Genomic DNA, 143,662 nt, shown 5'->3' with positions numbered 1-143,662 from the left:
AAATGGGGGAGCTGCAATCAAGAGAGAGGGCCATTGGCTGAGCTGTGGGGGGGGGGGAGTTTGAACAGTCTCTGTTTGCTCTATGCCTAGATCTTGCCTGCGCTCTCTGCCTTTCTCCTTCCTGAGCAACAAGTGTTATCTGGCCATTTAAAACTCAAGAATAATTATAAAAAAGCTGGAGTTCCCCGAGGAGTTCCCTGTCAAACCCCATTGCCTGCCTTTTGTGTGTATATGTGCAGAGAACATATGCACACTATGGTCCCGGGATGTGCAACCTATATATACAACTGCCATACATGTTGCATCAGGTTATGTAAAGTTCAGTTGCATCACATACTTCATAACGTTGCACAACTCAGCCTGCAACCTGATGCAATGCCAAATATAGGCTGCATTTGCCAACCGAGGCCATATAGCTGCAGATTGGTGTTAGGGGGAGACATGCTGGAGTGACCCTGGCATACCAAGCTCAGCCTGATGTGGGAAGTGCCTTTCCTGGCCAGCAACAAGGATCTCCCTTTCCATACAGGGAAAAGCAGCTCCGCTCCCGGGCCTTCACTGCCATTGGCAGCAGCACAATAGGAGCCAGGGAGCTTGACGACTGAGTGAGTGAGGTGTGAGCTGCTTATGTCACCTCCTTTCCTCTCTGCACAGAGAACTGAGCAATTCACCCATCAACATACCTCCATGGGATAGACTCCCAGCTTGAGGGAACCCCTGGGGATTCCAGCACATTTCTTGGTGAAAACTTTGCTAGCAAACCGCTCTGAAAAGAGCCAATTCAGGAGAGTCCAGACGAGAGACTGACACATTCATAACTTTCCAGGACTCAGTGGGCAGCCCCCAATTTGCATAAAAGGAAGCTGATCTCAGCCAGCCTGCTCCCTGATATGGAGGTGCAGCCTGCTAAGCTGACGAGTCCCAGAATACAGACTTTGGCGCTGTCCAGGCCTACAGACTTTGTATGGACATTCCTGCTTCTTCACCACCGCTTTTATTAATTTATTATTTTATTTATCATCATCATCATCATCATAATTTATTATTAAGCTGGGTAAACCTCTGAGTCACAGAACAAGCTTCTCAAACCATGGGGAGTTTGTGACCCACTCAGCAAGGCGCTTTGTCACCCTCTAGTGGTGGCAGAGCAAGATGTAGAGTCTGTTGAGCGGCCTGCTGCAGCCTTTGCTAGCAGAATAGAGGCTTTTAGTGCGAGCAGTAGAGGCTTGTGTGTTTACCTTCAGAGACCACAAGTTCGATCCCCACTGCCTACGACTCTCCTAGCGCACAGCATTCCATCACAATACTGAGTTGATCAGAATGGTTTCTAGGAGCAAGCTAGCCCTGACAGAGAGGTGAGAGAGGAGGAAGCAGAAAAATGAAGTGATAGTGAAAAGGAGCACCATTCTTCTGTAAACCTTCAACTTTACAACAAAGGGCTTGTTGTCTCCCCAGGGGTTTTAAACCAGATTAAGTCGAGTTAATACGGTTTGAAAATGTTTGCATAGGCATGATGTAACTCATTACAACACTTTAACTCCGCATTTATCGCAGACTCAGGAGTTTTCTTGCAAAGTGAACTAAGTTTGCTCCGAATCAATTTATTTCAGCCCATTGTTTGTGTTCACACTACTTTGCGCACTACTTTGGCAGTTCTTCAATGGCTATCCCACACTGCTTTGCAGGCAACCATTACTGAGTGCCCTGTGTGTCCTTCTGTGCTCTGGTATTGCCAGGGATGCCCCCTTCACCATATAAAAGTTGGCAGGGAGCCAGATTTTGCCCATTTACTCCTAGATTCAAATATATCAGCACTGCTGTGATATTACTCCAGAAGTCCTCCAATATGCTTCGCACAGCTGCTTGGCGCTGTCCTGGGAGGTGATGATCAGGAAGCTCTTGGGACCAGTCACCAGAATAAAGATCTTTGTGTGGACACTGCTCAGCTGATGTTCACGAGAGGCCATGGCAGGATGTTAGCCAGTGCTGGATAAAGAGCAAACAGTTCAGGAGAATGTACTTTAAAACTAGGGATGACAAGAAAAAAAATCCAACAGGGGACATGCAACCTGTTCATTTTTTGAAGCACTGGATGGGATTTTGCACAATGACATGCCCACCCAACCCAGGACGGTTGTGAACATACTACCCACTCTCTGCCCACCCACAAGGATGACCAGCAAGACTCACTGGAGGATTAGCATGAGGAGGCCAATGAGGAGCTGTCCCTGAGCGTCAGGATCACTTTGGGACTCAGGACCCTGATGCCAGCCACATAGAAGCCGACCCTCATTCCTGCCGCACAACAACCGAGCCTGATTCCCAGCCAGCAACCCAGGCCACACACACACTCACTTTCCACAGCCTTTTTCCAGTGGCAAAGCCAATCAGCACACACTGCATAGACAAAAAACCCAGTACAGCTTCCTCATGCACATACCATTTACCATCTCGGAGCTCCCCTAAGACCTGGACGAATCTCAGGATGAGAAGGTCAGAAATGCATGTTAAAAAATGCTATCTTAGTCTCACCGGAACATGAACAAGAATCACTTGTGTTTTGTTCCTACTCCTACAGCCACAGCACCTGCTGCAGCCAGACCCTCCAGGGCAGGGCCTGTATCTACGGCTAAGCGTCTGGCTAACCTGAGGGGGAGAAACTTGGGATGAAACATTTGCAGATGTCATTGCCATGTCCCACAGCAAAACCAAAAACAGCAGAGAGGTGAAGGCAGTATCTGAGGATGGAGAGGGAAACAGAGAGGGAGTCCTCCAGAGAAACCGTGGTAGTGGCCAAGGACAGAATCACCATGGCCAAAAACAGGGAGAAGCAGAGGCAACTCCTGCAGGGAAAGGTTCTTTGGGACAGCAGGCGCTGTAGAGTTGAAACCCAGGATCCAGCCATGTTCTGAAGCCCCTGGAGAACGCAGGATACAGGGACTACCAGCAACTCCTCCCCATTGCACCCTGCAGCAGTTCTCCTTCAGGTCATACCCTTCACAGACTGAAGTTCAGGGCAGTGAGAACAGTCACACTTGGGACCCAGCTCTTTTGAGCTCTGCAATGCTGCCGATAGCTTTGAGCCTCACCACTCAACACCAAGACCCACGAACAAGAAGAGGCAGAGGCAAGACATATACTTTCCTGTGACTTTAAGCACCCCACACACACACGCACGTTTGTTTGGTTCTGCCCCACACTGCACTGTTGCACTTCAAGTTTTTGCTTCACTATTGTTTGAACTAAAGGTTTCTTTCTAGTTGGTAGCTCAAATAAAGCTTTATTTTTGTTTGTTACATAGTTGATGTTGTGTTGTAATAAAAATCTCTACAAATTCATTTCTAATGAGTCATCAGCAACATTTAACAAAGACAGGCTATGGAACAGAAATAATTCATCAGGTTTCACAAAAGCAGGGGCAGCTCCAGGGACCAGCACACCAAGCATGTGCCTGGGGCGGCAAGCCATAGGGGGCGGCCTGCCGGACGCTGTGAGGGTGGCAATCAGGCTGCCTTTGGCGGTATGCCTGCAGGAGATCCACTGGTCCCGCGGCTTCGGCAGCAATTCAGCGGAGGGTACGCCGAATGTGCATTACCAGGGGACCTCCTGCAGGCATGCCCTCGAAAATCACCTGACTGCTGTGCTTGGGGCGGCAAAATACACAGAGCCGCCCCTGCACAAGAACATGTAGGCCAAGACATAAGGTAATGCAAGGATTGCCACAGCGCCCCACTTCCACGACCCAGAAACAAGACTGCACAGCTCATAAGCCTCCCTACCCCTCCTCCCGCTCTATGGTTTAACAGCTGGACATGCAGCTGCACATTTTCAGGCTGGAGACACAAAATAAGAGCAATAGGCATCCCTGACAATATTGCCCCAGCTGTTTTCATTTGCTGTGGGACGCCTTAGTGGCTGCTCAAACTGCTGAGCAAGTCTCTGCACCTCAGCCTCCCACCCATCATTAAGGCTTTCTCCCTCACTCTCACAGATCCTGTACAAAACACAGCATATGGCTAGCATCGTTGGAACACTCTTTTCTACCCTACAAACAATATCCCCGCTGGTTCAAACAGCTAAATGCACCCTCCCCCGCCATTCTGCAACTACTGAGTAGGGAGTTTAAAAAGTCCAAGGGCTGTGAATGGCATCATTAACCAGGGTCCCAGCAGATAAGCCAGGTCTCCCAGGGTAATAGGAGCAATCTCCACACCATTAATGTCCATAGTGTTCCAGGGGACAAACAGTCCTTTCTCCATTAATTTAAATGGCACTGAGTTCTGAAAAAGCCTAGCATCAGGGACCCTTTCAGACCGCCCTGCATTTACGTCTGTAAACCTGCCATGATGGTCAACCAGCCTGTGGGACACCAGGGAGAAACAGCCCTTTCTGTTTATAAAGTCTGTGCCCTGCAGAGGGCGGGGAGGACATCAATTGCCCATAGTAGTTTGGGAACCCTGTGTGTGCAAAGCCAGCAATAATCTCCTGAGCATGACCAAATGTTATAACCTAGTGGGACAGTATCTTTCCCATGGCATCACACACCTGCATGGCAATGGCCCCAACAGTCAATCTGGCCATACCGAATTGTCTGTATTCTGGGGTGACCAGATTCCAGATGGCAATGGCGACCCGCTTCTCCACGGATCTGGGCACCACATGTTGGTACGGGGCTGCTGCAGTTCTGGGACTAGTTCAGCCCAGAGCTTGAAAAAAGGTTGCCTTCCCCATCCTGAAATTCTCTGACCACTGCTGGTCATCCAGGTCTGCCGAACAATCCTTTCCCACCCCCTGATACTCGGGTTTCCTGAGTCCAGAAACAGTGCTGCACTGTATGAAGCTGCTCCAGGAACAGGTCCTCTAATATCAGTTCTGGGTGTTCTCTTCATCCTTGCCCTCATCCCACTTCCTCTGCCACTTAATCTTTCCTTCCTGTCGCTGCTACCGCATCATCAGCTCCATGGGGCAGTGGGCACAGCATCTGGGTTTGAGTGCTGAAATACAGCCCAAGCAGCCTCTGTGTGTTCATGGTTGCCAATAGAGCAGTGTTAGGTCCATGCCGATCAGCAGCAATCCAAAAATGGCACTAGCCCACCCAGAAAGGAAGCATGGGGTGGAGACAATGGACACAAGGGATTTTTTTCAAATTTGAAACTTCCTGGCTTCCACTGCACATCCCACAATGCACTAGTGAGAAAAATCTCAAGATGCAGAGTGCTACACAGCACTGCAAAGGACCACAGGATAACCTCTGAGGACCCTCCGCTCTTACTATGCACTTCACACAATGCAAACTGAACGACAGCACAGGCATCCCACTTGCATGCTATTAGTGTGGCTTGTATATTGCGAGTTATCTGATGCTCATCAAAGAACTGTGAATTAACCCCCCTGTGTAGACAAGCCCCCAAGTGAGAAATTAGAAGTTGCCAGTTGTGACAAGGCACTGTTGTGATGTAAAGAGAGCTTGTATATCATGCAAAACTCAACCCACTAGCCACCATTCAATGAGTACCTGGTACCAGTGCAAATATTCACTTTATGTAGACCTGATCCTCAAAGCTGTTGAAACGTTAGGCTTGTCACATTTGCAAATTTTGGGAAAGAGGGCTTCCCAGTCCCATTTTCTTCTCACCCCAAGGATTGTTATTATAATTGGAGGGGAATCCCAGGTACTTCTATATTAAGAGTCATATAAAGACCAAGCTTGCATATACTGTACTACACTAGAACTTCCTCAGGGGAATTGAAGTTGACCAGGGACATTGGCTGGTCAGTTTTAAGACTGCACTGCTCAAGAGCACATTTCCCTTGGCTATGGAAAGCACTAGCCACTACTGTGCAGTGTAAACCCCATCAGACCCTAAGATGATGCAGATCCACCCACACCATGAGTCAAAGAGACAATCTTTCCAGACAAGCTGTATGTGCACCATCGTACAACACAGGACGGGGTGGAGTCCAAGTAAGCCACCTCAAGACTCTGTCATCTTAGGGCAAATGGAAGCTTGTTTGTCTCTGGCAAGGGATTGTGGGGGAGAAATGTGAGGGGTGGGGGAGGTTCTGAGAATAATGATGGTGTGTGAAAACCCTTTACACTGGAAGATCTATTGTTAGTCCTCTGGGATAACACTAAGAAAATGTGTCCACATTCTGAAGCCTGGGTGCCTTCCCTAACACCAATATATTATATGCCATCTAGCTGCAGGGGAAGATGGATGAAACCACTCCATGAACCTCCAGGCAAGGTTCACCAGCCTATTCACAGCTAATTCTTCCTTCCAGGAAAGTGTGCAAGACCAAGTAGCAGCCAGAAGGCTGGGTTTGTTTGACTTGCTGAAGCTGTTCAGTAGGAAGAGATTTTAAAACCAGTCAATCAGTGGTGAATTGCTTTGGGTGTGAAGGCAGGATGGATTATAATGATGGTGAGGGAATTTGTTAGACCAACTGTGACCCCTACTGGTTCTGTCTGAAATTAGTGTGCTGGTTCTCGGCCACTGCTGACTGACATGAGATGAGTGTAGGGGAAGCACATCAAACTGCTAAATAAGCCCGGAGAACTTGCATGTTAGTGTGGGTGGGGATTACTGTCGCAATGTCAGATTCATTGTCAGTCCACATGCCACGGTAAAGCAACTCCTCAAGCCCTTTTCTACCCATTGGAGCAGAAAAAATGGCTTGTACTCCTCCAGAACACATACTTGTCTGTTCTGCAGTCATGCCAAGTTTCAGCTCAAACTCCAGAAAGCTGAGAAGGGTTAGGAGGTGCCAGTGCTTGGATGCGAGACTTGCACAGGCACTGAAGTTCTGCAGCAAGATGCGCTGGAGATTAATAGTCCCATCCCCTAAATCCATTGTGAACCAAAAGGTGGCATGGTTTCTAGCGGACCTCTGCTGTGGCGGGTACTGCTCCTTGGCTGCAATGTACAACAAAGTATCCTGACTACATGTGCTTATGAAAGATCCCTCAAGGCACTTTTCAAAAGACCTGGGGCTGTCAGCACCTGTGTCTTGGCTAAATTCCATTTTCAGCCTTGTTAGTCTAAACAGCTGTGTAACACTGTTGTGCACAGGGGCCAGATTAAGGCTGTCCAGAGCCCTATATGCATCACAAAATGGAGGTCCCTGTGACTCTGCCCCTGCAGCCTTGCCCTCCACTTGGAGTGATGGTGGCCAGGAGATCTTCCTCCCTACCCAGAGAAGCATGGACCATTAGGGAGCAGCAGAATGATGGGGGAGTGTGCTATCCCTGTTGCTGGGGTATATATCTGCTTGGGTGGGTGATTCAGGCCTACTGCACTCTTCTCCCATTGCTTCATACTGAGTCTTCTACCAGGGCAGTGTTGGCTGGCAGTGGGTATTGGAGTTAACACCCCTCTTAGATGAGTCACAGATATTGCTGCATGGTCTACAGCTGGTTCAGGTTCTCGAGCTTTTCTTCACAACCAAAAGGGCTAGAGACTTACTTTATTAAAAAATGAAAGCTGAGATTCTGATTTAATCTCATGACTCCAGGAGCCCAGGCCCTAAGCATGGGCCTGCAGTTTCTATACCTTTATTTGGTCTTGGTTGTGCACTGTTTAAAAGAGCTGTTGTGTTTTGCTCCAGGGGTAGTTGCATTTCAGTGTGGGGCAAATGTTTGTTTCCATTGTTTTGTACAATGTTGTAGGATGCATTTGGATGAAAAGCACTATACAAAGGCGGAATCATTAGTATAACATTAAGGTGACTCACCATATTTTCAAAATCAAAAACAGAATCATTTGTGGTGATAAAAGACTCATGATATTTTTTTATTAGATGTTAATGTCACTGCTGCCAGCTTCCAACACCACAGCAAGACATGAGTGTTTCTTGGAGCAGAGGGTCTTTTTCCAGTAATGTTGTGTTCTAAATGATTTAACATGAAACAGTGAACAACACTGAATGCTAACACAGCTTTAATGGTGTCCTCCCACATCTGCCTTGTTTCTTAGTCCAAATGCTGTTCGTCACACTGAACAAACTTTCCAATGGGCTGTTAGTTCATGCGAGATACTGGACAAATGCTTCAGTGCAGCATTACCTGCTGATTAAACATTCAGCAGTTATTTAAAAAGGAAACATTTTGACCAATGAAATGAAAACCTAGGACATTTCACATATACTGGTTCCTGGGACACTGGGACATCATATGAAAAGCTGGGACATATGGTCACTTTGCACACAGACACACACTTATCAAGGGGGCATCTGCACTGAGCTCTCAGGTTACTTTATATCACATGAAGGAAGTACTCACCTGACTGATCTTGAGGTGATGCTATATCAAGAAATGTGCCTTACTTTTATATAGGTACAGAGATGTGTAAAGTAGACAATGGTCACACACACTTGCTGTCCTGAAGCCATCAGATGCCTGGCTGATGAGACCATAAGAGAAAGAGAGAGTATTAAAGGTAACCCAGAAAAAGAAGGTGAAAACCATGACACAGAAGGACACAGCTGATTATTATTATTATATTCATGCTGCAATTGAACCTAGAAGCCCCCATCTCTGATCTCAGCCTCCATCCTTATTGTGCCAGGCACTGTACATACAGATAATGAAAAGATGGATCTGCCCCAAAGAGCTTGCAATTCAAGGACAGACAGGCACATAGACAGAGGTCAAAGAAATTAAACCAATAAAGAGATTTTGAAACCAGACAACTAGATTGAAATGAGAGAGAGAGAACCTGCAGTTCTGAGAGCAAGATGATGATTGATTATGACACTGTAAAAGAAAACCAGTGTAGGCCTTGATATCATCAATGGAAAACCTTGAGAGTGGGGTGGGGGTCCGCAGGGAGGAGATGACTTTAGGAGAGAGAGAATCATGACACCCTGGAAACAGGGGAGTCAATGACTTGCTTAATAGTAAGAGAGCAGACAAGCAGCTCTGGCCTTTACAGAGGATTGTATGTTAGATCCCCTAAGCCTGTGACCTGAGCAGGCAAGTTCCCTTTGGAGCACAACTAACTATTTCTGTAAGTTATTTTTAAGTATGTGTTTTCAAGCTGGAATATATTTAGAGTAGTTAAATGAAAATGTGGTTTTCAGCAAACTACTTCTTTGGAATTTCCCACACTGGGGAGTCTGTTGTGCCTGCTACATCCAAACACATTATGGCCTGGAGCATATATGATGGGGGGAAGGCACTATACATGTCTTTAGAACATTAAAAGAAGATGGAAGCACAATACATCAATGGGCCAAGATGGCTTCATTACTTGGATGGATGAATTCAAAGGAAATCCTCTGTTGTGCAGAAAATGCTCTTCCTCTTTCTTCTGAGCCTGTGCTAAACTACTACTCCAGGTTGCAGCACAGAGGCACCGTGATGGTGAAGGTGCTGTGTAAAGCTGACAGTCTGTGCACTTGTAGTCCAATCTCAAGGCACTTCTCACAAGAGTCAGGATGTTCATTGTGGTGTCCTGTCCTGATCTGAGTTTGATTTCAGTAGCTAGTATGGTATCATAAAGGCTAGGGGTGAAAATGTCTTGTCAAGTAATCCAGTCCATCTTCTTGCCCAATGCCAGATTGCTCCCTATACATGAAATGTAGTATTGTAGTATGAGCACATTCTGTCTCCCCAAATCCCTAAGACAGTTTTAATGGTTACAAGATTCTTTCTCACTTCCTATCTTAAACAATTGTTCAGTGCTGCTGTGAGATACTGACCAGCTACCGTACCCCACCCCAGACGTGGCTGCATTTCAATGGTGGATGAAGTTCTAGCAGTGTTTTGGAATGAAGAAGAATTGCAATATATTATTAGTTTTGTTCTAGTTTATGATGCATGAAGTTAGGAATGATGCTGTGCAGAATAATGACTAGCATTATTTATTGATTTCTCTTGCAAAGCGCTCACTTTCCCACTGGATTTTAGCCTGCCCTGTTGATTTACAGAAGGCTTTTTGAAGTCCCTCCACTACCGCCTGCACAGCTGGATTGATTTTTTTTTTCTGTGCAGTTCTGGGAAGAGCACATCCAACAGAATCCCTTTCCAGGGCTCTGAATTGCTTTTCCAGCTTTTACAGATATTCCAGCTGGAGCAGCACAACCGTGTGTGTTATAGTTTAGAAATATGACCTAGTTCCTTAATCCACACTATCCACTGCAGCTCTCAAAGGGTTTGGAGTCAGTGCAGAGCCTCTCTGGGTCACCTAAAACAGAGCTTTAAAGAGGTGCTTTTCTACTAGGGAAAATATTCTTGGCCATTATTAAATTAACCAATGTGAAAAAATAATAGAGCTTAAATGACAACAAACTTTGAACGCCCCCAGTTTCTCATGAGCATGAACGGGAGCCAACGCCCCTGTGACCAGTCTGTATCATCCAGCTAAGCCTCCTGCAGGAGAATTTCAAAAACTGCTTGGGAGAACCGTTTGATAAATACTAATACAGAATTAAGTGCAATAGATCCTATGGCAGAGCAACATTCAGGTTGCTGTAATGAAATACAAAAGTGAAGGCCCTAAATGCAGTGTTAACTCCACCACATTGCACACGCTCTATGTTTTAGTGCAATGTTTCTCTGTTGGTGACTCATGACCCTTGGGAGGCAGGAGGAGGTTCACAAAAAGCAGTCCAGATGCCGGGCATTGAAAATTTTATTACAAGCTAAAGCAAAAAAAATCTAGCTTGCCCCTTACCCTTTAAGGTCTGGTGTTCTCTGTCAACCTCTCAAAGCATACCCACAAATAAATTACACAGGTTTAGAATTGTTAGCAATTGATACTTTTTTTTTACTCTTACTTTTATGGTAATTGGGATGGAGTCATGAACATTTTTTACTTCAGATAAGGAGTTGCCATCCTGAAAAGGGTGTGACATACTGTTCTAGCACATACATTTCACAGAGCAAGAAGCAATGTTTTAAACTATATCTGTAGCCTCTGTTGGTGGTGATCTCTTTGTAAGGCTTTCAGATTCTGTAGGGATGGTATGAAAATCTAAATGGACAGATGAGTACAGGATTCACTCCTGGTCCAAATGAAGCCAATAGCAAAACTTTTAATCATAAATAACCTGTCTTTTTAATCTATCTTTTTATGAGAGATTTTTCCAAGCTCCTAAACATTCTCATTGCCAGTACAAAACCCCCTCCACTATCTTTTTGAGATAGTATGACCAGAACTGCACAGCAAATTTCAGATGAGGCCCCACCATTGCTTTATATAATGGCATTATGGTGTTTTCCATTTTAGTCTCCATCCCATTTCTTATGCATGCAAAGATTTTCTTTGCTTTTTAGACCGTCGCAGTACATTGAACAGAGGTTTCTATTGAGCTGTCCACAGTGATGCCCAGGTCTTTTCCCTAAGTAGTCACAGTTAATTTAGAGCCTAGTAATGTATATGAATAGTTCAAATTGTACCTTCCGTTGTAGATTCCCCTGCATTTGGTAATACTGAATTTCACCTGCCCATTCACCTAACTTGGTTAGGTCCCACTGAAGTTCCTCACAGTCTTTATTGGGCTCAACTAACCTACATAATTTGATGTCATCTGCATGTGTTGCCACCTCTCTACTCAGTTTCTTCTCCCTTAAATATATTAAACTCCAATTGTAAGATGGAACATCTGGGCATTTGAAAATTGCCCGCTGATTCCTATGCTTGTGTAAGCAGAGTCAGGATGAGCTCTGTCCTGACATCTGGTGGTCAATTGTCGTGAGTTGTGGAAAAGAACTTTAGGGGCTGGTCTTGTTTGCATAGGCACACCCACTTCGCCTCGCATGAGCCCACAGCAGCCTAAATGGTCACTTTGGTTGCTGTGGGATCCCCAGTATCTCTGTTATTGAGGCAAGAAGAATAAAGTATTGTTACCCTGATTATGTGACTCAAGGACAATGCAACTGTTTTATGACAGAGGGACTCACCATCAACCAAGTAACACTCACTAGACAAGGGACATGGGTGTAAACCTCAGTGAATTGAGGAGGGAAGATGAGTATTTTTTGAGGGCCCGAAATTCCAGTTTGCCTCTCCCACCCCCTGGAATATCAGAGCTAATTTTTATTCCATTAGTTTAGTTATGGGTTGCTAAGCTGAATTCGCTTTGGGCCAATGGTGCACCAGAATTGAGGCTCCCCTACTACAATCTGAAATCACTAAAAAGCTGAAATTATTGAGTGCTGTGGGGGCCTGAAGATAAGTTGCTGAGCAGCTGGTGGAGCAAATCAATTTGTGGGACAACTTGAGCGGCTCATGGGATGGCTGGTGGAGCAGAGCAGCTGGTGGAGTGGCTTACAATGAAAGCTGCCACAGAACCCCATGGAGAGGTGGAGAAGTCAGCTTCAGACCAGGTAAGGTGCCCCTTAACACCGCTGTGCCCCTCCCCTCTCTCCCCTCTCTCCCCAAGCTGGGAGGTAAAACTCTACAGATAAACTTTTGAACTCTGGGGCTGTACTGACCAGGGACAAAAAATTTGGGGTTGTTGGACTTTTGGGTGATTTGAGGGTTGTTGGACTTAAGACCCTGAGGGGAAAAGGATACTGCCAAACTTACTAGGGGGAAGAGGGGTCTTTTGCTCATGGTTTGTGTTATGAATCTTGTTTGTGGTGTTTCCCCAAAATAATGCTGCATTGTTTCCCTCCTTTATTTTAAAAGGATTTTGCTACACTCAAACTCTGTGCTTGCGAGAGGGGAAGTATTGCCTCTTATAGGCACCTAGGGGGTGGTATGTAATTGTCTCAGGTCACTGAGTGGGGGCTCGAGCCGATTTTGCATTGTGTTATTGAAACAGAATCCCTAGATACTGAACCAGGTCCTTGTTGCTGCCAACTCAGATGGGCAGAAGGGTTACACTTGGTTGCAGTCTCTCTTTTGCAAACTATCCCTGCAACAGCCCATCTCCTTGCCTAACCCTCTCGATCAAGCCCAGCAAGAAAAGTGTTGATGGCATGATGAGGTCGAGGCTTCATTTAGCCAGGCTATAGAAATGTAGGCGGCTTGGCATGCTCAGAGTTTTTCTCCACCCCCTCCGTCAGTGACTTTTCTTTCCCAAGCTTCTTCTCCAGCCAGGGCTGTCGCTCCCAGAAAAATGTGCTTGGGGTTGTTGGGGTTTTTTTTATATACAATGAAAATTTCTTTTCATTTTCCCAGACCTCACAATCAGCAAAGGGATTTTCCAAAACAAAATCCATCCTCAGGCCAAGCCAGAGAGTGGAAAATTTCATTCTAAACAGTGACTGTTTCAGAGCATTCCTGTAAGGGACTGGGGTGTAGGCTGTCTTGCCTAGCGGTCACAGCTGGATTGAGGTCTGCCCACCAGGGATGGAATTTGCCAGGCCAGAGTTAGAGGAATCACAAGGCCAGGTTCCATAAACAAGTGCCAGGGCCAGAGTCAGGCTGGGTCAGAGACTGGAAAGCAGAGGTAGTACCAGGTTAGAATCAAGAGGCAGTAATCTGGGTCAAAGTCAGGCTGGAGTCAAAGACTGGTGATTAGAGGCAGTTCCAGGTTAGGGTCAGGCCAGAGTCAGAGACCAGAAGACTAGGCAAAGGTCTGTATGGTTGCCCAGACAACTTCTTGGGGGCAACCCCTGGGATTAAGTAGGAGCATTGGGCCAATCAGAGGACTGCAGCGTACTGTCAATCAGGGTCTTGTGGGTGGTACTTCCTGCAGCACCTATTCTCCACAGTGCTCCCCGGCTGCGCTTCTGCATGGCCTTCTGATAGTACTGTGGGACTATCAGCCATTCAAGGCTCTATAGACCATGGCTCTAGTCACTGGGTCCTTACAATTCCAAGCACATGAGAGCAGGGGAGAAGAATGACAAATCAGTGGAGATAACAGGAACATACAGAGTTTAAATAGTAAGAAATAAATAAGAGTTTGGAGAAAGGATATAAAGCTTCTTGCTTAAGCCAACCTCTAACTATTGGGTCAGGAAGAAATTTTCTCTAGGATCAGGTGCTCCCAAGTTCTCCTCGCTGCCTATGGCAGGGTTTTTTGCACCTTCCCCTGAAGCAGCTGTTGCTAGCCGCTGTCAGAGGCAGGATTTTAGGCTAGATGGCCCCTGGGCTAATCCAGTCTGGCAATCCCTGTGTTTCTATAAAAACTGTTTGGTGGCTACAGTGGTCGCTCCCAGCACCCATGGCAACACAGATGCATCTTTTTATTCTGTTTGTACATAGCATGTAGCACAACGGGGACGTGGCCCATGACCGGGACTCCTAAGGCCTATCTCAATGCAAATAATAATAAATATTTAGGCCAAAGTTCTCCAAAGTGGCCCCTGATTTTGGTGACCTCCAGTCTAGGGGGCTGGGCACCCAAAAGTGGAGGCAGCCAAAATCTGGGACACCCAGCAGTAGAAGCATAAAGTCAGCAGCCACTTTTGAAATTTTCGGCCCTAATGAGTTATCGTTCTAGCCCCCAGAATGAATCCCAGCAATGTTCATTCAACAAGGCAACCCTGTTATAGGCAAGTGACCTATTCAACCTTCCTCGACACCTGAATGCCTGAACCCATTCACTAACTCAGGGACACCCAGGCGCTTAGCAGCTCCCATGGGCGTGTGAAGAATGCAGCAGCCAGCCAGACGCGCACTAGGCCTCAAGATCCCCCACCCCGCCACACTCCCAGAGACACCCCCCTGCTTTGCAGGCCCTTGTCTTCTGTGACCTTTCGTACATCACATGCCTCCCATAGGGGCACTTTGCAGGAGAAGTGAAAAAAGGGGAGGGGGCTGCATTCCCAATCCCCCTGCTGCACTGTCACCCACAGGTTAGGCTGTTTAGTCTACCAGGCCCCTCTTTGCTGGCTTTCTGGGAGTTCGGAGGCAGACAATGACTCAATGTCACTCACGGCCACAGGGGAAGGGCTGGAGTAACAACTCAGTACAAGAGGGGACTATTAATTTCAGACCCCAGATGGAAAAGGGGACAGGGCACTGGATGGAGCAGGGCTGGGGCAGGACACAAAGCTTTTCACCTCTGAGTCATTGGGGCCAGTTTGGTCAGAGTCACTGGGGAAGAGACTGGGATTCAGAATGCATGATGGAGCTGTTCACCTGTCTCATTCCTGCTCGGGTCAGCCTTGGTGCAAGTGAGTGCAGCCTCATTGACAGTTGGAGCTGCTGGATCAGGCCCTCTGGGTTTGAAAGCTAATACAGCCATGCACCCAGCTGGGCATCCATGGAGGGAGGCTGCTTTTGCAGCCAAACTCCCAGAGGAGGGCACACTTGTGGCCTGACTCCCCCAGCACTATCCCCCCTTAACCTTCTCCCATCCCCCTCGTTCAAAGGGCTTTTTCTTATTTTCTCCATCTCTAAAAGTCACTTCCATTCAAGGCAAATATGTCTCCCAGCCCCTGTGAGCTTCCCCCCCTTCGAGGCCCTTTCTGGGGCAGCAATCACGGCGAGCCAGGCAAACATTGCCTCAGGGACACTTTGAATTAGGACTAGGGGTGTGAATAGGTCCCACGCATTCTCCCCAGCCTCCACTCTTTCCTATAGCAACCCCATTGGGAGTGAGCGGGCCACACAGACCCTCTGTTGTGTGACAAACCCTGTCACCCCTCTCAGTTCAGGATGGGGGAGGGTGGTCATTTCTTTGCTCTGTCTCAGGCCTGGGCTGGTTGCATAGGACAGGGGGCTGACAGCACTGAGGAATGGGGCACAGTAACCTGAGGGATGGAGCTGGCTAGACAGGGCCCCCTGGAATGGAGCGAAGAGGGGGCTCCACTCACACACAGCTCCATCTGCTGCTGCCGCTTTCATCAAGTGACTCTGGTGCTGGACAGACAGCTCTGGAAACTGACGGGCCCTGTGTATCCTCAGGGCAGGTATAGTCCAGGCGGCAGAAAAACAAGCTTCCTCTATCCATTCTCCCTACCACCATCCCCTAGTCTTGATGCTCAGGAGTGAGAGGAATTCAGTCTGAATTAACAATAGGCCCAGATTGGAACCATTTATCCAAGTCTCTCTTCCCGTCCCCCAGCATTGTTAACATTCATTATCTGTGCTGTTATTTGGATCGGGGCCCTATTGTGCTGGGCACTGTACAAATAAATGTTAAAAAAGACAGTCTCTACCCTGAAGAGCTCACAATTTAGGTACCATACCACTTAGTGGATAAAACAAATAGATGGGAAGGCGGGGCAGGGCGGGGCAAGGAAATGAGACAATTGTGAGCACTCTGATGAGCAGCCTGTTGGGGATTAGGATGTAAGGGGCCAAGATCTGAATCGCTGTTGATTTGGGTCCTGCACGATACTGCCTTGAGCGCTGAGGTTTCACAAAGCCAAACACACTCCCTGTCTGGCCCATCTCTGGTCTCCAGGCTTGGGTCAGTCATTGGCCTTGGCTTTAGGAATAATAGAATACCTATTTTTAAATAGAAAATGTTCAGATGGTTCTGAGACTGGAGGGAGAGTATGGAGAGGTGAGGATTCTGGAAGCTAAGGGGTGTCCCTCTCCGCTGCAGTCCAGGCAGCCAGCATCTTACCATTGTGCGTGTGTGTGGAGAGAGAGAGAGAGAGAGAGAGAGAGAGAGAGAGAGCATATTTGTGTGCCCTGCAGAGGTAGGGAAGTTGGGAGCAAACACCTTAGTAAAGTCACGGACCTAGATTTTGGTTGCAGAAGTATACATGGGAATAGCATGAGCGGAGAGGGACAAAATCAGGAAAGCCAAGGCAAAGAACGAGTTACAGCCTTCAAGGAATGTTATAGAGACACCAAGAAGGGGTTCTTCCAATATGTCAGACAAAAAAGAAAGATCAAGGATGGTGTTGGTCTGCTGCTCAGTGGAGAAGGTGAGCTGGTAATGGAAGATGATAGGAAGGTAGAGGGGCTCAAAGTCTACTTTGCTTCAGTCTTCTCACAAAAAATAACATGTGACCAGATGACTAGCGAAGTTACCACAGACAATAAAGAGGAAGGGATGCAGCTCAGAATAAGTAAAGAACACGTCAGGGATCTTCTGACCAATCTGAATAAATTCAAATCAGCAGGGCCTGATGCTATTCACCCCAGGGTGCTGAAGGAATTAGCTGAAGAAATCTCAGAGCCATTGACAATAATATCTGCAAACTGATGGATAAGAGGAGAGGTCCCAGAAGACTAGAAAAGGGCTAATGTAGTGCCCATCTTTTAAAAGGGGCGGAAAGAGGAGCCGGGAGCTATAGACCAGTCAACCAGACTTTGATACCTGGGAAGCTACTAGAGCAGGGGTAGGCAACCTATGGCACGTGTGCCGAAGGCTGCACGCAACCTGATTTTCAGTGGCACTCACGCTGCCTGGGTCCTGGCCACCATTCCGGGGAGGCTCTGCATTTTAATTTAATTTTAAATGAAGCTTCTTAAACATTTAAAAAACCTTATTTACTTTACATACAACAATAGTTTAGTTATATATTACAGACTTATAGAAAGAGACCTTCTAAAAACATTAAAATGTATTACCAGCACACGAAACCTTAAATTAGAGTGAATAAATGAAGACTCACACCACTTCTGAAAGGTTGCCAACCCCTGTACTAGAGCAATATAAAAGATATTCAATATACAAATACCTGGAGGATGACAGGGTAATCACAAGCAACCAGCATGGATTCACCAAGAACAAATCATGTCTAATCAAACCTGCTTGATTTCCTTCTTTGACAGAATAACTGGTTTGGTGGACAGGGGGAATGCAGTGGACGTATGGTACCTGGGCTTCAGCAAGGCTTTTGACACAGTCCCACATGACGTTCTGATAAGTAAGCTGGAGAAATGCGGGCTTGGCAGATCTACCATTAAATGGATACACAATTGGTTAAACAACCACAACAAAGTGTAGCTATAAATGGAATGATGTCAGATTGGATAGAGATCTCAAGTGAGGTTCCACAGAGATCTGTTATGGGTCCCGTGTTATTTAACATCTTTATTAATGACCTAGATGTAGGAATAGAGCATACTGATCAAATTTGCAGATGACACAAAACTGATGAGGGATTGCCAATACTTTGGAGGATAGAGCTAAAATTTAGAGGAATCTTGGTAAATTGGAGAACTGGGCTATAGACAACAAAATGAAATTCAGCAAAGACACATATAAGGCGCTACACAGAGGGAAGAAAAAACAAATGCACAAATACAAAATGAGGGATAACTGGCTTGGCAGCAGCACTGCAGAGAAGGATCTGAGAGTTGTGGTGGATCACATCCTCAACATGAGTCAGTAATGCTGCTGCAAAAAAAGCAAATGCAATCTTAGATTACATTAACAGAGGCACAGCATGCCAGTCACAGGAGGTGATAGTACTGCTCTACTCAGTGCTGGTTATGCCTCAGCTGGAGAACTATGTCCCATTTTAGTCACCAATGTATTAAAAGGATGTGGAGAAACTGGAAAGGATCCAGAGGTGAGCAACAAAGATGATCAAAGGGATTGAACACAAGCCATATGTGCAAAGGCTGAAGGAACTGAATATGTTTAGTTTGGAGAAGAGATTACGGGGGGATATGCTAGTGGTCTTCAAATACTTGAAAGGCTGCCATAAAAAAGATGGAGAAAAGTTGTTCTCTTTTGCCACACAGGGCAGGACAAGAGACAATGGGTTCAAACTACAGCGTAGCAGATTTAGATGAAATCGCAAGAAAAACTTCCTAGTTATAAGAACAGTAGGAGAATGGAACAGGCTGTATAGGGAGGTTGTGGAAGCTTCTTCACTGGAGGTTTTCAAAACGAGGCTGGATCCATCTGTCTGGGATGGTTTAACCATAACAAATCCTGCAGCTTGGCAAGGGTTAGACTAGATGACGTTTGTGGTCCCTTCTAACCCTATGATTCTATTATTCTAATGCTCAGGGGCATATAAGGCCCAATTCGTCATTGCCCTGTACTTTGTGGAGCCATTTACATCTAGGCTAGTGAGTGCTAAGTGGAGGTAAAATGTTCCCGCATAAGAATGGCAGCATGTTACACTCTCTCCGCACTAGTATAAATGGCTGCCCACGGTGCCAGGCAGCGGTGAATCAGGTCCCAGAAGTTACCCTTGTGGACAAGCTTCACCACGCCATTCACATAGAGCAGCTCTCTAATATGTCTGTAAATAAGAGTGGCATTGCTCACAATTTTCTTGGAGCAGAAAATGCAGGGTCCAGGGCTGAAGGCAAGTGCCTTGCCCCCTATCATAGGCTGACTGTGATCCTCAGATTATGTTTCCCTTAGGAGATCACTATCAGCAGGGAAATGGGTGAAGCTGGGATTCAGTGGAGCGCTGCCTGGCAGCTTTATCATCGAGGCTGTGCGGTCCCTGAGGCATAGCTGCAGCATGCTGGACTCACCTCAGCCAGCCACAGTTCCTACCTCTGCCCCTAAGCACTGCTTATAAGCCAGTGGTTTGTAGGAATTCTTTGTGGGTGCAGAGCTCCCCTGTGCTCACAGCATAGATTGCCACTTGGATAAATGCATTCCTCCATTACACCTGTCCCAGCTGCCACAGGAGCAGGGAGAAGGAGAGGGCTCTGAATCCAACAGAAAGTGTGGGTTAGTGGATTGAGCATGGGACTGGCCATCAGACTCCTGAGGCCTCACGCCCATATGCTCTGCCACTGACTTGTTATATGACTTTTGAGCAAGTCCCTTTGCAGCTCTGTACCTCAGTTTCCCATCTGTAAAATGGGGAGCATACTGACCTCCCTCGTGAGGCAGGGATGTGAGCATTAATGAAAGCTTGCATAGGGCTTTGAAAACAATGACTGCTGTAGTAGCCAGACCAGATTGTGGAAGGACTGGGAGACATGGCATCGCTATAATGAACCTCCCTGAATTGGTTAAGGTCATTCCAGCCTATGTGCCTGAGCTATGATGGAGACACTCAGATACCTATGGGAATAGGGGCAATACAGAATGAAAGCCCTTTCCAGGAAGACCCATCAGAAGCTTTCCCTACTCTTGGTTGCTTAGCTATTTGATCTCCCCCAGCACATGTACACAAATGCAAAAGCCACAGAACCCCAGACAAAAAGATTAACTCGGGAACAGGCAGTGCAACTGACAGGTGAGAATGCAAGTCACCTGTCGGAACATAGTGTGGAAGCAGGGTACATGGAGAAACAAAGACAAAAATTGCAGAGGGAGAAAGGAAGCAACATAAAAAATGCCCCTGAAGAACACTGTCTTCCGTGGGCAGAAATGTGACAAAGGAGAACACAGGGCAGATGGCATTTCCAGCCCATGGAAGCTTCTGCAGGAAGTCTTAGAAGAAAGTGATTCTTTCCATGATCCTTCACCCAAGTTCCAGAGGGAGTCCCTGCCTCTTCTGGCCTCCCCAGCGCATATTGTAGAATAGGAGCCATTCCAGGAATTGGGAAGGGTTGATCGGCATCTTCATGACATGCCCCAGCTCCCAATATTAACACAACCATAAAATCTCCCTGTGGGGCTTAGATCCTTTGCACCTGGTGCTTCTGCCAATAGGAAATTCCGTCCAGACTGTCTGGAGTACAAGGCTGCCACACCCTCTCTGGATGTAGATCTTGGCTGTTTCTGTAACCCAGCACTCAGCAGTGTGGTTTGAAACAGATTCTTTAGAAGGGTTTAAAGCATAATATGGAGCCACTCATTTTTGAAGGCCTCCACTGATCCTGCAAGACTCCTCTCCAGCCCCCAGCCAGGGAGGAGTGCATGTGACTCCCCTTAGAATAACTGGATGGGACATCAGGACTGAGAAAGGAGCACCTTTCGCCCCTCCCTGTGGATGCTGTACCAGCTTCTCTCCTGGGCCCCAGTCTGGGATTTGTTACCTTTTATGATGCACAAATCATACAGTGTTTAGCTCCAGATGGCAAATGGGTAATTTGAACTTTTACCTCTGACCTTAGGCATGGTCACCTCCTTCTTTGCTTGTGTCAAGGTTCTCTCACGGGGTGGGACCTCCATGTTAGAAGTGCATGGCTGAGAGGCCAGAGTGTTTAGCTGTTCCCTGCAAGAGGTGCTCCCTCGTAGCATCAGCAGTTTTCACTGGGACCTCGAGAACCTGAGGATCCAGGTAACTGTCATGGATTTTAAACAGTGTGAGGTACAGCTAAAGGGCCTGGCAGCAGAACCATGAGGAGCCATGTCAGTTAGTCACATCCCTGCATCCACAGGGCCTTTGGTGGCATTAGCGCATCACAGGAGTAACTGGGACTGGGATTCGGCTCTTTGCAGCTTTCTCCTGCTTGAGGTGTATGACCCTAAGTGACACGGCCAGTCAGGGCTGGATTAAGGCAACACCACAACATGGTACCACCATTTGCACTGTGGCCCCAACCCCCCACCTAGAATGGCAGTGGCAGAGGGGCACCTTCTTTTCCCAAAGAGACCGGGGCAGCAGCAGCAGCATGGGACCCCCTGTTCCCTCCAGGACTGGCAGCAGAAGCCCTCCATCCCCTCAAGAGCAGTAGGGGTGGCAGCAGAGGTCTTCTTTCCCCCACCCCCTATAGAGGCAGGGAAACTGAGGGGGCCCTAAGTACTTATCACATAGATGGGTGGGCTGAGCCCATTGCACCATTCTTCTGCCACACACAGAGATCTTTGCTGGGGTGGTGTTGGCTGGGCTCCCCTGAGCAGTTGGTCTTGGAGTTAACACCCCATTAAGATGCATGGAATAGTTCACACCTCTTAGGAGTATTGATCTAGGTTCTGTGCAGACTCAGGCAGGTGTGACAGGATCAGCTATACTTGGTTCATGCTTTCAAGCTTTCCTATGGCACTTTTCCTGCGCCTGTGTAAGCTGTGTCTCCCACACTCACCAGCCTCCCCTATCACCCAGCTGATTCATTGTTCTGAGGAAACACTGCTGACATAGCAGGTCATGGTCGTGCACTGAGACACAACCTGTGAGGTAGTTGGGTCTGTCTCATGGAGGGCTTTGAGTGTTGAAACCAAGACCTTGAACTGGACTCTGTATTCAATGGGGAGACAATTACGAGAATGGAGCACTCGGGGGATGTAGTCATGAAGACTCATGTGTTGCTAAGCAGACGGTTTCCTACGAGCTGTAGTTTTTTCAGGGTCTGTAGCTTCTGTCCTAAATGTGAAGAGAAACCATCAATTTGAACTCTATTCAGTTTCCAAAATGAGTATATTATGGTTATTTTATGTATAATTCTTTGTTATAGTAGCAATCATAACACACTAAGCGTTGTACAGACATATAGCAGGCAGGGTTCTTGCCCCAAAGACCCTATAATCTATAAAGACAAATAACAGATAAAAGGATGGGAAATAGGGGTACACCAGGCCTGCAAAGTGATCAGGACACCTGGAAGTCATTTCAGGTCTTACACATTACCCTGAGACCCCAAGTTAATCACAGATGTAAGCAGAGTCAGGATAAGCTCTACCCTGACATCTGGTGGAAAGAATTTCAGAGAGTGTATTTGCATAGGCACACCTACCCTATCCCAGACTGCTGAGCTGTGGGACTGCTTGGTGACAAATGACTCACCCTCAGTTGGGTGGTACTTGCTAGACAAGGGACATGGGTTCCAAAACCCAGTGAATTGAGAGAGGCTGGGGATAGGTATCTGTGCCTGGTGGTGCAGTCTCCTGGTGGAGCCAGAAGCACCAGTTCCACCCCTTCCTCTCTCCACTGTAGAATGTCAGAGTTGATTTTTTGATTCCCTCAAGAATTTAAATACAGGTTACTAAGCTGAATTCACTTTGGGCTAATGGTGCACTAGCACTGGGGCTCCCCTACTAAGAGCTAAAATCACTGAAGAGCTAAAATTACTAAGCTGAGAGCACTGAGTACTGTACTAACTAGTGGGGGAGCCTAAAGATATACTGTGAAACAGAGTGGCTGGTGAAGTGGAGCAGTTGTGGGGACGGCTAGTGGCAGTGGAGCAGCTGGCAGAGCGGAGTAGCTGTGGGATGGGTGGAGCGGCCCACAGAGTGAGCGGAGCCGAGCAGTTTGCAGGGAGAACTGGAGCAGCTCATGGAGCAGAGCAGCTGGTGGAGCGGAGCAGTTTCTGAGGACGGCTGGAGGAGCAGAGTGGAGCGGCTGGTGAAGCGGAGCAGTTCGTGGAGAATGCGGAAGCAGAACCCATGGAGAGGCAGGGCAGTTGGCCCCGGACCACGTAAGGTGCCCCTTTCTACCCAGGCTGGGAGGAGGGTCCTCTACAGATAAACTCTCGAACTCTGGGGTGGCATTGACCAGAGACTTTTGGGTTGTTGGACTTTGAGGTGATTGGACTTAAAACCCTAAGGGGAAAAAGGACAGTGCCAAACGTACTGGGAGGTGGGTTTTTGTTTATGGTTTGTGTTATAACCCTGTTTGTGGTGTTTCTCCAATGGGATGCCACATTGATTCCTTCTTTTATTAAAAAGATTTTGCTACACTCAAACTCCGTGCTTGCGAGAGGGGAAGTATTGCCTCCTAGAGGCGCCCAGGGGGGTGTAATATGTGAGTGTCCCAGGTCACTGGGTGGGGGCTCGAGCCGGTTATGCATTGAGTTACTGAAACGGAACCCCTGGATACTGAACCCGGCCCTTGTTGCTGCCAACTCAGAGGGGCAGAAGGGTTACACATATATTTTTAAAAGGTTTTCTCTCCCCAGAAGGTGTATGAAAGACCCCCACAAACAACAGAGGAAAGTGACTACATACAGAGTGCTGATAAATACACAGAGGGAACAAACTGGGAAAATAGTGTGAAAGTTTTTCTCTAATCTCTGGAATTCTTGGGAGCATCTCAGATCAGTAGGAGGGGAAGAGCTGTCAGACAGAAGGTTGAGGTTTAAGTGGTCAATGTCCCTTTAAGGAGTTCCCATCTCCTTTTTCATCTGGAGGAGAGGTTGTTGCTGCTCTACCATAATCCCTCAGGATGAGGCTGAGGTGTCCTGAGGTGATGCAGTACCACATTGCCACCCACAAGTGAAACCTTCAGACGTGAAGTTCAGTGTGCAGGATGGGGATGGGGAGAGAGGCAGATTGTCCTAACACTCATCAACTCACAAATGCCATGGGTTCCTTTACCCCACCCCAGGCTATCCAGAGAGTCTCTCTCTCTGCTCAGCTCAGATGGAGACCTTCTCAAGAGTCTGAGGTTTATTGCCCTGGGCTGCCCAGCCAAAGACTTCCTGCCCCTTCTGGGAAGAGGCCATTAACACAAAGACAAGAAGAATGCAAGCCCCCACGCTGCCCGGCTACCCGCAGCTTCTGGGCCAGGCTGAGTTTCAGTGGGGATGAGAGGGCAGACCTTCACAACATCAGTAGCCTCGCCACACAGAGCCAGCTGCATTCCTTCCCTTTGACTCCAGGATAGAAAACCAGGCACTGCCTGGCAACTGGCTCTGTTATTTGGGGTTAGGCTGTAAGCCAAGATGGCTGACTCGGCATGCCTGTCCACTGTAGGCTGAGCTGTCTGTGTTCATAGCACACAGCATGCTGCTGACAGGTTCTCAGCCTCTGCCCCGGACCCCTCTCTCTACTCTGCTTTCACCAAGGATCGAGACACCTGAGAAGTACACAGCACCTCAGAAGGCAACTGGGTACTCAGTGAACAATGGGAGCTCCCAATCCTTGAAACCAGGAGTATGGTCTTGGTCCAGTCTCTGCACCCACACAGAGCTCAGCTCATCACTGCTACCCATCATGCCTGCAGAATTCATCCTCCTTTCCTCGTCCTCAGCTAACTAATGTCCCAGTGCGCTGCCTGGTGAGGAGCCGGAGAGAAACACTGGGAGGTGGAATGCACAGGGCCAAGAGGGGGAGGGAGGGAGACAGAGTCAATGAGAACAGCCACAGCCCACACTGAGGGACGCACAACTGTAAGTCAGGCCCAGGCGGGACAGCATTTGCTACTGGGGTCTGTGCTCAGGTCGGGTGACGAGAGGGCTCCCCAGGCCTGTCCCTGATGTAGTCCACTCTAGCATCAGACAGGGCAGAGGGAGGTGCAGCCTCAGTCTGATCATTTTCTTGGTGAGAGACTAGCTCTACCTACCCACCCTAGACATGGGTGAGTGGATGCCTCTAATGAGGATGATGCAGATACTGCAGGTGCTCAGTGCTCTCACTGTCTGCCTCCGCTGGCCTCACCTGTGCTACATTCCCTGATGAATACTCCATCCCAGTTCAACCAGGAACTCCCAGCCCAGATTCTTCTTCCAAGAGCCTTCCAAAGCCCTCGCTCATGGATCCTACAAGCCTTTGTTGTCCGTGGGAGAATGGGGGCATGACATATGTATGTAACATCCCCAGCCCTTACCTGCGCATCTGGTATCTCTCAGAGACTGCAGGGGGAAGCATGGCTTTGTGGTTAAAGAACTGGACTCCAGAGACCTGAGTTCAAACTCACTGTGCGCCTTGGGGGAAGTACCTCAGTTCCCCCTCTATGAAACAGGGATGATAAATAGTGGCCCAGGTCACAGGGGTGTTGTGAGGACAAGTCTCTTATGGCCTGTGTGGCGCTCGGACAGTATGGAGACGGGGGCCACATAAATACCTAGAGCCACACAAATAGTTTAATTACATTGAACACCAAGCAGGACACTGACGGGGACACCTGGCTCAAGGGCCATTTCCTGTGCAGCCACATGTGCCACGTTGCAGCTTTGGGCAGCCCTGATTCTTCAAAAGGCCGTGGCCTGCTGTGGGCAGCCCCTTGTCGTTTCTAAGACCTCCTGGCCCCAGTCCCATTAGTACTTGTGAAACACAAATTGCTTCTTCTCTTTCTACTTGTCACCATCTCTTGGGACCCAAGATTTCCCAGAAAAGGCATTTCCCTTCCGAAAGCGTAGAGGGCCCATGCAGGAGCCTTTTGGGGGGAGCCATGCCCATCTGCACCTGCATACTAGGGTCTCTCCTTTCCACCTTATCTTCTGTGCTTGTCACGCCTCAGCTGTGGCAGCAGGGGGTTGTTTTCAGAACATCTCCCTGCCAGAAAGAAGGAGGGCTAGGAAGGTGGCCTAGCTAAGGAAGCCTCCATCTGAGCTGGCAGGGCAGTTGGGGTGCGAGTGCTTGGCCTTGATTTAGAAGTGCTTTATTTCTGGTAACCACTCCAGCAGATTCCAGTAACAATCATGAAACTCCTTTTCCCTCAGAGGACGGTGGGTTCCAAGGCCCGTCAGGATTATTCTTTCCCATTTGGTTTCTTTTATGGCCAACTGGCGAAGGAATGAAGTCACAGAGGGAACGAGATGAAGAGGCCAAGGCTGCCCAAGATCCCACAGAGAGGACGCTGTCGAATTCTTACTAGATCCTAACACTACGCTATGACTGGTGGTGAGACAACCTCACATGCCTGGACAGAGTCCAAAAGTCTGGCATGTTGAAGGAATGAGAGGGGTTATGATGACAGGGAAAGTACTCTCCTGCCATCTCCTCAGGCCCCTGGGATCTGTCTTATTTGGGGGGAATCCCATTATGCAGCCCACAGCCCTGCTAAGAATAGGCCACTCTCCTCGCCTCACTCTGCTCAAGCCATAAATGGGGCACTCACCATTGGAAGCAGCTGGCTCTGTCTCATATCTGCTCCTGACCTAGCGATGGCCAGTGCCTGTAAAGCCTGGGAGGCTGCCCAAAGAAGGGCTTTCCCCTGGAAGCTGCATGAACAAAACCACGGCATCCCAAAGCTTAGCTGCCACCACTGCTGTTGGGGAACCAGACCCATGGGCTCTGCACTGTCAGAAGTGAAGCCAACACTGCGTTGAGAGCGAGTGAGAAAAGCTAACACTGGCATTGGCCACCTAGCCACCAGTAACGTCCCTCCTGCTGTACCGCATCAGATCATTGGTCTAGCTAGCCTAAAACCCAGGCTTTTCACAAACCACAAATAATTGGTTCTTCTAGTCTGATATCTTGCCCCAGTTAGACAGGAATAGACCATTACCTGGTCTCGTTGAGAACACACACTCCAGCAGGGACCAGTTATTGTTGTTATCATTTGTATTCCCGTACTGCTGATAAGCGCTAGTCATGGACCATGACCCTGTTGTGCTAAACACTAAACAAACATGGAACAAAAGGACGGTCCCTGCCCCGAAAGCTGACAATCTATGTTGCCACATGCTTCAGAGGAAGTATAATCCCTCCTCCACACCCCGGTAATGCACCTAACTGTGCAATATAGAATGTGGAGGACATGTGTTATTCCACACCCCAGCTTCCAAGCTGTTGATCAGTATATAGTGTTGTAGGAGCGCCAGTGATCTGTATGCTATGTATAACCTGTATGCTCAAAAGGTCTGTTACACTCCCCCCACACACACCCTTGTCTCCTCTCCCTCTTTGAAGACTTGTGAAGTGGCTTTCCCCCACCCCTCCCTCCTGGAATGCTTGTGAGATGAATGGGCTGCTTAAACAGCTGGAAGATCAGAAGAGCTCCTAGATAGAAGATGTCTGGGACTCTAATTAGGCAGCACTCACACACCCAATGCATGGACACTGGCTGAGGTGGAGTGTGACCAACCAGAGGCAGCCAAGTTATCTCTAGTCACAGGCCATGAGGAGCAGGTCCTTAAAAGGGGAAGGGGCCATGTGCTCAGCAGTGCACTCACAAGCTTGTACCTCTCATGGAGGCCCTTCGCCCAGACTGCCTGGCCAGAGGTTCGCTGAGTTGCATTCCATCGTGCCTCAGGAAGACCTACCTTCATCACACCATCCATCATTGTGCTGTGGGACACTTGCCTTAAAGGATCCTGACATTTCCAGTGCCATGCCTGTCCTGGGAGCATGAGTATGCGAATGTGAGTGTGACACCCCCCCCCCCCGCTTCTTTTGAGCTTAGCTATCAGTATAATAAAAGGGCTGCTTTCTGCCAAACTCTGGTGGGTCATTAGTCCTCCCTAAGCTTACTAGCTGACCCAGTTTCGGGTAACATATACCTTGAAGCATGAGTCTAGTAACTGGCAATTTTATCCTGGCCAATCTCACGGCGGACGCTGGATACAGCAGCTAAATATAACAGCTTTATAAAGATATAACTATTGAATCCTTGCTGAACCTCATTGTCTGGCAGAGATCCCCTGTTGCATGACAGTTCCTTTTATCTGGTTACAACTTGTTGCCTTTTGATTTCATCCCACGCCCCATTCCCCCTGTATTGTGGGAAATGGTGAACTGTGCCTGACTCGTCCTCTCTAGACCATTAATTATTTTATACCCAAGCATGCTGTCTCCCCTTACCTCCTCTCCACTCTTCCCAGCCCCTGTCTCCCCCATGTCTCTTGGATTAAAGCCCTACATCCTTCTCAGTGTTTCCATTGCCTTTCTTGGGCTGTTTTCTATTTCTGCTCTGCCCTTTTGGGGCTGAAATGATCAAAACTGAACACAGGATTTCTAGAAGGATTCTCCCTTCAGAAAACACATAGCTCCCTGCACATGAAAAGTACACGCAGGCACACACAAAGCAGTAGACACCCCAATGAACAAACATGTACACTCAGATACACCTAGCTGGCACATGTGAGTGCATGCATGCACGCACACACACACACCAACACACACACACACACCTGCATGCACCAAACAGTGCCGGCATGCTATTTTCAGAGGTCAATGCAGACTGTCTCCCCAAAGGCCTGTTCATCTCCCCTCTGCAGTGTCCCATTTATTCTCTCACAGACTCCACCCTTTGGCAGTGTCACAATGTGAAGCATCTGGACAGCACCTCGATGAAACCAGTTGCCCATACCCATCTTCCATGCCCTGACATCTCCAGCCTGTCCTGCAATCCCCGAGGCAACGGCAAGGGGCTTGATCCATCTGTCTCAATGGAAAACTCACCTCTCACTCGGATATGCTTCCTTTTTTCCCTGCTAGTTTGTTTGGCTTGGCACGGGGCCAGATGTTAATGAGGAGAGAAGAAATCTCACTCCCTGCCTACTTGGAACTCACAAGGATCAGCTGATAGCAGATCCCCACCCTCCTCCATTCAAGCTGTGCTCTGGCCTTTCCTTGGGTTGGTCATTTTAATGACTGAACATGTCTGTGAAAGTCCTGCCAAGTTTCAGTCTCACAGATGGAAGGAGAGAAACATACAGAGTGGAGGGAAAGGAGGAGAGAGGCAAAGGAGAGAGGCAGAGAAGACAGAGTGGGGAGGTCTTATCCTCAGCACATCACTTGGAGGATAGAAGGAGAATGACAGCTGAAGGCGATTCAAAGCTGTGAGAGGAGAGGGTGTGAGGTGAGGGAAAAGAGAGGGTGGTTCTCCAGACTATAACAGGGACACACAAGTGACCCTGCTTTCCTTGTGTGGATTGGCTCCTCCCTTCCCATCAGGCTATGATCTGCTGGTCTCTACACATCCTCCCAGGTGTGGGCATCAGAGATGCTCCCATCACGATCAGACACTTCCCTCTGGCGCATCCCAAGGGCAGAAGCAGGGAGGAGGTGGTGAGAGCAGGGAAGCAGCAAGCAAGAGGCACAGCCCAGAGTGTGAAGAGCCCAAATGGAAAGAGCAGAGAGGAAAAAGAAACGCTGGTGAAGGGGGTGCTCTGAGCACCTCTCCCACCCCCCACAGCCCCAGCAAACCAGAATCTCTCGGAGGTCTCAGATCCTGCAGTAAAGGCATCAGGGATGTTCATATGAGCCATTGGCCCAAGGCAACACTGAGAAGTGTTTCTCCAGCCTTGAACATATGAATGAAGATTTGCTATCCACAGGACTTCCCCAGGGCTCATAAACTCACACAGGATCCAAGGGCAATTTCCAAACAGATTCACTGACCTCTTCTCTGGAGGGTGCACTGGTGGTTGTGCCCACTACTGCCAGGTATCATCTCATCGCCTCCTTGGCTCTGCATGGTGCCTCTGAATGGTGTGAAACAATCGTAGGCCACAGCCAAGTCCCAGCTCCCATACACGCTCTTCTGTTTGGATCATGGAGAGGAGGGAGAGCTCTCCCTCTGCTTTTTACAGACTAGGGATAGTTTTTCTTTCTCTGCCCTCTTTACTTTATTTAATCCCTGGCTCTGAGTCCATTGCAGAAATCTACCAGTGCCCATCATCCCTGACCTGCAGCCCCCCACTATCCCAGCCCTGGGCCCCGCATACACAGCTCTGCCAGTGCCCCTCGCCCCTGACCTGCAGCCCCCCCTGCTATTCCAGCTCAGGGCTCCCCACACACAGCTCTGCCTGTGCCCCCACCCCTGACCTGCAGCTCCTCCCCCCCCGCACCGCTATCCCAGTCTTGAGCTCCCCATACACAGCTCTGCCCATGCCCCTTGCCCCTGACCTGCAGCCCCCCTGCTATCCCAGCGCAGGCTCCCCACACACAGCTTTGCCAATACCCCTTATTCCTTTTCAGAGTAGCTCTGTAGCTTTGCCAGTCCAACACTAGCCTTTTCTGAATGATCCTAAGAAGCGTAGTGATTTTATGATGGAGACAAACATCTCCTGAGGTGAAATGCTGGTGCCCTGACCCTAACCCCTTCCTCAGAGATGTGGCTCTCAGTTCCCCTCTCTTCCTGCAGCTCTGAGCTGGCCTGGAATTCACTCTGAGTGGCGGATGAGAGGAAGTGGATTCTCAGGCCCCTCAGCCACAAGACTTGGAAGCTAATCGGGGAACTTCATTAAAAAATAATCATGTTGATAAAAAAGGAGCTTTGGAACCTGTTCAAACTGTGAGTGCAATGGTCACAGGAGGCCCTTTCCGATGAAAATGGGAGCAAGCCTCCTCCAGTCCCAGAGACACTTCAGGACGAGGTACCAGTTACCATTAGTACAGAGATCCAGGTGCAGATCACTTCTGAACAAAGCCAGCCCCCGGTACCCCGTCCATCACACTGCTGGGAATGGTAAACTCTCCCCATCTCTCCTTCCCAGGATCAGTTCCTGCTTGGATAGCAATGAATGAAGCATTTCATGTAAGCTGGCTGTGCCCTTTCCCAGAAGTTTTCTTCTCACCAGCTCAGAGGATTCCCCTGCTCTGCAGTTTTCTCCTTATCCCATGGGGCTTGCTCTGAGACCATCCAGGCTCAATTAAAAAAAAAGCCCCATGAAGTAAAATTCCCTTTCCCACACCATCACCAGGATAGTATCAGAGATGGAAAAGCCCCATGAGGTCCCGTCCAGTCCATTCCCTGTTCTGGAAGTGAGGATAAAATTGTTCCCTACAGTCTATTCTCCCATACTTTATACAGTCCAATTTTCAACACCTCAGGTTATGTGGGTCCCATCCCTTACTTGAGTGATAGTCCCATAGCCTCATAGATCCCTCAACCATTAGGGAACATTTCCTGATGTCCAGGTTAAATGTTTCTTTGTGGATTTTCACCTCTCTCTCCTAGCTCCACCCCCTTAGTTCACCCATAGGCCTCCTCTGCTCATCTGGGGCTTACACCCTTGGCAGACTAGTAGTCGTGTCTCTGCCCTCAGTCATGTTTAAATCAGGCTTGTCAGAATTATTCCCACCCGTCTGATTAGTTAGCTCCTTTGGTTGCCCTTTTCCCAGCTCCCTGAAGTTTCTTGCCCTCTTTCTGGTGAACAGGAGGCCAGCTGGGAGTGCCATGTTGTAGGTGACAATTCCCTAAGACTATCTATCCCAGCTCGGACAGGAAGCCCCTGTGAGAGGAGCCCCCGGTCACATTAGATGGAACTCTCCAATGCAATCCTGGCCTCTCTTTCCATCTGATGCTTCATTCTTCACCCTTCCGGGGCCTATGGTTAATTCTCATTAAGGAGCTCCATTGTCTCAGCCAAGCAGGACACCTTGTTCCTCCTAGGTACCTTGACTACAGGTCCCCACACAGCAGTAAGTAGCCCAGAGGGAACAGGTGATTCAACATGCTCTGGTGTTTGTTCTGACAGTGCCTTGAGTTTCCATTCTGCAGACTAGACCTGCCATCCCCAGTCCAGATGCAACCTGCCCATCCTTTGCCTCAGGCATTCTACAGGAGAGGTGCCAAGTCCAACCCATCCCAAGTGCCCGGGAGATTCCCCCTCAGGAGATGAGTTGGCCTAGCTTGCTCTTCCTCAGTGGAGTTCCCCATCCCTTCTGGGTTGGGATTCTGCTGCACATCTGAGAAGTATCAAAACAGTGACATGAATTAAGGTGTGCAGGATGCAGGGCAGGAACAGGAATGCAGCTGCAGGGAGTGGAGTTATTGTAGTGTCTGTAACCCTGGGAAACTGATCTAAACACCTTGCAAAAGAGAAGCTCAGACAACCCCAAGGGATGGCTGGAATTTCAGGGGCCTCTACAGCTCCCCACAACCTCTGGGGTCCCAGTGCTGTGAATGGGGCTGGAGTCCCACCTATGTCAGCGTGGCTTCCCCCTGGCTGGAACGGGTGCATGTGGAGCACTACTCGGCCTTATCTACCCTAGGTTTGTTTGTGCCAGATTTCCCAGCATTGTTAGTATGGGTGGGAGCGCTAGTGTAGACCACCAGCATTTTAGGCACTGTGTTTTGTAAGCCTGTTCTGAGACATGAAAAACAGGAACTCTGCCCCCTCTCACCAAGCAAAGGTAGCAAATGTGGGAACTTTGGGGTGGGGATAGGGATCCCTTGTGTAAAGACCTCCATAAGAATTAGAGCCTGACCAGGCCCAGTGCCAGGCTGCTTCTAAGGCTTATTCCAGTCCCTAGGAGAGAAGAGAGGGGGTTGTTTGTTCTTCATGGCCCATTCAGCCCTTGACCTTCCTGCTGAAGCTGCCACTTGGTGTCGCTCATAATGGAAACTTTTCCTTTTGTGTTTTGGTTCTACTAGTTGGTTACCCCACCCCAGTGCATGCTGGGAACTTATTTGTGGGTCTCCTCTTCCCTGCATTTCAGCTGAAGAGGACTGAGCTTGTCAACACCATGCTGGCCCAACTGAGGTGAGGCTGCTCTGTCTGCACCTTCCTTCACGCTCTCTCTGTCCCTCTTCCAGCTCAGCATGAACAGCCCCAGGGAGGGAGGAAGCTTAGACCTCCCAGAATTCCTGGCTAGTTGATGACACCATAGGCAGAGTCTAGAACAACTTTCTCTGTGTGGCAAACTCAGGACAATTAGCTACCAGGAGAGGGATAGTAATTAGTCCCAGAGGGGTTAAAAGGCCTCTCCCTATCCATTGAGGGGAGATAGCCATGGAGAAACAAGGTTCAGCTGGAACAGAGGTTACCAGGGAACTAATTAGCTTCAGCTGGCCCAATTGCTGGGGACCTTTTTAAACCCTCCCTGGCAGGGAAGCAGGGGGAAGGAGAGAAGTAGAGTAGTTGCCAGTGGGGCGGAGGCAGCAGCAGCAGCAGGACGACGATGACGACGAAACTCTTCCTGCAAGGCAGATTGCACTCTCCCCAGAAGGAGAGAGAGACTGAGCAAGGGACTGACTGAGAAGGGATTAGCCAGACCCTGTGTGACTGGGAAGGGCTTTTGCTTTGCCCAAGCCTGTGGCTCCAAGGTGGGAAGGGACTGAGCCAGCAGAGGAGAAGCAGGTACTTTGCCACATCTGCTTGTGAGAGCTCTAGGAATTTCCTGAGGCCAGTCAGCGTGCATGCGCAGGGCTGCTTTGTGTCACTCTCACACCCTCACACTGGCTCTGGGCCTACCATATCTGCCTCCATGACACTGCATTGTCCCTGGCTGCTCCAAGCCACCCAGACCCATTTGGCCTAGGTTGCATTTTTCTCCCAGTTGGCTCCAATCTCCAATTATTTCTGTCTGTCCCTTTCTCCATCTAGCCATTTCTCTGTCTGTCTACCTGGGTTTTCACACTGTGCCCATTACCGGGGGCTCTTGGCACTTTTGAAACAGTCCCATGCCTGCTGCAGTCTGTTTCATCATATCACATGTGAGGATCAGGTCAGTCAGTGGCTCCTCCCCAGGGAGGGAACAGGATGGAGAATGGACACCCCAGCACCCCAGTCCCGCCTCCCTGACTGGTGATCACAGCTGGAGGGCTCTGATTTGCTGGCAGACACAGTTGATGATGATGCCTTTGTGTTAGTCAACCTGGGCTGGCTGGTGGGCATCTGGGACTAGGAACCAAAAGGCATGTACTGCCTGGACACTCCTGCTCAGTGCTCTGAGCTGGGATGTGTCAGCCTGAGTCACATCCTAGACCAATAGAGCAGCATCCTGTCTTTCTTGGAACAGATCAGCCGCAAGGGCTGCTGAGTCAAAGTCAGCATGCAAAGTGTACAAGGTGTCACCTCTATGTGTGTGAGAGAGAAAGGAAAGCAGATTATCCTGGGAAGGAGCACAACACCCCACCTCTTCCACTCCCTCCATTCACATCCCAATCTTGGAGCTCTCCTGATTGTTACACCCAAATCAAAACATCCGGCACACGATAGTGCATCACATGGCCCAGATGTGACCGTATCAGCTCTCATCATCCTCTGTTTGTTCTTTCCCTGTCCAGGCATCACCCTGTACTGACATTATGTGGCTCAGCCCTTGCCCAGCTCAGATGTGACGGGAGACTGTGTAAACAAACTACCAGCTCACGCTGCGCTGTTTGTTCTGGATGGCCACAGACAGCCCCTGCGGTTGGCAAGGGGGCTTCCTCCCTGCTAGCACCAGGGAGGATAGATTAACTCTCTTCTGCTTGAGGCATGGTAAATGCAGGGGAAAATGCTGTTCTGACAGGCTGGACTAAAATAAATCTGGGTCAGATAGTGCTCTGTGTGCAGCTAACCCCAGCACAATGCTGACATCCCCTCTGCAAGGGACTAGACTTGTCAAGAGAACACACATGGGTCACTGACCCTCAGTTCCAACCAGCTTACTGGCATGACAGGATACCACATGTTGCTCAGGTGACTCCATCCAGTCTCTGGCCCTGATTCTCCTCTTAGGCCTTGTCTACACAGTGTGGCAAAGCATGCCAGAGGAGTATAGAAATCACACACATGGCGCTCTGACTGCCCCGTGTAGACCCTGCTGGCACACTAAAAGGTACCTTATTTGCATTAACTTAGTCCTGTTTCAGATGTTAACAGAATGCAACACATTAGAGCACTTAACAAATCACACCCCTCTGATGTACTTTGCCAGCAACATGTGGACAAGCCCTTAGACCCACTGGTGAAAATCAGGAGAGGTTCCATGGCAGTCAATGGACTCACCCTGGAGTGAGTGGAGAATCAGGCCCTCTGCAGTAGGCTGAAGGGTTTAACAGGGGGTATGGGAGTTTTATACTGTGTGGGTCAGATCCCCAGCTGGGGTCACTCAGCACCATTCAACTATAGTCAAGGGGACAGATCCTCAGCGCGTGTAAATCAGAACAGCTCCCTTAGGGTCAACATCTGCCTTCTATTTCAAACCCCACAGGAGGCCTTTCTCTGCAAGGCTGCTTCTGTGTCTCTTCCTTTTCTCCCTGGGGTACACACTTCCTGGAGGCCTTGTTCATCGCTGGGAGACATCTCTTCCAGCATCTTTTTTAATTTGTACCAATCCCCACACCTTAATGCTACTAGCGCAGCATGCCCATGTCATGATTTCTGTTATTCCCACATCATCAGCTACTACCCAGCTGGACATGGGGGAGCTAAACACTGCTCCTGTGGATAAGTGGACCCTACTGTCACACTCTTCATCAGGCCTTGAATATAAATGATATAGGTAGGGTTGCCAACCCTCCAGGATTGTCCTGGAGTCTCCAGGAATTAAAGATCAATCTTTAATTAAAGATTATGTCATGAGATGAAATCTCTAGGAATATGTCCAACCAAAATTGGGAATCCTAGTTAAGGGAGCAAAGAAATGACAAAGGCCATTCCTACCTCTGTTATGTTAAATGTGAATTGATTTTGGTTGTTTGGGACTTTTCTGGAAAATCCTAATCTGGGGTTTTGGAGCTGTGACAGGATAGTCTATCCCTGAAGGGTAGTGGTGCCTAATGGTCAGTCCATCCTTTCATGTGACATAGCCCTTTAAGAGGTTAAAGACTCTGATTATATAGGGCCCAGAGAAACACCGGGGGAGAGGAAGTAGTCCCCAGACTAAGAAGTGTTTGGGAGAAAATCCTATTACTGTTTCTTTAAGGGCCTGGGGCCAGGAGCTGTGTAGAGAGGGCGGGGCAAGGTTCCCCTCTGACCCAACCAATTAGGGGTGAGCTGGGAGAAGGCCACCAGTATAAAGGCTGACTCCTTCCATAGCAAAGTAGATGACAGGAAATACTAGCAGTGGGGAAAGGTTGGCCTGTTCAAAAGCCTCAATAAGGGAAAGGGGCCGGTTGGGGGGAAAGGCCTCAAGGCTGGCTAATCCCCAGCTCTGTTCTAGAGAGGAGGGGTCCTGCTTAGGAAGGCTAGCCAATCTGTCTGACAGAACCCAGCTCCAGGGAGGAGAGCTGGCTAAGCAGAAAGTGTGGCAGTAACTCCTGTAGCCCAGCTCCAAAGTGGAAAGCTGAGAATCCTGCTAAGAAGGACTGAAAAGGGGGTAACCCTGACAGGGAGCTAGGAAGGGTTCCCAGATCAGAGTCTGTTTTCAGGCACAGGAAAGAAGAGTCTTCTGAAGGAAGGAGCTAGAGCCTGCTAGTGAAACTAGTCCAGACAGATATATCCCTGGATGTATCTGAGTACGCTTCTGCTTGTGCCTATAGCTGTCACTAATAAAGGAGGCCCCTGAAAAGGGAGTGGGAGGAGGTACATCTTAATATTTTTTTAAAAGGTCTGTCTGGACTTGTTTATAACCTAGGTGAATGGAAGTGAGGCAGGGCTCACCTGCAGCACCATGCTTGACTGAAAAGGGGTGTACCAGGATGACCTTCACTCCATCAGAGGGGCCTGTGAGAGTTGCTCCAGCCACTCTAGAAGAGACTGGAGAAAGGTTTATGTGGCAAACAGAGAGACTGAAGCCCTCTCCCTTCCAGCATGGGGTCCCTCTGGGGCAAGTGGGGGATGCTCAGGACTCAGAAAGCATGGAGATTATATCCCCTTTTGCCTCAACTCCAGCAATGCTCAGGTCATGAAGGAGAGGCTAATCCTACAGGTATCGGCCTTAACCTGCAGGCAAAGCAGAGATTTGCAGCTGCCAGTAGGAGTGTGAGCAGAGCTGCCAGACTTCCCCTTGCCCTTCCCACACATCTTGCTCTGTAACGGGATGTGGTTTACCTTTATTTTTCCCATGCACTAGATTGGGATAGGTTTCAGAGTAGGAGCCATGTTAGTCTGTATCCACAAACAGAACAGGAGTACTTGTGGCACCTTAGAGACTACAGAGGCTGCCAGAGTATCTTAGGCACAAGAGGTCATGAGAGCTGCCTCCCTTGGGCAGCTTGTTGGTCTGCTGAGCTCCTTCTGTGTTCTGGGAGATGATTATCAGGGGCATATGACTCAGTGATTAGCTCTCTGGTTACTGCTACCCAGCAGGGGCTCTCTCAGATTCCTGCCATCCCCCAACCACTACAATTCTCCTGCCTCATCTGGTGGGGCATGGCTTTTCAGACCCCCCAGCAAGTTTGTCAGGGATTCTGGGATAGAACAGGGGGTGGTGAGAACTTTATCTGATAGCCTGTGATATGGCTAATCTTATGATCAGCAAGAGTTCAGCATTAATAGCTCCAAGAGGCAGATACAAAAGGTATGTGGGGAGGAGCAGCTAGGATGGGATCTATAGGAAGACCCCAAATTACTCACCCAGCTACCAGGCAAGCACAGCTCTGGTGTGGCCATGTTTCTTAAAGCAGGTATCGTCCAGCAACTCAGGCACTAACCTGGAGTGTGAGACCCCCCTCCACCCTAATGTTTAATTCCTTTATCTACCACAGACTTCCTGTGTGACCTTAGGAAAGTACCTTGGTTTTTCTGTGCTTCAATTCCCTGTCTGTAAAAAGGGGGTGATACTTTGAAGAGTCTGAGGTGCTCAGATACTAAAGCAACGGGCTACATAAGCACCTAAGATAGAGAGAGAGGGATGCGCTGGGCAGATGCAACTGGTTTGGGAGCTGATGAAGACTTAGAGAGAGGAAGATCCTAACACAGTTCCATTCAGATCATAAGCAGGCAAGTCCTGGGATGTATCTGAACCTCTCTGGTCCCAAGATGTAGCTGGAAATTCTTGCAAGTACAAATGTTAGCCTGCTGTTCACAGTTCTGTAGGGAAATCCCAGGGTGGGATTCCACCTCTGGTCCAGGGCACACAAGTTTTACCCGAACTTGTTCAGACCTTCCTGGGGTTCCTGTTGTGTTCGGGCAAGTGAATCTGATGGGGAGGCTCAGGGCCTTTCATCTGTGATGTTTATGCAGCACTCGCTCTTACTTGCTCTGCTCAAGGGCCAGGGTTAGACTCTCCAAAACCAACCACACCCTGTTGGCCTCAGAGGAGCTACAGTGATCAAGTGGAGGTCCTGCCACTGTCTGGGCATTCACTAGGTGATACTGACAGCAGCCTCCAGGCAGTGAGTGTCAACTGCCCTTTACAGGTCCCCCTCCCCCTTCCCTGTCACTAGAGAATCCTGAGGGATTTCCACCAAGATGTCATTAATTAGAATCTATAACATGTGACTCCACATCTGGACTGAGTTAAATGACAAGAGCCTTGCCAGCTGTGCTCTGTTAGGTTTATTCATTTGAGAAAGGGCTGTGTAGAATAAGCAGTAAAATAAAAAGTTGATTGACATTTCCCTCTGCGACTTTCCCTGCCCTGCCCTGCAAGCTACAGCTGGGCAATCAGCACTGGTACCCATGACTGTATGATAATGCCAGGTAATGATGGTGGACGGCTGAGGATGCTGTGTAGGAAATTACTGGGCAAGAGTTAATGATCAGCTTTTTTCCTGCCAGAACACAGCAAACTGTGCTGGGACAGTGTGAGGGAAGTGAATTAATAAGAGTATTTAAAGAGTGAGAACAGCAGCCCTGGAGACCGATGGCCTGGCCTCCATTATTTATCCTCAGAGGAAGTCCAGCAACGCCAACAACTTCCTATGCCAGACCAATCACTAATATGTCTCAACTCTGACCTGGAGGGACTCCCTCTGGGATTTAGGGGAGTTCAGTCTCCATGGCTCATTTCGTGTTCAGCCTGTGCTTAGAATGACAACACGGGGGTGTCATGGTATATTTCCCCAATCTGAACCTTAGAGTCCAAAAGTTGGGGTACCAGCATGAATTCCTCTAAGCTTAATTACCAGCTTAGATCTGATAAGCTGCCACCAATCAGGAATTCCAGTGCCTGATACGCTCTGGTCCCCCCAAAACCTTCCCTGGGGCCCCTCAAGACCCAGATCCCCTGGATCTTAACACAAGGAAAGTAAACCCCTTTCCTCACCATTGCCTTTCCCAGCCTTCCCCTCCCTGGGTTACCCTGGAAGATTACTGTGATTCAAACTCCTTGAATCACAACACAGAGAAATTAGGTCTCCTGGAGAGAGAGACAGATTCACGCTCCATGAATCTAAAACAAAGGGATTTCACCCTTCCCCTCCCTTCTCCTTCCCTGTTAAGTACAGACTCAATTCCCTTGAGCCTCAACAAGGGGGGAAAATCTGACAGGTCTTAAAAGCAAAACTTTTAAAAAAAAGAAAAAAAAGTAAAAGGTGTCCCTGTACTTTAGATGGTAAAAGTTACAGGGTCTGTCAGCTTATAGAAGCTGGAGAAAAAGTCTCCTCCAACAGAAATACAATTTAAAATACTTTCAGCCAGATACACATTTAATTTCTACCAGCCAGATACACATTTGCAAATAAGGGAAAACCAATTAAAAAGAATATAACCGCCTGATCCTTACTATACTCACTATTCTGAATATATAAGAGACTGTAGCAGGGAGATTGGCAAGAAACCTGGTTGCACCTCTAGCCCCTTCCAGGACCCAGAGAGAACAAAGCAAAACACAAACAAAGGCTTCCCTCCACCGAGATTTGAAAGTATCTTGTCTCCTGATTGGTCCCCGGTCAGGTGTTTGGTTCCCTGTTTGTTAACCCTTTACAGGTAAAAGAGACATTAACCCTTAACTATCTTTCGTCCTCAGCCTGTGCTTAGAATGACAACATGGGGGCCAAACAGAGACATATGGGAACTACCTTCAGTCACACACAGCTAAGTGATGGAAGCAGATGAGAGGCCTGGGGCACTGGAGAAATAAATCATTCTCTGATTCCCTCTTCTTCCTAGTCTGGGATCCCACTGGTGAGCCATTTAATCTGGCACCCAATCCTGGTACTTCAGAGGAAGGTGTAAAACTCCCCTCCACACATTATTACCACAAAGCTGCCCTTATTGGGCAATACTGTCCTAGACTGACATACACAATTCAGAATGCTCCTGCTCGCCACACTAAACCCTTTTAGTTTCCGCAGGGCATTTTGACTTCCCATCTGAAGCTATCTTCAGTTGCTGCCATAGCTTTGCATCTGGACCCAGCAGGGATTAAGGAGGCCCATGATCAGCCAGAGGATGATGGGAAAATGCATTAGGGGAGCTATTTCCCAGGCTCATTGAACTTTACTGGATGTGTTCACAGCTCCTGGACTCTGCTGAGCACTCTCAGTCCCACACATTGAGCCTGCTGCTGTCTAGAACTGTAACCTGCAGCTTTTTAGATTGGCAGGCTGGATCCATGACAGTAGAGCTTAGCTAGGGCCCAGACTGATTGCTGCCAGCTGGGGAGAGAGACCACGTGTGATGCTTCTTTTAGGGTACCCAGAACTGTAAGCCACTGTTACCCCTCTCAGCCTCAGCAACTGAGAGCTTCACTGACATACCAGCTTGCCTGCCTTGCCAGCAAACTCTACAGGGCTCTGCCAGGCCAGACCTTGCCTTGCAGGTAACAAATGGTGAACCTCTGCTCCTGAGTTCCCTAGTTGTCTCTCTGCAGTGTCCAGTCTCTCTTGCTGGACACTCACGGCAGTTGTTAAGTTTGCTGCCTCCAAAGAGACAGTATGTGCATCAGCCTGTTCAGTTAGCTGAGAACTCACTGTCCAGTTCAACAGACAGCACTGGGAAGGTTTTGTAATAAAACAAGACAACGTTTATTAACAGAGCAGAGATTTAAGTGAGAATAGGTAAGGGTAACAGAGACAGGTTTGGTTACAAGAAAACCCAAACAAAACACACTTTCTGATGACTAAAACTTAATTTTAACAAATTACAATCGTTGTCTAAGCAGGTTTCTCACCTATAGTCCAGTGTCCAACTACTCGTGCCTCCCAGGTCAAGAGAATCCATCTTTCATGGACTCAAAGGATGCTGCTCTCCTTTGTCCCCTAGCTGATGGATGCCTCGAGTGTCTCTGCCCCCTCTATATTAGCCCGAAGTTCATTTGTCTCTGTTTCAAGAGCCAGGAAGTTGTCCTGGGGTGGAGACTCCATCCCTTGGTGTGACGTTAAGCAGTCATCTCCCCTTACTTGTTAGCTTGTTGGCTTTGTTTCCCTTATACATCAGCATACTTGTCACTGTCCTCGGCGATCAAGCTGGTCAGACAAGTAAATAAACTTACCTTTGTCTAGGGCAGGCCTGGCTTCATGCCAGCACACATTTATAACTCTTTGTACACATCCCATACATACATCAAGCCATGATTATAGGTACCAGTCTGTTACCAGTTTGCACAGGATATTTTACACAACCCCTTTGGGATACAGATTATGACAGCACTGAGTTGGGGCAATCAGTGTGTCAGGCCTGATGTGAGTTATGCTGTGGTGTGCCCTCTGCCAGTTGACAATGAGGGGCTCCCCGGGTCACGCCATTTCAGGCAGCACATGCAAATGGACAGAGGCACATTGATGGATGCTACCAAATTTCAGCCAGTGTGACCAGGAGACCAGGGATTATACTGCTCACTTGAGATCTCACACAGGCTGCTAGTGACCTTCCCCATACGCCAGCTCGTCACAGCACTCAGATTTCCTGTTGGGTATGTGACCCGCAGGGAATCAACTCAGAGAGAGTGGTACTGCTACCTAGCCAGGGCTATAACGTGATCCATGTGACAAGTCATCTCGCAGCAAGGCCCTGAAGTGGGGATCACGTTCACGCTGACACGTGTTCTGCTAAAGCTCTTTGCCAAGGTTATTTTATTATTACTTTTCCATTTTGTTTAAAATCAGGGCTGAGCCGTTTGTAAACAGACATGCCACAGGCACAAGGAACATTGGCTTTCCCTGGCAATCACTTGTTTGGCTTCTGTGTGCTGCTTGGGCCAAAGTACCCCTTTCCCCTCCGCTGCTTTCCTGTGGTTTGGTCCCTGCACTGGAGCAGAGGGAGGGGAGGGGATTCCATGCGGGGATCATGAAGATCAGCAGCTTAGATAGGACATTACATCCTTCTGTAGCTGGGAACTGAGCTCAGCCAGGTGTCCACAGTCCCTAACCCTGGGCAGCACAACGAAGCAGTAACCATGGCATCCATATGCTGGGGACTCTGGAGCCAAGGACATGTCCCCATCTCCCATCTCAGGGAGGCGTGCCCCATGGACTCAAGTCCAGCCATTGGCAGTCAGGCTGTTCATATCTGCCAGGGTGCATGGTGCTGCACAGAGGAGGAATTCACAGCCTCTGCGCTCCCTCCACCCCAGGACTCAAACTCTATGATTCTGACACAGAAGGCAGCAGGTGGGTGGCCAGACGGCTGCTTTACGTGCGGAGTTGGACGGAGGTTTCCCAGACTCAACAGGGCTCTGCAGTGGAACATCTGTTCACGTACTGTTTGAAATCGCCTGGCTGTACATTTCTGGACATTCCCTGACTCAGCTCAGCCTCACCAGCAAATGCAACATCAGGGCTGCTGCAGCAGCCGATAAGAAAGTGAGCCTGTGTCACGGCAGCTGGAAAAAACCTCAGAGTGATTGGCCAAGTCTGCCCAGGGGACCATGAAACCATGAGTTCCATGGAAATCCTATGGAAAGAAAAACCCATGTGGGATTAGTTCACTGCATCCCCTTCTGGGGCACTGTAGAATTCAAAGATCAAACATTTCACACTCCTTAGAGCTGTAAAGGCAGCATCAGCAACTCATTAATGTAAGCTCAGGTGTGTGGTCTAGTGGTGAGAGCAGGGGCATCAGGACCCCAGGGTCTAGTCCCAGTTCTGCATTTACTGAGCTTGGCTAAATCACATGGGGGTGGAAGCATCATTACTAACTCCATCGATATGGGTCACTGTTTTCCATCATCTCCTGGCACAAATCCCTGACATACTCCTCTGTGCTCTTTTTGACCAGGGTGGGTGTCAGTCTGGGGCAAACTGAGTTTTGGCAATCCAAGGGCTTCGGCATGTCATTTTTTCACTCAACACTCTCTTAAACTGTACAGGGCCATCGCTTTTTTTCTGTGACAGATATGATCTTGCATACAGTATGTGTAGACCATTTTGTGTATCTAGATGTATCCCAGGGGCAAAGAGGTGGTTCTGCACCCTCTCCTCATTGCTGCTAATTGAAACCATGAAAAAAGTTGACAAACTGGAACATCCCATCACTGTGGGGGAGCAAGGGAATACCATGCACACACATTCAGGTGGTAAATTGCAGCCAGCTCTGGGGTGGAACATGGCAGCACTTCAACACAAGAGCTCTCACCTCAATGTAGAATGGTGGTTATAACCTATAGGGACTGTGGTGCTGACAGTGAAGCTTGTGGGGCTACAGGCAGGGCTTTTTCAGCAGCAGCAGCCCCTCAACAGCTGAGCTTCCTTCCAGCAGAAATCCAGAGGAGTGCAGATTTTGCCACCTGCTGAGTTAAAAGTCTCATTCCTGTGCAAAACTCTCCCAGAAAAACTTCAGAAAGATGCCACCCACAGAAAGGCGCCTCTAGTGACAATATGAGGGCTCATTGAGGGCCCCCAGCAGTCTTGCCTGCAGGTCTAAGAGCAGCCTGACAAAAAAAAAAGTAAGGTGTCTCCCCCCCAGCCCCCAGCAAAATTAAAACAAAATGCAGTGTCTGCTTGTGACGGTTGCAGGGCCCCTTCCCAGTCTCTGTCTGAGTGCACCCCCTCAGGTGTCAGGCCTTCTGCCTTTACCTCTCCTAAAGCAGAATCTCCCACTCTTCAATTGGCCCTGGGATGACAGTACCCTGTGCCTCAACTGTGCTTGCCCAGGAGGTACAACTGGGTTCCTCCCTTCAGGAGTCTGTGACCAGTGGCGAATATAGAGACCAGACAGCTTTCTTAAAACAAAAGTATTGTTTAATCTTAACAGTAGGAACAAAGCATAAGAGTCTCTACATGCATGTCTCTTACCTATAGCCCTACCACCCTGTGATGGCAGCCCAATGAGTCCTGGCTACCACCCTCAACAACCCCCAACAGTAACTACCTCTTAGATAGAGAGTTAGTTTTGACCCAACCAGAGTTCTTTGGTCTCTCAGTTCCCTAGATTTCTGTCCCTGCTGTCCTAAACCAGTTGGTGGGCTCAGGAGTAGGTCAAGCCAGTCTACTGGAGGTCAACAGCTCTGCCATTGTACTGTGACAACCCTCGAGTGTTTGCTGAGGGGCATCTGATCTTGAGTGGTTGTTTCACCTTCCTGCTTGTTTCCCAAGATGTGAGCCCTGTTGATTTAACCCAATAGAGTCATGCAGTGAACATTCCATGAGCGAGGTCACATACAACATTCATAAATAACTTCCTTCACCCTGCTAGAAGGGGATGGTTATTTTCCAATATCCTGTGAGTCAGTGGTAAGTAAGGCATGTGGCCTCCCTTTAGTAACTACACGTCTGGGCATACGCATGTCCGTGGAGTGACTAGACAGAGGGTCAGCCTGTAACCTCAGCTCTCTTTGTCTTCCCTGGTTCATCAGCTCAGCCTCATCGCAACCAGGAACTCATCACCCGTGAGGCAGAGTCTGGGCTCACTGGACTCAAGTGCAGGACAGGCTCCGGCTTGGGGACATGACTGGAGGAACTCTGATATCAGTGAGACCTCTAATTACCTGGTGTCCTATAGATGGAACTAATAATGGTAGAGTGATTAGATGGGGGGAAAGAATTTTGGGTGGCACTATTGAAGCTCCGTGCCCACACTGTGCTGCTCAGAACTCCAGATCGCGGAATGCCCAGCAACCACCCCAGGAGACCTAGCCGATCCCATCTATGTGAACCCCAAGTCATTCTCACCTGGCCATCAGTAACCCCAAGCCAATCTTCCAGAGACTTTGGTATCCAGTGTTTCTGGAAATCCAAAGTAACCAGTAAGAGCCAGGGGCATCCTCAGTTACTGGAAGCCAAGTCTGTTCCCCAGAAGTCTTGTGTTGCATCTCCAGGAAGACAGTGCCAGGAAAACAGCATAGGAATGACATGGCAATAGCCACAAAGAGCTATTGTCCTTCATTCTTCAGAACCTCTCTTCCCTTCACCTTTCCGTGCCATCCTTCTCCTCTAGCTCCCCTCACCCAGAAACCCTCCTGTCTGACAACTCCTGCCCCATGCTATTGGGAAGTAGGATACAGACAAGGCTGTTAACCATACAGTTGGATGATATCACTTGTTTGTTGCACAGAAAATCTTTGATACATTTCCTAAGCACTGTCTGTGGGGTAAGCTGCAGTCTGGCATTGCTTTCCACACAGTGGAGCTTGGACACAGAGAGATGGATCTTCCAGGATTTGCCAGGTCTCAGCACCTGGCCCTCTGCAGATAAATTCTATTGGTGAGACTAGGTATTGCTCTGCTGTGAGCTGGAGTGCTAGGAGCTGGGAGTCGGGGGTTGTAAGGGGAATCTCCCCAAAAGAATAAATATGTCTAAAAGGCCACAGCTTGCGGATGAATTGCTGTAGATGGAACCCTCCCAGCTTTACCTGTATGTGCATGTTCCACCCTGCCGCACTGATGATACTATTCCAGATCTCTTGGAATGTCCAGTGAGCAGAACTTTAGAAGACACTGACATGGCTAACCTGGGAAATTCCAGCTGTGCACTTCCCAGTGGGTCCATTTCCAGTTGCAGATTCACTCCAGGGGACGCTGTTGTCTGGGGCCAAAGAATGGCAGGTAGTGAATCCCATGATTGCTGCCTTCTTCTCAGAGGAAGACAAGACAGGCATTGTCTGCTCCCGTGCTCCTGACAACAGGCAGCTCAGGCAAAGTCAGATCCACAAAAAATTTCTTTCTCCCCCTCCCCTTTTCTTATGCTCCTTCCCAAGTGACACAATATGCTGGGGAAGCTTGGGTAGGAGGGCGGTCTGGGTCAGAACCCTGTTGGCAGAAAGGATGTGCTGCCTGCTCCAGACTGAGGCTGAGGGCCCTTGGGAAGGGCTGTCGCTACCCATATGGACCCTGTTCTGGGAATAACAAGAGCCCCACAGTCTCCATCAAGCCAGCACGTTTGCCAACACTGAATATGCCCAAGGAAACAGAAAGCAAAAAACAAACCTCACCCCTCATTCCCAGGAAATGGGGGTGAGTTTTTGCAGGCTGCTTTCAGAGAAGAGAGATCTGTTCCAGCCAGTCAGCCCTTCATGAGCCTATCCTTGTCCTTCCTCCTTACTCATAGCCAAGGAGATAGTCCTCAGAGCTAGCTGTCTCCTTGCACCAGCCACCTGGCTAGATGCAGAACATTAACAAGGACAAGCACGAATTAGGACTGGTCTACACATAGTCTGTATCCCTTTAACTATATATGTTCGGAAGCCCATATGGCTAAATCAGTGTGTCCCGTCACCCCCACCCACACCCCATAGATGGAGTTATAGGGGTACTTGCGTTGGTACAGCTGCTCCTTTACATGTTTAATTCAATAGTGCAATAGGTGCAAACACTGCGTGTAGACCAAGCCTTACTCATGTTTGTCTCTTTGGCTGCAGTAACACATCTGCTCCTTTGTCACAGTGCCAGAAGCAGGGCCTCTTCCCCTTCACACACACACTTACTTGGGCCTTCCCGCCCTCCCTGCTTTGCTATGCCCTGCAGCCTGAATTCTGTGGAAAGAGCAAACTGGAGGTTTCCCTTCTATTCATCTGTAGACTCCCTGAACCCTCTGGTTCCTGGGCACGTCTGTCACGGAGTCGTTTTTCTTTGCTCCATCAACTGGCCTTTTTGCCTCACTTTCTCTCTTCATTTTTTCTCTCATTCCTTGTTTAGCTTGGCACTCAGCTTCTGAAAAATCCACTTTCTGATTCACCTACCACAACCCCTGACTGATACCAAGGATGAAGTGAGAACCGTTTACTCAGGCAGGCAATGAGGTCGTTTCTTTCACTTCTATCCATACTGGGAAATGATCTCAAAGGGGAAAGAATGGGGTTCTAAATTGTCTCAGGCTAAAAATGGAATGAGTTCAGTCAGGTCAAGTCCAGGCTTCTCCTTGATGATTGCATCTTCACATCGCAGTATTTCTCTTTCCAAGAGTCCTGATCCCCCAGTCCTCTGCTCTAACCACCAGGCTACACTCTCTACTAGCTCTGGGAATAGAACCAGAGTCCTGATGCCCAGTACTCTGTTCTAGCCACTAAACCCCATTCAGAACAAGGAATGGAGCTAGGAGTGCAGATGCTTAGTTTCCTGTTTTAACCACTAAACCACATTCCCCTCCCAGAGCTGGAAACACAACACAGGAGTCTTGCTCTACCCATTAGGCAACACTGTTTGGAAATGCAAGAACTCTTGCTCCTACTTATAGAAACATAAGGGAGCTGTGGAGATTGCTGAGGGACCCAGTGTGATACAGAACTGGCCTCATGCATACACATTGCCGTGTAGCGAATGGGACACGGGGGCTTCCCCGGCCATGTGCTCAACCAGCTCAGTACTAGGCTAGCTTTGTACATGGTACCCTCTCAATGGAAGGATGGAGGAATAGTGCTGAAAAAGGGCTTTGAGGTAAACTGGATCTAAGTCAGATCTGCTCCAATGCCTTTCCCCTCCAGTGCTTTTTCCTCTGTTACTGGTATTCTCCAGTGTCCCTCTGTCATTAGTGTGTTCCAGCACCCTGTTCTCTGTGTGCCATTGTACAGCCTGGACAGTGCAGACATCTGCTCTTTGGGCTTCAGTCCCATAACAGCCTGTTCTCAACTGCCCTCTACAAACCCAGCCCTCAAACACCCCTCTTGTACGTAGCTTGCAGCTTACATAGAGCTCCTCAGCATGCTATCAGAGCATGTCCCAAACAACAGCAACACTCTCTCTCCCCTTTCGCTGTTTGCAGGAACAGCTGGAGAGGATGAAGGCTTTGTCCTTGTGTACCTATGCATGTGTGTGATGAGCTTACTAAGTCAGATAAGCTCAGTGCTGACCATGGTGAAGACGATGGTCTCTCATCTATTATGGGAGGGAGTTCCATTTTCTAGAGCCAAAGCTGTCTCCTGCACCCAAGAGACTACTGAGTGACAGCTTCATCGTTCCAGTGTGGAATGTAGCTGTTATGGTCACAGAGGGATAGATGATCCTTAGGGAGCTCGGGCCGGTTTCAAGGAAGGATTTGAACATCAGGACCGAGACCCCACCTGGGCCACTGTATTTAGGAAAGAGCCAACAGGGAGCAGAGTACCAGGATGATGTGTTCTCAGCGACCTTTGTTGCTCAGCATACAGACAGATGCAATTTGCATCACTTGATGATTTCTCAATTTCTTTGGCACCATTCCCAGCTATAATGAGTCGTAATAATCCAGCCCAGAGGCCATGATTGCATGGATCACTGTTGCCAGGTCTGTGTCTGACAGGACAGGGCCATGGGGTGATCCTCGATAAGTCAGATCCAGGCAGGTCTGGAAACGTCATCACTGATTTCATCTGTGTGTGTGTCACTGCTCTCCAAAATCACACAGAGCAATTCCCTGACATCATCCTCTCTGCCGGTCTTGGCAGAGGCCTGGAACAGCTGGTAGGCCAGGAACAGACTGAGTTTAGAAAACACAAGTGTTTCCATATGTTGTTTGTTCAGAGGACTCCATCGCCGCTGTGCAGAAGCCTCAAACTGCACCAATTTGCTCACAGGAGTAATAGCTGTTCTAGCTGCCCCATGTGCTCCAAGGAGGTGTAACAAGTTCTGCAACAGGGCACCCTGGTTATTGCAGCACTCTGGGACAACCAACTGGAAATTCGTTGGCAGCTTCAGCTCTGTGAAAAGGTGGTGGTTTTTATTGACTGAAATGTGAAAATGAACAATACCATCACTCTCATGTCCCCATGCTGTTCTTCAGTGGGATATTAGATTGCATGTGTTTATGCTGCCTTAAAACTTTCAATGTGCTGCAGGATGTTGGCTTGAAAATACATCATTACTTCAGCAAAGGGACCAGGGACGTGAGGAAGCTGGAGGTTTGGGCAGCTGATAGGGAATACTGGTGGGGAAGGAGACTGGCACCTGGGGAGGCTGGTTGGTGGGAGCACAGAAGCAGGATAATGCTGCTAAAATGGCCAGCAGTTAAACAATTAATGGTGATGTTTAAATGATCCTAAGTATGCTCCAGCAGCTCTGAGCCACAGGACCCATGGCTGACAGTGACCTGCATGGAGCCCGTGGAGCTCAGAGCAAGGTTTTTCAGCAGCAAAACCTCGGCTTCGCACAACAGAAAGCCAGACGAGCCCAGATTCACCATCTCTGGAGTGAAACACAAACCCACCTCTATGCAAAAGCCTTCCACAGAAACAGCCCAAAAGAAAGGATCGGCACCTCAGCCCTGCAGAGACAGGAACACGCTGATGCTACAACTAGCCTCAAAAGCATCTAAACGTAGCTCACTCTAATGGCAGAGAGGGAATTCCCTCCATGAGAAAAACTATGGATGTATGGACATTTTGTATGTGCCTATGTACCACAGAGAGGGATGAGTTTTAGGTGATAGATAGGTTAATTAGATAGAAAAGTTTAGAAAAAGAAGTTAAGAAGAATCCCATTGTTCAATTGAAACTGCAGGGAGTGGCACCATGGAAGCGCTGAATTTGGCCAGAATGCTACAGATAATACATCAACTCCAGTGAAAAATTCCCCAAGATCTTTAATAACAAGTGATCAGGCCCATGGATTTCTCTCTCATGTAAAAGATGATGCCTCCTGGCCCCTACTAACCCGAACACCATTTGGTGGCATTGAGTTCATTTAGGATGGGAAAGTGTCAGTTACTGAACCATCAGTATCACTCCCTGCGAAACACCTCTTAGCTCAGTAATGACTCAGAAGGAAAACTTCCTTCCTATGAAATCACCTTCACCACTTCTTGCAACTTCTTGCTTTTCCCCTGGATGTCTTCCAGCCATGTAATGACCAAGTCCAGCCATGCTTATTTTATAGGATTTGTTGGGATCAAGTATGCTCCCTATGCTTATTTACTGCTCACTCACTTGCATGTATCCTGCAGGGGAAACCCTTAATGCCCATCCTCAGTGACACATTAACACCGAAGAGACTCAGCCAGTGCTCGGGAATGTCCTGCCTAGGACAGAAACATGACAGGTCTGCAAACCACCAGCTACACCAGAAGTGGCCAAACCTTGCTTGTTTGGGGACTGGCTGCTGACAAGGGGCTGCTGTGAAAGCTTGCCAAGAGTCTGCGGACTACCCTCAGGCTGCATGAGACGGAGTGGATTGCGGCCATCCACATTCAGCACTGCGCAATTGAGTAGCTTCCATGGACTATGCTAAAGAGATGAACAGCCCCAGGCTTCATCACAGAACTACCAGGAGCATGGGGGGAATAATTCCTCAATGGACTGTGGTCACTTCATGTTGGCTCCAGCAGCTAAAGTAGTCACAAAGCAGGCCCAGGTCCCCCTGATGAATAACCCTGGCACAGCGCAGGTGCAGAGACAACTACTCTAGCTCTGTCCCCACCAGCTGGAGATGTGTCAGGGCATGCAGGGGCTGGGTAGGAGGAGGCATGGTTGGAGCTTCTCTACATCCCAATGGTTCACTGCTGCCACAGTGCTCATAGGGATTATGGCATTAGGGGACAAAAGTTAAGGCAGCCCTTAGGCTTCTCTAACCTGCTCCATGAGCCAGTCTGGTGCCCACCAGCCCCAGCACATCAGAGATGTCCTCTCCTCTTTGTTCTGGCTGTGCACCAGTGCAGAGATGCATCCCCCGTACACACACACACACACACACGATCCCTGGGCCACATTTAGATAAGCCTCTAGCATCTTCAGGGTGCTCTGTGCTGTATTACCTACAGTGCTTTGGGCTTGCCACTTTGCCCAGAACTAGTGTCCCTGTGCTGCATTGACAGACCTTATTGCTAAATCCCCAGACTGATGAGGGATGAGCAATCGGGTTTGGATGAAATAAGAACCTTTGTTCTATCCCAAGGTGCAAACCCAAGATCTGAAGGTTTGAAACCATGGTTTATGGAACCCTGCAAAGAGCTGCCAGGCCCCAGTGGAGGGTTGCTGAGTCTCGATGCATAAAGCCGGAGGGAAGGGCAATAGGCCATCTGGCTGACTCTCTCTAGAGGAGCCTTGCTCCTGAGAAAGGAGGAGCCTACATCAAAAGGACAGAGGAAAGCTGGGCACTGTTACAGAAAGGGAGAGAGCCAGGCCTCAGAAGGAACAATTTTTGAGTTCTCATCTGAGCCAAGCCATCTCTGGAAAGTACTCGGAACAGTTCCTTCCTCGGGCCGCTGAGTCTGCTGCTTGCGCTTCCTTGACCACCTCCCGTCTCTCACCTCCAAACAAGCGCATGAAGTGCTGAGCAGTTCTGCATCATTAGGGCAATTCTGTTGGACCTGTTCCTTCCGTTTCTACACACAGAACAATGCCTGGATCTCATGGCATCATGTCCCTCTCCTCCATGGAGCACTGCTTTCCAGCCCCTAGACAGCCCATGTTAGTAGCACCCAGACAGTGTCAGTCAATGGGATCATGCATGAATCCCTCTCCTCTACACCTCTCTGCTCCTGCTGGGAATGGCCGACAAGGTTGCATTTGGGAAGTTAATATTACCTACTGTAAGGGCAGAGGTTTAAAGCTTGCTCTGTATATGTATCAGACACTCAGCCCTGTGACCAACCTGCAACCCCCAGGCAACTGAGAAACAAGACTGAATGAATCAAAGACGACCCACACTACAGGGGCTTTTGTTAGGAAGAAGCACATGGAGGAGTTGGTCCACAAGCCACATCCTGGTGTTTCATCCCTTGCAGTCTAAACACTCCTCATCAGGAGGCTGCTTGCAGTGCTGCTTGCATTCCGAACCGCATTCTGTCATAATACAGTGAGCACAGCCCGGCCTCTCGACCAGCAACAACAGCACAACTGACCACAAGCTGAATAATCCCCTGGGACTATTTGAACGGGTGGGTGGATACATCAGTGGCAAGAGAAAACCGTAACCACTGATTCTCTGTTGCCCTGCCCCTTGTAGGGTGATGTCCATCAGGGCAAAGTGGGTATGGAAGAGGCAACTGCTCTGATCTGGGAGAATTTTACCCCCACTTCACACTGGCGCAGATGGCTCCACATGGTGTTGGCCAATGGAGAACCAAAGCCTTAGTATTGCCACCTCAGTGGAGCAGCTTTGTCGTGTTTGCCATTCAGCGAGACACTCAGCTACTCTGGGAGCTCCCAACTGGCACTTGGCAAGGCAGTGTTCAGAGGCAGGAAGGAACACTTCATCCCCCACCTTCCAGCTCAGTTCTCAGGGGGTGCATATGCGCTGGGGATTTCCAGCCCTTCTCCCGCTGCTGCTCTAGCATCTATGCTAGCAAGAGTGTATGATTAAGTGTCTGACGGCTATGATTAAGCAGAGAGTGGAACTAGACACTCTCACATCCTAACCTGTGCACTTGGCCCTGAGCTGCAGGGCAGGCTGTGTCACCACCCCCTAGCCTAATTGCCATTCCCCTCCATGGCCATCTGGCCCCCTCTGACTTATGGAGGCACAAGGAAAGCAGAAGACAGTAGAGCAAGGATTCAAGGGAGGCAGTTCTCCGCAGTCTGCGCTTCTCAACCAGCTCGGATCCAATTCTAAACATTCTTCCGGCAAAGTACCTCTCTGCTCCTGGAAACTCTCTCCTTGGGAGCTGTTCCTCATTGGTGCTTTCTCCCCTCTTCATTACATTTCTTCGTCTTGCTCCCCGGCTCATGGTTTATAAGCCTGGTTTTAATGACCCCTGAGGCTACCAGCTCTGCCCATATCTTCCGAGTGCCCGCGGTGGGGAAAGGAATGTTTCCCCTGCAACCAGGGTTTGGCAGCAGCTCAGTGGCTGGAATCAGGCCCTCCGGGTGGGAAGCAGCATCCAGATTCCAGGCATTCAAATACCACGGAGGTGTTCAGCTACCACAGTGGTGAGTTGGGTTGCCAACAGTCCATTATTTTTTCATCTCTGTACAGCAAGATCGGGAGTTGTGGAGTGCTGCAAAAAGCATCAAGAAATACCCCCAGCAAACGTAGGTGAGTACAGCTTCTTATTAATAATAATGATGATAATAATAATGGGAGGAGAGCTGGGGATGGGGTGCTAAGAAAACAGTTCCGTATTTTTGAAATACAATGTTGGGAACCCTAGGGTGGTGGGCACAGTAGCTGAACAAAGAGGAGGGATGGATGTTTTAGCTGTTTCCCTCCCCTTTTCTTCCCCTGTAGGATTTTAACCCAAGGAAGGCAGCTTAGGGAATCATTTCCAGCTATCCTCCCACAAGAGCTGTGGCATACTCTATGTGAGGTGAGGGTGTATGCTATCATGTGGGAACATCAACAGCATGAATGCCCCTTCCCTTCCCTTCCCATCCCCATTGCTTCCCGCTTTCCCGTCTTTCAGCTGAGAACACCAAGTGTGCAGGGCTGGGGCGGGGCAGTGACAGGAACTGGGATGACAGAAGAACCTGAAAATAACATTGCTTAAAACACTCAACCCCCAGAACCTGACAAACTAATGGAAAGTGGATTCCGCTTCCTGTTGGGGTGCATAGGAACCTAGAGGCAGAGAGAGCTCCAGTCTTGCTTCCTTGGCTATTTGTCTGTCCTGTCCATCCCCTAGGAACCTGTCTGTCCTTCCACGGAAAGCCCTGATGATGTCCTTGCTAAGGCTTCCTTGCCTCCTCCACACTATCACAAGGGCTTTAGGGAAAATTTAGGATAGCAGGGCTGATAGATCCAGCTGAATTCCCATCTCACACCAGCATGAAAAGGGACCCCAGTGTCATGTCTTTTCCTTCCCTCTGAGGCTCCTGGCTTTAGTGGGACAGTCACTGCTGTGAGTGCCTCACGACTCACACCTCTTCCAGGTGAGCTTCAGTGGATCTGACATGGCCAAACCCCACACCCATAAGGCAGGGATTCAGGCTCATGGCTGTGGGAGCTGATCTGGATTCCTGGTTAACTAAAGCCACAGAGCTCTTCTGTTAGAGGAAGCACTGAATTAACTCTGCGTAGGAGGCTGCCCTCTCAGTCCCTAGCAAGATGTGGTGAGACGGAAGCTGTGGTCCTACGCAGGCTAAGGCTTCTCCGGTGCCTCCACCCTTCCAGGGGTCCTGCTCCATTACCTCCAAGTGCCCACCATCATGTCATCACCTCCGAGTCCCCACCATCACCTGCAGCTGAGCAAATCCGTGAGTCATCAAAGCCACCTTTCTTTCTGTTTGTGGGTCAGACCCATGAACAGATCTCGAGTCCCCTTCCCCCACTCCAGTTTATGCTCTGCTTGAAATTCTTCGTGGCTGATTGTCCTCTATGAGAAGCCCACCTGCAGTTTGAATATTTTCACAGGTGTCGTTTCTGCGCCCCATTGGAAGATTAGCAGAACTAACCAACACACACCATGAATTATGAGTATCAGACATCACAGGCAAACTTCCGTCTGGAAGTTCAATTCAATGGGACTTCAGGGGCATGATAAGCTATAGCAAGTACTTCCAAAGTGTAAAAAGAGAGAGAGCCTCCCAGGTGTCTGTCAGAGGAGGGGTATGCCCTGCCCAAGCTAGTATGACATGCTGTTGCTAGGGTTGAGTTCATGTGTCTGCTCCTGAGTTGGTGGCAGGTTGCTCTGAAGTGCATGGCCTGTCGGGGAACATTCAGGCTTCCTAGTTTTTATTTGCATGCATCTCACAAAGTGGGCATTCACCCACGAAAGCTTATGCTCCAATACATCTGTTAGTCTATAAGGTGCCACAGGACTCTTTGTCACTTTTTACAGATCCCAACTAACAATGCTACTCCTCTGATAGTTTTTATTTTTGATCCTTTGATCCTATTTGGATGCAAATGTCCCTAGAGATTAGGAACAAATGAAGGAGACAGAGGCAGGATAGTTTTTGGAGAGAGCAGTTTGCTCTACGTTTTCCAAGGATGAACCAGGAGCTTTAAGTCCCTTCTGAGCCACTGGACCCATTGTGTTCAGGGGCCAAGCTGCCAGGAAAGGGTTGCTAACTCAAAGCAAACATCACATCATGTGAGTGACTCTGTTAGCTGCTTCTGGAGGGCTTTGTGGAGAGGGAGAAGGTTTATGTAAGTGTCAGTCATAACTATGATTCACTATTGGTAGTACAGTGGCACCTAGAGGTTCCAAGCAAGACCGGCCCCATTGTGGTAGGTGCTGTACAAACACATACTGAGAGTAAAACTTGCAGTCTAAAGGGACAAAGGCAAAGAATAGAGTTGCTGAAGATCACACAGTGGATCAGTGGCAGAGTGGGAAACAGAACCCAGGTCTCCTGAGTCCCACTCGAGGGCCCTAGCATCTACACCCCACTGTCACTTAAACAGAAGTTCCCCAGAAAGGAGCTGGGAAAGAAACTAGCTGATTCAGGTAATAAACTGTTTGGGCAGGAATCTCATTAAAGTACAATAAATCCACAAACTCATAGGACAGGGTTACACTTAAATGCTGCAGCTGTGCTGCTGTAGTGCTTCTGTGAAGATACCACCTATACCAACAGATGGGCTTCTCCCATCGGCATGGGTACTCCACTTCCTCAAGATGTGGTAGTTATGTTGACGGAAGAAGTCTCCCATTGACTTACTTTTGTCTACTCTGGGGGTTAGGTCGGTTTAACTGTGTGGCTCAGGGGTATGGGTTTTTCACACCCCTGAGCAACATAGTTATACCAACTTAATTTCCGAATGGAGACCTGGCCTTAGGAAGGAGACAAATAAGAGGGGATATGATAACGGCAGTGTGGGGTCTCTCACAGATCACTAGTCCCAGGACCCCCGCAGACCCAGTGCAGCTAATAGAACAAGTGTGTCTTTCCCCCTGGACACCTAGAGATCAGGCAAGACTCCCCATAGCAGAGGTTCCGCCTCACGTGCTGCAGCTCAGCAAGGCCAACCTGCAATAACAGCACTGGGGAATGGGTGCACACATCCACTCCAAGTCTAATGTCATCGTATCTAAGCTGTCTTATCTAGGGATTTCTAATGTGCCCCTCATCACAAGATGGAGGCTCTAAAGCTGCTATGGCTGCAATGATGTGCAGGCTATGTGAGGAGTGGTGCTTTCCAGCCCTTTCCTTGTGCAGCATTACCTCCAACTGGAATGTTAGCAGACATGCCCTCAGGGCTCTCACCAGTTCCTGCATCCCAAGCCCTCTGCCTTTTCTCGCTCCCTAGTTCTGCTGGATCTGGAAGAAGAGCATGGCAAGAACTCTGGCAGTAAAACTCCAGTCCTTTGGCCACTGGCCAGCTCCTGTGGTTATATTGTCACACATGCAGATAGTAACAGACCTGGCTCCTAGAAGACATGGGCCTTATACCAATACCAGAGGCACAACCTATTGGCACTAAATGATATTATGGGGCACTGCAGGCACATGGGCAAAAGGACACTGGCCCACTCAGTACACACACAGGGATAGGGGCTCTCACCTGCGCTGCTCTCTGAATGATACTGCATCCTGTCGGGGTTAGGAGCTCCAGCACCGCTTGGTTTAGACTAGTGACTATAAACAGTTGTATGTTTGTGTGTGAGGGGGTCTGCATGTCTGTTGGGTGTGGGGAGGCCAGCAAACAAGAGGGACATGTGTGTTTTATGATGGTGGACAGGAGTGGACAGGGGAGAGTGTGAAAGAGTTTTCAGTGTCTGGGTGTGTTTTCATGTTCTCCTTGGGTGTGCGAGTGCGAGAGAGAGAGCTGCTCTTTGTTTAACGAGTGCAGAAGGAAGAGAAAATCATCTGCATATAATGAATCCGTTTACTGGATGGAGTTCCCAGCAGAGGGGCAGGAGAGCAGAATTTATGGAAAGCACCAGACTGCTGCTGCCAGGAGGGGGACACCAATATGGTTTTGATTTTCACTCATAGTGGAGGTGGCCACCCAAGCCAAGGCCTCATAAATGTCCCGCTGAGGAGAGTGGCCCATTGATGTGGGGCTGTCAGGCTCTATCCCAGCCACTAGTACTGAGCAGCCCCATGTCTCTGACTAATTCCAGCCCTGCTGTACTGGCTTTCAGGGATGTGTTTCCCCAAGTAGCAGCTATTCAATGAGGCCTCACCTCCCAGCAGCTCTGAGAAGATTTAAGGTGAGTGGGAAGAGAATGAAGAAGTGAGCAGAGCTCTCCCACCAGGAGACAGGGACTGAGCTGCAGTAGGCTGGGGACAGAAGCCCTTTAACTGAAGAGCCAAGTGCTGTCTATGGAGCATGAGCAGTGCGCTGTGAATGATGGGATTGTAGTTTCACTTGGTGCACACATCTGCCTGATGGAGCTTGCTTCATCTGGGCCACAAAGCCCTTGAGTGAATCACTGAGAAAGCTGAGAAACAGCAAATATGTACCCTAGTTACTGTGCCTTAATATGCTGAAGTAGTGAACCTCATTTCGTGCCCAAGCATTTTGCACATGGATTTTAAGTACATTTAAGTCTAATGGATTCTTCTGGAGCTCAGTATCCAGTGAGCCCTGTTCCAAAACACAGTTGCCACATGGAGCTAGCTGAATACTCTCTCCTTTAAAGCTCCATGTAGGAGAGACTTTATGGCCAGGCCCATCCCTCTACACTTCAGCCTTTGGGGGGGGGAAGCTCTTTCAAAGGGTACATCTCCGCAGCCCGCAGCCGTGAGTGTCAGAGCCTGCGTCTACAGACTCCGGCTCACACTATGGTGCTAAAAATAGCTGTGTAGATGGTCCGGCTCGAACTGGAGCTTAGGCTCTGAAGCCCACACCCTCGCCCTTCCAAGGCTTCAGAGCCCAAGCTCCAGCCTGAGCCCAAATGTCTGCACAGGATTCTGAGTACCATAGGGCAAGCCTCGTGAGCTTAAGGCTGTAGACCCAGGCTCTGAGCCTCGCTGCCACGGGCTGCTGCTTGCTGTGGAGAAATACCCCAAATCTCCTCTAAAAGGAGCAGCAGATCTTGTTGGCGGCCTGCAAGCCTATTCAAGAACCTTCTAGCACAGCAGCACCTACTGCCACGTTCTGTTTCACGAGGAATGGGCCATAGTGTCCTCCCCACTGGCTTCAGGAACAAACCACCCCTGTGGCATGCCTTGTCCCCAGATTTCATGTATTCTTGGCCTTTGGGCTTTCAATGTAGCCCTTTGTTCTTTCCAGCAATTCAGGTAGAAGTGGTGCAGGGCTGCTTGGAGATGCCAGGGCAACACAATGCTACTGGCTTTATTGCTGTCAGGGTCAGAGCCTTGCTGTCCTCATCACTCTGGTTGCAAAAGAAGTCGCTAAAGAGCTGTGAAGAGGTTGCTTGGACAGCAAAGATGGCATCTGGGAACTGGCTGTTTCTCTGCTGCAGCCCAAAAAACGGAATCCTGCTAAGCAAAGAAGACTTGTGTGGATGAAAGAGCTTGGAGTGAACCAATGACTTCCCCTCACTGCCCTACCAATAAACCCTCCTCGTACCCTGTTAGAACCTTGCCCCCACCCTCCTGTACCCCGGAGCCAATGAAAAGTTGCAGGCCATCAGGTAAATGGTGTCTCTCCCATAACAAATTATACACAGCAGGGGGTGGGAGCAAGCACAGTGTGTGTGTGCGTGCATGCGCGCGCTACTTTAAACCAGCCCCAAACAGACTGAATTTTCATTCTCCCAGCCACAGGGAAGAGAGAAAGAGGGAGGCACTTATATATATAGCCACCAAGACTGATGGGGCAGGTCCCCTGGTTGCAGGTCTCAGACAGGTGGCCAGAAACTCAATCAGGAAGTGACTCTCCAATCTGTGGGAAGAGAAATTAAGGAATCCAGAAGAGGGCTGGTCAAATTCTACCTGACCTGATTCCACAGCATCTTCACCCTGATGGGATGAGGTGCCTTTACATTATATCCAAGAGAATTGCACTGTTTGAAGCTCAAAAATACAGATATTTTTATAGAGTCTTCCATGTATATAAGCTCTGCTTGGCACAGAGGAAGGCTGAGGGCATCTGGGAGCCAGTTTCAACTCCCTGATCCTATGGGCTGGTTTATGCCAGTCCAGGTTCATGCCACTGATGTATGATCTTTATAGAATCTTGTACCAGTGGAGAATCAGTGTAACAAAGCAGAACTCTGCCATGTCCTCACCTTGCCTCTGCAATGTCCCTCGACCAAGGCGATGGGGCAGCTGGTGCAGGAGACATCTCTGCCAGCTTTATGCCAGCAGATCCTTTCCACCAGGGGAAATCTCTAGTGGCCACTTGCAGTCAGATTCCAGATAGTTTGCACTGACTGAGTGATGCAAATTGGTCAGAGTGGAAAGGGTACTCTGAACAACTGTGTATATTCTCCAGGCCATGTCTTCTATTCCCCCAATCCCAGATATTTTTCCATCCATTCCCATGTCTGGCCTAGGTTCTACCATATTTACAGAATAGACTGGATTGTGTGACATGCAGTCCATGCTGGTATATTGCATGCAATTTCCACTGGATTGGGACATGCAATCAGTGCTGGTTTATAGTACCACAGTTTGCGCTATGAATGGGATTTCAATGTAAAGGGAACATGACGTGAGTGCGTCACATAGAGAGACCAGCTGAGGGGTTCTAACAAAGTCCACTGGAATTTCTGCTAGGACCAGGAACAAGGTCTGCTTCTTCTGGAGCCCTAGTCTGATGGCATCAAAGTGCCAGAGAACCAAGAATGGGAACAACTGGTCAAGACGGTTTCCCTTTCCGAGATGGATGAGGAGCAAAGAGTAAACAAACAGACTCAATACTCTACAGTTGTTGAGATTTTAAACTTTCTTTCCATGTGCATGATCTCACGTGTCATTAGTAACATAGGGAAGGATATTTACAACAACATAAATATTATGGTGAGTGGCTAATTTAATTACTTGCTACAGCTCTCCCTCCACCCACCTCCATTCCCCCCTTCTAAAGTACTAGTACCAAATCTACTCAGAAGAATAGTACAATGGATTGAAGGCTGGGAATGTTGAAGGACATTGGGTTGCACTATACTGGATCTACCTATCATCTAGATTCTTCCATGACCCCCATCACTGTGGTATCTGAGCACCTTCCAATTTTAAATGCATTTATTCTCACAACATCCCCTATGAAGTGGAGCCATGGTGTTATCCCCATTTTACAGATCAGCACTGAGTCCCAGACCCTCAAAGGTATTCAGGCACCTAACTTTCATGGAAATCAGTAGACATCAGATGCCTCAATATCTTTGAGGCTCTTGGTCAGAAAGACTAATTGTCTTCTTCAAGGTCATGCAGGAAGCCTGTGGCAGAGTAGAGAACTGAACCAGAGTTTCCTGAGTCCCAAGCTAGTGTCTTAATCCCTGGGAGCACAATGCTGTATCAGATAAACAGCCTGGAAGTGTCCTGAGAAACTTTACACAATCATCAGGAGGTTACAAGCCTAACAGAGAAGGAGCAAAGTAACCAGGGAGAATGTGTGAGCTGTATTCACAGACTTGCACACAACTATACACAACATGACATGCTCACACACATTATTGCCTGGCTGCATATATGATATACTCTCACACCCCACATTATGTTTGTGGGTGCTATGACAGCACATGCAAACATTATTAATTTATTATTATATCTATTAGTGTTACTAAAGGATCCCAAATATCAGCTAATTCCATCATCTCCTCTCCAAATAGCCCTTTCCTAACCAATCCCATGCTAGGAATTAAATCTACCTGTCTCCTTCACATCCCCCATTGGCTGTTTTCAGGACACAAACTCTTCCTGTTACGAGATGTAATTCTGTCTCCCCTGAAATCTGGGATTTCCAGTGTCTGTAATCAGGGAATCTATGTGCAATCCATTTAACTCCAGCTGATGGCTGGCAGGCTGAGCCCTACTGGATTCCGTGATTTGGCTGCAGCATCTAGATTCCTGTCCTTCCTGTGCTCCAGTTGTGAGCAACTTTATGGCCAGACCCATCCCTTTACAAACCTTCATGGAAAGGGCCAGAAGGTGGAGAGGAGAATGACTGTCTCCAAGCATTAGGACCAGGAAGCAGAGTTTCCTGGAGCAACTCTGGTGATCACGTGAACCCACCATCCAAGCTGTGGAGCTGAACGCACAAAGGATTCAGACAGAGCCTATGAGCAGAGAAAGTCCCAGCCTGGCCTTAGGTTCAGCGGCATGAACTCTGCCACTTATTATGGAAAAGCTATAGGCTCCAGAATATCAGCCCAGCATGGTTTGTCCAGGGCAAAGCAAATTCTCCCGCATGGCTCCTACCAATTCAGTGAGGAAGTAACTTTCCTCCAAGACATGGGGGACATGATAGCAGTTTTCAGGTATCTAAAAGGGTGTCATCAGGAGGAGAGAGAAAACTTGTTCACCTTAGCCTCCAATGATAGAACAAGAAGCAATGGGCTTAAACTGCAGCAAGGGAGATTTAGGTTGGACATTAGGAAAAAGTTCCTAACTGTCAGGGTAGTTAAACACTGGAATAGATTGCCTAGGGAAGTTGTGGAATCTCCATCTCTGGAGATATTTAAGAGTAGGTTAGATAAATGTCTATTAGGGATGGTCTAGACAGTATTTGGTCCTGCCATGAGGGCAGGGGACTGGACTCGATGACCTCTCGAGGTCCCTTCCAGTCCTAGAGTCTATGAGTCTATAAGACCAGCTCAGCATGGATTATACCAATTTAGTGTAGTTCTGACCGTCTTGGCCAGGGGCAGGTGACTTCAAATTAAGTCCAGCTCAGTAAAGCTCCTACCAGATCAGATCTGATTTGTGCTGGCTCCTGTTAGTCCTAAGAGGCTCCCACTGGTTTGGCTGATGGGCTGAGCTCTGGGAAAGGAATAGACATCTCCTCTCCCCTGCAAACTAAAGCAAACTATGAGTGGGAGGTCCAAGGGACATCACCAGTAGGAAAGTTCTCCCAGGTGGCATTCCTCAGGATGACACAGAGTGGGACTCTGAAGAAGTTCCTCCTGCCCATAGAGGTATCCATCAAACCATGAGCTGGTCAAGAATGGTGCTTTGACACCCACAACTGTTTACTTGTGCCACAACATCATGGCATCCACAGATGTGTTCGGGGTGGGGGTGGGCGTGATTTCAGTGGTACATACACCTTGTGTTGGCCAGGACTGGATTTCCCCCAAAGGGAACACAAAAGGGGCACCAACAAAGCCAGTGTGAATATGTGTAAAAATATTTGCAGTAATGCCCCTCTCCCTGCCCCCAGCACAAACATCAGCCACCTGGCTTGGGCTACCAGATGACTGACCTCCCAGGCCCCCTGGACACAGGCTTCCACAGCTTCTCAGACACTTCAACCCCCCTCGAAAATTTGATGCCCCTTGACTGCAGTGAGCCCATCTATCAGTGCCCCTTGGTGCTGGAGACACTTGCAGAGACAGAAAGCGCCTTCCTCATCAAGAGTTTTTCATCGCTTACCAGCTCAATAACACACTCCCAGAGAGGGACACTCAAGAGTCCCCTGTATCCTGGAGACGAGCCCCGTCCTGCAGCACCTCTTTCAAACTCAGCAGGCACTTTCCCTACCCCCTTTATTCCCTTGAGAGAACAGGGAACCAAAAGGATTGCTTTGATTTGATGCTTACGGACAGTTGATTGTCTGACTTGCATCCATAGCCCTCACCTCACAAACCCTGCCACACCGCCTCCACAGACGCACAGACCAGTCTCCTAACATTAACTGACTGTGTGGGCTGCTTTGCCTCAGGATCAAGAAGCCTGCTGCATTCCCTTCCAGCTGTGTCGTCATCAGCGTCATGCTGACTGATTCAAGCAGTGAAGAGAGGGACTGTTTTTCTAACCTGTCCTCCTTTAAGTAAACTTTCCCAAGTATTCCTCTCCACTGTCGTAGGGATCATCTGCTGCTCACAGATTTCAGATCCTGAAAGGAAAACTTCAGACTACAGAAAAGATTTTCAAATCTCTGCATCTAAAAAGGAAAGAGAAAAAAAATCACCTCAACACTAGCCTGTAGCATCCCCTGCTATTTCAAGTCCTGGGCTCCACACTCCCTACACAACTCTACCGACATCCCTCACTTGGACTTACAGCTCCCCTGTTATCCCAGTCCTGTCTGTCCTCCGTCCCCCCACCCCCAAGCTCTGCCCATGCCCCTCACCCCGACCAACAGTCTCCCTGCCGCTATCCCAGCCCTGCCTGTGCCCCTCACCCCTGACCTACAGCCCCCCCACCGCTATCCCAGCCCTGGGCTCCCTGGGCAGAGTGCCCCTCACCCCTGACTTGCAGCCCCCCCATACTATCCCAGCCCTGGGCTCCCCACACACAGCTCTGCCCCTGCCCCTCACCCCTGACCTGCAGCCCCTCCATGCTGTTCTAGTCATGAGCCCAAATTCAGCTCTGCTAATGCACCTCAGTCCTGATTTATGACATCCCTGCTATTGCAGTCCTAGGTCCCACAACACAAGCGTTCCAGTGCACCTTAGTGCTGACTTGCATCAAGTCCTACTCCATGTTAGGTCTTTCCTAGACACAATTATAAGTTGTGGAACATAGAAATTACCACACTGGTTCAGACCTGAAGTCCCTCTAGCCCAGCATCCTATCTCTGACACTAGCCAGCACCAAGATGTAAGAACCCTGCAATTAGGCAGATATGGGATAATCTACCCAACACACTACATCTCATCCTAATCTCTAATAGAGATAGAGTTTAAACCCTAATGCATGAAGTTTAACATCCCTTCCAATATTTTTATTAGCAGTAACTATTATAACTCTAAATATTGGTCACCCCTATAAATGTCCAATCCCTTTTTGAATCTTGCTAAATTCTCAATCTCAACAAATTCCTGTGCCAATGAGTTCCACAAACCAATCACACGTTGTGTGAAAAAGGATTTCCGTTTATCAGCTCTGAATTTGTCACTTTTTAACATCATTGAATGTCCCCTTGTTCTTGTGTTACAAAGCAAGGAGAACAGACGCTTCCAATTTCCCTTCTCTAGACCATTCACATCTCCTTGTCTCTTTTCAAAGACAAACAATCCCAGTCGTTTCCATCTCTCATCATATGAGAGTTTTTCCATGATCATTTCATGGCCGTTCTCTAATTGTGCAGTATCTTTTTTGAGAGAGATGACCAGAACTTCACACACTATTCCAGAACAGACTACACCATTGATTTATATGATGGCATTATATTACTTTCTGTTTTATTCTCCATCCCATTCCCCATGCCAGGGCTGGCTCTAGCCATTTCGCCGCCCCAAGCACAGTGGCACGCCAGGGGGGCGCTCTGTCAGTCACCGGCTCTGCAGCTTTGGTGGACCTCCTGCAGGCGTCCTTGCGGAGAGTCCGCTGGTCCCGCGGTGTGCCTTTGGATGCTCCACTGGAGCCGCGGGACCAGCGGACCCTCCACAGGGACACCTGCGGGAGGTCCACCGGAGCCACCTGCCGCCCTCCCGGCAACCAGTAGAGCGCCCCCCACGGCATGCCGCCCCAAGCACGCGCTTGGCGCGTTGGGGCCTGGAGCCGGCCCTGCCTCATGCTGTCAAACATCTTGTCTGCATTTTTGACCATGGCCACGTCATATTGAGCAAAGGTTTTTCTTGAGATGTCTGTAGTGATGCTCTGGTCCCTTTCATGTATTTAAACAGTTAATGTAGGACCTTATAAGATGTATAAGTAGTTTAAATTTTTCCCTCCAGTGGACACCGCTTTATATTCACCCACACTGAACATTATTTGCCCATTCACCTAGCTTCGTTAGATCCCTCTGAGCTTCCTCAAAAGACCTTCCTGGTCCTGACTAACCTAAATTTGGTTAGTTTCAGCATGCTGGTATTAAAAGCTCCTGCACTGCAAGTGAAAAAAACAGTGCCATTACATAATGCCAAACACCACCGTCTGTTTTGTGTTTGTAAATCATTTTTTGCTGAACTGCATGCTGTTGAATTCACAGCCCTAGAAAATGAAGGCCTTTCTGGACACAAAAGGAACAGCACCGGCTTTCCCAGGGCATGTCAGAGGCCCCATCTCTAGGCACTCTATGACGAGTTCAATCCATGCCTTCTCCGATGAAACTAGCAAGGAGAATGATGACAGCCAATTGCTAGGTTGTTTGGGTGATGCTAGAAATTCAACTACCCTCCCCAAAAATCATTTCACATATGGGCTGCCAAACAGCCATAGGTGGGAACAGCTGATTGTGCAATGGGTTTGTCATGAGGCTGAATATCCACTTAAGAATAAACCACAACCATCAACCGCCTCTCCTCAGTAAAACACCTTCCAGCTGAGACTTTCCATGACATTCCCTCCCCACAGCATGGTTTCCAATTCCAGAACAGGGTTGTGGGTCCGCTGAGCTCAGGAGCTACTGCGCAGTGGTGCAGGGGCTGAGGTCCCAGCCAGGGGTGGACCGAGTGTGAAGAGCAGAAGGTTAACTTGCCCCATTCATCACTGGACATCACATCTGTAAAAAAGGAAATAAATATGAACTCAAGTAAAAATCTTGTCTGGAGATGAGTTGAGTTCTCCCCAATGGCAACCAAAGAATATGATGGAGGGGGAGGGGTGCAGCTGAGCTGCTTTAGTGCTGACTTGTGCTTGTGATTCTTCAAGAGAAACTTATTCCCTCTCCACTGCATCTCCTCTTCTCTGTCCCAGAGACACAGAGTTTGAGTACTGCTCAGAATATCATTCTGCTTTTTCTTCCCGTCACAAAGAGATATAAAGTTTTGTTGTCTTGCCAGACTCATTAAAAGAGGCCATCACAGTCTGGCCAAATTTAAAAGAACTGTGTGTTTTAGGAAAACCCAATTAAATTCTCTGGTCCTCAGTATCTCGCTTTCATCTCTGCCAAGTATCAGCTTTCTCCTTTCCTACCAGCCTCATCCTCCTTTCTGATTCACTCAATAAGATTATAGCCCAGAGCTCCCTAGGGTAGAGTACTTGACTTGCCATATATAGCTGCAGAGCACCATGTACAAGTGTCTCTATATAAATAATAATGATAGTGTATTCCTATCCTGATGTCTCATGCACAAGGCAGTATCCTGAAACTCTTGTAAACTGCCCCACACACACACACACATACATGCACATACACACTTCATCCTACTGTCACCAACACGGCTTTGGCAGTCACGCCTAGTGGTCATACCAGGGGTGGTCAGAGGCCAAGAACAATGCCAAAGGTCAGAGCTGGAGTCAGGAACCAGGAGTCAGAGCTGGGGTCAGGAGTCCAAGAGCAAGCCAAGAGGCAGGTCTATCACTATGACTGGCAGCAGAGTCCATTTCATTGCACTGACACTTCTTGGAACTGCTTGTGGGCTTACATAGGGCACCTGAACCAATCAGAGGCCACAAAGGAAGCTGTCAGTCCAGCCTTCCAAGATGGTACTTCCTGTGGTGTTTATTTGCACAGGGTGTATGTGATAATGCATATGGCCCTATTGTGGCTGCTGGATAGTGGCATGGAGGCCGTGGCCAGAAACGTAGGTTATAGAACCTCACAGCTGTTCCCAGGGAAAGGTGAGAGACAGGACAGTGGGCGAAAGGGCTGAGCTGAAATGCAGTGCACTCTAATAATCCTGGCCAGTGGAGTGGCCCCTCAAATGCCATGCGACTGCTCTAAATTGTGTCAGAGGCCAGTGCAGTCCCCAGTATCAGTAGAGAAGTATCATAAAGCCACTCATGATCCCTCCTCCCCAAGTGTACCAAATGCAGCCCAATCCTTTTCTTGTGACTTCCCCACAGAGAATGAATCCACCTGCCTGGGATACACACCTAAAAGCCTTAAGAAATAAAATGGCATGTAGTGTTTTTAGCTGACTGGCAAGGAGGCTCAGAGGTGCCACATTTCATCACAGCTTCCACACCTACCACAGGTCCTTAGGTAATGAAAGAATAAGTCCCCTTCTGGGTATTCTCTCAGGGAATGTTCAGTGGAAAATTGGAATGCAAGAGGCTGAGAAGCAGAAAGCACATACAATAATTAGGGATGGTGTAAACTGATCTGAGTAGCCTAACAACCTGAATTCCACTTCAGACAACCTGAATCTTTGCCTAGAATGCCAGTCCAACCACCCAACCTTTTCCAAGATTAAAAAAAAAAGTTTATTTTTTTTCCAACTTTCACAGTTGTTTGAGATTCCATCTATTATCAGAAATTTACCAAAACACAGAAGAGCCTTTCTCACATATCATTCTGAATAGAACGGTACAGGGAATTACCAAAAAGCTGGAAAGAAATCCTGTTCTCTCAGGATCTGCAAATTGATTTCTAGGTACAGATAAACATACACTGTCCATTCCAGACTTATCTCAGGACTCAGCTTGGTGCGTGACGGCATCAAGCCTAGGTGGCACCAATAGTGTCATGGTCTTAGACTTCTAACTATCAGGAAAACACAGGAGCAAAAAGGAGCATCCTCCTAGTAGTTACAACTTCCATGAGGTGATTGATCCTAAGTGTGCACTGCTCTGAGAAACAGCGAAGTGAAAGGCTTTGGGACCCAGTTGGTATATTTATTATATGGTCCCAGCATAATGTTTCAGTGTGCCTAAAAAGGAGTGAAGAGCATGCAAAGGGTCAGTGTGTTTGGTGGGGATGAGGGCAGGGAAGCCAACTGGGGGCCTGAGGGAGTGGGTGCCCCCCCCAAAAAAAACTCTGGCACCCTCTAGGTATACATATTGTGTCTTTTCAAGCATATTTTTCAATTGAAAAATGGCCAGTGACTCACTGCTTCTCCTGTTTCCTCTTAGTTACAAAACCTGGCTCTGGTACTGGGGCAAGACCTAGGGAAAAGGCAAGACTAGCTGAGAACAGATTCCATTGAAGTTGCACGCAGACCTCACACAAAGTACAGAGAGTTGGTCAGTAGATTGAAGCCATCTGGTTGGAGCAGCCATCAGAGGAAAACCTTGCAGGAAGTTTCTCCACCACACCTCCTGATACTCCAGTATCAGAACATGCTATGGGTTTCCTCCATTCCAAAGAAGTGCGCTAAATGGAGGGAGAATAAGACTGTCTGTAGTTTGTCTTTCAGATATCCTCACAATGTATGAGTCCAGCTGGCACTCAGTCTTGTGAAGGATTTCAGTCCTGACTCTATGCCTAGTTATGCAGATCCTGCTGCACTTAGAGTCTGGGAGTCTGAGTCCTGGCACTGGGCTGCAGATCCTGTGCTGTGCTCAGAGAATGGAGTGCAAACCTTGGCACTAGTGCAATGTGTGGTGTGTTGCTACTCAGAGGCAGAGGGAGATAGAACTTTTTGCACTCAGAGCCTGGGGCTGTGGATCCTCTCATGCTCAGGGGATCGGAATATAAAGCCTAGCGGTCTCCAAATTGAATACGTAATGAAGCAGTTTCTGCAGTGGTAAAGAAGTCCACCAAAAGGAAGGTTAGGGGACAATTGGTAGGGCCCTACCAAATTCACGGTCCATTTTGGTCATAGGATTTTAAAAATCATAAATTTCATGATTTCAGATATTTAAATCTGAAATTTCTCGGTGTTGTTACTGTAGAGGCCCTGACCCAAAATGGTGTTCGGGGGGGTGGGGGTTTACAAGGTTATTGTAGGGATGTTGTGATATTGCCACCCTTACTTTTGTGCTGCTGCTGGCAACGGTGCTGCCTTCAGAGCTGGGTGGGCGGAAAGCAGCGACTGCAGGTTGGGAGCCCAGCTCTGAAAGCAGCGCCGCCACCTGCAGCAGCACAGAAGTAAGGGTGGCAATACCGCAACACCCCTATAATAACCTTGTAATTCCTCCACAACACCCTTTTGGGTCAGGACCTCTACAGTTACACCACCATGAAATTTCAGATTTAAATTCTATTAAAATCCTATAACCAAAACACCAGCAGCAGTGCAGAAGTACGGATGGCATGGTATGGTATTGTCACCCTTACTTCTGCAATACTGCTGAAAGGGTGCTGCCGTCAGAGCTGGGTGCCTGGCCAACAGCTGCCGCTCTCCAACCACCCAACTCTGAAGGCAGTGCAAAAGTAAGGTTTGCAATACCATGACCCCCCTACCACCTTGCGACTCCCACAACCCTCTTTTGGGTCAGGACCCCCAGTTTGAGAAATACTGGTCTCCCCCGTTAAATCTGTATAGTATAGGGTAAAAGTACACAAAAGACCAGATTTAATGGAGGAGACCAGACTTAATGGTCTGTGATGAGTTTTTCATGGCCATGAATTTGGTTGGGCCCTAATCATTGGCTTTGCTCACATTACCCCGAGATATTTTATATTTTAGTCATAACAGGAGAGAAGAAGAAGAAGAAGAAACACCTACAGTCTATTCACTCCAGCCAATAGCATAAGAGCATTAAGGGAGACTACTGGTGTTAGCTCTCCCAAACTCTCCACAGTAAAAGACACCCATTGGACTCTATCCATCTGGAAAAAGAAATTCATTGATGTATGAGTACAGGTGGAGGACTGAGGGATTCCTGCTTATTTCCCAAGCTCATCCCAACTATTCACTCCCATTGCTGAGGTACAGCTGGACATTTGTCACAACCCAGCCTCACTTTCGTTCAGAACTTCCCCGAAATAGTCATCAGCAAGGGCGCCTTATCATAGCATTTTTAGGGAGCCACAGACAGGTCATGGTGAAAAGGACAAGGAACACAGGAATGTCTTAAATCACAAGGTCACATACCGCAGGCATCGTTTTATATCCCAAGTAATCTTTATGTTTGTATTTCATTGCAAATGAATGATGCTTATGCTTTGATAACAGTGACCAAAGCTGAACATACTACAGTACAGCAACTGCTGTTCTAGAGCGGGCCTTTATTAACAACTTTCTTCATTGTTTGTTTGTTAAAATTCCTTCTTCATCTAGGTTGGGGAAGGGCGAAACTTCATCAACTCTGGTGATATTAAAGATCCTGTTGGGAGTTCCTTAGTTGGTTGCCATAGCGTTGTTGCTGAGTTTCTGTTCTCTATGATCCTCCCATGCAGCCAGGGACTTGTCTACAAAGGGACATCCAGGAAAATTAATATGAATTAACTATAGATATGAATTTGAAGATTAGCTAAAATGCATTAAACCTGTGTGTGAAAACCATCATTCAGAATTAAAGTGCCCTTAACTCTATTTATCTTAATTCACCTCCAAAGTGAATTAAACTAAACCAAAGTAAAGCCACCTTAATTCTGAGTAATAGTGTCCACACACTGATTTAATATGGTTTAACTAATCCACTTAAAAAGTTAATTTGGATTAATTTTCCTGAGTGTCCCTTTGTAGACAAGCCATAGATTTTATCTTGGCAGAACAAGATTCTCAGTGTACGTGGTTCAACTGTAACTATCACATCTACTTGCCCATATGCAAAAGTCCCAAAAATGTCATAAGCCATGATGTATACAGAGCAATTTTTTAAAAATCCACCTGAGAAATATTTATCTGAGGCATTTCAGCTGGTGACAGCTGTGCCACAGATAGCAAGTTATGGACAGTAGCAGCTGGAATATATAGTAGGGAAAAAACTGAGGATAAAGTCCTATTGCAAAAAGAAGTTGGACTGATTTTCCCTTTGGATTTTACTTGTTTACACTTTGTCTGAAATCTTGGAAGGAAATGTAATTAAATTATTACTTTGTTGTTTTAGTTTGAAAAATAACCGTATCCCCTGAGAAAAGCAGGAAACTTTGGAAGTATAAACAAGTTATTTTCAAGTGAGTGGTTCAGTTTCCTATCATAATGCTGCCTTATACTCCCTTTTCCCTACTCTCTCCCCAGTATCTCCCTCCTTCACCTTTTCTTTCCCCCATAATGTCCTTATTTCTCTCTCAGAAACCTTCTCCTCAGCTCCATTTCATGAAAGGCAAGTCCCTTGCCAGTTGTGCACAAATCTGGACATTTAGGGAGTTCAGCTTATGGAGTTTAGCCTCACCTACTAAGATGCATCCTGCTAACTCTACCTGAGGTGAGATGAGTTATGAATGATGAGCTATAGGTGAGATGAGCTTCTCAGTAACCATGGTCCCTAACAGATCAGGGTTACTGTACAATGCTCAGAAGGGCTTCTGAACTCTGGCTCTGGGTGGTTGGGCTATTTGGTGAGCTGCACTTCTGATGAACAGTAAACAACTGATAGTTACTAAGGGCCAGAGCCACAAAGGTATTTGGGTTTCTAACTTGCATTGATTTCAATGGAATTTAGGACCCATAAATACCTTTGTGGATCTGGGCCTGAGTGACATTAGCTGATCCCTTTCTATGGATGTCCTAGAGACAGGAAATAAAACAGTGCATAATTGCTATTTTTTTACTCTTTCCCAGAACTCCTTGCAGTGGTTTGATTGACACTGATCTGAAGCATGTAGGTGCCTTAAAAATAACTTTAAAAGATAAACACAATGCACTTTCTGTAAATGTAGATACTGCTTTCTAATAATGGATAGTAGCTGGTTTGATTTTCTCTGTGACTGCTATTACTTCCTCTGAAACCTATTCACCCTGACCACACTCCCTGCGATGGCTGAACATCATGAGATACAAACCTCCAAATAATGTTGTGTCACCTATCCCTCCAGCCATACTCTATCAAAGTACAATATAGAACAGGGAAGACACCCCAGAAAGGCTACTTTTTGTCCCTGGGAAGCAGACATTGGCTAACACTGTCTTTAGGTGAAAAATGTAAGATAAGGTATACAAACCTCTTGATGAGGTATTCTAACCCCACACTGGCCAGGAAAGGGTTAACAAGCTGCTATGGGTCAATTAGTACCACACTGCTATATCTGCAACAGGTCTCAGGCTTGGAGGGAGAGCCTAAAAAGGGATAGCCCAGCTCAGCTGGGAGAGAGAGCAGACTTCACTCTGAGGGGATAAAGTCTAGATGAGGCCAGAAAATTACTAGAGATTGCTGTCTGCCATTGCCTCCCTGAGGGAAGGTAGGCCTGACGTGGGACTCGTTTTTTGATTTCCTATAGTGACTTGCTTGTTTTTCTCAGTAAAACCATTTCACGTAGTGTCCTGCCTGAAGGGAGTGACAACCAAATAAAAATTTGTTGTCTTGTGTACCTAGCTGTGGACTAACAGTGGTTTGTTGTGAGCCCAGGAGCAATCCTATCACAGTCACTCTTTAGGGATCATGGTATTAGTAGTCATAAGAACCTTGTATTTTGTTAACATATCATTTCAATGGAAACTGAGTTTCCCAGTTTTAAAACCTAGAAAATCAGCTGTCAAACTTAATCACGTTTCTTCTGCCCTTCAGCATCCCACACTGCAGCATTAAATTATTAGTCATGATAAACATTCTTGACAGCAGTGACACTAGATGGGTGAATTAATACTTTTTATTGGACCAACTTCTGTTGGTTTGAGAGGCAAGCTTAAACAGAACTCTTCTTCGGGTTGTGACCTCTCTAATAGCATGGGACCAACACAGCTACAATACTTGTAATTCTTGACAGTAGTATTTTGCAACCAATTTGTTGCTGAGTTCTGAAGGTTTCCTGACTTTCACAGAAGCTTTCTGGATACAAACTCTGAATACTGACCTGCAGTGACCTCTTATGGAAAGTAACAGAAAATGTCCCATAGGGAACAAACCTGTGCTGACTAGGGTTGTGTGGGGGAACTAGATGGCCTTATAAGATTTTCTATCTTAACTTCTATGATTCTTTTGTAACCCTTCCACCCGTCTGAGTTGGCAGCAACAAGGGCCGGGTTCAGTATCTAGCAGTTCCGTTTCAATAACACAATGCAAAACCAGCTTGAGCCCCCAAACCAGTGACCTGGGACAATTACATACAACCCCCAGATGCCTCTAGGAGGCAATACTTCCCCTGTTGCAAGCATGGAGTCTGAGTGTAGCAAAATCCTTTTAATAAAGGAGGGAAACAATGCGGCATTATGTTGGGGAAACACCACAAACAGGAATCGTAACACAAACCATGAGCAGAAGACCCACCCCCAAGTAAGTTTGGCAGTATCCTTTTCCCCTCAGGGTCTAAAGTCCAACACCACAAAAGTCTCTTGAGTCCAGCAACCCAAAAATCCCTCAAAAGTCCAACAACCCAAAGGTCTCTGTCCCTGGTCAGTGCAGCCCCAGAGTTTAAAAGTTTATCTGTAGAGTTCTACACCTGCCACTGGGTGGCAATGGGGATGGGGGAAGAAAGGGGCACACAGGGTGTTAAGGGGCACCTTACGTGGTCCGAGGACAACTGCCCCGCCTCTCCGTGGGGTTCTGCTGCAGCCTTCACCATGAGCTGCTCCACTCCATCAGCCATCCCGTGAGCCGCTCCAGCCATCCCACGAACTGCTCCGCTCTGCACCGCTTCACTCCGCTTGCCGTCCCACAAACTGCTCAGCTCAGCTTCACTCCGCTCACCACCCCTTGGGCTGCTCCAACCATCCCACAAACTGCTCTGCTCTGCCAGCCGCTTAGCAATATATCTTCAGACTTCCCCACTAGTTAAGACAGCACTCAATGATCTCAACTCTTAGTAATTTTAGCTCTTTAGTAATTTCAGCTTGTAGTAGGGGACCCCCAGTGTTGGTGCACCATTGGCCCAAAGTGAATTCAGCACAGCAGCCTGCAACTAGACTCTTAATGGAATCAAAATTAGCTCTGCTATTCAACAGCGGAGAGACAAGGTGGTGCAACTGGCGTTTCAGGCCCTCGAGGGGGGGATATGCCATCAGATACAAATACCTGTCACAGGCCTCTCTCAATTCACTGGGTTTTGGAGCACATGTCCCTTGTCTAGCAAGTGCTACTTAGTTGATGGTGAGTCTGTCTGTCATAAAACAGTTCCACTGGCCTTGATTCACATAATCAGGGTAACAATACTTTAATCCTCCTGTCCCAATAACAGAGAAACTGGGGATCCCACAGCAGCCAAAGTGACCATTTGGGCATCTGTGGGCTCATGCTAGGGGGGTGGGTTTGCCTATGCAAACAAGACCAGCCCCTGAAGTTCTTTTCCACAACTCGCCACAATTCACCACCAAATTTCAGGGTAGAGCTCATCCTGACTCTGCTTACACTTTGATCATGGTTAGTTGGAAGTGCTTCAGCCTTCCCAGCAATAGGTCCTGCCCTTTACATGGAAGTATTGCTGGGAACACATGCCATCCATTAGCACTGGCAATCCAGGAGAGCAGAACAGCGTCGCTATTACTGGAAGCACAAAGCAGTAATATAGTACAATCAACACAAAAAATACAATAGATTAGATACCTCAGATGAGAACAAAGAATGGAACAGAAGCAAATAAAAAAGAGAACACAAAGCCTCACATAATATTTTACTTCTGCAAAATATATTTTCACCATAAAGTACAATATGAAGAGGAACACCCTTTTCTTGAGAAAGTGTGGTGAAATCTTTAATGATTACAAACAGTCAGGAACTTGGTTTTACATCTCATACAAAAAATGCCACCTCTGTGCCTCTGCCCCTGCCTTACCCAACCAAACACACAATAGTATAATGGTTCCGTTTTAAGAAAGAAAGAGGGGCATCCACTACTGAATTACCAGCATCACTTGCAACATCCTAGATTTTCTTTGGAGGTCTCTCATCCAAGTACTAATCAGACCTGACTCTACTTAGTGCTGACAAGGTCACAGCCCAAGACTATATGGCTGTTGGCTCTAAGAGAAGTCTGTTGGGAGAACTTCTTTCATTTCTCTTTTTGTGACACATAGACAATATCCAGCATTATCTCTCTTTTCCCCTGAGTACCACAGCTTGATGAGAGAAACAAATATGGTAACTGCTCCAAATTCAAAATTGTGAGAAATCAGAAATATGTCAAATTTCCAAACTCAGAGAGAGAGGATGGGCTTCTATCCAAATTGGCAGGCACTTTGTTTGTATCCTTGGAACTGTATGGTCTACACTGTTAACAGTTTTATTGTCAAAAATGCTCTCTGATGATATAAAGTAAGCAAAAGAAAACAGTCAGACTGCCCAACTTCTCTTTGTTATGAAGACAAATAATCTTCTTTCCTGCATTAAATTATGTGCCAGTTAAATTTCTCTGAAAAGATGGAGTTGGGTGGTAGGTCAAGGAGAACAAATTAAGTACTGTATCTGCATCACCGTATTAGCCTCATTCTGTAAGACTTCTCCATAGTGCTGCACTAACATCCCTACCCCAGGTCAAAAGATACAGTGAAGCTCTTGAAAAGCCTTATTTGCCTGTCTTCATTATTTGTGGACCAATGTTGTACTTCCAAATGTTGGTCTCCATCCCATTTGAAACACAGTCTGCCTTCTCTGCCACCTGTGGCAAGCCAGCTAGAAGAAGGAAAGTTGAATATATTGGCTATAATTGAGAATATATTTAATAACCAATCAGGTTCCTGCAGCTAAGCTCCTTTCACTAGCACAGGCCTGCACAACATGCAGCCTGCGGAGGCTCACTGTGCGGCCCGCGGCGGGGAATTAAAGGGCTCTGGGCTGCCCGCAGCCACAGGGAGCCCAGAGCCCTCTAAATCCCAGCCGCGGACGGGATTCAAAAGGCTCTGAGCTGCTCGCAGTGGCAGGGAGCCCAGAGCTCTTTAAATCTCAGCCGCGGCAGGGATTCATAGGGCTCTGGTTTGCCGGCAGCGGTGGGGAGCCCTGAGCCCTTTAAATCCCAGCCGCAGCCAGGATTCACAAGGCTCTGGGTTGCCCGCAGTGGCGGGGAGCCCAGAGCCCTTTAAATCTCAGCAGCGGCCAGGATTCAAAAGGCTCTGAGCTGCCTGCAGTGGCGGGGAGCCCAGAGCTCTTTAAATCTCAGCCGCGGCCGGGATTCATAGGGTTCTGGGCTACCAGCAGCGGCAGGGAGCCCTGAGCCCTTTAAATCCTAGCCACAGCCAGGATTCAAAAGGCTCTGAGCTGCCCACAGCGGCGGGGAGCCCTGAGCCCTTTAAATCTCAGCCCTGGCCGGGAATCAAAGGGCTCTGGGCTGCCCGCAGAGATTTCTGGCCGCGGCTGAGATTTAAAGGGCTCAGGGCTCCCTGCCACCATGGGCAGCCCACAGCCCTTTGAATCCCTGCAGTGGCTGAGATTTAAAGGGCTCAGGGCTCCCCGCAGCTGTAGGCAGCTCAGAGCCCTTTGAATCCCGACCGCAGCTCCAGCGGATGGGCTGGGGCTGGGATTTAAAGGGCTCGGTCTCCCCACAGCAGCAGAAGCTCTGGGCCTTTTCAATCCCTGCCCTAGCCCTGCAAATCTGCGGGTTCCCCCAGCCACCGGAGCCCCGGGCCCTTCAATTTGCCCCTGACAGCTCCCAGCAACCTCTTCAGCTGGGAACCCCTGGTTGATTTAAAATCAAGTATCACCTCCCCACCCCCAACCTTCCTTTTCGGCCCACAGCTGTTTTGGTGGGGTGGCGCTGGGGAAGGAGGGCAGTAGTTTCCCCAGGAATTGAAATTGGGAGGGTGCTCGAATTTACAGGGCGGTGTCAGGTCCAATGAGATATATAAAAGAGATGTGAATAAAGTAAATGTTTTGTTAGGATTATGCAAATTTGACATAAGGAAAATGCAAGTTACACCAAAACACATAACAGATCTAGATTTATAAAAAAAAAAAATTAAAAAAATGTATTTAATTTAAATTGACTTTTGAAAAGAAAGCCATCATGGGATAAGAGGGCAGTCCTCTCATGGATCAGTAACTGGTTAAAAGATGGGAAACATAGGGTAGGAATAAATTATCAGTTTTCAGAATGGAGAGAGATAAATAGTGGTATCCTTGAGGGGTCAGTACTGGGACCAATACTGTTCAACATATTCATCTGAAAAAATGGGTAAATAGTGAGGTGGCAAACTTTGCAGATGATACAAAACTATTCAAGATAGTTAAGTCCCAGGCAGATTGCGAAGAGCTACAAAGGAATCTCACAAAACTGGGTGACTGGGCAACAAAATGGCAAATTAAATTCAATGTTGATAAATGCAAAGTAATGCACATGGGAAAGCAATCTCAGCTATACATACAAAAGGAAGGCATCTGAATTAGCTGTTAACACTCATGAAAGAAATCTTGGAGTCATTGTGGATAGTTCTCTGAAAATATCCACTCAATGTGCAGCAGCAGTCACAAAAGCAAACAATGTTGGGAATCATTAAGAAAGGGATAGATAATAAGACAGAAAATATCACATTGCCTCTATATAAATCCATGGCACGCCCACACCTTGAATACTGTGCGCAGATCTGGTCACCCATCCTAAAAATATATATATTGGAATTGGAAAAGGTACAGAGATGGGCAACTAAAATGATCAGGGGTATGAAACAAGAAGAGAGATTAAAATGACTGGGAATTTTCAGCTTAGAAAAGAAATGACTAATGGGGATATGATAGAGGTCTACAAAATCTTGACTGGTGCGAAGAAAGTGAACAAGGAAATTTTATTTAATCCTTCACATAACAGAAGAACTAGTAGTCACCCAATGAAATTAATAGGCAGCAGGTTTTAAAAAAACAAAAGGAAGTACTTCTTCACACAATGTAAAGTCAACCCAGGGAACTCTTTGCCAGGGGATGTTGTGAAGGCCAAAACTACAACAGGATTATAAAAAGAACTAGATAAATTCCTGGAGAACAGGTCCATCTGTGGCTATTAGCCAGGATGGGGAGAGATGCAATACCATGCTCTGAGTGTCCTTAGCCTGTTTGCCAGAAGCTGGGAATGGGCAACAGGGGATGGTCACTTGATGATTACCTGTTCTGTTCATTCCCTCTGAAGCACCTGGCTTTGACCACTGTTGTAAGACAGGGTACGGGGCTATATGGACCATTGGTCTGACCCAGTATGACCATTCTTATGTAAAAATTAATTATAATAATAAAAATGTTTAGTACAGAAACTCCCCAATATAATGACCTCGCAAGATAGTAATAATGTGAGATAACAACCTTGGCAAATAATGCATTTTAAAAATCTTGGCCTTCTAGGAATCATATTTATATAATTTTCCATTCCCAGTCACAAATTTAGCATTCTGGAGCAAAGTGACTAAAATATAGTCCAACAAACAAATGTTTATTTAACATGCCCCTCACTTTTCCCTCCACCGCACCCCACTCACCAGTGTTGTCCTCGGTCAGTGGAGACTCGGAGTTCAGAGGTGCTTTCACGTGAGTACACCTTCCAGGTGAGGGACAAGAAGGCACTTTGCTTGTTCCTCCAGCTGCTCACTGTTCGCTCTGGCCACGCCTGCTCATTGTGCCACTGTTCACTCCACCACTCTGTTGCCAATGGCCCTGCACAGTCACCTTCAGCTGCCACCTGCCACTGTGACGTCTGCAAGTTCGTCTCTTGAGGTTCCACCAGCTCTCAGTGATTTCAGCTGAGCTTTCAGTGTGGGAACCTCGCTCACTGCTAGTGCACTCTGGATTGTTTCTTACACAAAAACACTGTACCCACAGGAACACTGTCCCCACAACAGGACTAAGCACTTAGACCTGATTGTCAGTGATTTCAGCTGCAGTGGTCACTTAACAGAACAAAAGACTATCTATGGAGCCTAAACAGCTGTGTCTTTAAACAGCGGAGAGGGACAGATCCCCACCCTCTGTCTTGATGTCTTCAAATCCTCACAGGCTACAGTTCTACTGCCCTTTACTCATACAATAAGAACAACATTTCATCCCCCATTCCCCCCACATTCAAGTGGTTTGTAACCCAACCCCAGCCAAAATCTATCACTTGGACAACACAGCTTTGTTTGCTGGATACCTAGGTAGATTAGGTGTGAATGTAAATATAATCTGGCCCTGAACCCTTTCCCCGCAGCCCCAGCTCATCACTAGCTGTCAGGGAGAGCTCATTTAGGGCTTGGCTACACTACAGAGCTGCAGCACTGGTGAAGGGGTTACAGCGCTGCAACCTAGGATGTGTACACACTTGCACAGCACGGCCAGCGCTGCAACTCCCTGGTTGCAGCGCTGGCTGTACACCCGGTCGAGCCTCGGGTGTAGAGGATCCAGCGCTGGTGATCCAGCACTGGTCAGCAAGTGTAGACACCCACCAGCGTTTTTATTGACCTCCCTGGCATAAGTAGGTATCCCAGCATACCTTAGAAGCCTCTCTGGTAATCATGCAAACTCCACTGTCCTGGGCTCACCTGACCCCTCCTTTAAATGCCCCGGGAATTTTAAAAATCCCCTTCCTGTTTGCTCAGCCAGGTGTGGAGTGCAATTAATCAATCAATCAATCAGCGACCATGCCTCCACGCACCAAACAAGCCCCAGCATGGACCAATGCAGAGCTGCAGGACCTCATAAGTGTTTGGGGAGAGGAGGCTGTGCAAGCACAACTGCGCTCCAGAAGGAGAAATTATGATACCTATGGGCAGATATCGCAGTCCTTGATGAGAAGGGGCCATGAACGGGACGCGTTGCAGTGCAGGGTCAAAATAAAAGAGCTGAGGAGTGCTTACTGCAAAGCTCGTGAGGGAAATCGCCGCTCAGGAGCTGCCCCCACAACCTGCCATTTTTACCAGGAGCTGGATGCCATACTTGGGTGTGACCCCACTGCCAATCTGAGGAGCACGATGGAGAGTTCAGAGCAGGGAGAAGTGGGGGAGGGTGTAGAGGAAGCCGACAGTGAGGCTACTGGCGTGGAGGGAGACACCCCGGAGTCCCAGGAGACATGCAGCCAGGAGCTCTTCTCAAGCCAGGAGGAGGCTAGCCAGTCACAGCAGCAGGAAGTTGATGGTGAGGAAGAAACTGAGGATCGTGCTCGGGGTAAGCAGATTTTTATGTTTTGGGAGAGGAGGGTTTGTGTTATGGCTGCCTGCATGCATGCCTAAACGTGGAATAGCCCATTGATTTGCTCTATCACGTCTCTGTAATCTGCCTCGGTAATCTCTTGAAAAGTTGCAGCCAGAGCATTTGCAATTTGCTTTCTCAAGTTGATCGGGAGAGCCACCGTGGTCCTTGTCCCGGTCAGGCTAACTCGTCCGATCCACTGTGCAGTGAGAGGTGGGGGGACCATGGCTGCACACAGGCAAGCTGCATAGGGGCCAGATTGGTATCCACATTGCTGTAGAAGACCCTCCCTCTCTTCCCAGGTAACACGCAGCAGTGATATGTCTGGCAGTAGGAAACCCTGTTGATAATTTAGGGATACTTGAGTGCAGGGCGCCAGGTTCGCGTTTCCCCAGCCCATTGCGCTGTTGTTTATTCCCCCCCCCAGCACGTAGCCAGCCACGCGGTGCGCTCCGGTGTTATGCACCCCCCTCCCAGCAGGCATCCAGCACCGCGGTGCGCTCCGGTGTTCCCCACTCCCCTCCCAGCACGTAGCTAGCCCCGCGGTGTGCTCCGGTGTTCCCCACCCCCCTCCCAGCACGGAGCTAGCCCCGCGGTGTGCTCCGGTGTTATGCACCCCCTCCCAGCAGGCATCCAGCACCGCGGTGTGCTCCGGTGTTCCCCACCCCCCTCCCAGCACGTAGCTAGCCCCGCGGTGTGCTCCGGTGTTCCCCACCCCCCTCCCAGCACGAAGCTAGCCCCGCAGTGCGCTCCGGTGTTATGCACCCCCCTCCCAGCATGTAGCTAGCCCCGCGGTGTGCTCCGGTGTTATGCACCCCCCTCCCAGCAGGCATCCAGCACCGCGGTGTGCTCCGGTGTTCCCTACCCCCCTCCCAACACGTAGCTAGCCCCGCGGCGCGCTCCGGTATTATGCACCCCTCTCCCAGCATGTAGCTAGCCCCGCGGTGTGCTCTGGTGTTATGTACCCCCCTCCAAGTAGGCATCCAGCACCGCGGTGCGTTCCCCCACACACACCAGCAGGACGGCGTGAACGCATACCAAAGCCCAACACCCCCCCCCCCCAGCAGCTTGCCACCTTCCTGTTCACTACTGTCCCCTGTTCAGGATACCAGCTACCTCCTGTACCCATTGCAGATAAACCCCAGTGACCCATCGGTCAATTCCCACTCCCAAGGGGAACTCGGGGGAAAACCACTCACCCCATTGCTTGCCATGACTTTAGCTTCCCTGCCCTCTCTGTGTTATGTGAGGTATGTGAGAAGGATGCCACCAAAAGTCTAAAAAGTCCTTCACTGTGTGATAATAAACAATGTAGCCTCTGTGTATTACATGGTTCTATCTCTCTTTTTTCTAGTGACCTTGACTAATGCAGCCGGATCACCGGCCTCACGTAGATTGCAGAACTTGAGACGAAATCCCAGAAAATCAAGAGGAATTGATCAAATCAGTTATGAGTCACTACAACAGAGAAAGTAGGAAGACACAGGAATGGAGAGAGAAAATGTATGAATGGAGACAGAGTGTACATGAATGGAGGCAAACAGAAAGCAGGAGAAAGGAATTGTCTGCCAAAAAAACCACAAAGCAGATGATAAGCCTCCTGGCTCGCCAAACTGAGTCTTTGGAGTCTCTCGTAGCCATGCAGACAAATATGTACCGTTGTCACCCACAGCCCTCCCAAAGCCCTCTTTCTTGTTCCCCAGTATTTCCACAAAACAACTTTCTCCAGCAGCCAGTTTCTTATTACCCCCGGCTGTCCCCAACACCTCTACAATCACCTACCAGCCCTGATAACTATAATTCTTACCCTGTTCACTCCACCCCCATTACCCTGCAGCATAGTAATCCTGAAGTGCAGCAGACATTGAATAGTGATCAAAATAGGACATATTCAAACCTGTGAATGTACAGTCCACCACCCCAACTCCCTTGCCTTTTATGTACTGTATGTTGAATAAAGGAATTTTTTTCTTTTTCACTATGTTATATTATTGCTGGAAGTGGTAAATATTGTACCCCAAGGTACAGCAAAGCACATCAAATGCACCAAACATTACTGTTGGCTCTCAGCATCAAATTGCTCCCTTAAAGCATCCCTAATCCTTGAAGCCCTTTCCTGGGCCTCCCTATTAGCCCTACTCTCTGGCTGAGCAAACTCATCCTCTAGGCGTCGAACCTCGGAGGTCCATTCCTCACTGAATCTTTCACCCTTCCCTTCACAAATATTATGGAGGGTACAGCATGCGGATATAACAGCGGAGATGCTGCTTTCCGCCAAATCTAGCTTCCCATAAAGACACCTCCAGCGGGCTTTCAAACGGCCAAAAGCACACTCCACAGTCATTCTGCACCAGCTCAGCCTGTAGTTGAACCGGTCCTTGCTCCTGTCAAGCTTCCCTGTATACGGTTTCATGAGCCATGGCATTAAGGGGTAAGCAGGGTCTCCAAGGATCACAGTGGGCATTTCGACGTCCCCTACTGTGATCTTGCGGTCTGGGAAAAAAGTCCCGGCCCTCAGCCTCCTGAACAGGGAACTGTTCCGAAAGATGCGTGCATCGTGCACCTTTCCAGGCCATCCTGAGTAAATGTCAGTGAAACGCCCACGGTGATCCACAAGCGCTTGCAGAACCACGGAGAAATACCCCTTGCGATTAACATACTCTGATGCCAGGTGGGGTGGTGACAGAATAGGAATATGCGTCCCATCTATTGCCCCTCCACAGTTAGGGAAACCCATTTCTGCAAAGCCATCCACAATGTCCTGCACGTTCCCAAGAGTCACAGTTCTTCTTAGCAGGGTGCGATTAATGGCTGTGCAAACTTGCATCAGCACCATTCCAACGGTAGACTTTCCCACTCCAAACTGGTTCACCACCGATCGGAAGCAGTCTGGAGTTGCCAGCTTCCAGATTGCAATAGCCACCTGCTTCTCCACTGGCAGGGCAGCTCTCAATCTCGTGTCCCTGCGCCGCAGGGTAGGGGCGAGCTCAGCACACAGTGCCATGAAAGTGGCTTTTCTCATCCGAAAGTTCTGCAGCCACTGCTCGTCATCCCAGGATTGCAGGACGATTTGATCCCACCACTGAGTGCTGGTTTCCCGAGCCCAAAGGCGCCGTTCCACGGTGCTGAGCATGTCTATTGCTGCCACAAGCAATTTAGTGTCTTCACCGTCAGGCGATTCAATATCATCGTCTGACTCCTCACTGTCACTGTCACTCTCACTTTGCAGCTGAAGGAATAGCTCCACTGCCATGCGTGATGTGCTGGCAACATTCATCAGCAAGGTCCTCAGCAGCTCAGGCTCCATTTATAACAAAAACCACAGAAATCGCGCTGCAGAATCACAATGCCACCAAACTGCTCGGAATGTGTAGCAAAGCATTGGAACAGGAAGCGGAAAGACCCGCACACTTCCTTCCCCTTCCCACAAGCCACAGCGCCAAAATGAGACGAGGTGCTCTGTGGGATAGCTGCCCACAATGCACCACTCCCAACAGCGCTGCAAGTGCTGTAAATGTGGCCAGACTGCAGCGCTGGTTGCTGTAAGTGTGGCCACTCTGCAGCGCTGGCCCTACACAGCTGTACTAACACAGCTGTAACTACCAGCGCTGCAAAACTGTAAGTGTAGCCATACCCTTAGACTTTGCTTACAAATCATCATTTGAAATTATTAGGTTGGCCAACATCACCGAAATGAATGCACTGGCATCATAAAAAACAGCTGTATAAGGAAGCAAGGAAGCTAGTCTATGTTCATACTTGTCAAATCTATTATACTTTTTCAGATACACATATTTTATCATACACTGTATAAGCTTTTAAAGTGTGTATTAATGTTTCAGTTTAAATTCAGATTTGGTATGTAACTACCTCACAAAACTGGGGGGGGGGTGTTGGGGAAATTCAGGGAGGGTGTAGGGAAATCACTGAAGGAGGGTTTGTTTCTGCTGGGCTGGGCTGGGGCAGGGTGTTTCCGCGGGCCGGGAGGTCCTGGGGGGAGGGGGGTGTTTCCGCGGGGCCGAGGGTTTTTGGCCCTCAGCTGTTTTCTTTGGAGAAATGTGGCCCTCACCGCTTTACAAGTTGCGCAGGCCTGCACTAGCATAAAGCTCACTTTATAAAGGAAAAAGTAAGAAACCTCCCACAAAAAGTGTAACATCACTGTGTCCAGTACTGCTGTAAATATCCTTGGACTGGAAATCAGTAAATGTCTCTTATAGCTGTTAGGTATAAACTTAGAGAAGTTAAAGACCATCCTGCTTCTAGAGATGGCCATATTACATAACAAATCAAGAGGGAACAATTTAAAAGCCTTATGCTAATTAACAAGGGCTCTAAGAATCATATTAAAAAGGGGAGATGCCAAGAGGAATACTTGGAAGAAGCCTCCCAGGGTAGAGGTATATTGTTCTTCTTCTCACGTTCTTCCAACACAATCATAGCTTTCTTTTCCAGTGTTGGGCACACATGCCCCATCTGTAACACTGGCAAGATATTCCATGGTGCATAGTTCCTCCAGGATCTGGCAGACCAACAGATGTTACATGGTTTGTGTTTCACTGCAGTCACGTTTGTCTGGATTGTTGGAATAGCCTCACTTCCGCAAATTGACTTTTGACCCACCAGCTCTTGTTTGGAAGTAATTTAAACATCTCCAGGTTGACTAATCCTTCTCTGCACCCATGGGAAGTGTGACAGATTGAATCACAGAAACCCCCCTGGGAGCTGCCAACTGACGTGCCAAGACTACCTCTGCTCCTGTTTTCCCTGCCAGCTCAGGACTCCAGCACCCTGTCTTGCTGAGCCAGGCACTCCCATCTGCTCCAACAAAGACCCAGGGTCTGAATTACTTGCCCCAAAGCTGCAGATTTACCTGAAAACAGCTCACAGAAGTGTGCTTGTCTTTAGTACTTAGATGCCCAACTCCCAATGGGGTCTAAATCCAAATAAATCCATTTTACCCTGTATAAAGCTTCTGCAGGGTAAACTCATAAATTGTTCACCCTCTATAACACTGATAGAGAGATATGCATAGTTGTTTGCTCCCCGAGGTATTAATACATACTTTGAGTTAATAAGTAAAGTGATTTTATTAAATACAGAAAGTAGGATTTAAGTGGTTCCAAGTAGTAACAGACAGAACAAAGGAAGCTACCAAGCAAAATAAAATAAAATGTGCACATCCATGTCTAATCAAACTAAATACACATAATCTCACCCTCAGAAATGCTTCAGTAAGTTTTTCCTCCCACTGGACATCTTCTAGGCCGGGCACAATTCTTCCTCCTGATACAGCTCTTTTTCCAGCTCAGGTGGTAGCTAGGGGATTCTTCATTATGACTCCACTCCTCTCTTTGTTCTGTTCCACCCCTTTATATATCTTTTGCATAAGGCGAGAATCCTTTTGTCCCTCTCTGGGTTCCCACCCCCTCCTTCTCAATGGAAAAATACCAGGTCAAAGATGGATTCCAGTTCAGGTGACATCACATCACTGCAAGACTTCAAGCCTTCATTCCTTCCAGCCTGACTCACAGGAAGGCCTGCCTGCAAACAGAGCCATCCACAGTCAATTGCCCTGGTTAATGGGAGTCATTATGATTCCAAACCACCATTAATGGCCCACTCTTTGCATAATTACAATAGGCCCTCAGAGTTATATTTCATATTTCTTATTTCAGATACAAGAGTGTTACATTTATACAAATAGGATGACCACACTCAGTAGATTATAAGCTTTGTAATGATACCTTACAAGAGGCCTTTTGCATGAAGCATATTCCAGTTACATTATATTCACTCATTACCATATTTTTATAAAACCATATAGACTGCACAACATCACAGGAAGGCATTCAGCAATGTGCATTTTGACATCCTTGTGAAGTATTTCAAGTTGCCTGTGCCACATTTCCAGTCATGCAGCCATCATGGATTTTTTTTAAGCAGTTCCGTTAAGCTTTTCCATGATTTCAGATGGTTAACTGCTGTGGTATGGCCATGGAGTATATGACTGGTATCTTGAGGTATACTGGGAAAGTTTATCAGAGGTAGGGGAAGTAGTGTGGAGGGAGTCATCTGTGGCTAGTGTTCTCTCTGGTCCATTTTGTACATAACACAAGAGACCTCGATGCAATCACTGCCTTAGTTTCTTATTTTCTGGAAAGATCCTTCAGGACTTGTACACAATACTGCTTATGTTGTTATAACTTATGTCACTCAGGGGTGTGAATAAGCCACCTCCCTGAACGATGTAAGTTACACCAACCGAAGCACCAGTGTGTGGGAGAGCTCTCTCCGGTTGGCATAGAGCACTTCTAGTGTAGACCAGCCATTAGCTAGTGTTCTGCATCACCATGGGAGATCCTTGCATTCAGTTCCTGGTCTGCTATCCTGTTCCACAAGCCAAAAGGAAGATTATTAGTGTTCTGGTTCCACTCAAACACCCTAATCAAGATCAGTGCCCTGTTTGTGCTAGACACTGTATAAAATAATAAGATGTGATTCCCCTGCCCCAAAAAGTTTATAATCCAATTTAAGGTGCAACAACTAAGTGTAACAAATGGGGGTGGGGAGGCAGTAATAAGAACAGAGTTGCAGTTTAGCTAGAAACAGCAACAGGGTATCCTGCATGTGCTTATGAACTCCTGACCCTTAATTCAACCGAATGGCTGGATTTTGAAGTAGTGTTTGCTCATTCCTTCAGTTTTAAGAGGACATTGTGCCAAGTGAATTTTCATGCTGCTGAAACAGCCATAAGAAAGCCAGTTAAGTCTGTGGAAAAGTCTGTAAGTGAACTTATTGCTCCCCAAGAGAAGATGTAGTATCTCTTAGCCATCAATCCTTAAGAAACCTACTCCTGAAGAGGCATCACAAATACTGCAAATGAAAGGTGTTGATCAGCCTAGCATCTAAGGTAATAAGGGCCTCATAAAGTCCCCATGATCCATGTTATATCTCCTATATCAACAGTAAGAATATGATTTGGTCATGCAGGTCACAGATTCCATGAGTTTATCAGATGGCTGCGACTTCTTCAGCTCCAGCTTCAGCCCTCCTGAAGCAGGGCTTGGACTTCGGACCCCACATGACCACATCCTGATTTTGTACACTTTTACGATGACTGGTCCATGGATTTCTCCTAATAAAACATGACAAAGTCCAGAAGAAAGCAACAAAAATGACAAAGGTCTAGAAAACAAACTATGAGGAAAGACTGAAAAAAAAATGGGTTTAGTCTTGAGAGTAAGGGGGGGACATGACAATTTTCATGTACATAAAAAGTCATTACAAAGAGAAGGGTGAAAAATTAAGTAATGGGCATAAATTGCAGCAAAGAAGGTTTAGAGTGGACATTAGGAAAAACTTCTTAACTGTCAGTGTAGCTAAGCATTGGAACAAATTGCCTAGGGAGCGTGTGTCATCTCCATCTTTTAAGGTTTTTAAGAACAAGTTAGACACACACCTGTCAGCGACTGTCTAGGTTTACTTAGTCCTGCCCTGAGTATAGGGGGCTGGACTAGCTGACCTACTGAGGTCCCTCCCAGTCCTACATTTCTCTGTGTCTATGCCTTGGGGCTGATGAAGAAACGCAGCGATAGCTATAAGAAAAGGCTCTATTTACTATTATTTTATCATGGTTACCTAGGAGCCCCAATCAAGCACCAGGACTCAACTGTGCTAAGAGGGGGTCCAAGAGGGGCGATCTAAGGAGGAGGCCCAAGGCCCAGGGAAGTTTACAGTTGGTCTAACTGCAGCCTGGCCTCCCTCTGGCAGCCGAGGGCTACACCTCCCAGGTATAAAAACCAGGCCAGCTGATCCTGAACCCCACGCGCACCCCGGGCTGCTACTCCCAAGGGCGGGCCCTGGGCACGAGTGTAAGGAGAGCTGGGCGGGTGTAAGGAGCTGGAGACCCAGCGCCTCCCTCCAGCAGCCCGCCGCAGGGGGGGGCTCTGCTGATCCCAGCGAGGGCTACCAGGGCTGATGGTGCTCCGGGCCCCGCGGCCGCGATGCGCCCTTGGCGCCAAGCTTCCCAAACGAGCGCAGCGGCCCTGAGCCCGCCCCTCCGTCAGGCTGGGGAGAGTTCCCGCGCCTGAGCCTCGCTCCAAGATGGCGGCGTCGCAGGCTGCTGCCCGGCCTCTTCCCGCCCGAGCGCTCCGGAAGCGGAAGTGGCGCGGAGTCTGGGGGGGGAGGCGATCAGAGCCGATTCCCAAGATGGCGGCCCCCGGCTTGCTGCGCGGTGGCTGGAGCCGGCTGGTCTCTGGTCTCCTGGGGCTGGGGGGCGGCTGGGCCCGGCCTCCGACCCGCGCGCTCCGGCAGGGTGAGTCTTGTGGGGGCGCCGCTCCCCTGCCGGAAGACGCGAGCCGGAGGGAGCCCGCGCTGCGCTGCCGCCCTGGTCAGAGCGAGGAGGGCGAGTCTCGCTGGGGGCAGCGGGCGGGGAAGGGCCGCAGGCTCCTGGCCGTCAGGGTAAAATCTACCCCTGCTGCTGGCGCCGCATCTGGGCCTAGAACCAGGAGGCGCCCATCAGCCACGTCGGCCGGCCGGCCCGGGGCTGAGATTGGCACTTGTAGGGTGCCGCCCCCTCCGAGCTGCGTGGCACAGGTCGGCTTGTGAGCGAGCAGCGAGGGGGTGGGACTAGCGATAGGGGGTTCAAGAGACCTGATCTCAGGTGCTTGTTTAGACATGTGCTTCCTGTGTGGCTCTGGACAAGTCACATTATCTGCCCACATGTGTAATGAGGATAATGCTTCCCTTCCCCAAAAGGGTGTGGTGCAGATACACTCCATTGATGATTGTCCACCCCTGAGTTACTGCAATGATAAGGGACATATAAGTAATCTAAAACAAACAGAAATAATTGTATTGTCACTAAAGTTGCAATAATTAAGGTGCAGGTTTAATTTCCCATCGTTATGAATGGGAGAACCTCCAAAATCACAGTTCTGCGCTTTTAGTTTCACAAAGCAAGGTGTTTGTACTCTGTCTGAAGATTATCACAGCCAGAAGGGCAAGAAAGTTTCTTTCCTCCATACACAGGCTTTAACCATGGAGAAACTAAAAACACTGAAGGGAGCCTAAATGCTTGACATTTAAGATTGCTTTGACTTAAGAGGGTCTCTTGTCTTCCTTGATCAGAATTAGCCAGAGATTATAAGGAAATCATAAAACTTTTGAACACACCACAGATATACTCCAAAACAATAAAAATTGAGCAATGAGAGATCCCCAGGTTGAAATGCCTGCTCTTTGCTCTGCCTATTGGTCTCCTACGGTTACTTTGCCTGCAGCTGCCCACTAGTAAAGCATTACCTTTGGCAGTCTTCGTACCTCATGTTTGCTTTGTTGGGGAATCACACTCACTCTTGCATCCCTGACTTCTGTCCACCACATGTTTTGTTTATACGTAATTTCAGTTTATTAATTAAAAGAAAATCACTAGTTCCAGCTTGAATATGTCTGACCTTGTTTTCCATCTTTTATTTTTGCAGTTGTGGAAGTTACAGAAGGAAGTACAACTGTTGTAAGTTATTACTTTTTTCCAAGTCACAATACACACTACTTCTAAAGCCACATTTTTGTGGTATGGGTAGAAACACATTTTCTTCAGAGATGAAGTTGTCGGGAGGTTTTTTTTGGTCACATTGGCATATTTTGTCTGGAGGTGGGACATATAGTACATGTTAACATTGGAGGTCCTGGCTGTGGGGGAGACTTGTTAGATGGAAGGGGGTTGGAATCCTTCATATGCAATGGGTCAATGAAAATGAGGGACATATGGTATGGATTAAAGCCTACATCACAGCTCAGCACCTGTAGTTCCCTCAGCAAGGGTAGCACTCTTGGCTTCTGGTTCCCCAGCCTTTCCTCTTGAGTGGTGGAATTCGTCTCTCTCCCTTCAGACTGGGAGCAGTTTAAACTCTGATATCCTCATCAGAAGACAGACTTTTTTTGCATTCTCTTCAGAGATGGTTAACTGTGTAATTACCACAGTTAATATACTACACAGCTCTTTATAAGCAAGCACATTTTATTCTTAAGGTAAAAGCAATAAAGCAAAAACATTAAAAACCATAGAAGAACCTACATGCATACTAGTAAGCTTACCAGAAATCATCCTAACTCCAAAATGGACTCTGGCAGATGATCAGTCCTTCAGACCCCACACAGGTGTCTTTCTTTGGTTTCAAGTTCATAACATCCTTTTCTCAGAACAAGAACACAGGCTTGTGGAGTCTTAGCTTGCCAAAGTCCTTCCAGCCCTTCCCTAAGTATTGGGGCCCTCAGTGGACTTGAGATTCTGTCCATTTTCTAGATCAGGAAGAAGGCAAACACCAAAAAGGAGAGCGATTTGTTATATTACCAGCAGGTATAAGTAGGAGTGATCGGACGAATTCAAAGGTGGCCTACAATCATCCTTTCTTTGCTAGTGATGTGTAGACAAGATTTGGCAAGACAGCACTTACCAAAACGTGTGTTTTCTAAAAAGCTTGGGTTTCTTTTTTGGTTATTTTTACATTAGATATCATGTATTGACTGAAATCTGAGCACCTTACTGGGTCGGAGTTTTTATATTTATTTTTAGCTTTGTTTCATTATATAACATAAGTGTCCTTGATATGAAATTGTTCGTATTTTTAACATTTGTACCAATAAGAGTAAAACCAATCAGCAGCCAGAAGTCCATGTGCACCAGCACTCAGCATTCTTTTCTGCAAAAATTTGGAGAAAAAGATGAACCAGCACCATGCCCAGAAGGTCAAAAGATCAGTGCTATTTCAGCCCAAATGGAGAAATGAACTCTAATGTTGGAAGCCCCTCAGGGAGAACACCCTACTAAAAGCGTCTCCATTCAAAAACAAGGGACTTTCATGTAAGTGGATTACTGAAATCTGCACAGTCTTCAACTTCCAAGCTCCATCCAGAGCACTTCTCAATAAACTAGACTTGAGGTGACAAAAGTGTAAATCATAGTAGCAAGATCCTTATTTGAAAGAAATGATCACAAATTCGTGGCCAGATGTAAATGGGGGGTGGGGGGGAAAGAGATGCTGATAATTTCTGCAACATAATCTCTTAACTGCAACTGGAGATCTATCAGTATCCACAGAGAGGAAACTCTCAACAAATGGTGGGCGCACAGCATCAATTAAGAGGCAGACATAGTCTTCCTCATATATTCCACCCATCCTACCAACATCACTTCAGTCTCTTCTGGATTCTGCCTCAGACAGCTAGCCTTTATCTGTATTCCGATCTTTATCAAACATTGAGAAAGGTATTTACTATGTATGGATGAGAGTGTGCTGGGTCTTATCAGCGCACGAAAACATAAACTTATATGCCTCCTTATTAGCCCTTCTGCAGGCCCCGTATGCACAATGAACACATGGTGTGAAAACACAGAAACCTACATAAGAGTAATCAGGTATAGAGGAGCCAAAAAATACATTCTGAAATTTCTCTCAAGAGATGAGACTGAAGCCACTCAGGTCATGTGGCTCTTTTCTAGGGTTCACAGACAAGTCAACAACACCTCGTGGTCAGCAGTATCAAAGACAGCTGATAGATGTAATAAGTCAACATGGATGCTAGATCTTTATCTATTACCAGGATGGAATTGTTTATCAAATGAGTCATTGCAGTGTTTAATGTTACCAGGTCTACACCCAAACTGACAAAGAACAGAATCTAGATGCTGGCCTGTGTTTGGCTAGATTGTTAATATCAAGCGATGATTTTTGAGTCATGCAGCTGTACAACAGCTTCCTTAATAAAAGTTATATGTACTGAGAGATTTTGCCCACGGTGGTTTAACTGTACTTCACTGGGCAAGAAGGGCATTGGTCCAGAACACAGGCTGTGGCATGAAATATTCCCAACAGCCAGCACCTCACTGGGTGACATCGACCCAAACTCAAAACACTAAGGATTTGTCCCCATCACTACTACCTTGCACTCGCAGAAGTAGACAGCTCAGTCTGAATTCTCCAGATTTTTTACCTACAAAGTAATATGAAATGTCTGCAAAATAGGAGGGATTCGAATTAATTGAGCTCTCCACTACTCAACACAAATCCACTGATCAAGACTTACCAGGCCCTAATGACTCTTTGGACTTGTGCCAGCTCCTATGTACATCTGAAATGCTTGTTCTGTATGTACCTGACTATAAACAGCTTAGTACAGGGACTTTTTTATGTTCATACAGTGCTGAGTAAGCTGTTGGAACTTGAGCGATAAGCCTGCATACCCCGAATGTATACATAGGCCTGAACCATGGGCTCTTCATCTGATCAATGTATCCTCTGACTTGTTTCCCAGATTGAGGGCAAAATTATAGAAGATGTCAAAACCCCAACTCCTCCTAACCCTTCTGGTCAGTGTCCCATTTGTCGCTGGAACCTGAAGCACAAATACAATTATGAGGTAAGTGTGGTGACACTTAGCTAGTTGAATGTTATTCTCAAAGCTGTACTCATGCTGCTACTAAACTGCCCAGCCTGCCATTCTTTTAGCTTCCTGGGCAGAATAAAGATTCACAGCTCCATCTCCTCCTTAAGGTTTAGTGAAAAACCCCTTGTGCGAGAGCAGTTCCTTCAAACCCACAACTGACTTCGATGAACAGCATCTAAGCACAGCTGGCTAGTCCTGTGCTAACTACTGTCCTGTTACCAATGTGTCCTCTAAATTTTCCTTGTACTGAGCAGTTTACAAACTTTCCAGAGCCTCATGTGGTAGAGCCTCCATCCATGGGGGAACAGAGTGAAGGCAGAGACTGGGAGCAGCTGGACCCTATGCGTTGAGTCATCGGGTCGCAATGCCATTTGAATTTGGCAGGCTGCTCCTCCATCATGCCAGCAGGGAAAGGGTTCAACCATTACACCACCCAGCTCTGGTAACTGCTTCCCCATTGGCAGAGGTGTGACCTGATCTGTGGGCCGGGGGGAGAGAGGGGCGCAAAGCTGGCCACAGTCAGAAAAACTCCAAGTTCCCACAGCCAATGTGAAGGCAGTAACCAGAGCCAGGTGGCATGGGGCATTGCCTTCCGTAAGTGAGCGGTGTTGTGCCAATTGGTGGTGTGTCTTGGCGCATGGACTTCAGAGCCCAGTCACAGGCTGCATTCCATTCCCACCGACACTGGTTCTGTGGCACACCACTCAGCTCTGGTTACTTCTTTCCCATTGGCAGAGGTGTGCCCTGCTTGCTGCTGGGGTGCCTTGGCCAGAACCTTATTGTCTGTCAGCACTCAAACGGTCAGCCAATGGGTGGCAGTAACTGGAGCTGGATGGTGAGGTGGGGGCAGAGTCAAAGTTGTAAGTAGCATGGTTTGTGATGTGTGGTACATGGAAGATTGCTGTGTGACCGTGAATGTGCACAGTTTAGGGAATATTGCCTACCACACAGCCCTCCTTTGAATCCTTCATATCTGGTCTGGAGTAGTGTGCGTGCAGCGGGAAGGAAGGGATAGGACATGTTAGAACAGGGGTCATCAACCTTTCAGAAGTGGTATGCGGAGTCTTCATTTATTTACTCTAATTTAAGGTTCCATGTGCCAGTAATACATTTTAATATTTTTAGAATGTCTCTTTCTATAAGTCTATAATATATAACTAAACTATTGTTGTATGTAAAGTAAACAGGGTTTTTTAAATGTTTAAGAAAGCTTCATTTAAAATTAAATTAAAATGCAGAGCCCCCCGGACCGGTGGCCAGGACCTGGGCAATGAGTGCCACTGAAAATAGCTTGCGTGCTGCCTTCAGCCCTCATGCCATAGGTTGCCTACCCCCGTGTTAGAACTTTGGAAACATATGCATCCCTCGCCACCCAGCATATGATCTGGAATTGATTTATCTTTCTAATGTGCCCCAGTATCCAACATTGAATCAGTCCTCCAGCTGGACTCTAGGTAGTAAACCTGCTGCTGGGCAGCTTGTTCAAGCCTATTCCTGACTCCAGGTAGCTCAGAAAGCTTGAGTCATTGTTCCCAAAGAGGAATTAGCTGTAATGTCTCCAAACCCTGCCAACTTCTCATTGCCATCAGTTATCTTTATAACTGGATGGTGGAAAATGGGAAGGGGACAGGGGAAGATGTTTAGAAACATGACAAATGCCCAATAACTGTTTTACACAAAGTTGTGCCTGGATATAGAGTTGTCCGCAAAAATAGCGTTTCTGTGTTTGAAACTCCTTTCCTGTCAATAAAAGGAAATGGATTTCCAGCAAGTATTTTTAGGGGAAATCTAGTGTGAGAGGGTTATAGAGGAATTTTTAAAATACACTGGCGAAAGGCAGTAGAGAATCCTATAATAAAGGCCCAAAAGTGCCTTTGAAAACCCATAATATGGGAAATTAGACTTGGAGAACGTAGTATTACAAGGGGCTTTCCAAAAACTGCATTTGAAAAATAAAGCCAAAAACCCCACTACCAAACAAAAAATATCTGTACTAGAAATAGAAAGGAAGGGAACCAGACAAGAATGCACAGTTACAAGATAAGGCAACCAAAAATGCAGAATAAGTTAATGCCAGTGGGATTAGGGGGATATAGATACAAATACATCTGGAGGAAAATAAATACTTATGAGAAAGTAAGCCCACTAATGATGAGGGGGTTGAAAGCCAGAATGATTCTAAAATGGCTGAGCTGCTCTCATGTATCCATAACAAGAAAAATAAGGAAAAGAAGTTTGAATAATTGGGTAGTGATGACAGTCCTGTGAATAAGCTATTGCAGGCCTGCACAACTCGTAAAGCAGCGAAGGCCACATTACTCCAAAGAAAACAACTGAGGGCTAAACCCCCCCGGCCCAGCGGAAACACTCCGCCCCAGCACCGCCCAGCCCTGCAGAAACAAACCCTCCTTTCCCGTCCCACCAAAACAGCTGTGGGCCAAAAAGGAAGGTTGGGGGCAGGGAGGTGTGATACTTGATTTTAAATCAACCAGGGACTCCCAGCTGAAGAGCCGGCTGGGAGCTCTCAGGGTCAAATTAAAGGGCCTGGGGCTCCGGCGGCTGCTGGAACCCAGAGCTTTGTGGGACTGGGGCAGGGATTTAAAGGGCCCAGAGCGCCTGCTGCTGAGGGGAGCCCGAGCCCTTTAAATCCCAGCCCCAGCGCATCTGCTGGAGCCGCCGCCGGGATTCAAAGGGCTCTGGGCTGCCCGTGGCGGCGGGGAGCCCTGATCCCTTTAAATCTCAGCCGCGGCTGGCAATCTCTGCGGGGAGCCCTGAGCCCTTTGAATCCCGGCCACGGCTGAGATTTAAAGGGCTCTGGGCTCCCCACAGCTGTGGGGAGCCCAGAGCCTTTGAATCCCGTCCGCAGCTGGCAGGGCTGGCTTTAGGAAGTGCGGGGCCCAATTCGAACATTTTCGGCGGGGCCCCGGCAGGGATGACTGAAAGAAAGAAAAAATGTAAAAAAAAAAAGAGCCTTTCATTTCTTAGCAACCAGTTCCCTATAAAAAGTTCTGCCACAGTATGTATTTTTTGTACCAGTAGGGTTACCATACGTCCGTATTTTCCTCCTGGATGGCGATTTAAGATCCAAAAAGCCTGACATGTCTGGGAAAGTACAGATGTATGTTAACCCTACCTAAAGTTCTTTTTTAAAAAGATGTATCTGAACTAGAAATGAGCTCCGCCTCTCCCTGAGTGTGTGCTAGGGTGCATGTGTGGGTCCCAGCTGCTCCCTGCCCACCTCATTGAAGCAGGTGTGCAGGGTTACTTCCCTGGGAACTACAGGGCACCAGTGGACATGGGGCTGGCTGGAGGTGGGGGGGAGGTGGCTGGAGGTAGGGTCTGGCTGCAGGCTGGGCAAAGGGTGTGGGGCAAGCTGGAGACGGCGTGTGGGATGGGCTGGCTGGCTTCAGGCAGGGCCACAGTGGGGGTGCGACAGGGTTGGCAGGGCTGGAGACAAAGGAGTGCAGGACTGGCTGGATTCAGGCAGGGGGGTGCGGCTGGGGTTGGCTGGAGACAGGGAAGGGAGTGCAGGGCTGGCTGGAGATGGGTTGGTGCAGGGCTGAAGGAAAGGCAGGGGGTGAGGGGCTGGTTGGAGATAGGAACTGGTGCAGGCAGGGCAGGAGGTGCGGCAGGGGTTGGCTGCGGGCAACTGGTGCAGGTACAGGGGGTACAGCCCATCCTGTATGGTGAGTGCTCCCTCCTCCTGCCTCCCCCACCAGGGTAGCAGTAGCAGCCCATGGCTCAGGAGCTATTTAAAGGGCCTGGGGCTCCCCTGCTTCCACTGCCCCAGCCCTGTAAATAGCTGCAGGAGCCCTGGGGAAATGGTGGGGCTCCAGGGGCTATTTAAAGGACCAGGGCAGCAAAGGCATCTGGAGAGCCCACCCACCCCCACCCCAGGGCTCTGGGGGCTATTTAAAGAGCCCGCGGCTCCCCTGCTTCTACCACCCCAGCCCTGTAAATAGCCGAGGGAGCCCTGGGGAAGCGGTGTGGCTTCAGCAACTATTTAAGGACCGGGTCGGCAGATACAGCTGGAGCCTCGGCCCTTTAAATAGCTCCCAGAGCCCCCCACTATCCCAGGGCTCTGGGGGTATTTAAAGGGCCCGGGGCTCCCCTTCTTCTACCGCTCCAGCCCTTTAAATAGCCACGGGAACCCTGGGGAAGTGGTGGGGCTCCGGTGGTTATTTAAAGGGTTGGGGCGGTAGAAGCGATGGGAACCCCGGACTTTTTAAATAGCCCCCAGAGTCCCACAGCCCTACCCCAGGGCTCCAACAGTGGTGCTCTGATGGCAATTTAAAGGGCCTGGGAGCCACAGGCCTTTTAAATTGCCCCCTGGAGAAGCTGGGCCACCCCTCTACAGCGCACTGGCTTTTGCCAGTACACCGTACTGGGGCTTGGGCATGTGGCTCTCTTAGGGGCGGGCTGATTCAGGGGAATTGGTTGAATTGGCCTAAAGCCGGCCCTGGCAGCTGAGATTTAAAGGGCTCTGGGCTCTCTGCGGCTGCGGGCAGCCCAGAGCCCTTTGAATCCCGGCTGAGATTTAAAGAGCTCTGAGCTCGCGGCTGCCTGCAGCTCAGAGCCTTTTCAATCGTGGCCGTGGCTGAGATTTAAAGAGCTCTGGGCTCCCCCTCACTGCAGGCAGCTCAGAGCCTTTTGAATCCGGGCCGTGGCTGAGATTTAAAGAGCTCTGAGCTCCCCGCCACTGCGAGCAGCCCAGAGCCCTTTGAATCGTGGCCGCGGCTGGGATTTAAAGGACTCTGGACTCCCCGTGGCTGTGGGCAGCGCAGAGCCTTTTGAATCCCGGCCGCTGCTGAGATTTAAAGAGCTCTAAGCTCCCCGCTGCTGCAGGCAGCACAGAGCCCTTTGAATCCTGGCTGCGGCTGAGATTTAAAGGGCTCTGGACTCCCAGCCGCTGCGGGCAGCCCAGAGCCCTATGAATCCTGGCCGCGGATGAGATTTAAATGGCTCTGGGCTCCCCACCGCTGCGGGCAGCCCAGAGCCTTTTGAATCCCGGCCGCGGATGAGATTTAAAGAGCTCTGGGCTCCCCACCACTGTGAGCAGCCCAGAGCCCTTTGAATCGCGGCCACGGCTGGGATTTAAAGGACTCTGGGCTCCCCGCGGTTGTGGACAGCGCAGAGCCTTTTGAATCCCTACCGCGGCTGAGATTTAAAGAGCTCTGGGCTCCCAGCCGCTGCGGGCAGCGCAGACCCTTTTCAATCCTGGCCGCGGTTGAGATTTAAAGGGCTCTGGGCTCCCAGCCGCTGCGGGCAGCCTAGAGCCCTGTGAATCCCAGCCGCGGTTGAGATTTCAATGGCTCTGGGCTCCCCACCGCTGCTGGCAGCCAAGAGCCTTTTGAATCCCGGCCGCGGCTGAGATTTAAAGAGCTCTAAGCTCCCCGCCGCTGCGGGCAGCCCAGAGCCCTATGAATCCCGGCCGCGGCTGAGATTTAAATGGCTCTGGGCTCCCCACCGCTACGGGCAGCCCAGAGCCTTTTGAATCCCGGCCGCGGCTGAGATTTAAAGAGCTCTGAGCTCCCCGACTCTGCGAGCAGCTCAGAGCCTTTCGAATCCTGCCACGGGCCGCACAGTGAGCTTCTGCGGGCCGCATGTTGTGCAGGCCTGAGCTATTGCAAAAAAGCAGGTAAGGAAATTCTTAGAGACATTGACTTATACACATACCAGCAGGTCAAGATCACATGCAGCCTTCCAGGGTCTTGAGGGAATTAGCTAACTGACTGCTCCATTAGCAGTTATTTTTGAAAAGGCATGAAAAACTGAGGAAGTACCAAAGGATTTGAAAATAGTGAATGAGATAAATATGAGAGAGGGAAATATGGTCCTGGCAATTGCCTTTTGGGAAATCTAACCTCTGTTCCTAGTTATATAACAAACAAAAGGGGAGAACCACACTGAGCACTCACCGGATAACGGAACTTAGGAGCAACAAGTAGTGTTGAGGGGTTATGAAGAATCATGCTGAACAAAAACTTATTCCACGCAGGTGACACAGTAAGTGGGGGATTTAAACGTCAATAAAACATTTGATAGTGTCTAGTGAAATATTGTAGAAATTAAATTGGCTAGGATGAAGCATTATCAATGGATTGAACACACTATGAGCAGAGTGCAATAAGAAATGATTGAGGGAAGTGGTCCAATGGCTGGTCTCGTCTTCGTAATTATCTAGAAGAATCAGGAAATAGAATGATAAATTTGCAGATGATACTAAATTGGGAGGAGTTGCAAACAGTGAGGATAGAAAAATACTATCCATCCTGGGGATCAGATTTTTTCGTAAGAACATAAGAATGGCCATACTGGGTCAGACCAAAGGTCCATTTAGTCGAGTCTCCTGTCTTCCTACAGTGGCCAATGCTAGGTGCCCCAGAGGGAATGAACAGAACAGGTAATCAACAAATGATCCATCCTGTGTCACACATTCCCAGCTTCTGATAAATACAGGCTAGGGACACCATCCCTGCCCATCCTGGCTAATAGCCATTGATAGACCTATCCTCCATGAACTTATCTCGTTCATAGTGCTACTCACAGTTTAATGCGAAGATTGTCTTGAAGGAACTCTTCTCCAGTTCATTATTGAGGAATATATAACTACAGCAATTGCTTACATAGAAAAGTAATTTTAGGAAAGAATGTAATGTGGTTTAGGTTTTTTTACCTGACTCTTCGCAACTGGAAACGAGGAGCCAGCTACAACTAGCTTTCATCACGTCACCAGCAAGTGTTTCATAGATCAAAGTTTAAGAGCCTAGAGAAATTAAAAATCAATAGACTTCTAATGTGCTCAACACTGTAGTCTGTGGGTATTGCATAGAGAGCCAGGAAATAACAAAGATTCAGCCTATCAAATGCAGCAAATAAAATGGAGATTTAGCATTTAAGACCAGAATTGACCACGAGGATTATCTAGTTTCATCTCCTGTATAGCACAGGCCACCAGTACCCCCAGCACCCGAACTCTAACCCAAGTCTGGGTAGGTAGTAATACAAAACACTTTGATCACCAAGGGAGGGGGACAAACGTGTATTGTCAGCAAAGGGTAGAACAAGGAGCAGTGCGATCTCATTACGCAGAGGGAAATATAAGATGAATATTAGGAATCACTTTCTAGTGCTCTCTGTGGTAGGAGGTTCTGCCACTGGTGAGGATAAAAGGGCTACTTGGAAGCACAGAGGTAGTTGTAGATAAGACTGTTGTTTGTGGCTTTAGAGCCCAAGAGTAGAGTTCTAATATCAGAGTTCACTGTAGGTCCCATCACTGGATGAAAGGTATGATCCTCTTTTAAGATTAGGGCTGTAATTCAGCTAGGCTGGTCAGTGTGCTTGCAGTTTGCCCCATACTAGCATGCAGTTTGGTCCTTAGATACTAATCTTCTGGAGGGAGGTGAAAACTGAACACCAGGGAAGCTCACCTTGTTTTAAGAAGGTTGGCTGGAATCTCGGGAGCCATCATATGAAAGTTTGCTTTCTTGGTCTCAGGAAGCAGGCTGGGAATGTAGGCCATCATGGCAGTCATTTTGGCCTTTGAATGAATGTGAGTCTTGGGTTATATAACCAGTTCTCTTGCTGCAAATCAAAGGAGAGGCTGGAGAAAGATTAGGGGGATGGTGTGGATTGGTAAATCAGAGCAGTAGCGGATCATGACAAATCCACAGCTGGAGGCGTGCCTTACTCCAGTGGGACTGATTGGAGTTGTGAAGAGTAACTTGAGTTCTATTGTAAATAATCTCTCTTTCAGTAAGTCTCTTATATGTCTAGACTTTGTATCGGTCATGGTTTTTCAAATTTTGAAGTGTTTGGGTGGAATAAATGCTTCTTTTGCCCCCAGAAGAATTTCAGTTATGCTTCCTAGCCACAGCAGTAGTGAGTGCTTGAGAAATAAAGAATTTGAAATTTTTAACAGTGAGGGTAATTAACCACTGGAATGATTTACCAAGGGTTCTGGTGGATTTTCCATCACTGGGAATTTTGAAATCAATACTGGATGTTTTTTCCTAAAAGAGATATTCTAGTTCAAATAAGAATTATTTCAGGGAAGTCTTGTGGCCTCTGTTACTTGAAGTCTTTCTCTGTAACTGTAAGTCTTTAAATGATGATTGGAGGACATCAGTAACTCAGCCAGAGATTAGGAACCTGTTATAGGAGTGGGTGGGTGAGGTTCTGTAGCCAGCAATGTGTAGGAGGTCAGGGTAGGTGATCGTGATGGTCCCTTCTGGCCTTACAGTTTAGGAATCTATGAGATACCACTCAGCTGTAAAGCAAAGGAAAGCATGTGAGCCCCATTGCTGGGGGCACACACGATTGGACTGGATAAAGCACTATAATACAGGGAAGTCTTGCATTGGCTCCTGGTGGGGGGGGATGAAAGATTACCTCAGGACTACTACTTCTCTAACATCTCTGATAGTGGAGCCTGAGGCAGTGGTACAATAAGTGATTTTAGTTTTACTGTCAGATAAACAGGTCAAGCTTCCATCAGGCCTCCTTTACCAATGTTCCTCAACCCTGCCCTGGAGGGGGACAGCCTCCATTGGTCATTCATTCCTTGGATTCTACTGAAGTTCCCAGCAATTGGGCCAGTTAGTACCAGTTATGATAGTGGTTTATGTGATGGGTAGAGCCCTGCAAATTCACAGATATCCACAGACCAATTTTGCAGATCAGATGCGGATACAGATTTTGTTTCTAAAGCCCTGCAGATCTGCGGATATCCACTTTATATCCATGAACCATTTTTGTGGACCAGATGCAGATACAAATTTTGTGTTCACGCAGGGCTCTAGAGATGCGGACACTTGTCCACTAGGAAATTGACTGACATCCTAGTTCATTACCTAATAGCCATTAGAGATGAAAACCAATTTCAGTTACTATCAACCTTAGGCTAGATTAGAACCTGCAACCTAGAAGTCTCAGCCCCCAAATATACCTGATATATAATGCCTGGAGAATGGTGTAAAGCTCCCAGGAGTAATGGAAGAAAGAAAAATGATTCTTATGTATCTCAAAGTAACAACTGACATATGTCTGGTACAAACCCATGCTTGTTTCGTTGTACAAACAGAACTGTTCTCAGAGTGAATGGAGATTTTGATGAAATGTGCATAACTAGCATTTAGTCTTAGTTCTCAAAGGGGGTTGCAGATATTGGGTCTGTGCTGCATTTCAGCAGGCCACCTATTCAAGGGAATGCACTATTCAGACTTGGTTTTATATATTCTATCCAGTTTATCCACCCTTTATAGGGAAGGGTAAACTTGTTTTTCCTTTTTTCCCTTCTCCACTTTGAACACCATTAGTCTGAGCAGGCAGTAAATATGTCGTACTTTGGCAGCACACAAGGGAGACAGAACTGCAGCCTTTGCCTATTAGCCCCAGATTAATTCAGTCCAAATTGTTTTCATCAGATGCTACAGATTACAGGGGTGGGAATCTAGGTCCGACCTCTCCCGGGAGCTGTCCAGTGATTAAAGCAAATCTGTGGTTACAGTCTTGGCTCACCACTAGCACAGAAAGTTAATTTCATGGAACATGACGGCAACATGTAACCTTGCCAGACTTCTTTTCTTCTTTAACCCCTTTACGTTTTTGTTCACCTTTCCTCCCCATCCTGCCAAAGTTGGCTGTCTCTATCTGCCCTCTCCCTAGGGGTGGGATGCATCTGGGTAAGGTTTCTGGGCGAGGCACCTAGCATGTTACACTTAGGACCCTTCCGAAGTCATCATAAGATTCTCGCCAATGTGCAGCACTTTAAGCCAAATGACCTTGAGCATAATTTGTAAGGCAGAAATGGGTGGGACATAGATGATTTCAATAAAGAAATAACTGTCACAAGAGAGGAGCTGATTGGTGCTGACAGCATTGGGCTGGATTAACATTGGGGCATGGACTCTCCTGACTGGCAGGACAATAGATAAAGAGCATCTATCTCCCCCACCCCTTTTTTCTTTCTTTGCATGGAAACATTTGATATCGACCCTGTGACACCACAGGGTGTGGAGATAATGTGAGAAAGCCCTTGGACCAAGCACACCCTGGGTGCAGGGGTGTCCCACACTTAGAACATGCCAGGTGCAGATACTGGAACAGCCTAAAAATTACTATTAACTCTCTCCTCTCTCCTACGCCTCCCCCCCCCCCATGTAAAGGAACGATAAAACAGGCTACTTAAAGCAGTTAGGAAAGTTTTCACACCCTGGGCATTTGGAGCTGCACCATTCTTCTCCCCCCTTATGGACGCAAGGTCTTTCAGTATTGGGTGGTGGAGCCGAGTCATTGGCAACATAGAGAACTGGATGGCTGAAAGAGCTGGGGAAAGGGATGTGGCATCTCACCCTGGTTCAGTCGATGAAATCCAGCTCCCATCAGCAGTGGTCGCAAGTCATTGCCTTTGACAGATCTCAGTCCAATGTCCACCAATTGAGCTGACAGTAATTAGCCCTCTTGTCGTGGCCTCAGTGCCAAGGTCGGAGATTGACTGGGACATGGACACTGAGCTTTCCTTTTGTCCTTAGATGGTCTCTCTGGGTTTGCACCTAGGCTCGCTGGTAGGGATGTTGTCCCTGTTGTGTGGATAAATCATCAGTCCACAGAGTTATTGGTCAGTCCCCTATATCAGCATTAAGTTGCCTAAACTTTTAATTTTAAAAGGGACTGGGTCTGAAAACGAGGGTTAGAATGGAGCCAGAGAACAGGAACTGTAGATGAGGAATCGTCAGGGGCAGGCACCTTGGATACTCTGGCACTAGTGCCTTTATGTAGTAGAGAAAGTGTGACTTAATAAAGCTCTAGACTCAGTTTCTGTTGACGTCAACAGGGCTTGAGAGGATCTAGCATGAGCAATAGCTCCCAGAACCAGTGCTACAGTCCGTTTATTTCAGAATCAAGTCTATCCAATACCATAGTGGTGGGTGTGGGATATAAACCTTGATAGCTAGATATCCTGGCTTTTGCATTGGCTCAGCCCATAGCAGAGGTCTAGTTTGCCTGCACCAGCAGATATGGAAGTGTGTATTGTGCTCTTCCACCTGGCCCTGATTTCTCTCAGGCTGGGCATGGGGAATGTCTGCTGACAGGTCTCTACCAGGCTGCAAGCCATATGTGCATGCTCTTTCCACCCAAAATATGGAAATGTTTACAGCAGCAGCAGAGAAATAAACTCCCAACTAGCTTGGTGAGTCTGGCAGTGGGAAACTTCCAGCAGATTGGGAAAAACAAGTCCGGCATTTCCGGTGGACCCATGGGATAACATGATATCAGCATGTGAAAGGGGTGTGTCTGCATTGGTCTGAGCGGTGTGCTAACATTTGTTGTGCTGCGTGTGGAAATGGAAAGCATATCTCTGAATGCTGGGCTGTGCCCTTTGCACAGCTAATGGACCCCAGTGCAGCAGCTGCCGCTGCTGTGTCTAAAGCTCCATCATCCCTGTTATGTTGTGTTACCAGATCCTGGAGATACACCACTTAAATTGTGTTTTATAAATAATGCCTTGCACTTCTGTAGCTTTTAATCTGAAAGGTCAACAGCAGTGAAGTCTACAAAGATCTCTGAACCTTGGCTGAACACACAACCTGCTCTCAGTGCTCTCTGGTAACAAGACTTCCCTTCCTCGTCACTGCTCTAACAGTCCTCCTAATATGCATGCAGCCAAAGGGCTGAAAGTTAGTTCTATTAGTTACAGTACAGTTCTCTTATGAAGCACTTACTCCTGACAAGATTTACTAGATTTTGGACTTAATCCCCCTTTGCCCCCCACCCCAAAGGGACATGACAGAAACTCCACCTTGGGAAATTGGATAAAGAATTGAGGAATAAACAGTAGAGGAAAATCCTGCGCTCAGTTTACAGGGGAAAACCCAGACGTGGCCTAACATATGAGCGTAGATGTCTGTGTACACAGCTCCTGATGAGCTAAAGATCAGTTCTCCACTCAATCAGAAACATTGTGGAAAATATCTTCCTGCATGTTTTGTAAAACTGTATCTTTGTATATCTGGATGTTCGACAGATTATATTAGATACATAGTCTGAAAATGGCAGTGAATGGTGAGATGGCAAAAATGGATGATGACCCAATGATTTACATTAATTAATCTATAAAAGACTCTGAACTTCAGAGGACCTAACAAAGCTAAGCCAATAGGCTACACAATGGCAGGTGAAATTCATTGCTGACAAAATCCCAGATAATATACACCGGAGGGAATAATTTTGAACTTCTCATACGTAGCACTGGGGCAGTATCAGCACCTAAGAATTACAGCCATTGGTGCAGCTCTGGCACTGATCATTCTGCCTTCTTCCCTTGCTTCCCTAGGATGTCTTATTGCTGAGTCAGTTCATCCGTTCTGATGGAGGGATGCTGCCCCGTAGGATCACAGGTCTTTGTCTGGAGGAGCATAAGAAAGTTGCAGTGTGCGTACAAATGGCTCACCGAGCAGGTAACAAGTCCTATCTGGGAACAAGCCCCAGACCCCTTTATTTAGTAGTAACCACTTTGGGGAGGGAACATACCTTCCTCCCTTCCCACCACAACCACCGGAGTTACTAAGCTGCCAGTGGGCTCGTATTGTTTTGGGACCCCTTATTACCAAGTGCCCAGAGCCCTTTCAACCAACCTCCAAAAGGGTGATGAAACGCTACCCAGTGGCCCTAAAGAATTTTGAGCCTTCTTCCTTCCACCTAAATCATGAGCCATTAGTACTCACAGCAGTATAAGAAAAATCCAAGTCCGTGAAAGGAACTCCTGATGACAAAGAGCCCAAAACATTGCATCTGTTCAGGCAAAAAGCCTGTTGTTGGCTTCACTGCAACTACATATGGCAAATTACCAGGCATAATTTGCCAAATACAATTTCCTGACTTGGAAGAGGATGATCCATTTTTGCCTAAATTGCTTCAAGACACTGAGAAGGAGCTGAAGGGAGGCCAGGAAGGCCAGACAGTTGCCAGGAGAGCTCTGCAGGTGGCAGCCACACAGGCCTTGGACATAGCCACAAGGTTGATGGCTACATTTGTGATCAGGAAACTAACCTCATGGCTATGTTCCTGGAGGGTACCAAGAGAGGTGTAGGATACCATTCAAGATCTCCCATTCAAGGAAATGGAGCTCTTCAGTTCAAGGACTAGGCTCTACCTCCCTAAAGGAAGCAGACCACCCTCAGATGCCAGAGGATTTACACACCATACACCAGTAGGAATTCCTACAAATATCAACCCCAACAAAGGCAATGGGCTTACCTTTACTCCCACAGTAGACAACCAGACTTCCAACAATAGAAATGTTCACAGTACCTGTGGAGGTGCCCTTTATCTGCCTCCTCCATCACCTACTGCTCCTCATCACTCCAATAGCAAATTTGATGGGAATGTCATGGGCCACATAAGAATCGATCAGGTGCTAGCAACTACCTTCAGGACCCAGCTTGCCCCACTTCGTTGGTCTTGGTCTGATATCACCTTGGACAAATGGGTGTTGGGAACCATATCCATGATTATCCCACTCATTTCCCCATCCCTCTTCAGGGACTCATCTCATGAGAGCCTTTTACAGAAAGAAGTGGCCTTGTTGCTTTATCTAGGAGCCATAGAAGAAGTTCCACAGGAGTACAGGGGTAGAGGTTTCTACTTGCAGTGCATCTTTATCCCAAAGAGGGAAGGGATGTCTGATCTTTGTCCTAGACCTGAAGGGAGTGAACAAATACATGTGCTGTCTCAGATTCAGGATGGTAACGCTTGCCTCCATCACTGGCTGCTGTACCTTTCCCACTGAATATCAAGACTCACTCCACCAGATTTTAAATGATTTGTTTTGCCTGTGTCAGATATGTGCCAATGTCAGAGATCTCATGTAGAGTAACCCACTGACTTTTGTCAAGTGCTGTGCCTTGGACTTAGCTGCTAGGTCAGATGCCACGTTCAGGAGAGCAGCACTCCAATCGTTGCAGGTGGAATTCCATGGAGGCAGTGTTGCCTAGTCAATACAGTAACAAAGTAGGATTCAGGAAGCCTGGGTTCTGTTCCCACTGGCATGCTGGGTGACCTTGGGCAAGTTGTGTCACCTCTCTGTGCTTCAGTTCCCTCTTCTGTAAATGAGGAAAAGCCCTTTCGTAAAGCACTGTGAAATCTACTGATGAAATGCTATACGTATATATATTTTATTTCGACTATCCATAGGAGATACTTCTTGCCTGCAGTGGGCTCCACATTGACACGTTCTTGAAAAGAGAGTGGTTATTTACCCTGCAGTTATTGTGGTTCTTTGAGATGATGTAGCCAGCGTGGGTCCCACAGCTGCCCCTCCGAGTCTGCTCTTAGGAGTTCTCAGCTACTGTGGGCTTTGAATTCCAAGGGAACTGAACATGTAGTCAGAGGCATCCAGTAAGTAACTGTTCCTTCATGTCTCAGTGATCTCTGACATGGAACAAAGCAACAATTTATGCATAATAGCATGCCACAAGTGTTCAGGACAGGAAGTGAATGTAATGTTTGGCATATAGCCCCACTCATCTGAGGATTTCAAATTAATGTACGGAGATGGGGAAGTGACTTGCCCAAGGTCACAGAGCAAGGTGTCAATCAGGAATGGATCCCAGGTGCCCTAAATGTTTCCTTGCTCTAGCCATTATGCCTGCTCTCCCATGCTATATTCAAATTAAAATGCAGAGAGAATTCAAAGAGGCAGACTGTAATCCTTCAGCTAGAATTTGGCTAGATGTCGGTGCCCTCACTCTGATAAACAGCACCGGGGGATATTTAGTGAGCATAAGTGGTCAGCTCTTCAGTTATATGTTTCATTTCAAATACAGCACCTCTAGCAGCACTGTGCCCCTGCCTGTATTAGGATATTGGTTCAGTACTGACTCGGTGGGAAGAATGCCCCTTCCATTATAGCCCCTTGGGCTCTCTCTAGCGATCTCCTATCCAAATACTGACCAGGCTGCTTAGCTTATGAGTTGTAATGGCATCTCAGAGTGGTATAACTGTAGCTATTAGCAAGGGAACAATGCAAAAATTCAAATCTTTCCTTTCCCATTTCAGGTTTGCTGCCAAACCACAGGCCGCTGCTTCCTGAAGGGCATGTTTCCAAGAAACCCAAGCTCAACAGGTGAACAGTTTTTTCTTGCCTTTAAGGGGACTGGAGATGGGAGGGCATTTCTGCCTCCAAACAAGCCTAAGGCAGTGAAGTCAGCCTGGATTCAGGACCTATAATGAGTGAGGCTCTGTCACTATGCTCTAGCCTGCCAATACTTCAAGGTGCTCCACAACTAACCATACCTGATCCAAACCTCCACACAGAGTTGAGAAACTGCTGTACACATGAGATATATTCTCCTTCCCTCAAACCGGCTTCCCCCTAATTGGCAATAGTGCAGGGAGGATACTGCAGTGAGGACTGCTGGTACAAATCTCTCAGCTAGACAGGATGCAGAGAAGCCCATGGTGAGCAATAGCAGTGGGTGGCAGAGGACAGGCAAAAGGAGCTTCTTACAGGCATGCTGCACTCTTTGTCCTTTTCCCGTTTTCCCCTTTTGCCTGTAGTTTGCCCTTCACCCTCAGCTTGCCCTTCCTGTGTAACAAGCTCTCTTTCCTCCCCCCTCACTATCCCCCCCCACCCCCACCCCCCGCTGTGCAGCCCCCTGGCCTTTGATGGGAGAACTGAAAACCCTCTGTGCCTCCCTCACTGTTGGGAGGTGCTAATCCCGTTTATGACCTCACACTCTGTTTCCATGGAGATGTCAAAGCAGTTTATGAACCTTCATTAGAGAGTTGTGGGGTTACCAGAGGCCATGGGCCTGTTGCTGGGAGAGTTTAGACTCCAAATCTCAGGGTGGCTTGAGACTCCTGGGATTTGGGCCTGGCTTTCTAGCTGAGACTTGGTGGGCAGCTCTTTGGGGTTTGCCAGGCCACTGGAGGTGTGCCTATACTGCAGTTAAAAAACTCCAGCTGGCCCATGACAGCTGACTTGGGCTAAGGGGCTGTTTCATTGCAGTGTAGACATTCAGGCTTGGGCTGGAGCCCGGCGCTAAGACCCTGCGAGGTGGGAGGGTCCCAGAGCTCGGGCTGCAGCCCAAGCCCATATGTCTATACCGCAATTAAACAGCCTCGCAGCCCAAGTCCCACGAGCCTGAGTCAGCTGGCACGGGCCAGCTGCGGGTGTCTAATTGCTGTGTAGACATACCCACGCTGTGCTGTCAGCAGGGATCAGATTGTGTGCAGTCAGGGTCTCCACAGTGGAAGACTGTATAGGATATGGCCCTCAGATATTGGGCTCTGAAATACCTCACATTTCCATATCTTAAACCTCTTTGAGATTATTTATTAATTGTGCATATCTAGCACATCTGAGATAAAGTGCAGCAATTTCAACCAAGGCTCCAGGGCTAGCACCCTGACTTCTACTAATTATGCTGTGGGCTCTTCAAATGGGTACCTCCATATACATCTGGCAGCACAGCACCCCTGAGAACTAAGCTTGGGACTTGGTATCTGAGTGCTCCCTACTGGATCACTGTCGCCTCGCTCTGCAGTGGGAGGAGAAAGGTATCAGAGCTGGGGCTGGGATTGAGTTAGGGAAGGGAAGGCAGGGAGAGCTGGGGCAGGCAGGGAGTTGAGAAGAGCTGGCAGTTTGTGAAGGAGGCAGGATTGGGGTTGAGCGATCAGGCTGGAGATTGGGGAAGATGAGGATGAAGCTGAGGGAGGCAGGCTAGGAGCTGGGGGACTGCAATGAGGGCATTTCAGGAATGCTTCTTAGAATATTGTCTCTTCTAACTGCTGGAGGTAAAAAGCTCTGCATTTTTGGAGTCTTGCCATATCTCGGCTGCTGCAGCGCTGTGAGAGCTTTGGCTATGTGCCTACCTCCACCTGTGCCTCCCACATCACTCTCTGGAACAGCAGCCAGCGCTGCACAGGGGAAAAGACTTTAACCGCTTCCTTCCTCCTGCCCAAATGGCCACCTCCCTTTCCCTTCATGGTACACAGCAGTGTCAAAAGATGGGCTTGTGGTTAAGACACTGGCCTGGGACTTGGGAGACCTGGGTTTAGTTCCAGGCTCAAGCATGGACTCCCTGCCTGACTTTGGACAACTCATTTAATTTCTCTGCCTTGATTTCCCCCCGTCTGTGAAGTTCCTCAAATATCCACAAGTATGTGGGTTGTGCTCAGATCCTGTGGCGATGGGGGACCTAAGATCCTGTCCATAGTGAGTTAGGTGCCTGGGACCTTTGAGTAAACTCAGCCACCTCCATTCAGTGCAGTGAGAGTTGAGGAGCCTTTACCAGTTTCCCCACAAAGCCTTTGAGGTATAACATTAGGACCCCTCAGGTCAGCTGACTTGTCACTTTGCTGCCTTTGAGCCGATTGGGTTTCAAAGTGCCAGCCTGGGGGGAGGGGTCAGTTGTGCTTTGAGAGGGGACTGAGACTGGGTGGAGGGGGGCTGTGCAGTGAGAGGCAGAGCAGAAGGGTCTGGCCTGTCCCAGCCAACACTGTCTCACACAGCTCAGTGGTGTATTTATCAGTTCCCCTAGAGCAGTAGCCCCTACTCCCCTCTTCCCCTGAGAGGACTGCTGAGTTGAGTGCTCTGGTCCTTGCTAGCACAGCCTCCTGGCCTCTCCAGGTACCTCCCTACTTGAATGAGATCCTTAGTTCCCTTTGGCATTGCTGCTATAGCCTTGGAGACATCCATGGGGATTCGCTGAGGGGTGTCCTTGCAAAAAGTTTCTACAGAGACCCCAACAGGAGCTGCAGTGACACCAGACAACTTCTCTGTCCATTTATTAAAGCCCTGCAGTTCTTCTTCCAAGGCGAGGGAGACAAGTGAACAAGTTCCAGGGATCTTAAAACCAGCCTAGGTAGCCACTGAACTCAACTAGCTCTTCCTGTAGTGCTGGCTGTGTCTCTCTCCCCCCACACTACTGTGTGAACAGTGTTAAAAACAACATTCTCCCTGCCTGTCACTGCTGCAGCATATTGACTCTGCTATTGAAATGCTATCAGCTGGGCCTGGTTGGCCTCTTAGCAGTACATGGGACAGGCAGGAAGGCAAAGCGCCTTGCATTACTCTGCAGTGACCTCTCTCTCTGGCTAAAGGGGCATCACTTCATGAGCTCTGTAGAGTGTCTTTCTGGTCTTTAGCTGAAGGAAGATGGCAGGTGGGTGGGACGTGGAAGATATGAGGAAGTAAAGCCAAGAGGAAGGGAGGTGAGGAGTGATGTGGTTTCTGGGGGTTACCAGAGCTGCACACTTTGGGAGAAGAGCAGCTTGCTCAGATGCCTAGCAATGTCAAGCTCTCTGATTCTCATCCCCTTCCCACCACATAGTTGCCCTGTTGCAGGTTGTTTCCCCTCACCCCCCTGCCCCTGTACCACACATCTCTGTCTCAGGAACTTGCATTGGCCTCTTCTTTTCACATGGTAGTTCCTTCTCTGAATCTCCTGAACAGGAGGCAGGACGATAGGGATGGAGAGCTTTGTGGTTCTGTGAAGAGTAAAGTCTCGTCTCCAGGTGGCGGTTAGAGCAGGGATCAGGAACCTTTGGCATGCGGCCCATCAGGGAAATGCGCTGGTGTGCCAGGATGGTTTGTCTACCTGCAGCGTCCACAGGTTCGGCCGATCACAGCTCCCACTGGCCACAGTTCACCATTCCAGGCCAATGGGGGCTGCGGGAAATGGCGCAGGCTGAGGGATGTGCTGGCTGCCGCTTCCCATGGCCCCCATTGGCCTGGAACGGTGAACCACGGCCAGTGAGAGCTGCGATCGGCTGAAACTGCAGACGCTGCAGGTAAACAAACCGTCTCGGTCTGCCAGCGGATTTCCCTGATGGGCCGCGTGCCAAAGGTTGCCGATCCCTGGGTTAGAGGTTTGCTCCAAGCTGAGGGACAGTGTCTCTGTGTTATTATCTTATCTGCAGTTATATATGCTCACCCTCCTCTGCTCCTGAAATTCCTTTCCTCGCTCCCCTGTGCAGAAAGATAAGCAGCCCATTCAGCCACCTCTTGTCCTGTGTGGCTCTTTGCCCTAGCTGTAGAAACATCCCACTGCAGGGATGGCCAACCTGTGGTTCTGGAAGTTAATATGCGGCTCCTTGTATAGGCACCGACTCCGGGGCTGGAACTACAGGCACTAACTTTCCAATGTGCTGGGGGGTGCTCAGTGGTCAACTCCTGGCTCTGCCACAGGCCCTGCTCCTACTCCAACCCTTCCCGCCCCCTCCCCTGCGTCTGCTGTGCCCTCACTCCTCCCCCAGAGCCTCCTGCACGCCACAAAACAGCTGATTGGGAGGGACGGGGGAGCTGATGCGGGGCTGCTGATATATTACTGTGGCTCTTTGGCAATGCACATTGGTAAATTCTGGCTCCTTCTCAGACTCAGGTTGGCCACCTCTGTCCCACTGTCTCTTTTTGAGAGAGCTGGGAAGAGACTGTCTAGCTCTGGACATGGCCACCAGAGAGCTCCATAAGAGGGTGTCAGAGAGGATGACCTGGGCTCATGTATGAGGAGGGGAAATGTTACCTTGAGCTGGATGTGAAGGTGTTCGGTGCTTTGAACCGCTTCTCAAACAGCCAGTGTGGGTCATCTTGAGGCTTAGACTGAGTAAGTGCTGTCATTGGCTACTGGAGTGACAGGCTCAGGACTGCTGCCTGAGATGACAAGGTTGGTGTTAGATTCCCATACACCCTCCCTAGGGTCAGAAGAGATTCACTGTTGGTAATGACCTGCCACGGGTAGGTCTACTAAGTCAAAAACCAGGCAACCTTGCTGATCAGTATAACAAGTGGTTTCATTCCATCCCCATGGACCTTTCTGCTTCCTGAGTAGGAGTCACAGCCCAGCGTCTTTGCTAAAGGTTGGACTGAGACTCTAAATCCTATTTCCAAGAGTTGAACTTAAGCTTCAATGTGCGACTGGCAGGAATCAGGCAAATGGCTTCATTCAAGGGAAGCAGAGGAAGTTTAACGCATGGTTCCTTCCAGAGTCCCATCAGTGCTGCTCAGAGCAGCATCAGCTGGAGGTTTCTGCAGACCAGACCAATGCAAAGCTCCCTTGTTTCTCCTCCCTCCCCTGAAGTGAGCTTCTACACTGAAGCCCTGGCCAGAGCCTCTCAAAGGGCTGTTCATCAGAGGACTTTCCCATGAAAAGCCATCTGCACAAATGTTCCCAACAGATAGTCTTTGTTCTTAAGGCATTTGCAGCTTCTTCCTTCCTTACTGGCTGAGATGGAGTGGAAGACCAGCTCTTGGGATGGGCTGAATGGTTCCTGAGGCAACGAGCAAAGGACAGCTTATTGGGCAGTTGTCAGACTCTGGCTTCTCACAAACTAACTTTGGGGACTGCACAGCAGCAGCCCCTGAAATTTTCTTCTGCTTAAGGTCATCTCAGAAAGGATATTATGTCTCCCAACATGCTGTGCCCAAATTCCACTTGCCCTGTCAATTGAAGTGACCCTGTTTCTTAGCACAGGGTCTGCCTTCTGATCTCATCTGGGTGACGGCTCCAGTGGTGCTTGCCAAGTGCCATTGTAAGGAATTCAGTCAAGCAAGATGACCTCTGTTGTAAGGTAATGGGAGTTGCTGCCCAGCCGGTGGCCTCTTGGCCCAGTGATTATAACTTGTGTGTTTAGCACCCAGCCACCTAGCTTGCCCTGTCCCTTTTGTCCCTCCATAAAATGTTTCACAAGTATGCTCCCTGCACGTACATGGTGCCGTGTCTCACATATCTGTTGTTCTTCAGGGAAACAAAAGCCCTGTTTCCTCTTGACTGTGAAGTGGTCCCATTATGTTACCTGATGTGTGAACCTCTCCTCACCAGTCCTTTCCCTGAAGCGTGATAAGAGTCCCTCCCTGATCTGAGCTCCTCTTTCCATCAGGTCACTTGCAGCATCCCCTTTGCCCGCTCAAGGTGCTCCTAGTAATGTGGCGGTGATGGCACTAACTGTTCCCATTCTTGCTGCCCACATTGTGTGTGGCAGAGCAAGCACTGAGGATTGGATCACTGGGAGATGGTGACCTGCACACCCTAGTTTGTTTTCAGTTACACACACTACTCTGCATAAGAAGGAGTCTGCATTCAGGATTGGGAGAGCCCACTGTGCTTTAACACTAAGGAGGTGTTTGAGAAGTGACAGTGGTAGAAGCAGGTCTAGTGCAAGTGTGTGAGATACCTACTCAGGCTGTGATAGCTTATGGTTAACAGCTGAGGCAGAGAGAGAAGGTCCGGGTCCAAGCAGCACTCTGTGGCCGTGATCTCCTCCCTGTTGTCCGGATACTGGCCAGGTGAGAGACCTCTCTCTGTATTTCTCATATCCTCTTTGCTTCCTGTTTGGTAGCTTCTTGACAGTAATAGCTTGTTAATGCCATCTGTTAGCTGCTTTACCAGCTGAGGGCCCATTGTAGCAATACTGTTGTCGGGTATCCACGTTTTGGTGGCCAGAGTGTAACAGGGTGTGTTAGCTGTTGTGCCCTTTGCCCCGCTTCATCGCATGTTGGAGTGATGCCTCTGCCCATAGAATCATGTTTGTAGAAAAGCCTTCAGCTCCATCTCCTGGCAATGCAGAATTGTTCCCTACAGGGCACTTTCTAGTGCTTTGCCCAGTTTAGGGCTTCTGCCGCCTCCTTGAGATGATTCCACAGACTAAGGAGATGATCCGTCACTGTCAGGGATTGTTCCCTGATCTTCAGCCTGCATTTTTCTTTTCTTAATTTCATCACATTATACCTAGTTATGCCTTTGTTATGCTTTCACCTGGCATGTGCTGAGCAGTTACATGTTGCAGCAACATTTTTTAACAGCCAGCTCGAAAGAGTGAGATTTTTGTAAGGCTTTTCCAGTACCATGTGCAACTGCAGTCTGCATTCAGAAATTCCAGAGCCATGTGTGCAGGCCACACACACCAGAACAGTCTGGGAAGCTGTCATGAGCAGCTTCAGATCAAACCTCCCTCCCTGCTTTCAAGATTAGAAACCTCACTAATTTGGCTGCTTCCTTTCCAGTATATAAATTGTTAGAGGCCAAGTGTGGGAGATTGCTGTTCTGACCTCAATGGCCATTCCAGAGGCAGAGTCTGGAGTCACTTTTATGTGGAAGTTGTACTGGCTGCTCATTAGGTCGGGACCTAAATATTGGTTAAAGCAAAACTCCATGAAATCATCCCTTCCATAAACTAGTATGGGGATTACAGTTGTGACTGTAGGTCATAGCTTCTCAGGGCCTGCTCTCTGTCAGTGGGAGATGCTGTGGATTATGGGGTAGAAGAGCTGGATTTGGAGAGCTCACAACTACTCCATTTCCACCTTCCTGCCAGAAGGAGGCATTATAAGGTTTGGAGTCAGAGTATTGGGTGCAGATAGCTCCCATCTTATTCTTCCCTAGTCTTAGTCCTTCTTTGTCTCTTGGAGAAAGGAGAAATTGCCCTGTGTCATGTAAAAAGCAGATTACTTAGTAGCAACTGGCTGCTAAGCTCCTAGAAGGAAGTGTTAGCTGGGATTAGTGTGTCTCCTGCAGACACCCCTTTCCACAATCTGGAAGCTGACTCCAGCTTCTTATTGTTATCAGCACTTAACTTACATGGCATGTGGCTTCTCACCTGCATTGAAAGCTTGTAGCCTTGTTCCCTATGTTCTGCGTAGACTATGAGTTCAACAACAAAGAACCAGAGCAGCCTCAGGTGAGTGGAAGCTAAGAGACATCCTGGGAAGGGGACGTGGCAAGGAGGAGGCAGCCCTGCCAGCACTTTGATAGAGTGTTTCCTGCACAGGCTCAAGCCCTCTGCTCTTAATCCAAACAAGCGCCAGATTGAAAAAGTTCAGTCAGGGTTCAGAAGTTCAGCCTTGAGCTGCACCGGGATGGCTCCTGCTTGAGCTGCACACAGGGCCGCAGCTGCCCCATGTGCAAGTCATTTCCCTCACCCTAGCCCACTCCTTAGTGTTAAGCAGCAGTGTCTGGATAACGGAACTTGTAGGCTTGTCCCGCTCACAGACTGAACCCTGGAACCCGACTTCCCTGTGCCATCGCAATTTGGGATGGCCCAGGGTTCTCCAAAGACCACAGGTTACCAACTGCAGCTGTTTTCTCATTCTTGCCAGACACCCAACAGGGTGGAAACTAGCTTTGCATGCTGCTCAGTCCCACCACACATTGTTACATAGTGGTGATTGTGACGTGGGGCTACCCGCACACACCTCTCCCAAACCTCTTTCCCCAGGACTGGTAGTCGTGGCCCCCTTTGGCACTCGTGTGGCTAAAAGTTTGTGACTACTCTGAGAATGCAGAATGCTTTGTCCATCCACACTCCAAGTCATGTCAGGCTCTAAGCTTTGCCCTGGCAGCACTGATGTGGTTAAGAAAATGCAATCATGTGGAGTGTAGGGGAAAGCAAAGACTCTCCCTACAATGGACCCTAGTGCTTGCATACAGTGGTAATGGGAAATAAGAAAACTTGAGTGGAATGGGATGCACAAATTATCAAACCAAGCACTGTGCTCAGAAACCAGAATTAGCCTGAAAACTCCAGGTGCTGGACAGGTTCCATGGCCTTTCCCCTCTGTGTTCCTACCTGATCGAAAATGAGTGCATTATAGCATCAAAGAGTGGGAACAGGGGGTTAGGCAGAGAGTAGGAAAGGTGCTTTGCGGCAAAGTGGCTGCTCAGGGGCCTCAGGGCATTGCTTGCTTTTTGCCATTGCAGGATCATCAGAGTAAAAAGCAGCAAGCAAAATAGGTCAAAATTGAGTTTTGGACAAAGCAAGCTTTAGAAACAGTAAAAGCAAACTATGCTCCAAGAAGGGAGAGCGTCCAAATGTCTGTTTCAGCTAACAGTGAAAAGCCCCAGCCTGCTGTCCTCAAAGGAAGCCAAAGGGCTGGATTAGACCTGCTCAAAGGAGAAATAACAAAAGCTCTAAAATCAGGCCATTACTAAATCCTTTTTTCCTATGCCCATTTGGGATGTGCGCTTCCAGCGCCCACGTGAAAACAGGGATTTCTTAAAGCCACCGGCTGTCTAAACGTGCACACAGCATTGATGTATATCTCCAACATTAACTATGCTTCCCTCTTCTAGTGAGATCATTTGTTATCACGGGAGCTCTTTCCCGTAAGTGGATGGTCACGTGATCAAAACTGCACTTGGCACATTGTGATGCATTGAAACAATTTTGGATTTTCCTCCTCTTTCCCGATAACTTAAGTTCCACTTCATCAGAGCTTACTGTAGGTGGATGGCTGCAGTTCAGATGAAATGTAAAAATAAGGACCTGTCCCTTTGTGCTCATTAAAGATCCTGTAGAACTTCTCCCAAAAGAAACAGCTTTAACCCAGTTTCTGGCCAAATTCCAAATTGGTAATTGCTTTTGGTAGCTCTAAATCCTGCCTGCATTTTCAACTGAATATGGGAGTCTCCTTGACTTCCTGTCCTAAAGGCTCCACTAATGCACCAGTATAAGATTAACCATAGAAAGGGACTAATCCAGTATATGCAAATGAGAACAAGTGAGTTGATTCTATGATGTGCAACTCTCCCTTCCATTCTCACTCCCTTGTTGTCTCCTCTGTACATGTTCATGTCTGCTCTAGTTGTAAGCGCCTCCACCAAAAGCCTAAATCTCCTTATTTGCCTGTAAAGCAGCTGAGAGGCAACTTTGTTTCAGTAGCAGAGATCTTTAAACACAATTTGTTTGTAAAGTTCTTTGGGAACCTTGAGGAAGAAAAGTGCTGGCAAAATGTGTGCTATTTTCATGTAGTCCATAACCACCCAGCATTGAGAGATTTATTTTACAGTTCCCAAGCATGTAGTAAATGCCTTGCTATACATATAAGTTGCACATGGCCTCTGCCCAAAGCACTTAACATATAAATTCACACATGATGCAAATAAGAGGCAACAAAACTTTTTTTTTTTTTGGGGGGGGGGGGGAGAAGAGAAACAGATTGGAGTCACACTGAGATCACATGATTACTCAGCGGAGAGCAGCAAACAACATTGTAGGGCAAAAAGCTTACCCGTCTGTTCCAAATTGTAATTTGTCCAAGAATGGTTTACATCAGAGTTTTGCTTCAGATCATACCTGACAAAACATATTTCTTCAAGGACTTCTGTTCCCTCCCTACTAGTAGCGAAAAATTTGAAGGGCAACAAAATTCCAGGCCTCCCAGACATTGAATTAGATCCCTGCTAGCTGACACTGGGCATGAAATTCCATCTTGTGTATAAGATGTAAAGTTCAAATTGTAAAAATTCAGTTTAGTCTGTTAAATCGCTAGGAGTTGCTCTTGCGATATATTTGCAGTTGTAATTCCACTCCCAGCGCTTTTTGCATTGCAAGGTCTGGTTTCCTGCACCAGCAAGTTGGAACAGTTATACAGGCACATCACAGCAAATGTATGTGTATAAATTAATTGGCCAGAATCCCAGGAGAAATAGCTGCCTACCTAATGAAAACAGACTGACACCTTTGGAGACTTTCAGCTGAGTTGGGCCTGCCTTATTCAGGCTGGCTATGGAGTTGGTGTCTTCCCAATGAGATGGAACAGGGGGGGATGAATTTAGAGTTGGTTTTTGATACTAAAGGAACTGGATGCTCAAACTTAGCCAAACAGGATCAGATGGACAATTTGCCAAGAGCCTGCACCTCATTTACACAGAATGGAGCTCATGGCAGTTTCCATTGTCTTCTATACAGAGGTACAGCCTATGAGTCCCAGGATGCAGTGCTCCCTTTCAGTGATCCTTCCTGATCCAATGGGGAGCTTTACTTACTGGGCTCTCTGGTGTTCATAGTCCTTGCCTCTATATTAAAAAGGAGGCAGTGGTCACCCCAGCTTTAGCCAAAGCCTTTTCTCGATTATCGGTCTCAAATTTGAGGTGCTTTTCTGCTTCTGTTTTTACAGGTATCTTACCCGCTGGTCAGTCAGATCTGCTAAGCCTATCTGGAAGAGGGGCCCTAAGTGGTGCAGAATCCCCTTTCGTGTTGGACATCCCTTGCTGATGAATAACATCAACTATGGGCAGAGGCCTGTTTATTTAAATCACTGAGGCACAGTGGAACTTGCATAACGAATGGGTCACAGCTCTTCAGGCAACACCCTGATTCCAAGCATCTCTCCTTTTAGCATTCTGCATTGTCTCCAGTGAGCAAGCAACCATCTGCTTCTCTGGGGCATGCAGGATTCGTAATCATTGCCTTCCTGTGCAAGTAGAACAAGGGCTGACATTTGACTATATTTTAAAAGCAGGAAAGGATCGGATCATTGGTTCATGACGACCCAAGAGGGTTTTTGCAGCAGGAAGCTTTAGAAGGAGAATACCTCTCAGATCTGATCTGTCACTGGCCCAAGCCGTAGAACCTTTGACTCTGAAGAAAAGTTCTCTGCTCCCTACTACCTCATCAGGAGTGATGGAAATTGTGTTAATCACACAAGTGGAATACTTTTGTAGTCTGTAATGACCTTAGTTTGAGGCAGAAAACACATGACAGTGGCTGGCAGGCATTTGGCATGATGATTGTGTCTCACTATATGCCTGTTAGGATTACTTACTGGCTCCCTGTAACTCTTGTGCCTGACAAATACAAAACACATTGACACTCTTAATGACTTGGTCTGTTTTCTTCTCCTTCCATGTAAACTTGCTGAGAGTTGTCAAACTTGGCAAGGTTGCAGCTGCTGCATAGAACAGTGTGCGGTCAGGGCTTGTACTGCATTGTCTGTCCTGTAGCTCTGTTCCTGTACCATTCATACAACACAGCTGGCTTTCACCTTAGTGAGCAATCCTACTTCCAAAATGCTAGGTATGGGCCTGATGCAAAAGAGAGATTAAATTTGCTGGGGTTCATTGCTGCTATACCTCCTAGGCCACAGGCTCTGTAGCCCTTTTTTATTATCTTCTGTTGGGCTGGTGAGTCCTGTGTTAGCTTAAGCAGGGCCGTCTGTTGCCACCTACCAGCATGGCCTAGAGAGGTGGGGGAGATTCGATGGCCTGTGTTGTGTAGCAGGTCAGACTCGATGACCATAATGATCCTTTTGGCCTTGAGTCTGTGAAAAGGAAGCTCTAGATTCAGGTCAGGAGATTCAGGCCAGGCAGACTGCAAGATACCTTGATCCTTGGCTTTAGGGAAAATGTAAATATTGACTTGAAGTGTGTTGAATCCTTAGGTAAAATCTCTATCTGAGCCTCTCAGAAAATGGAGGCCAGGGGCTCTACAGGTCTTTTCTGTCCCTTTCCGCTCTCTTTTTTAACAATCACTTCTCACACTGTGTCTAGAACAAACACACTTCCATGGCATCTTTTCTATGGCAGGTAACCCAAATCAGCTATCAAGGTGATAGTGAGAGAACAGTGACTGGGTGAGACAAGTGCAGTGGTACGCCATGTGGCACTCTGAATGTTAGAACTGATATTTTCCAGCACAGCAGACTGACTTGTAGAGTTGGGTCTTTCACTTCTGCCAGCAGTGAGCAGGCGGGACCTCTGCTTTTGGCAAAACAGACCCCCTTTCTCTCCCCAAAACCCACACCGAGCACAAGGTGGAGTGTGGAGCCCGGAGTGTAGGCAAGACCTAGAATGAGCAGCTTTTCCTTCTGATATTAAGACAGAAGCCTTATTTTCTATTTATGTTAACATGCTACAATCAACCTTCACTCATGCTGCCTAGGAATAAGATCTGGAACATGATGCCTGAGCACTCAAGACGGGGGGCCTAGATTTAAGAATACACACAGTGAGGCATTAGGGAAATCCTTAGGACTCTTTCTGGGGCACAGAAAACTGCTGACAGGTGCAAAGGTTTCACACGGGTTTATTAGAACAAACAATAACTACAAATCCCCAAGTATAAAATCTAAATGTGACACCTCTTCCCTTGAATCCTCAGCTTGGGTGGGCACTTCACAGCATGAAGGGCAGGTCTATGTTCTTCTCACCTGTACCAACGTAGATATAGCCATATTGTTTAGTCATGGGGACGTGGTAGAATGTCAGTCCTGGCCACAGCAAGCTCCTCAGAACCACCAGGCTGCCTCCCCTCTCCAGCTGGATGCTCCAGGATCCTACATAACAACAATGTGGCTGATGAAAGTCAGCACAAATGTGAGACACCCTTCCTGCAGCGATATGTGCTAAGATCAAGGTGCGATCCCAATGGGTTGCTGCCTGGCTAGAACAGGGAGGTGAATTAAATAGTACACAGGGCTGAGCTAGCACAGTGAGGAATCTGCTACCTTATGGGTGTTGGGGATATCAAAGGATCTGCCATACCAGAAGAACAAAGAACTCTTCCACACCACTCAGCCTAGCACCCCAGGCTGACTTTCTATTTCCAGGCACTCCCCTCTAGTTTCGCTCAGCATTTTCCCACAGCTATGGTGTGATGAGAGGTACCAGTGTGTGGTCTGAGCCTAGGAGTCAGCAGATTCTATTATTGGCTATATCTGCTAAGAGGCAGCAGCTATTCTAACAGGGAGCTCTGTAGCCTGCTTGGTCTGTGCACCCACTGACCAAAAAAAAACAACAAAGCTGTTAATGCAGAGTTAAGATTGCATGCTGGTATTTTGTATCCTTCCAGAACGTAAAGTTCTGAAAACCAGGAAATACAGAGGTAAGGTACACAGCTGTGCTACTTTAAACCCATATTATGCACCTCTATCAGCCCTCCCAATACCTGCCTCTACCCCCTGACCTGAGCACCTCAACCCTCTTCCTTCTCCTCCCACTCATTCCCATTTTTCCCTTCTGTTTCTGCAGCCTCCCCTCCCATCCTCCCACAAGCATTCGCCTGTGTCATTTTCTTTTAAAAAATAATTTGCATGTCGTCTGAGTTTTCTGCTGTATGCAGATTATATTTCCCCAAACTGGGAAAAAAAAAAAAAAAAAAAAAACCCAAAACCTTTGACAGAGGCAGATCGTAGCAACAGGTTTTTTTTTCGCTCTCAGATTTCTGGCAAGTGTCATTTGAATTTACAGTGCCTCAGTGTTGCTCAAATTTGATGTCCCCTTGACTCACACAGGTCTGATGAGCTATGGCGGGCTAGCAACTGTCTCGGGCTGTCTGTCTTCAAAGTGTAATCTGTTTGGCTTACAAGTGTTAGGTACATGCGTATCTAGATGCCAAACTCTTTTTCAGTTGTGTTCCTGCAAAGGGCTTAGTGGGTGCCTTAGAGAGTGACACCATTTTGGCCATGATTACAGACATGGTTTGATCCTATGTCTACACACAAAAAAGCTGGTAGAATCTGTCAACTTTAAAAATAGCTTTTTTTTTTTTCTTCCAGTGGATTATTTCTTGAGAACCTCTTACACAACTGACCTCAAATTTGGATAACTGACTCTACCTCTCGTCTCCATGAAGCACATCAGATTTCAAGGCAATCCAGTTAAGTCAACCTTTAAACAGAAAGCAATTCTCAACCTTAACTAAAGCAGCACTGGCATTCTGCTATTATTATACGATACCTGAGCTAGCTCTATAGCTGATCTCAGGAGGCTAACTTGGAGTGGAGTACTAAACCCTGGAGCAACTTGCTCTACTCATCTCATCTCTAGCAGCCTTGGGAACAGGAATCCCCAACTGGTCAAGTGCCAGAGTTTCTTCCCAGAATGCTGCATGAAGACAGAGAAAAGCTCTCCAGCTCCAAGATGGAAGATTTGCCCTGTTGTAGATCCTGAGGGAGAGGGAAAAAGAGAAAAGTGAAAGGCAGGGACGCTTTTCAGAGCTGCCTCCAAGCTCTGAGTGATTTATGAAAAAGGTTAATTTTCCTGAGTCTTTCTTGGCTCCACCTTTAGAGTGGAGATTAGTTTCAGTGTTAATTGTGCTTTGGCTTTGCTGAGAAGGTTAGGAGCCAATGTGAAAATGCAGTTTCTTCTGGAAGTGACAAGGTTAGGATCCAGTGTGAAAATGCAGTTTCTCCTGGAAGTGAGAAGCTCTGAGCCACTATTTGTTTTATACTTGACAGGACATTCTGGGAACAAGCCACCAGAGAGGACCTGGCAGGAGTGTTAACTAGGATTCAGTGCTAGGGGCCAGGAACTGCCTGGAGAAGAAAATACGGGTTACAACATCAAATCTGCAATGGCTAGAGAAAGGTAAAATGCCTGGGGAGAAAGGCTACTGGTAAATCTCTCCAATCCAAACAAGAAACAGCTATAAGGCATCAGGCCCAAATCAGAAAGACAGCTGCTGGAACTGTCAGGCTCCCACTGGCCCATAGTTCAACTAGACTGAGAATCTATCAGTAATAGCTGCTTCCAGAACAAGCAAAAAGCCCCAGACTGTACCTAATGGGTGGCTCGGTTCACTTCTTTTTGCTAGATCCCTGAGGGCTGTGATGGGCAGCTGCTCCTCCTTCCTGAGATCCCTCACATCTGGAAAGTCTTACAGGACTGAGTCTTGTCATTTCATGTCTGTGTGGCCACTGGAGGAATTGAGATGCTGTACTCTTCCATCTCAACGCTGTGTAGCTGATCCCCAACTTTGCCTACATCTTGACAAATGCAGACAAGGTCGTGCCCCTAATGATTCAGTCCCTGTGAAATGAAGCTCAGGGCAAAAAGTAGATGACTTGAGGTCAAACCTAATGAGACAGAGATGTAGGGTGGTAAGAGGATGCATTTGCTGGAACTATAGCCTCACCATCTACTAAGATTATCCTCTTCACCCATGCTCAAAGCGGTGAGCAGGCTTACCATTGTTATGTATTTTAGATGCCAAAATAGATGTGGCCAGAAATGCTCTCTTTCATCTGATGGCCAGACAGCTGTAGCCATTCTGCTCTTATACAGCCCAAACTAGTGCATTATGCATCTATCTCCTCCCGACTGGATTTCTGCAATGCTCTCTACTTGGGCCTGATGCTAAAGGCCATTCAGAAACTGAAACTGGTCAATTGTGTGGCTGTCTGCCTTTTAAGGAAAGGACATCAAAACAGAGCTCTGCGCTCTACCCTACCTGCTAATCAAACTTCAGATCATATTGACGTCTTGGTCCTTAGCTTTAAGTGGATTTGGGGCTCAGCTATCTTAGAGCCTGACCATAGTTCACTGTGTGAGATGCACTCAGAAGAGGATGCTTTCGGTGAGAGAGAGCAGGTATGAACTCATAAAGCACTGGGTTGGAGTGTTCTCCGTGGAGGATTTGTAACTCATTCACCAGAGCGCAGGCTGAGCTCAGATCTCACCATCTTGAAACAACAATGCAAAACCCACCTTTTCATGCAGGAGTTTTCCAAATAAGCGTGTCATAGATCACCCTAAGCCTGCTCTTTTGGAAGTCAATCACCAGCATCTGAGCATGATAAGAGAGCAGTCGAATAGGAAGAATCTCTCTTTCTTTCCTCTTTGAGAGAAGGTATTACAACAGCTCCTGAGAATTAAGAAAATTAAATGCTTCATTCACAACATGCCGGGGTCTTTCCTAGTGCTGTGAACAGGCCCTCCACTGAGGTCACATCTGGGAGGAAGGCTGGTCTTATGGTAAGGCATAAGATGAAGAAACAGGTAGGCCTCCTAGGTTCTATTCCTGACACTGACACAGCACACGCCTGTGTGAGTTATGCCTCTCAGTACTTCATCCAGTTTCCTCTGTAAAATAGAGCTAATACCTACCTCCTGGGAAGATTGGGAAGTTTAATTCATTAGTCTGATAAGTGTTTTGAGGTTCTCAGATGGAAGGTACTAGGGAAATACAAAAATCATTTGCACTGCAGGGGAAATGTAAATAGAATTCATAGCTGGTAGGTGAGAAGTGGCTTTTACTAGCATTAAGTACTGCTGCTTGTAAGCCACAGTTCTGTCTGGCTTAGCTACACTGGCACTTCACAGCGCTGCAACTTTCTCGCTCAGGGATGTGAAAAAACACCCCCCCGAGTGCAGCAAGTTGCAGCGCTGCAAAGCATCAGTGTAAACAGTGCCCCAGCGCTGGAAGCTAATCCCCATGAGGAGGTGGAGTACGTGCAGCGCTGGGAGAGCTCTCCCCCAGCGCCGGCGCTGCGACCACACTCGCACTTCAAAGCGCTGCAGCGGGAGCGCTTCCGCAGCAGCGCTGTGCAGCTCTAAGTGTAGCCATACCCTCAGATGTGGCCTGTGCTGTAACTAAATCTCACACACACCTGGGGTTGACCCCACAGTTCGGCAGTAACTGGGCAGTGGTTCCCCAAGAAGCAGGGGACTGGAGAATCACTGAGTTTGTGGCAGAAGCTTCCCACAATAATGCTGCTCAGTTTAAGTTTCTGTTCTTTAACGGGGGGGGGAAGACAATTTACATTTTAAGTTGCACCCGCCAAAGGTAAATAAGCCAAGCGCTGTCTGTGCTGAAACTATTGCCTGTCGCAGCTCCAGAAGGGAAGGGAGGGTGCTGCTGTGTGGGAGGAAAGAGCATGGGAAAAATATCCACTGGATGAAGATCTAGAGCTTCCTATTCCCTCTTTGGAGCAGGCTGCAGCCTCCACCCCTCCAAACACAGGCAGGAATGTTGAGGAGTTCCTTACATCTTTCCAAACAATAAAATGTTTTGAAGCTCAATCAAAGAGTTTTAAACCACTGCTTCTTTTATGGCCCTTTAAGAGCTGCCAGGATACCTGGGCTGGGTTTCAAAAGTCAACCTCCCTCTCAGCTTCTTCCTTCCTAATCACAGATAGAAATCCCTGTCTCATCCTCGTGTCTGTCTCAGCTCTGGGCTGAAGCTTGTTCATAGAGCAACGGGGTGTGCAAGGGTAACTGTAGAGGGAGAGGCTTTTTAAACAATGCTGTTTGCAGAAGAGCTTCCCCCAGTGTATGGGCCATTTTCAAGCTAACCTCCAATAGCACTGCTCCTCATTTGGGGGTGATGCTGAGAAAAGGCAGCTTTATAAGTGACGCAGTTCTGATACAGAGGCTTTGTGTCCTAAAAGGTCCCCACAGGCTAATAGAAGTGACAGCACCAACTCCTCTTAAAAGGAGGAAAGGTCCTGTGGCTAGAGAGGCAACAGCATAGCTGCATTCACCACTAACATCACACATAAGAAGATCTTATGCCACTACTGGGGGAAAAACTGAGCACATGGTCAGCAGCACAAATGTTACTATCCATACACGTGACAGGATGGCCAGGTTCCCTTTCTAAAGCAACAGCACATCCTTCATAGCCACAAGCATTTAGTTCTGATAGTGCTTCGCCCACACCTACATCACCCTTAGCTTCCACTTCTACAAAAAACCTACACTGGGGGGAGTTTCACACTTCTAATTCACTGTCGCGAAGTGCAAAGAAGTGGGCCATAAGCAAAGGAACGGGCTCCCCGCACTAGCTCTTGGTGGTATTCTATGCGCACCAGCATTCGCACATGGCACACTAGCTATAGAGCAAATCCTTACTACTCCCTGTGGGGCTCAGCCCCATCATGCCACTCACTGGCTGCAAGCTGAATCTCTCTCATTTGCCCAACATGCCACCTGCATCCCACATGCTCAGCCACAGTCAAACATTTAAAACTCCCTGTTTACATTTCTTAATAAAAACTAAACTAAAACACAGCCTGGCCAGAGGTTCAATGCTATTAAAAAACTCACTAGAGCCAGAAAAGTAGAGCCTACAAAGAGTAGACTGTTGCCAAAAACAGTTCTTGCATGTTCCTAATGCCTGCAACATCCCTGTTACCTAAATACAATTACTCCCAAAAGTCCTAGGGGGAAGTTTTCACTTCACGGCCTTCTCTCTACATTTTTCTCTCCTATTGTGAACTATTTTTCATTATAAAAGATAAAGCATTTCAGTTAAAAACAAGGTATCTGCTTTCTTATGGCAAGGAGCAGCCCCTGCTTCCCAGATTCACATTGCTCAGGTGCCTGTGAGATTCACACCCATCCCAGCCTACTGGTCTAACACCATCTGATCTTCAGGAAGGGACTAAAATTCCCCCACTAGCTGCATTTCTGCCAAAGACAAGGATGCAGACTTTGCTCAGGAACAGGGATCTGGAATGGAGCCTTGCACTGGGAAACAGCAATAAAGTACAGAATTAAAGCCAAAAAGGCAGGATGGTTACAATGCCAGTCTCTTCCTAGCTGCTGTGATTCTGATGACTACAACCCCCGTCACTTCATCGTGGGCCCTGTATGGTGGGGTTTAAGAATCTCAGAGTTGCAAAGCACCCTCCTCCTCAAGTGCAGGTTTCTGTTGGATTCCGTCACACTCCATATTTCTTCCTCAGCTGGTCGCTGTGGAAACGTTTTTGGAGCGTGCCAGAAGTCACGTAGCATCTACCTGGGGAGCCCCTGCATTAATCCGTCACCTTCGTGGATTCCTGTGATCCCATTGGTTACAGGCAAGAAAAAGGCGTCTCTTGCCCCTCCTTGCTCTGAATGAAAGACGCTTCCTCTAAATCTTGCTGCTGGTTTTCAGGCTCAATTCAGCTTCTTTTAAGCTTTTGTTACCGAACAAATGTGACGTTTTTGAAAGAAAGATTAACAGCTCGATGAAAGGGCGCAATGGGCAGCTTTGTTCCAGCCTTAGGATCCTTTTTACCCTCAGAGTTTTCGGTCACCGTCTCTTTCTTAACCAATGGAGAATATTTGTCTGACTCTCAGAGGAGATTATGGCTGCCTTGTAAGTCTCTACCTCACGTGATCAAAAAGTGTTGGCCACTTTTAGGATGTAGTTATGACAAGTAGGGGCTGGATTAGGGGTAAATATTGGAAATTATCCTACAGTAAAGGACTGTGCCTTGGCTTCTGTGCTAGCACACACCAGCACAAACTGTGATTCAGACTCAGTGCACTTGCTGCATATCCCATTCACAGCTCTGTGGAATAAGCTGTAGGATGGGAAGAGTTACACAGAGGCAGTCACTCACACAGCTCCCAGCTCATCCAGTGAGCAGGACTAGGAGGAGCTCAGAAGTTTACCACCACCACCCCCAACTCACACACCCAGACTATTCCCTCCCCTTCCTGGTAGGAAGAGGTCATGGGTCAGAATCTGGGAGTTTTCATGCTAACAGGCTCAGCATTAACTGTAGTGGGGATTTCCCTGTAGGCTTTCCAGTTGCCCAAGGAATTGTGTCACAAAGTGACTGTTCCTAAACTTCTCCACTCTCCATGCAGCCATATATCCCGTAAGCCGTCAAAGCCCCAACCCACATGATGGTTATAGAGAGGCATTTCCAAGCTATGAAGGGACAGGTCAGTGTCATGTTGACTCCCCTTCTTCCACAAGTTCTACAGCCAAAGCAGCAGGATTTCTGTTACTTCTATCCCTTCTGCATCATGCCACAGAGGGGGACGATATGGCCCATTGCTTCCAGATTATTTTTGCATGATAAATCATCTATTCCTACGATGGGGACTGCAGGGAAGGGACAACAGTGGGTATCAAACTAATGAACAATAATCCTATAGATCCGGGATGGGAAGATTGAACTGAACTGTGCACGAGCAGTCTGCAGGGCATGCAGTACAGCTCTGCTACCCTGAGCAGCCATTAAAACAATAGCTAGGAGACAATATAAATGCAGCTGACGTCAATGACAACCTGGGAGCAGGCACAGTTTGCCACACCTCACCTGAAGCCGCATCAGATGCGGATCGTTCCTAGCAAAAGCTGTCTTGGTTAAGCTTTCTCTAACTTCCAGCAACTCTCTTACTGCCCTACAGCTTCACCTTCATGTAATGTCTCATCATTCCCCAGAATAAGGTTTATTCCACTACTGATTTATGTGGCGATAAGCCAGCACACATGGTTCTGTCTAAGAGGCTATTCCTGCATTTCCTGTCCGATTAACAAAAAAGGCATTAGCAAAAGTGGAATGAACAAGAGACCAGGAACCAAAATGGAGACTGAGGGGGATTGGGTTTTTTTGGTTTTTTTTTTGTTTGTTTGTTTTTTTGGAGGAAGAAAGAACTTTAAATACAATCCCTGGAAAGCTGCTGCAAAGACTCTTTGTCTCTGACTTCATTATCACTGTGTAGCAATCAGGAGGGTGAGAGCCTCCACCACAGCTCAGCGGTTGATGGACAACCCTGCTCCAGTATAAACTCAGCCAAGGCCTTTGGCTAAACAGGCCCCCTGAAGTGATGTAGAGTTGGGACCCAAAGATAGTAAATACACTGCTTTATGCATAGAAACCAAGCCCAAGGAAAACAGACATCATTCCAGAAATCAGAGCAGACTGTGGACAGCAAGTCCAAAACTGTAATACTAGCTGCCTCTGGAGTTCTCCTGCTGCGCTGCCACATGAGGGATTCCAGTCCAGTCCGGAACTCCTCGGCTGGCAGTGCCCAGCTCCAGGAGGAGGGAACATCTTGTGTCACTCTTGAGCAGCTCCCTTGGGAGTGGCACTGAGAAGTTCGGAAGTGACTCCAGAGGCCTCTCCACTTGGCAAAAAGGATGGGTAGGGCTGATGCAGAGCCTTTGAAGGAGAAAATTATGGAGGAACTGAACATATGCATGCGCTCACTCACTTGTGCACAATTGTACACTGGTGCAAAAGCCCAATAGCCCTTCTTGGAAATTGTCTAATCTGTAGGGGGACAGATAAATCTCTTCTCTGATATGTCAATCTATCACATGCGGTCTGGTCTCCCCATCCTCACCTTCTACATAAATAGTCTGAAGCTCTCTTCAATACTAGACTTGCTCATTTTACTTTTCAATGGTTTCTTTATAACCTGCTCAGCACTGATACTGATGCCATACTGTCCCCTGCTGGAAGATGCTAGGTGTAGCAGTTTACCCCATGGATGGTTGATTTTTGTTAAACCAGGTACAGCCAAAACTAGTGCCCTGGTCAAGTCCTGTAACCCACTGCCCTGGCTGTTTGAGTCTGATTCTCAGCTCAGAAGGTTCCCAAAAGTTCTGGGCACACTCACCAGCTGTACTGACCAGTGTCACTGTGTTATTCCTTGTTTACCAAAATTAGGGTGACCAGATGTCCTGATTTTATAGGGACAGTCCTGATTTTGGGAGCTTTTTCTTATACAGGCACCTATTAACCTCCCACCCCCGTCCCAATTTTTTACACTTGTGATCTGGTCACCATAACCAAAATCGCCTTCTAACTGGCAAGTAACCTCATGGGCTGCAGTACCTCAGGCTGTCAGACACACAGTCTCCGAAGATCACCCTTCCATTCTGGAAATGAGGATGGCTATCGGCCACATAGGAGAACTTTGGCCATGGTTTGGCCACTCCTGCTTTAAAGCATCCTTTTCTTTCCAGCACTGCCCCCTCATTCTTTATGGGCCTTTTAGGTTGGATTTCAGTGAAACAGCTTGAAAAGCCTTGTCCCTGTGTGGCTCTTGGCAAGCTGAAAAGTAAAGTGCTCTCACTCGGCTTTCACAGGGCTAGGGTGGTGCTGCTTATTGTTAAGCAATGAAAGGGGTGGGCTCAGGTCACATCTGTGAAACGTTAGCAGAGAGGGGAGGCTGGGTGAAAGTAGGTGGCCAGCACAGCATAGCACTTTGCTGGATTTTGCAAGGCCACTGGGGAGATAGGCAGCCATTTGTCTTAGAGCCCCGATAACAGGCTGTCTTGCACTCTGCAGGCTAGCTGGGGGCCGTAAATGCCTCAGCAGACACAGAGTCTTTGAATGGTTGGAGATGGAGGCTGATAGGGGATTAATCACACCAGGGGGGCCTTTGAAAGGGAGTTAATTAGCTGTGTTAATGCCTGGAGATAAAGCAGGTTCATGTCTCTTGGCGCTGTCACTCCCAGCACCTGGGGCTTTCCAGGCCGCCATGAAAGCACTACCCAAACGGTGTTGTGAACCTGGCCGAAGCAAACGCACAGAAAGGCTCTATCTCCCACACAAGAATGCAGTTCTCCGTGTGCAAATGCCCATTAAGCACTGGCTTGCAATGTGCAGATAAAGTGTGTGCAAGCCAAGTTCAGAGGCAATTACATCCCTGATTACACCAGGCTATTGTCAGGAGAGTTTAAGGATAGGCTAACGCACAAGCGTGGGGCCAAGTGGTGGTCACAAACCACTTCATATGCAGTGCTGCATCAGGAATACTATGGGGCAGCAATACTTCCTGGGGACAAGGGGCTGCCAGCTCCCCCCACACTTACTTTGGAAAGGAGCTGGAACAGTTTCTGTTTATCTGGATTCCGTTAAGTAATCTCCTTCTCCCCATCCCCCAGGGTGAACCTTGAAATAGAAAGAGGCCCAGGAGCCCCATCTTGGTCCATCCTGCCTATACAGAGCGAGCAGAGAGCCTTCCCAAAAACCTCTCTCTAATACATAGTCTGCCGTTAAACCATAGGGAATCTTATCTCAGTTCATCCCCTCATGTGCTGAGATAGCAGTGGCTAGGCCCGATGGGTGCTTCCCACACCCCACATTCAATGCCCATGATCCATCTCTGGCCACCTCTTCCCCAGGAGTTGGTAGGGGCAGCTTTGTGCCCTGCTCCTGCTGGCAGTTGCTTCCTTGCTATGCTGTGTGTGCTGCAGTGTGAGAGGCGCTGCAACTCATTGGCGTGCACACAAAGCACAGCAAAGAGCCAGCAGTTGGGCGGAGCAGGGCATACAGCCTCTGCCACACTGATCACATGGGCAGGAGGAGGTGATCAGAGACCACCTGAGCCCAAGATGTCTGAAAACAACCAAAACAAGACCTGACCCAAACCCAACACTTGTAGTTGGATCATGTTGGGTTTAGGTCAGGTTGCAAAGGAACTGCATCTCAACTGGGTCCCCTCTCACTCTCACCAAGAGACTAGCCAAGTGTCACTGCTTCTTTTCCACACACTCTTCCATCTTTAGCAGACTGCATTTTGTGCAAGGAAAGCCAGACTACACCATCTCTACAAGTCCTTCACTTCCTGTTGCTGAACTCCAGCGAAGGGCTATGGAGCTGAACTCCCTCATTTGCTCCACTGGTTTTTGTCACAGCCTTTTTTGATGTCCATTATCTTCACAGCTGTGCTCCAGTTGATCCAGTGATCTGTAGCAAATTCTTAGCGTCAACTTAGTCCCTTGGGGTTTGGCCATAAAATAACTGTATTCCTCCTTGGGATGGGGAAGTGAAACAGGAAGTCATAAGCCTTCTTTGCACATCAGATACTCATGCCCCTTCCTGTTCTCTCCAATCACTTGTGTGCACAGTCTCTGTCCATCAGTTGTTAGCCCCCATTAATCTTCATTCCCCACTCATGCCCATGAAGTTGAAATCTGCTCACATGTTTCCTTTCCTTGTTTGACTATTAGTTCATATCTGTACAGTATTAGGTCAACTGAAAGTTCTATAGATATGTTAAGAATTATCATCATTCTCTTTCCAACCTTCTTTCCTTTGCCTCCTGCTATGTGAAAAACTGTTTCAACGCTAGTTCCTGAAATGCTCTTACCAGGATAGCCAAATTTTGCCCAACATTGACATCTTGCCAGAATCTCAGAGGCTACACCTAATATGCATAAAATTGAGCAGATTCTCTGCTTAAACTGGACTAGACAACCTTATCCTTTAATACAGAGATATGGCAGCAAAAATTACAGCACTCCCTGGCAAATTAGAAACTTGGCGCCTATGTCTCAGGCCCTGCACCCCCCTAAGGATGGCCATGATGGTGGCTATCAGTATCATCAAACATCACATGCTCAGAAATCGTGAAAGAGGCCTCCAAAATTCAAGAAATTTGTTTAAATATCGTGAGATTTAAAAAATAAAACATTCTGGGGTTTTTTATTTGCCTTCTGTTTTTTTGAGACTGTAGAGTTCACATTTTCATACTTTTCTCTATGATCATTAAGGCCAGAAATTTACATTTTTAAAAAAGCAAGATGAGATTCTCACATAATCACTTACCTTTAACAGGTGGGGCTTTGATATTTGATGCTTTTCTCATGAGACTCACAATACAGTCATGAGAATTAGCATCACTGGCTGAGCTATAGAAATATACATATAACTAGATAGCTAGATAGTACAGCATGCTTGGATCTATAGTCTCCTTAGGTATCACCTTTATACTAAAAATAAGGGCAGCAAGGGACCCCCTTGTAGAACTCTGCTTGCTGCATCCCTGCAGTTGGTTCCCTGCTCTTATCACTATGTGTTTCATTAATCTGGTGTTACCTGCTTTTCCTTCCACCTCCAAGACTTCATACAGAAACCTCACTCTGCCTCCAACTTTCCAGTCTCCCCCATCTGTCTAGCTTCTTTCCCACTACAGCGATTCTCAAACATTTTATGAATGGAATCCATTTGGAAGCCATCATAAATTCTCAGCATCCAATGAAAAATAAAACTGCTCTAATTACACTTGTTACTTGCCTGCTTTTAGACATGGAAACTCATACTTTAATCCCCTGGTCTAGTTCCTTTGTCTTTAAGCAGCTCCTGCAGTTTTTAGGGTCAATGCAGGCTGGGGGTACTCCTCATACAGCTCCCACTCAGTTAATCCACTTTTCAATGTACCTGACTGAAGCAGAGCAGGAAGCCAAGTACCATACAGTGTGTACCTTATTCTGATCAGATGGCTTCAGGTGGAATACAGAAGGCCAAGCTGAAGCACTAGAAAATAGACTAGTGGTATAAGAGCTGCATGAGCATTTGCCAGAGAAACAAAGAGGAACCAAATGTGGAAACCTGACTAATTAGCTGACACAGGTTTTTTCCATCTTGGGAGGGGAAAGGCGTGATTTGCAATAAAGTGGAGGGTAGGCAGAGCACGGATGAAGTTTGATTTAGTTTCAAATCAAGGGAAAGAAGGTAACCTTAGCCCCAATCACAATTTTTAATGGAACAAAAATACATTTTGGGGCTACCCACCTCTGAGCTTTGACAATCGCTGCTCAAGAGAGGCCCTGTCCTGGGAAGGCAGGGATGCTTCAGGTTGAAAGGGTTGGCTGAGCAGTGTGGAAGGAGTCCAGGATAGGAATGGCCATAGCTGCTGTGGGTCAGGACTGAGGTGCATTGCCAGAGCTGAGTGGGGAAGGAGAACCCAAGACTGGAACAGCAGGGGGGCTGCAGCCGAGATTAAAGGACTTTGTTAGACCTGTGCAGAGGAAACTTGCACAGCATCTACTGCACTATGCCTGGCTCTGCCCTGTGCTGTCTGTCCCCTCATTTCCATAATCACCCATTCCAAGTTTCAGAGAGAAAAAACTCTGCAAATTGCATGCTTATCCAGGGCATAAGCTGGTCTTTTTAACTTTCAAAGCTCCTATTTGGGACTGGTCTGCATGCCTTGCTGACCCCGTGAGCAACGTTTGCCTTGTTCCCATATCCTGATGGGCTCATCTAATCAGAATCACCTCTATAGTCCAAGAAATGGCAGGGGGAATTTGGCTGGATTTATGCAGGCAACATATGATGGATTTGTGAAGGAATCACACAAAACCCTACAATGGCCAACTCTTCTGCTAGAAAGTGCCCAGCTGCACCTGGGCTGGAGTTGCCTTTGAGAATTACCTCCACTAACGGCATTTAAAATTTACAACAACCACCTTCCCAGAAGAGACAGCAACAACTTACATTTACAGTAACCTCAGGAAGCTACAGTTAATTAAATGTGTTATTTGCCTCTCCCCTCTTTGACCCCCACAGTCTAGCCCAGGGCTGACTAAAATGCAGCCGGTGGTCAAATGTAGCTACTGGAGCTATACAAAGCAGCCACCTTCATGTCTTACACAGAGATGTGACCAACAAATGGCCTCATCCTTTAGAACTAGAAGGAGAGTTGCATGGTGGGACCTGAAATTGTTCAGGCTTCCCTTGCATATTACCTATGAAGACAGCTGCAATCAGCTATATGTCATGCAAATTAGCCCTCAGGCTCTCAGCCAACTGCCCATGCCCTTGCTGCCTCTGTTCTAGTGGAAGCATGGAAGGCTCTAAGGATGCACAGCCTCCTGCACTGGCTCTATAGTTTCAGTTCTATCATGAGTAAAGAATTTTATTCAACTTTGCCTTGGGCCTGTTTGCAGTTATACTGTATTGGCCTTCACAGAACAACTACAGGCCTGACCCCTGGATACATTTTCAAGCAGTGCCCCTGATTTAAGCTCTCTCTCCTTCAGTCAGTTCCTGGTTTGATCTCTATCCTCACAAATTTTCCTGTTGATAGAGATGATGAGCTGAACTGCATGTGAGCTTTTTTGTTCCCTCTGCAGAGGGTGTTCTCTCCTGGACTGGTGGCAACACCACATATCAGTGAAGCAATAGGCAAGTCATGAAGATTGGGTTCTCACAACCTGGAATGACAAGACTCTGGAGTGCTGGTGAAAGGTACCAGCTTCATTGACGGTATTGAGCCTTAAGGCCTGTGTTCACTGAACAGAGACAGCAACAGCAGTGCAAGAGAGGTGTGCTATAATGGTGTGAACGCTGTACTGGCAATCTGAATTATAATCCCCACGTTAACATTAAGGAACTCCAAATGGTGGACTAGGGAGGAAAGTAGTATACTATGGTAGAAAGGGCTCTGTTCATATAAACCATTACTTTAAAATCGAACTGTTTCACCATCAGGTTACAAACTTGTATCCTGGGATTCAGAACGAGCTGGAACATGAACCCCAGAAGAGAAGGGTCTCTAAGAGAAACCCAGACAGAGCCTGAACTACAGCACAGTATTGCTGCTTCAACACTAGGATAAGATTAACCCCTTTCTTCAGAGGCATCTAGGAGCCAAGCTTTGCAAACATGAAGCCATACAGCTCAGTGAAGAACGGATATAGGAGAGAACTAGGTAGGAAAAATAAATACATAAGTAAAAACCTAAGACAAAATGGGCAAAAATAGCAGTGCAGCCAACGCCAGGCCATTTAAGATGTCTTGAAGCTCAGCATTAGGATGTATACTCTTTCGAGCAGGGGTTGGCAACCTTTCAGAAGTGGTGTGCCAAGTCTTCATTTATTCACTCTAATTTAAGGTTCCGCGTGCCAGTAATACATTTCAACGTTTTTAGAAGGTCTCCTTTTATAAATCTATAATATACAAATAAACTATTGTTGTATGTAAAGTAAATAAGGTTTTTAAAATTAAGACACTGCATTTAAAATTAAATTAAAATGCAGAGCCCCCTGGACCGGTGGCCAGGACCCGAGCAGTGTGAGTGCCACTGAAAATCAGCTTGTGTGCCACCTTTGGCACATGTGCCATAGGTTGCCTACCCCTGCTCTAGAACATCAGAAGAAGAGATGACTGTCTCTAGTGGGAAAGACACAGGGAGAGCACAGATTGTAGCCCTCGAGCATTGTTCAGGATGGTGATCCGCAGTATTCCTGATCTTTAAGAAGAAGGTTCAACACATGGACACTATAGATCCCTACATGCACTGTTCCTTTTTATTTGAGAGGATAGGCTTGTCAACTCAATGGAGACCTGCATGCAAAGACTTCGGGCTTGTCTAGCTGGCACTGGCAAAGTGCACTAAAGGGGTCTGATTTGTAGGTTGCTCTAATGTGTTTCACTCTAACTGCCCCATGTAGACCCAGCTGGTGCACTCTGAAAGGTACCTAGTGTGCGTTGACATAGTTCTGTTTCAAACAGGAGTACATTAATGGAAACTAGGTACTTTTTAGAACCAGCAGGGTCAACACAAGGCAGTCAGAGTGCAGCACATTAGTGCACTTTACAGCTCTCACCCCTCTGGTGTGCATTGCCAGGCCATGTAGACAAGCCCTTGCAGTTTCTTCAGGATACACCTCTGGACCATGGCACAAGTAGCAGCACTCTCAGTAAAGTTGAATAACAGTTTACTCCTGTTTACGCTCACTCAGAACTTCCTGAAACTTTCAGAATTTAAGCTGAAATGTCCTCATTCTCTGCTCAAAGGTTACTTTTTGACAGAGAAAGTTTGAGCAAAAGATCTATGTATTTGGGCAAAGTCTGAGAAACTAGTTACATCCTTCGCCAGCCATGGAGGATATCTACTCCAGAAGGGAGATAAAATAGCAAGCCAAAATCCAGACTTTTGGGGCAACAAGAGCTTTTGACATCAGGACAAGGGAATATCCCACACTGGAATCCTTGGCCCCAGCCAGAAGCGTTTAGCAAGCCAGCAAAATACAGACAGAAATAAAGAGTGAGAAACTGGAAGCAGTTAATGTTTTATAAGGATTACAGTGCATGTTTGTAGATCTAGGTGAACTTCCAAACCTAATATAGCAACAAGAAATGTATCTGCAGAGCATGTGGGACTTATAAAGACTTACTTTCCCTCTAAGCTACGAACTAGATCCTGGCCAGAGTTTCAAAGACAGAAGATTTTCACAAATCCAACCTGCTGGCATCTTTTTAGAGAGAGATTCTGCCAAAGGAGTCTTCTGGGGGACATTAAAGAAAACAAATAAAGATCGTCCACCAGACTGATGGGATCTGAATTACACCTACACTGTAATATACACATGCATGTACTCCCTCCTTCTCCTTGCAGTTTGTTTTATCCTGCCAATGTAACAGATTATTACACACTGCAGCATTTCTACTGCAGTTTATCAAAGGAAAGTTTGAACCCAGCCTCTCAAAGATATGAGTTTAAAGTTAATGAGAGCCCATTTAGATAAGGAGAGCAATATAGGGTGGGATGGGAGGTGTGAAATACTTCAAACCCCATAAACTACCCTCTATCACTAACGCTGTTATCTGCCCCAGCAGGGAACCAGCTGCTACAGACCCCTTCCTAATCAGGAGAGAATGCAGAGCTCTGGCAGAGGAGAGTGCTGACATAGGGGTCAGGAGAAGTTACCTATTGTAAGGATGTGACAATCCTACTGCAGTTTATATTTATCAGGAGAATCTTGGCACTGTAAAAGTTTAAGATTTCTTAAGCGAGGGTCCAAGCACAATGTTCCTGTGTGCTGGACAGAGCTCCTTTGAAGATCAGTATGGCCCAACAGAGACCATTATTACAGACAAAGTGTTCCTTCTGAGCATGCCAGCTCCACAGAACTCCTGGGCCTAGTCCACTTTGGATCTGGAAGGCCAGTAGGAGGCTATTCCTTTCCTTCCATCCTTTGACTCTAATCTCTTAAGAAAGTCTGTTTACCTTTTGGGATATCATGCTCCAGAGAGTCCAGGAAGTCAATGGATGGGTCCAGGTCAGCCTTTTGCAGGAGTGTTCTGTTCTTCAGGTTAACAGGCTCAGTGAAGTGGAAATAGGAATTTAACTTTTTTGCCTCAGTCAGAGACAGACCTGTAGTATGAACAGTTGGAGACCATTAGCACCGTACCTGATCAAACACTCATATCAAGATCTCTCTGCTTATTCATAGTCCAGAGTGCACGGCAGAACCACAGCCTCTCTCCAGCTTTGTTCCATGGGCTCCACAGAAAGATCAGAGACCTGCTGGAAATGGATGACCTCACAGTGTTGGGGAAGATTTTGCAGGAAATGTAAATTGAAGTCCCAGATTAGCAATGGGTGCTGAACAAGACAAATCTCTCTGTGAGCCCGGCAATCAGTGGGAGAATTCCTCTAGCACTACAGCTACCAAATGCTGCTAGAAACTCCATGGACTATAGCATAAAGGCAAGGATTCCCAAACTTGGTTTGCAACTTTTTCAGGGTAAGCCCCTGGCAGACCGTGAGACACTTTGTTTACCTGAGCATCCCCAGGTATGGCTGCTCACAGCTCCCAATGGCCACAGTTCACCATTCGCGGCCAATGGGAGCTGCGAGAAGCAGTGGACCGGCCCGTGCCGCTTCCCACAGCTCTCATTGGCCAGGAACAGTGAACCGTGGCCACTGGGAGCTGCAAGCAGCCCTACCTACAGACACTCAGGTAAACAAAGCATCTCACAGCCTACCAAGGGCTTACCCTGAACAAACCGTGAACCAAGTTTGGGAACCCCTGCATAAAGGAAACTATGCTCAGTAACTTTAGAGACGCAGAGCCAAATCAAATCCATTGGTGATTTGGAGTCCTTCTCCCATCTCTCAGAATTATGCACTCTGTATTAGTGATTCTGTTAGCAGTTCCATAAACTGAGCCAAAATGGAAGCAGCAGCAGTGGATTCCCTATTCTCTGTTCACCAAGCCAAGGGAGAGGAACAAGCCAGGAACCAGAATACCAGCTAGAAGGAGAAAGTAAACCTCTCTTGCTGCTTTTGCATTCAAAGTACAGACATGCACCTGAATCCTGATATAGTTTATGCGGATTTACCTTCAAAATTCCTGTTTTCATGGACAGGGCCGAGCGGAGTCTTCACAAATGCACCCCGTGGGACGATACCCACGGCCTTATCTATCTGATCTATTATAGCTACAAGACGGATTTCCTCCTTGATCATGGGCTTTAAAGAAAAATAGGCAAATATTAAATCACAGTTTTCATTGTTTCTTTTACTGGAAATAAACTCAGGGTGCCTGTAGGAACCACAATACAGTCATCCTCTTGAGTTTGATGGGATTATGAGAATGATCACACCTCACATATTCTTAGTGAAACAATATAACAGAGAACATTGTTAAGAGTAGACATTTCAAACCCATTGGGGCAATAGCTATTATTCCCTCTCTCTGGATTAACCCAGGCATAACCGAGATCCGAATTTGGCCATTTCATTATAAGCAATAGCAATTCCATGTTCAGTTTCTATATAAAGTGTCAGCACAGCTATAAGACAAGATGCAAATGTTAAATAAAGCTACATAAAAATATCGGAAATGAATCCAACTAATTCATATAAATAGGCAGAAGAAGTGAGGATGTTTCCAATACATTTATAACTCCAAGGTTAGCTGAAGTGGTCAATGAAAGTTGCTGCTGTTCCACAGAGACAGAAATCAGGGAAATGCATGTTCACCCCAATATGAACAGGAATTACCTTAAAGGAGATGTGAGCTATGTTGAACTCATGCTGAGACTGAAATACTACTATCTCTCTTCTTCTAAGGCAACAGTACCCAATATTTTGGGGCATCAGTCAGCGCCGCCTGCTTCTCTCCAACTCCTCCCATTCAGTGGCAGGGCCGCTCAGAGGATTCCGGGGGCCTAGGGCCATCGGCGGCAGGCAGCTCCGGTGGACCTCCCGCAAGCGTGCCTGCGGAGGGTCCGCTGGTCCCGTGGCTCCGGGGGAGCATCCGCAGGCATGCCTGCAGGAGATCCACCGGAGCCGCGGGACCGGCAAGCGGCAGGGCGCCCCCCCGTGCGGCAAAATTCTAGAGCCGGCGCAGTTCGGCGGCGGGGGGCCCTTCCCTTCCAGGACCCACCGCCGAAGTGCCCCGAAACCCGTGGCGGGGGCCCTCCACCAGCGAATTACCGCCGAAGCGGGACCCAGCACCGAAGTGCAGCCCACTCTTCGGCGGTAATTTGGTGGCGGGGGACCCCTGCCGCGGGTCTTCGGGACACTTCGGAGGCGGGTCCCAGAATGGAAGGGCCCCCCACCGCCAAATTACTGCCGAAGACCGGGTTGCACTTCAGCGGCAGGTCCCGCTTCGGCGGTAATTCGCTGGCGGGGGGTCCTTCCCCCCGGAGCGGAAGGTCCCCCCCTGCCGGCAAAGACCGGGAGCAGAAGAAGCTCTGGGGCCCAGCCCCACAAGAGTTTTCCAGGCCCCCCGGAGCAAGTGAAGGACCTCACTCCAGGAGCCCCAAAAAACTCTCATGGGGGCCCCTGCGGAGCTCGGGGCCTGGGGCAAATTGCCCCTCTTGCCCCCCCCTCTGGGCAGCCCTGTTCAGTGATGCCTACTCAAACATGCATTGGTTATAAATGATAGGATCCTCACATGTGTAATACTTTGTACTGGAGCAGCCTGAACTCCCTTGATGATTAAAGCATTCACAGCTGGCTGGAAAGGGCAGCAGACTGGGAACCAGTATAGGTTTATTACCAGAAAGAAGTATCAATTCTAGTTTGTTCAGTTCAGGCTGGGAACAACTGAGTTAGGGGACAGCTTAGAAGACAGGTCTAGAAAATGTCCTGTTGTACTTACCCCACCTTCCTCCTCATATATTCTCTCATTCTCTTCCCCCTTCTTCTCAGTGGGATCATACTCATAAGATGGATCCCCCTGAAAACGGCCCTTTAGCCCTGCAGTCTGTGTGATCATTTCCTCAGTAGCTGGTGGCAGAAGACTCCACTCCACACAGTTCAAGCTGTCAGCCAGACAAACACAACAAAGGGCAATGCTTATTGAAACACAGGGACCCTCCTTTTCAGATGTAATACAGCCCATTGGGAGCCTGGCAAGAACCATTGGTGAAACAGGTGACATGCAGAGAGACTCAATGGTGTACACTTTGGAAACTAATTGCCTTCTTAAAGCATCACCGCATGGTGCTCGAAAAGAGGAACCACTTGGAGGGGCTCAGAAAGGCAGGAAGGAAGCTGCTGTTCAATAGTACATTGTACAGCCAGCATCACACAGACATTTTTAAAGGAAGAACATTTTTTAAAGGTCGTGCGGTTAAAGAACTAGGAGGTCTGGGTTCTATTCCAAGTTCTGCCACATACTTCCCTGTGTGAACTAAGGGTATGTCTACACTGCAATAGAAGACCCACAGCCCGAGTCCTGTGAGTCTAGTCAACTGACTCAGGTCAGCTGTGGCTGTGCCATGGGTCTTTCATCACAGTGTAGATGTACTCTTAGGCAAGCTTCCACACTTTTCTGTGTCTCAGTTCCTTCTCTGTAAAATCCCCTTCCCATAGGGAAATTGTGCAGAGAAATCCATGAAGTGTTTGTAGGGTGCTCAGATGTTATGGTGATGAGCATCATAAAACACCATCATAAAGTCTTGTCACAGTAAGAGGCAAAGACAGGAACCAGCTCTTCCCTGCCTGCAGCCCCTCTCAGCTGCAGAAGTAACTCTTAAGCCCACTCTGCCCCACAACCTGTTGCTGTGTCCTGTATGGACAAATCTTGGAACGAATCTGCCTCTCCAGGGACTATATGGATAGTTCCTGCACAGTCTGCCCTCCCCACACACACACACCTGTATGGACAGATCCTGAGCCCAGTTTCCCACCACCACCACCATCTGTATGGACAGCTCTTGAGTCCAGCCTCCCATGTTCCCATCACCTGTACAGATAGTTCCTGAGCCCAGCTTCCCTCCCCCCATATGGACAGCTCCTGAGTCCAGCCTCCCCCCACCCCACACACACACACACACACACCTGTGTGGACAGCTCCTGCCCACCACACACACACACACACATCTGTGTGGACAGCTCCTGCCCCTCCCCGACGCACACACAGATGTGTGGACAGCTCCTCCCCCCCCCCACCTGTGTGGACAGCTCCTGCTCCCCACACACACACACACACACACACACACACACACCTGTGTGGACAGCTCCTGCCCCACCCCGACGCACACACAGGTGTGTGGACAGCTCCTGCCCCCCACACACACCTGTGTGGACAGCTCTTGCCCCCTCCCCCTACACCCACACCTGCGTGGACAGCTCCTCCCCCCCACACGCACACACCTGTACAGGCGGCTCCTGGGCCCGGCGCGGTCCCCCCCCAGCCCCTCGGCGATGTAATAGGGCCCGCGGATGCCCTGGATGCGGCCCCAGAACCGGACCCGCTCGAAGCGATAGTCCCGGCGCAGCAGCAGCAGCGAGGCCCGCAGCGCCGCCCGCTTTTCCGAGCTCAGCCCCGCGCCGCTCCCGGCCACCAGATCCAGCGCGTAGGGCAGCGACTCGGCGTCCATGGCGGGGTCCCGGGCGGGGGGAGGGCACCGGCTGCGGCTGTGCAGGAAGCCGCGTCCCGTTACCTGGCAACCGCCTCCACGGAGACGCGTCGCTCGGAGGGGGCGGGGTCGAGTCGTTGCTGCGGATAGGCGGTCAGAGGTCACGTGTTGATGGGGTCAGCGGTCACGGACGGGCAAAATCTGTACTGCTCTTGTTAACCCTTTACTTCGGGGGGTTCACAATTTTTGGTCAAAACTGAAAAATAATCAGATTCAGTCCCATGGAAACAGTGCAGAGGCAGATGGTGGCACCCTGGCAACAGCAAAACCCATGATGCCATGGCAACCACAACACCTGTGACGCCATGGCAACAGCAACACCCATTGGACTAAAGGACACCTGGGCAATGGCAACACCCCATCGATTGCAGCCCCAGTTTCTCCCCAGAATAGCTAACCTGAAGAAACACATACAGGACATAATGTGGCTTCCCTGCTTCACCTCAGCCGGGCGCAGCACCCCCTAGAGCCTGTCCCACCCAGTCCTGACACCTCATCGCTCCGGCCTTCCCACTTGGAGAGAGAGTGTGGCAGTGGGAACACGCATTGCCACATAGTGAATTGCACTGGAGATGGCCTCTGTCGCACACACTAGGGTTGTCATCCTGGCACAAGGGACAAAATGGCCAGTCTGCTTAATAGCACCGACAAGCATGACTGGCCTGGGAATTCGCAGGTCCCCCAGCAAGGGCAGGAGTGGCAGGGTGCTGGGGAGCACTCAAAGAGCCCAAGTAGCTACCCAAATACACATTGAGCCATCTCAAGGGCTCCCAAGCACTGGTTATACTAGCACCCTCTTGTCTTGTGTGGTGTGAATCCTTGATTCCACTGGCAGAACTGGAATTCCCTCTGCAGCCTCAACCCCCTCCCCCATTAGTAGGCAGGGGGCGAACCGCTATCAGGGGATCCAGTGAGAGGAGAAATCCAGACAGCACCTAATCACCTGTAATCATGGCAGCAAGAGTTGCATAATAATCCATTAAGAGCAAGGCCAGCGCTTCCATTTAGGCGACCTAGGCAGTCGCCTAGGGCGCCAGGATTTGGGAGGGCGGCAGACTGCCCCGGTGGACCTCCCACAGGCGTGCCTGTGGATAGTCCACTGGTCCCGCGGCTCCGGTGGAGCATGAGCAGGCATGCCTGCAGCAGGTCCACTGGAGCCGCCGAACCAGCGGACCATCCGCAGGAACGCCTGCGGGAGGTCCACCGGAGCCGTGGGACCGGCGAGCCGGCCCTGCGCCTAGGGCGCCAAAAACCCTCGAGCCGCTCCTGATTAAGAGGCACCCCTGTGTTTCTCCTGTAGCTCTACCTTGTGACAGAGAAGAGAGCAAGGATTGTGAGAGAGTCTGCAGATGGCAGCCTGGCCAAACAAACCCCTGTATCCTGTTCCTGTGTAAAGTGAAGCACTCCCTGAGCCATCTGGAACAAGCAGTCTCTTAAGAGAAGATGGTTGGAGCAGGTTGCCCTGCATGGCTACACATGAGATCTCCTGCTCAGGAGGCTGTGCAACCCCCAGGTAAGTCTGAACCTGCAAGACAGCTAACTGTTGTATGTATCTTGTTTGGGGTACCACTAAGGACTGCTTCCTCCCCATTTCCAAAAACAACCATGAATCCCACCCCCTCTGGTGTCATTTTTACTGGTGTTATTGTTATTTATCTTGTATATTATGGCAACATTTGAGGACAGCAGTCAGGATTGGGTGCCCTTTGTATTGGGCACTCTACAGACATAGGAAACAGTTCTTGCCCCATAGTGCTTACATTGTAGTTTTAAGGCAAGATGCAATGAGTGAAAGATGAGGGCAAAGGTAATCAG

At 48.1% G+C, this 143,662-nt stretch overlaps 2 protein-coding genes across 5 annotated transcripts; one reads left to right on the top strand and one right to left on the bottom strand.

The window, feature by feature from the left end:
* The first annotated feature begins 87,978 nt into the window (after positions 1 to 87,978).
* On the top strand, positions 87,979 to 118,825 carry MRPS18A (mitochondrial ribosomal protein S18A). The gene is made up of 6 exons (XM_030557193.1): positions 87,979 to 88,096; positions 89,265 to 89,296; positions 92,098 to 92,202; positions 104,564 to 104,687; positions 107,287 to 107,353; positions 118,124 to 118,825. Exons 1-6 carry the CDS (start codon positions 87,991 to 87,993, stop codon positions 118,266 to 118,268), a joined length of 579 nt encoding a protein of 192 aa, XP_030413053.1. The 5' UTR covers positions 87,979 to 87,990; the 3' UTR covers positions 118,269 to 118,825.
* A 330-nt stretch (positions 118,826 to 119,155) lies between these two features.
* Positions 119,156 to 141,882, bottom strand: RSPH9 (radial spoke head 9 homolog). 4 transcript variants are annotated; one of them, XM_030557190.1, is made up of 6 exons: positions 141,582 to 141,882; positions 140,083 to 140,245; positions 138,314 to 138,443; positions 137,196 to 137,342; positions 132,974 to 133,168; positions 119,156 to 120,154 (listed from the first exon to the last, which is right to left on the bottom strand). In XM_030557190.1, exons 1-6 carry the CDS (start codon positions 141,806 to 141,808, stop codon positions 120,120 to 120,122), a joined length of 897 nt encoding a protein of 298 aa, XP_030413050.1. In that variant the 5' UTR covers positions 141,809 to 141,882; the 3' UTR covers positions 119,156 to 120,119. The 4 variants fall into 4 exon arrangements, with proteins under 4 accessions (XP_030413050.1, XP_030413052.1, XP_030413049.1 ...); XM_030557189.1 differs by having other exon boundaries at positions 119,160 to 120,280; positions 141,582 to 141,881; XM_030557192.1 differs by lacking the exon at positions 132,974 to 133,168 and having other exon boundaries at positions 119,158 to 120,154; positions 141,582 to 141,879.
* Between the last annotated feature and the right edge of the window lie 1,780 nt (positions 141,883 to 143,662).

Source organism: Gopherus evgoodei, chromosome 3 (assembly GCF_007399415.2).
Source record: "Gopherus evgoodei ecotype Sinaloan lineage chromosome 3, rGopEvg1_v1.p, whole genome shotgun sequence".
In the NCBI taxonomy this organism is placed as follows: domain Eukaryota; kingdom Metazoa; phylum Chordata; order Testudines; family Testudinidae; genus Gopherus; species Gopherus evgoodei.
Note: the sequence above shows the minus strand (reverse complement) of the source record. Positions and strands in the feature narration are given on the sequence as shown.

Bases quoted from the DNA above. Each gene is read 5' to 3' on its own strand.
- RSPH9 (XM_030557189.1), bottom strand. From the start codon at position 141,808: ATGGACGCCGAGTCGCTGCCCTACGCGCTGGATCTGGTGGCCGGGAGC. The intron at 140,246-141,581 runs GTGTGTGCGTGT...TCTGGCTGACAG, and splicing joins CCCAGGAGCCGCCTGTACAG to CTTGAACTGTGTGGAGTGGA. The intron at 120,281-132,973 runs GTGGGTAGCCCC...GTTGTTATGTAG, and splicing joins GCGATTGTCAAAGCTCAGAG to GATCCTGGAGCATCCAGCTG.
- MRPS18A (XM_030557193.1), top strand. From the start codon at position 87,991: ATGGCGGCCCCCGGCTTGCTGCGCGGTGGCTGGAGCCGGCTGGTCTCT. The intron at 88,097-89,264 runs GTGAGTCTTGTG...TTATTTTTGCAG, and splicing joins GACCCGCGCGCTCCGGCAGG to TTGTGGAAGTTACAGAAGGA. The intron at 89,297-92,097 runs GTAAGTTATTAC...CTTGTTTCCCAG, and splicing joins CAGAAGGAAGTACAACTGTT to ATTGAGGGCAAAATTATAGA.